We start from the raw sequence: 143,552 nt of genomic DNA on the forward strand, positions 1-143,552 counted from the left end.
TGGGGGAGCTGCCCGCTGCTGTGGCTCAGAGGAGTGCAAACTCTCAGGCAATGCCCCCCGCAGTAGCCCAGGACTGGGCCCCCAAAGACGAAGCCAGCTGCTGGAAGTAGTGACGGGGACACACACACACATACACACACACACACACGCCCCAACAAAAGGGGATCTCAGGGATTGCAGTGGAGCACCAACACTGTCCTATAAAATGCCTGTTCCACTGCTGCTCCCCAAATTTTTTGACACAAGGACCAGTTTCACGGAAGACAATTATTCCATGAATGGAAGCAATGGAGCTCTAACAGGCCCCAGACTAGTACCGGTTGGAGGCCCGGAGGTTGGGAACCACAGTGAGGATTCAAGATGATGTACAACACAAAAGGATAAAAATGTCTAGCTGTGGGAGTTGAGGCAATGGAGAAACAGATTAAAAAGTAAATCTATGTGGAAGGAAACTTGGTCTACTAAAATGTGTCTAGATAAGGATTGCATTGAGCTTCCCAGCAGCCCAAAAAGGCAAAATTAGCTGAATGCAAGATTTGTGGTGCCCACAGGATTCAAACCTTTTTCTGGTCCTAGGATTAAGAGTTTCCTAAATAACAAACCACTTTATATGAGAGTCTAGATCAGTGTTGGCCAAAATAGAAATATAATGCATGCCACAAATATGTTCTTCAATTGTCTAGTAACCACATTTAAAAAAGAAGCCTTCATGAAAACCCCACAATGATGGGAATATGTCAAAGGGATAAAGGAGCCAATTGAAAGAGCTCCCAATGGCCAAAAGATAGAACAATTTAACCAACAAGATAAAAGAAGTATTCCTAGATTATAAGCCAAAGAATAAAATAAATATCCATGAGTTCCATACTGACATAAATAAATAATTGAATTAACAATCAATGTTTAAACATCTGAGGAAATCTAATTTGTTAACTTCTTATAGTTTCAATTTGATGGCCATGCGTTGTGTGAATATTTAGAATTATTAATTATTTAAAGTACACAAAGTAGGGGATACTGTTTTTCACAAACAAAAGTGCCTTACACATTAAAGAATCTTGTCAACAAATAAGATGCACAAATGTACATTCACAACACACACACACATTCATAGAAAAAAGACTGAAAGTAAATAAACCAAAATTTTTTTTTTAAATTTTTTTTGGAAATTCCAGATTTGAACAATAAACCAAAATGTTTACAATGGTTATCTATGGTTGGTGAAATGACAGGGTCATTTTTATTTTCTTTGTCATAGTATTTTCCCCTAAGTTTTCTAGAATAAAATTATACCATACATCAATTATAATTGGAAAAAATTAAGTATGTGATTGTAGAAGTTGTGAGCATCCTAGGGTCAGGGTAGCATTTACTCAGATGTGCAAAATACAACTGTTAGTAAGATCCCAGTCAGTTCTTGAGGCCCCATTTCCTCTACAGGCAAGAAAATTCTGGATCTTGCTGTTATGGTATCTCAGCCTCTTCTGGGTAAAATCATCTTCTTTCGGGTAATTACGGAGTCTCGGGTCTCTCCATCTCTCCCTTCCACCTCTTACTCCAGCATGGCAGGAGGGTGTAGAAGAAGCTAGCACATCTTCCGGCCTTGGCCTTGTGGCACAGTTGCATGTTGTCCAGGAGCTTGGAGGCTCCACCTGTATTCCTCGGCCTCACCTGGCTCTCACGGTGGCTCCTGGTCACCAAGGCCCACATGGGAAAGCCATTTGACCCCTGGTTTGAGAAGTCCTTCCTGCAGCTCTCAGTTGCGAAGTCACTTTGCCTTCTGCATATTGATGTCCTGGTGAACTCATCAGCCAGCACTGCAGCTACTTTTGAGGTCCCCCTGCAGCACTCGGGGATGTCTGGACCCTCTCCAGAGCTCCTGCGAGCCCACACGTTACCTACCAGGGGTGTCGCCTCCCCCAACCCGCTGAAGCACCTCCCTCGGCCATCTCACTCTGTGGCCTGGGTGTCACATTGGGTGCAGTGTGAGGCCAACCCAAAGGCTCCCCTGAGAGATTTGAAGAGTCCTCAGGTGACAGCCAGGGAAGTGGGGACACCAGCCCTGATGCTCCTGGAGTCCTTAAGCTAGCTGCGTGTTGCTATCTTCTCTTATACCTGAGGTTTTGCTCCTGATGGGTGGGGAGTGAAAACCTGCACACTCACTCCCGACCCTGGCCTGCCTTTTCTTGCCCTGTTTCTCAACTTCTTCCCCAAGCCCCAAAATAGCAGCTCTCCTTTCTGTGGGGCAGAAACTTCCCTTTTGGCACACCTGCATTCTTCCCTCCTCTGTGATTCACTCAATGATCACTCAAGTTCTCTGAGCTTTGATTTCTTTTGATATGTAAAAACTCCAGCCCTGGGAGTTTTAAGAAAACCCTTTATCCCTCTGAAAAGTCTGGCTTTCAAGACTCTTATCTTGCTATGAGATTCTAAGGCTACTTCAAAACTCAAACAAGAAAAACTAGGCCTTTGATTCAAGCTGTCACCACCCTCTTCTTCCTTAGAGAGGTTTGTCCCCACTTCCTGGCCCAGGCTAAATGGCATAAACACTATAAGGGAGGCAAAGGATGAATCATGGGGGAAGAAAGCTATATTAAGTGATATTATCCCACTGCTTTATTAAAAATAAACATTAAATATAAATGCAAACAAAAGCCCAACAATAAATCTGTCAAATCAGCAAAAACGTTTTAAAATCTTAATATCTAATGCTGGCGAGGATGTGCCGATACAGGCACTGTTAAGAGTGCAAATTCGAGAAGGCGATTTGGAATGTCATCTGGCAACACATGTCACTCCCAACCCCCTCCGAGGGGACAAACACCCTTTGCAGGAATGGATGGTCCTGGGAAACAGGCCTTGATAAAAACTGCCCGTTTTCAGGGTGAACACTGAGGAACGTGCGAGGACCACACCTTGCACCTGGTGAGTGCACAGGTATGTAGCGAGTCTCCAAAACATTTGGGATTTCAGGGACAGGGATAGGAGTGACAAACCCCATCGCCCCTCCTATGAGAATGACAGGGGACACCTTGTGCCTGGCAGAGCCTTTGCTCTGCGCGGTTGGCATCACTCAGGGCTATCCTCCTGGGGGACTTGGGGGCCTGCAGAGTTGTAGGCTGGGCTGCCTCCTCTTTCTGTTACCATCTCCACACATTTCCAGAGACTCTACTTCCTCTACTCGTGTCCCTCGCATCCTTCCCCTGGCATGTCACATCCTGCAGTGATGTGTGCATATTACAACCGTTTCTTGAAACAGGCTCTCTCAGCTGCTTCCAGAAAGACTGTGCACCTGTAAACACTCAGCTAGGTCATCAAAATCTGCAACTGTCACCAGGAGGAAAACTCTGAACACTAGGCTTACCCCTGCAATCAAAAGAGCTTGCTCCACTTTCCTGACAAATGACTGAATCTTGGTTGGCTCTGTGTTTCCCAGAAACACTTCATCATAAAATGAAGCCTGCACATAAAGTGACATCTCCTGGGTCAGACGCGTATTTCCTGGTATTACTGTGTCACTTTTATTTGGCCTGTTCATTGAGCAAATACCCATTCCTGGAGCACCAGCTGAGCGCTCAGTGCGAATCTTTGAGGAACAGGCGCCCAAGCTGAGACTGAGCCTGGCTTTTTGACAACTTTGATGATCAGAAGAGGAGTGGGTGAAGACGTGGGTGCTGCTCTTTTAAACTTAAACACACGTCTCTGCCGTAGAGCCAGGGTTTGGAGTTTACCTTTGAAGGCAGTCTGCCTCTTTGTTTGGCAAAAAGTCTCTAATGGGCACGTAAGTCAGGACTCTGATTGCTGAGGGCATAAACCCATTTCAAACCAGTGTGGGCAAAAAGGGAATTTGGCAGATTGAGTAAAGGAAAGGCCAGGAAGTGGGGGCCTCCCCCTGTCTCCTGGGGGAGACAGGAGCTCAGGCTTATTCTGGACTTTCTCTCGCTCTCACTCTGCTTCTTGTTTCTGCTGCTCTGGGCTCCGTGGCTTTCTCTGCAAGGCCAGAAACAAGCCTAAGCCGTCCCTAGCTGCCAGGGCTCCACCTACCAAGGTCACCGCCCTCCTCACCTCGCCCTGATTCGCCACACCCGTCCATTCCCAAAGAGATCCCGAGAATTCCTGCCTTCTCGTTTTTGGAAGAGATAGAGAAGGGTGAGGTGGTCCCAGCAGTGACAGTAGCTGAAGGCAGAGGTGAGGTGGGGGATGGATGGAGGGCACCTCTAGGTCTCACAGGCTTCATAGAACCTTGGGGGCTGGGGCGAGGACCAGGGCTGCCATGAACTGTTGTGTAGGTTGTGCACTGCACAACCCTAAGGGCACCACATACTGGTGGAGGCTGAGCCCATCTCTCTGGAAGCAATTACAGTGCATTGCTCATGCTGAGAGGACACATTGCAGGCGACATAAGCCAAAGACACTTCAGCAGTGGACACCGAAGACAGCCACTACCCAAAAATGGGTCAGACAAGGTTATACTTGAGCCAAGGCAATGGGAGCCTGCAGAGAAGGACAGTCCTGCAGAGCCCTCCCCAGCGGTCCCCATTTCTGAGACTAGGGAGGGTGACTTCCGGAGGACAAAGGGCCCCATGATGGAGCGTGCAATCCAAATCAGCAGAAGGACAAAGCTATGCAAAGGGTTTTCGGTAAAGTTTTTATTGAAGGATCAGAAAAGGGCATACATCATAAATGCCCGAAGTGGTGCGTTTTCATAATAAATTAAACATGCCCATGTAGCCAGCACCCAGATCAAGGATCAGAACTTACCAGCACCCAGAGCCCCCCTAACTCCCCTTGCAGTCACTCCCTCAGGTCAGCTGTGGACATTTCTCTGTCTTTGCTATGTGCCCACGAAAAAATCAAGTGGCATAGCCTAGTAGTTCCGAGTTTTGCCTGTTCTCGAACTTCATGCAGAGGAGCCACGCAGTGTGTGTTCTGTCGTGGCTGTTACCGCGGGTGGCTGCCGTGCCTGTGAGATGCACCCGTGCTATCGTGTGTCACCAAGGTTCCTGCGTCCTCATTGCTGTAGGGCATCTCATGGAGCAGAGGTGCCATTCCATTGTTGACAGGCGTGTGAGCAGTCGCCAGTGTTTGGCAATTACAGACAGGGCTACCGCGCATGCTCTTGTGCATTAATTCGATCCCATGTGCACCGGGAGCGCGTGTCTGGATCACACCGTCCGCATGTGCTCAGCTTGAGTAGACACTGCTACCCAGTTGTCCAGAATGCTTGTCCCAATTCCCTCTCCTGTCAACTGTATAGGAGAGTTACCATTGTTCCACGTCCTCTCCGACACTTGGGATTGTCAGCCTTTTGATTTTAGACATGCCGGTGGATTGTAGTGGTGTTTTATTGTGGTTTTTATGCTGAGCCCTGTTTCGTATGTTTATTGGCCATTTAAATACAGCCGTGCACCACATAATGACATGATGGAGTACATTTATGATGGTGGTCCTATAAGATTATCATACTACATTTTTACTGTAACTTTTCCATGTTTAGATATGTTTAGATACCCAAATACTTGCTGCTGTGTTACAACTGCCTAAGTACTCAGTCCAGTGACATGCTGTACAGGTGCGTAGCCTAGGAAATGTACCATGTGTGTAGCCTAGGAAATGTACCATATAGCCTCGGTATGTAGGAGGCTGTACCATCTAGGTTTGTGTGACAACACTCTACGATGGCTGTACAATGACAAAATCACCTGAAAATGCATTTCTGGGAATGTGTTCGTGTCGTTAAGTGATGCATGACTGTTTTCTTTCGTAAAGTGCCAGTTTGATTTGCCCCTTCTCCATCCAGCTGTCCATGTTACCTGTTGATGTGTATTTTGTTGATGTGTGATGTGTTGTGTTCTTTGTGTATTTCGAATCCTCTGGGGGTTGTATTTACCACAAATATCCTCTCTTAGTCTGCGACTTCCTTTTCACATTCCTGTCTTCTGATGATCACACGTTCTTAAATTTAATGTGGTCCCATTTGTCAACATTCCCCCTTATGGTTAGTGCTTTCTGTGATATTTTTAAAAATCTTTGCCTATTCCAGAGGCTGTTAATTTTAAAGGCGATTTTAAGCAGACAGAAAGTGAAGTTTCAAAGTAAGATGAATCACTTAGAGAAAAAAAAATTTAAGCAACATTTTTATGTACGTCCAAGCTGGAACGTGAACATTTCAACTCCAGAACATGTATTTTCAACTTAATTGGATTCTGAAAATCAAGTTTACTGGGTAGGCTTTAAAAAAAAAAATAATCATGGAATATCAGGATTGCAAAAATCTGAAGTCTTGCCTTTTGTTGGTTTGACTCAGGTCAACAGACACAGTGAGCGCCCTTCTGTGTCACGCTCTTTGCCGGAAATTAGGAATGCGAGAGGAATGAGAAATGACCACATGGCTGGGGGCCTAGCTGGGAAGATAGTGACGCAGCCCAGTCGTCCCGATGCTGTCCCTAAGGAGAGGGGGCGTCTGCTAGAGACAGAGGCCATCAGAAGAAGAGCCATACTTAGGAACTGGGTCTTAAGGGGCTGCAGGCAAGTTCTTCAGTGGATGCAGATGGAGGGTGTATTCTTCCAGGGAGAAGGAACCGATGTTCTGTGGTGTGTAGAGTGGACTTGAATGGCGACATTTAGAGCTTGCTTTACAAGGCTTCTGTGGTCTCATGGCCCCAGACTCCACAACAGAACCCTCAAACATTCTCTTCCTAAACCTGTGATGACAATAGATGACCAAGGACCAGGGCCAGGAGGCTGGGTGGGCTGTATACCCGCCCACACTCAGCAGCACCTTGCTGCTCCTATCTGCTTTTGGGGGCAGCGGGTGGCTTTTCAACTCATCAGAGAAAGGCTCCCTTGCAGAAAAATTGGTTTGGAAGGCCCATGCATGAAAAGGAAGCCGTGAAAAAGGAGTCTTCTTTTGCTGAACCTCCTGCAGTGATAATTAGTGCGCAATATGACCTGCCCTTTATTGTAATCATGTTTTGATTTTAAATGCCTGGCTTGTTGTAATAATGCACACCTGGCACAAGAAACGAGTTTGAGACTGATTGCAAGAGGGAAAAAAACGCTCAATAGTGGTGCTGAATAATTAAGAGGGAACAAAAAGAGAACAGACTTGATTAAGTACCAGGGGCGTCAGGCTATTCTAAACATTTTTTTTTTTTTTTTTTTTGAGACAGAGTCTCGCTTTCTTGCCCAGGCTAGAGTGAGTGCCGTGGCGTCTCCTAGCTCACAGCAACCTCAAACTCCTGGGCTCAAGCGATCCTCCTGCCTCAGCCTCCCGAGTAGCTGGGACTACAGGCACGAGCCACCATGCCCGGCTGATTTTTATATTATATATATATTAGTTGGCCAATTAATTTCTTTCTATTTTTATGGTAGAGACGGGGTCTCGCTCAGGCTGGTTTTGAACTCCTGACCTTGAGCAATCCGCCCGCCTTGGCCTCCCAGAGTGCTAGGATTACAGGCGTGAGCCACCGCGCCCGGCCTATTCTAAACATTTTACTCGCTGTATCTCTTTTTATTATGGCCCAAAGGCAGGGCATAATAACCCCCACTTTGCAGTGTCCACGAGCAATCAGAGATTCAGAAAGGTTAAGTGACTTAACCAAGTTGCCAGGCTAGACAGTGACAGAGGCAGAATTCACACTTGGGTCTGAGCCTCCCTCTGGCTAGAATTACTGCAAAGAAGCCAACATGCATGGTGCCTGAAAAAGGACAAATACCCCAAGAAGGAGAGGGGCATCTGGTGATGGAGTGCCCTGAGGGGTGGCCAGCTTAGTGTGACTTCAGGGGAACCAGGCGAGCCCATGGACAGGTCTCTGCTGCCCAGAGCCTCCTTGCTTGCCCGTGAGCCTGCCCTTCCCAACAACCACCCACAAACGTCCTATCTCTCTGCTGTCCTGCCCCCAAATGTGCCCATCTTAGCCTCCTTTTAGGTCATTCTCGAGGCCAGGGGTCCTCAAACTTTTTAAACAGGGGTCCAGTTCACTGTCCCTCAGACCGTTGGAGGGCCATTGGAGAGTGCGGGGCACATTCCACACATGCGCACTGTGGGCCCAGGACGAGTCGGCTGCTAAGCAGGATAGGCAGCAGTGGCAAAAACACCCAGTGGGCCGGATAAATGTCCTTGGAGGGCCGCATGTGGCCCATGGGCCGTAGTTTGAGGATGCCTGCTCCAGGCTTCTAAATAGGTTCTCTTTTCTGTTGATTTACAAAAAAAAAAAAAAAAAAAAAAAATAATAGCTGATGTGGTGGTGGTGAGTGTCTGTAGTTCTAGCTACTTGGGAGGCTGAGACAGAAAGATCACTTGAGCCTGGGAGTTCAGGACGAGCCTGGGCAACATAGTAAGACCCCCATCTCTAAAAACAATAGATTTTAAAAATTAAAAAAACAATTGGCTGGGTGTGGTGGCTCATGCCTGTAATCCTAGCACTCTGGGTGGCCAACGTGGGAAGATCACTTGAGCTCGAGAGTTTGAAAGCAGCCTGAGCAAGAGTGAGACCCTGTCTCTACCAAAAATAGAAAAATCTAGCCAGGTGTGATACTGTGCGCCTGTAGTCCCAGCTACTCAGGAGGCTGAGGCAGGAAGATGGCTTGAGCCCAGGAGTTTGAGGTTGCAGTGAGCTATGATGACGCCACAGCACTCTACTTGGGGCAAAAGAGTGAGACTGTCTCAAAAAAAAAAAAAAAAAGATTAAGGCTTTGGCTGGGCTTGGTGGCTCATGGCTGTAATCCTAACACTCTGGGAGGCCATGGAAGGAGGATTGTTTGAGGTCTGGAGTTCGAGACCAGCCTGAGTAAGAGTGAGACCCCCGTTTCCACTAAAAATAGATCGTTGTGGTAAGCATCTGTAGTCGCAGCTACTCAGGAGGCTGAGGCAGGAGGATCACTTGAGCCCAAAGTCTGAGGTTTCTGTGAGCTATGATGATACCACTGCACTCTACTTGGAGCACAGAGTGAAACTCTGTCTCAAAAAAAAAAAAAAAAATGAAAGCTTTGATTCTAAGTCTGTTACATACGATTATCCTTAGCTGGGTCATGCATGATTGGTGATGATTCACTGATTGGCAATGTGGGAGTGTCCTTACATCCCTGCAGGCTTGGAAAATACTCCCTGAGAGCCTTTCATGGTCTTGAAGTCCATTCATCTTCCCAGCATTCTCCCTCAACCTCACCCTGCCTCTGCCCTCCCTGTCCGCCCATCCCCGGCATAATTAAGGATCTCATCAGCGTGTTAGATGCCCAGAGAACTCAGGGATGTTTCAATCAGCTGCTGTCCCAGAGCTGCCTGCATCTCAGAGTGTTCTGATGGATTCCTGCACTCTGCTCACTGTGGAGAACTGTTCGCTTAATGCCTTTTTAGGAAAGGATCCCCCGGCAGCAGAGCTGGGGAGGTTTTCTTCTGCATGTTAAACACGGTTCAGGCAGAGATGAGCCAATGTGACTGAGGGCTGGGTTGGAGGGAGAGCGGACTCTAAAGCAGGAGGTAGAAAGGGTGGCTGAATGCCGAGCGGGAAGGAACACAGTCTCGGATGAGGGATGTCTTAACGAAGCCAGCCTTGGAGGAAGAACGATCTCACCCTGCGTGGGAAGGGTGGTGTGGTTCTATTTTCCAGAGATAGATGCAAGAATACCTCCTGCCCCTCCAGACCCGCATGCTCTTCTGCAACCTTGCCATTTCCCCATCGAGAGGGGGAGTCTAATTCCCCTCCCCTTGACATTGGGTGGGCTTTTGTGACTGTCTCAATTAATCCTGTACCACTGAAGTGACGCTGCATGACTTCAGAGGGTCGGCTGTGAAGGGGACCTGCACCCCACCTTGCTCCCGGTGATCTTCATTCAAAGCCGTGAGCATTTTGACTGCCTAAGGCCATCAGTCTGTGATGGAGCCTACGCCAGTCCATGTGCAGAGGCCACACAGAGGCCCTGAGGCCACAGGAAGAGGCAGAGATGCTCTCCAAGCTCCAGCCACAGTCCCACGACAACCACATGAGGGACTGGAGCCAAAGGAGCCTTTCCCAAACTCCTCACCTATAGACATCGAGAGAGGTTACAAAATGATGATTATTGTTATGTAGCACTAGCTAGCTGGAACAGTGGTTCTAACCAAGTCTCTATTAGGTGAGAAAATAAATTGGAGAGCCAAAGTCATTACGAAGCACTTGAGGAAAGAAACACATTTGCCTGCCTTTTCTGGATTTTTCATGCCAAAGCATTTTGAATCTAATGAATAGCACCCTTCCCAGCCCACACCTTCAAAACAATGCCCTCTTGCCTTGTCATCACCAGACGGTGAGGACTCAGCCCTGACAGCTTGCCCACTGGCTATCGGCAACCGTGTGGCTCAGCCTGTGCTTCTAGGAGTCCCATCAGGGTGTGCTCTTGGGCCTGCCACCATGCTGTGGTCACCTCTCCTCTGCCCCACTTCCTGCCCCGGCTCCCCCTCCGCCTGGCCAGGACCTCGCCCAGAAGGACACGTGGTGGCAGCTTCCCACTGCCACACCATTGGTGATTCCCACACTGAGGCCAGGAGGCCGGCCCTCCCGTCACTGGTGACCCACTGTGTCCCCTGGATCCTAAAGCAGTTGTGCCTGGGCTGAGGTCTCAAAAACCTCTCACATGAGCAATTTCAGCCTCTAACCCTTTTCTCCATCATGGTTCAAAGGACAGATGCCTTCGCATCACTCTGGCGGTCCTTCTGTGTCCTCCCGCCCCTCCTCCAAATAAAACTCATCCCTCCTCCCCTCCCTGCAGATCAGAAGATCCTGTCTATACAAAGAGATGCTGGGTGGGGGCAGAGAGTATTTTATACATTGAGCCCCTGCTCAGCCCACCAAAAATGCTCTTGTAACTGGAGTCATCTCAAGCAATGGTCTCATCTCCACTATGTACATTCAACCTTAGAGGAGCCATAAATTGAGAATAGAACTATTTAAATTGCATTTCAGGAAAATAGGGTGAGAGAATGGAGATACAAAAACCTGCCGGCAGTAAAAATCAGTTGCGGGAATCTTTGCTAGTAGGTTTTGTGGGAGCATTATCACAAGTTTCATTGTAGACTTGAGCAGACATGGGTGCCATTACAGACACGTATCACAACTTGGGGTCATTTGCAAACCACTTTGCTTTAAAGATGCATTTAAATTGTGTCATGCAGGCGGAGATTACTTTTTACACAATAGACCTGAAATTGGCTGCTAGGAGCTGGTTACCCCGGAACCCCGATGCACGTGATCAGTTGGATACACTTGTAGCAGGGCACTTCCGTCAGGGCACTGGGTATCTGAGAGGACAACTGTGGCCGTATGGAACATTTTTATAACCATGCAGAGGAGAATATGAGCCGAAACATGCAGCTGTTTCCCTACTTGGAGTCCCTAGACAGTACATTAAGGATAAGGAAATTATTTCTTGAGACCTCACGAAAATTAAAGACATGGGAAAGAAGCAAAAAGCAAAGATACAGCTTTGAAGAGTCTGAGACAAGGGAAGGGATGTTCAGTGTTAGAGCAAGTGGATGCAAAAGAAATTGAAGTGGCCACGTGGAAGCAGAAGCCACTGTGATCACACACTGCAAATGGCATCTCATCAGAGAATCTCCCAAGGTGAGAAGCAGCACACGCAAAACAGCTCATGCTTGTGGCTGCCGCGGGCAGACTTCCCAGTTCCTACCTGCCCTGAGGTTTTTCAGGAAATAAGCAAAATGTCCTCAACTCACAGGAGCACCTTGCTCCTGCCATAGAGACCTGTCTGACCCACCACCTCTTTCCTCCCGTGTCAGGGAGCTGGTGCCCACCTGCGGCCCGAGCCTCCTTTCCTCTGCCTCCACTAGGCACAGACACAGGGCTGCTGCCCAGAGACTCCTCCGGCAAGCCCCAGCTTTGTTCTGCACCTGCCCTCCTCCACAGCAGTTGGATGCTTTGCAGGGGACGAGCCCATCCTCATCCCCAAAGCGTGAGTCCTAATTAGTGCACGCCACATGGGTGGCACCATGACCCTCGCCCGGGATTGGGTTAGGCAGGAACGTATGATACAATTCTGGCCAATGAGAGATGAGTGAAAGGTTATGGGGAGCTTGGGGGAGCCAATTTTTTTTACTGATAAAAAGAGACACATGGGAGGAGATGCCTTTCCCTTTTGTCACTAGACGTTGTTGGGTCTGTGGATGATGCTAGAAATGTGGCGAGTATCCTGGAACTAAAAAAGAAGCCAAGCCAATGATAGAAGAGCAAAAAGATGGAAAGAACCTGGGTCTTTGGCAATGCCATTGAGCTGCCTAGCTAGCAGCCTTGGAGACACCCAAGCCTGGGTATTTTTATTGGTTAATCCATCATCGGTTGGTATTTTTGTTGCTTGTATCTGGATATATCCTAACTGATAAAACTATTTAACTTTCTTCCTCCTCCATTCTTCCAGCTCTTTCCCAGTTGGGGAGAGGAGGTTAGGGCTTCTCCATGTCTTTCCTTTCCTTCCTTATTCCTTTTGTGAACCCAAAGATAGCTCCAATAATTGCTGCCAGGTTTAAGAGACAGCTGAGACTTACACCTGAATCATAGAAACAGAGACCTTTAGATTTTAAAGTGAAACGAGCCATCATATTCCAAAGCAATTCTTCTAATCTTCAGAGGTCATGGACCCCTTTGAGAATCTGATAAGAACTAAGAAATAGCTCTTTAGAAAAATGCATATGCCTGTATTCTAAAGCTTTCAAAGGTGTTGAGAATATCACTATTGAGAATTTCCACTGCCTAAAGTATGTTCATGGTGCTGTGTGCCCGGCCAAGTTTAAGCTTTTTTTTTAATTCAAGAAATGGGATGGAGAAAAGTTTCTGGGCCAGAATTCAGGGAAAAGCTTTAAAAGAGAGCAGTGGGCCTGAGGCAGGGTGGGCACAGCACTCTCATGACAGAAGTCACAGAGAGACTGGACTTCGGTCTCTAAAGGTTTATGGAATGAGGGGGCGAGGGAAACAGAGAAACTTTGGCAGATGGGCAAGAGGAAACGGGAGGACGTGCCGGAGATGGTCACGGTGTGGGATGAGCTCCCCGCATAATCCCTCAAATCTTCACTGACGTCATCAAACTCATGGAATGTTGAGAAAGGTCGGGTTTCCTGTGGAGAAGGGTGATGGGGCTGAGGCCCACATTGGGGTTTGATGTGAGGCAACACACGCAGACAGAAAAAAACAAAGAAAAGAGTGTTTTGAAAAAAGGATCTGTCCCAGACATGGTGACTCACGCCTGTAATTCCAGCACTCTGGGAGGCTGAGGCAGGAGGATCACTTGAGGTCAAGAGTTTGGGATCAGCCTGGGCGGCATAGCAAGACCCATCTCTACCAAAAAAATGGAAAAGTTAGCTGGGTGTGGTGATGTGTGCCCGTAGCTCCAGCTACTGGGGAGGCTGAGGAGGGAGAATCACTTGAGCCCAGGCATTCAAGACAGCAGTGAGCTATGATTGCACCACTGCACTCCAGTCTGGGCAACTGGGACAAACCCCTTCTCTAAAAATAAATAAATAATTTTTTGTAAAAGGATGAGGAATTGGAATGTGCAGAAACTAGAGAAAAATTTTGAACTTATCTAAGCCATTACACAGGATGAGTAAGTCAAATTTACTGAATCTCCAAGGGGCAGGAAGGCCCCAAGTGATGTGCAGATCACACGCACAGCCTTGAGTTAAGCAGCATGCCCAGAGTGACACCATACGTGGTGAGCTGGGATCCCAAGCCTATTCTGACTCAGACCCGTTAAAGTAAGGAAAAACAGTTTTATGGTTATTGTTCTTAATTACTGATATTGCCATGATATTGCCATCTATTTTTATTAGAACTTTGCAATAATTCGGCTACATTCATTATTCTTTCACTCATACGAATCAACAATCTATTATACGCATGAGGTATTCAAGGTTGGATTTTGGTTTTCAGATTCTGACATTCCTCTCTTGTAGCCTTGGGATTTCTCACTAGAAGGAACTGTGCTCACGAGGTAGGGGAACCCCGTGGGAAATAAAGTACCGTTGTATAAATACGGAGGAAGAGACTAATACTAGGGGGACCGTATGCCCTGGTTTGCCTGGGACAGGCCTTGTTTGTGCCTATTTTCCCGGTGTCCCCATTAGCGTCACTCTCAGGATGTCTGGTTTGGTTGATGCATTATCTGGTGTCCCTACCATGAATCCCAGGGCGGAGTTCTGGTACAAGCTGGTTTGGAAAAGGCAGGTCAAGTTAGGACGCCAAAGTGGACGCTTGATTCTCACCCACCAACCTGACTCCCCGCAGATCTCAGGACCTGAATCTGCAGCCTCCCACCCTGGGTGGAGAAAATAGACTAGAAAGAGAGGAGGCAGGCCTGGCCAGCATGTGCACTGCATGGAACAGAAAGTGAAAGAGAGAAGGAGGGCTGGGCCTGCTCCGAGAACACAGGTTTGGCTTAGTCACGCTTCCCGCCTGGGGAAGGGAAGGGCAGGAGGAAACTCACGAATGAACATGCTCTCACCTCTAACACAGTGACCTACCTACCAGTAAAATGGGTCCCAAACCGTGTCTCAGGATCTGACCACTCACAATGATCAATGCTTCCTCCCTTGGGAGGAGCTAGATGGAGGCAGCCCAAGAAGCCCTATCTTCCTATGACAGGCTAGAATAGTATGTACTCTAATGGGACATACTAGCATCCTGCTAGGGTGCCTTCAAATTTGAATGAGACAGGTTCATGTAGACTAGGAGCATCTATGGTGTGGCCATAAAACCTGGATGTAGATCATATTTTTTAAAATTTTAATTTAATTTAATTTTTTTAGAGACAAGGTCTTGCTATGTTGCCCAGGCTGGATTTGAACTCCTGGACTCAAGCAATCCTATCCCTGTGGACTCCTGAGTAGCTGGGACTACCTATAAGCCACTACTTCCAGCTTTTTTTCTGTTTTGTTTTTTACAGATTGAAAACTTTTGATGATGCTATATATATATATCCGGCTGTGTTACCTGACTTTACCGACACCATGTAGTTTAGTAGAGGCGGGAAGGTATGCACACAAACGCCCACAACAGAAGAAAGGAGACATAGATTGTGCTACAGGTACTTTAGGAGAGGAGATGACAAATCTGGGAAGACTTTAGGGAGGAAGAAAGGGTTAAGTGAGACTTTTCGGTGAGAGTGGGGCTTCAAGGTGTAGAAATGTCTTTTTCTGGTAGCAAAGGGAAAACTATCTACTCAGACCACTTCATAGAAAAGGTTTTCTGCGGGGAAGTACGTGGACTAAACAAAACGAGAAACTAACAAGTCTGAAACAATTCCAGGGCCCTGACCTTCCCCTGACAAATGTTTTCTTCCCTTCACAGGTTTTCTCCATTTTCCTCTCTGCTCACTCGGCACCCACTGTGCCATGGTGTGTGCATGTGTTTTTTTTGTTTTGTTTTGTTTTGTTTTTTGCTTTTAGCAAACACAGATCATGGACTACGTGCCAGGTACTGCTCTAAGGGCTCATGTAACCCTCCCAACAACCCTAGGGGACAGGTGCTTATTGTCATTCCCCATTTTATAAAGGAGAAAAGGCAACATGACTTGGCCAAGGATGGACAGCCTGTGGGGTGGTGGCCAAGATTGGAAACCAGGTGGTCCAGTTCCAGAGCGCCACTCGGCTTGTACCCATTGGGCTCTGCTGCCTCCTGCTTGGGCCAGCGACAGCTGGTACAGTCCGGTCGATGGCCGAGGATGTGGTCTGATGGCAAAATCTCTTCCCAGCAGTGACAGTTATTAGTTGTGCTAATCAGATGTCCTAGCTGTCAAGTATGGACAGAAAAAGCCAGTTGATGGTGAGAAGAGAGGAGGGCAGGCCCAAGCAAGTCACAGGGCGAGAGCGGACAGTACTCAGTCCTCCTGTTGTGGTCCCAGAGGTACTTTATATGGGTTCTGGCCTTGGAAGATCTAGTTCTGTGATTTTCCAGGCTGGAACTTAGGCTCCCCTGGGTTTCTGAGCATGTGGATCTTTGCAGTGACTGTACTCACTCTTAGTTGAGGTTGTCTGAGGGGTTTTACTTTTCTTGGCATCCGGAGAGTCCTACCTACACCCTACGCTGCAGCGCCCAGAAGGACTCGGGTTCTAGCTTGGTTATTAACTCCCTGAGTGAACTGGGCACATGGCTCCTCTCTCCTCCTGGTTTGCTGTAGCAAAGTCAGATGCCAAGACTCTCATGTGTGGTTAAGTGGTTCGAGACAGAGGTGGAAGGGGACAGGGAAGGCAGGGCGCTGGCTCATGTGACATCTGTGGCATGTGAACAGTATGGAGGGAGAGGGGATCATTATGAGGACTGTGGAATTGGATGGCTGTTGCTGAACACCGTGCATGCTTTGAAGAGAGAAAATAACAGGCCAAGGGCTCCTTGGCAGTGGTTAAAGAAATCCTCATGTCTTGCAGCCCAAGGGCAGACCGAGCTGAGAAGCAGCCTTAAGACCTAATTGTAAGAGTAGCAGAACCTCAGAGAATTTTCTCCGCTCAGCCAAAACTCTGATAGGGGAGGAGTGGGTCTCTGAGACTTGGGGTGGGAATATCTAGGTAGATGTACTTGAAAAAGTTGATCCCTAAATTCCTTGAAACCTCTGGGCTTGCCACCCCTCACTAGAGGAGGCCCTCTCCCTTGCTCGATGCCATGCAGAAGGCTCAGGTGGCAGAAGGCTCAGGTGACAGAAGCCTTATGAGGCCACGCTTGCCCTCCTCAGATCTGTGCCCTCTCCCGGCCACCAGATCTGCAGCGAGGGTTACATTTTAGCATGGCCAGAATGGGGCAGGGCCGGGCACGCTGAGGGAAGAGACGGATTATGTGTGCACCAGCAGGGACTGGCAGAACATGCCCAGAAAGAGATCCGCACGGTGCTAGATCAAGGGAGTCAGAATATAAGCTGGATAAGGAAGAATTTGTTGATATGAAGACGCTCTCCCATGACACGGGATTCAACACCCAGAGAAGGTGCTAGGGGCTTGTCCTGACTCCCTGCTATGATGACTCTCAGAAGCCTGGAAAAGGCAATGGCCACACTAAATAAAATTGAAATGCCAAACTGCCATAGAAGCGATCGAGGATGACCGAAGTGACCAAAGACTAGCAGAAGGCTGAGATCAATCATTTCAATGCACAGTTAGGTCTCTTTGCTCAGTTTCCCGGCCTGAGCCAGTTCTCAGCCTCAGAACCAATCAACTGAAGGAAAGAGTAGGTTCCATGAGGAAAAGCCCTACAAAACCATGTCAACTGAATACAGTAGTGAGTCCCTCTGTCCTTCCCAAAAGGAACCCATGGAGGTTTACTCAGGTAAATTGCACAATGGGGAAAGAGAAACATGCAGATGTCTTGCCACCAAAGAGCCATCATGGTTCTCTTATTAGATTTGGGCATGTGGGGGCCAGGTAATGCCTGGTTTGTTTCACATTGTGTCCGCTGGATCCATGGGCCTAACAGTGGTCATTAAATAAACCCATATTGCTCTGGAGTCGGGTGATTCCACTATATACCATTCAAAAAGCAGCACCCAGCATACTGCTGCACCCTGACAGAGACTGACCCTGGGACGTCACATGACCATTCGGCCAGAACTGCCCGTGATGAGATGGGTCATGTCAGAGCCACCAGGTCACAGGGTGGGCAGGCCCAGCAGCCTTCTTCACAAGATGGAAGCAGTAGACCCAGGATCAGCACAAACAAGCCAGAGAGCACAAGCAAGCAGCATGGCGAGGTGGCAGTCCCTCATGTCACCTGTCACTGATGCACTGACATTTGTCCCTCAGCTCATCCCTTTGGCCCCATGAGGGGTTCCTATGACCAGCCGACAGGAGGACAACGCCCAAGCTTGGTTCACGTGGGGGTTGGCTCCATGTGTGGGTGCCAGTGGAAATGGACCACTGCTGTACTACAGCCCCCACGCAGGGGTGTCCTGAAAGACAGCACAACAGGCAAGGAGTCCTCCCGAGGGGTGGGGCTTTGGGCAAAGCACACTAGTCACCCACTCTGCTGGGAAGAGGGCGGCCTGAGATCAGAATATACACAGATGTGTGAGGAATGGCTGAGCTGGGTGAGGACGGGCCTGGACTAACAGGATTGGAAGATCAGGGACAAGGAGGTCCAGGGGAGAGGCACATGGTGGACCAAGGGGAGAAGGTGCAAATTGGGAGAGTCTCTGTGGTCGCATGCTAATGCCCACCAGAGAGTATCTGCTGCAAAAGAGGCACTAAATGACTAAGTGAACAGGATGACTCCGCAGATAGGCGTCAGACAGTCTCTGTCCCCACCCACCCACTGTTTGCATAGTGGGCTCATAAACGGAGTAGCCAGGGTGACGGAGATGGTGTCCGCCGTGCGCCCATGCATGGGCTTCCACCTACCGAGGCCCATGCAGCTCTGGTAGTGGCACTGTCCTCCCTGCCAGCAACAGACACCAACTCTGAGCCCCCAGCACGTATGATCCCTCAGGAGAGCAAACAGCCGCTTGGTGGAAAGTTAATTACCATCCTGTCCAGGACTGACACACATTCCAGGAAAGCCTTTTCCTGGCCTGCCTGAGAGGCTTCCACAAGCGCCACAGCTACAAACAGCCCTTGAAATTGTCCATTGTAGGAAACCCAGAAAGGAAGTACCGACACAGAAGTGTTCTCAGGGCTGCAGGGAGAGGAAATAAAAGGAAGCCAAGAGTTTAGATGCTCGAAGATCTGAATACTGACTCCAGACTCTTGGAATATGTAAACTCTGATCGAGGGTTTGGATGTCTTTGTTTGACCCTTTCTGGAGCTTAAGCCAAGACCATATCAACCACGTAAGTGGAAGATCGTGCTTATTAGCAGCTCTTTTGAGGTAAGGCAGACATTTGCCTTGTTTCTCTAAATTTGTTAAGCCAAAACATTTTGTGGGCATGAATTAGCCTGATATCTGTGTCTATGCGCTATTTCAATTCACTTATGAAAACCCAGTCTTTGTGCAGCAAACAATTAAGAAAGAGGGAATTTTTAGATATATTTCAAAGAGATATTTAAGAAACCATTCGATGCGTGCTTATGTATACACATATATGGTGTTTGCAAGAAAAACTTAAAAGCATATACAGGAAGGATCGAAACTAATTTTGGGGTAGTGGTTACCTCTGGGCAGGCAGGGAGACAAATGTGTCTATATGTGTTACTTCTTATTTCTGAAATAAAGTAACAATATCTGAAACAACTGCAGTAATATGTTAACTTCTGTTAAATTTAAGTAATGAGTATATAATGTTCTGTATGTTTGAAATATTACATAATTTAAAATAAGTCTTTTTTTTTTTAAAAAAAAAATACCTAAAGTCGTGAATGGACATCATTAAATTGAAAGAGATTTTCCCAGGAGATGAGTATAGTAAGACCCTTACTGAGGGTGTCTTTCGATATACCATAGATGCTAGGGGGTTGCCCACGCAACTCAGAGTGGTCCTTCTTTCATGCAAATCTGATCACATGAATTCCCTGCTTAAAATCCCTCCATGGTGCCCCACTGTCCCCAGAACAAGCTGATGATACCCTTTTGGCCTGGCACACACAGTCGTTGAGGATGGCTCCCCAGACCTTGGGAATGTCACCCCTCACTGCTCCCATGTGCCCCCCAAAACTGAACTCCCTGGGGCCCCTGAGCATGCTCTGGCTCACGTCTCAGACTCGCACATGCTGCCTGGACTCCCCAGTCTCACCAAATCTCCCTTCCTCCTTCAGCTCTGATGTCACCTCCTCCAGGAAGCCTTTCCGGCGAGAGTTTTTTTGGTTACACTACGTGGCCACCCAGCATCCATTCACCCCCAGTGCCCTTTGGACACCACCAGACTCCCTCGCCGCTCACCCCCACAGCAGAGAGAGTATGAGTGATGGAGACGCGGACAGCTGGGGTTTTGTTTCTTTCTTTCTTTCTTTTTTTGAGATGAAATCCACAAAACATAAAATTATCCATCTTAAAATAACCAGCTCAGTGACAATGAGTTGTGCAACCATCATCACTTCCATCTACTTCCAAAGCTTTTTCATCACTCCAAAGGAACCCCTTAAACCCTAAACATCTCCCCCTCCTGCCGTCCCCCCTCCCTGCTCCTGACAGTCACCAGCCTGCTCGCTTTCTCTCCAGATTCACCTGTTCTAGGTATTTCGCATGAATGGAGCCACACAACACGTGGCTTTTGTGTCTGGCTTCTTTCACTTCGCATCACGTCTCTGAGGTTGGTCCATGCTGTAGTGTGTGTTGGAGCTTTTTTATGTCTGGGAAATAGTCTGTTGTGCAGATAGACCACATTTGCTATCTGTGCATCCATTCATGGACAGATGGGGTTTTATTTGGCAAAAAAAAAAAAAAAAACACCAACTATTTCTATAATTTTTTAATAAGCCACCAACATTTTCATGTCCCTGGTTTCAATCAGATGTCCGGTTATTCTGCCCAAATCAGATTCTGCGACCTGGGGCCCGGCTGATGTGCAGGGCCGTGTCCCTGGGTGCCGGGCAGCAGGGGCCCCTGGGCAGGCCTGGGTGCAGCAGCTCTCCCAGCCCGTGCCCGGCTCTGGCTCACGGTGCCCCGACAAGTGCCCTCCCGCCCTGGCCGGAGCCCTAGAACACAAACGCGGGGCTTGTGGGGAGGACGGGAAGCGGGCCTTTTCTTCTCTCCTTCAAGGGCAAGACATAATGAATAGAGATCTCTGTGACGGTGACCCAGCCTCAAAGCCACCAAAGCAGCCTGTGGCTGGGGGCCACCATTGAGTCACTAGGCTCTCTTCTTCAGGACAGGGCCTCTGTGGGGGCAGCGACTGTCCCTCAGGCCAGGCAAGGCCAGGGGTCAGCAGGGGTCGCCCATCCTCCCATCTGTGTCTTCTCCCGCCATCGGCACGTAGGCATGGCTGCACACCGGCCCCCACGCACACAAGATACGGCACACTCAGCGTGTCCTGGTTTCCTTAGCTCCTGCTCAAGTTTGAGGAATGGAATAGAAAGGCCATCCATAGGGTGGGGGACCTTGCACAGCCCACTCCTCCCTTCCTTGGGACCCCCCCCGCCCCCCTCCCTCCCTGCTGTTCTCACTGGAACAGCCCGCAGGCCTGGCCCCCTTGCCGCGCCTGGCTGGGGGTCCCACGGTCCAGCAGAGATGCCCCCGTGCCAGTGCCTGCACGAGTAAGAATACGTCCATGTTTTTAATATGAAAGTTGTCCAGTGCGCTCACAGGACAGGGCAGAGAACCACCTGGAAAGCGGAGTTGGCAGCTCAGGTTGTTATTCCAGCTGCAACCCCTCATTTGGAAGTGGCCACGTTGGCCAAGGTCATAGGAAAACGAGGTGAGCCCCAGCGAGGGGTCAGGGCCTAGCTGGGGGCTCAGCCTTCCCCTGCGGGCCCCCAGCAGGCCCCTTCACGCTTCCATCTAGTCCTTTCCCCACACAAGGAGGACAACACGAGCCCCTGTAGGCATCAGCGGTCTCAGCCAGCCAGAGACGTCACGCTGCACGGTCTCACACACCACTCGCCGCCGCTCACTGTTTAGATAAGGACAGGAAGCTGCCTGCTGTGGGGGGGGGGGGCAGTATGTTTGGAAACATGCCCACATTGTGGAGCTAGGGGTCCTTTAAGTCCACTGTGTTCTCAAATGGTCATTTGGAAGAGTGCTCATGTGCCTGTGACTTAGTTTCCCAAACTACACATACCGTGTTTCCCCAAAAATAAGACACGGTCTTATATTTATTTTTCCTCAAGAAAACACCCTAGGGCTTATTTTCAGGGGATGTGTTATCTCTTTTAAGTACGGTTCGACAATCTATATTTATTCAAATAGAGTTAAATCATCTTCTTCTGGAACATCATCATAACTCTCCAAACCCCAAATTCCATCCTGAATTTCTTGTGACTCTATTTATTTTAGAACCATTGGCCCCAATCTCTCATGTGGAGCAATAGAGCTCTCATGGGGCAGATGAGAAGGGCTGCTCGTCTTCTTTACGAAATGCATGGGTTGTGCAGATGCGCTGCGTAGCCACGCCCATCACTAGGTCTTATTTTCGGGGTAGGGCTTCTATTGTGCAAATGCTTAGAAATCCTGCTAGGGCTTATTTTATGGGTAGGTCTTATTTTTGAGGAAACACAGCAGCAAGGCCCCAAGTGGCTCTTTGCTCCCCCTGTAGAATATGTTCCTAGATCATGATCTTCGTTTTCCTGCAAGGCAGAGAAGAGCTGATGGCAGCAGAGACCACAGTGCCTGGCACCTGGCATGCTCCACGAGAGACAGAACCATCCCCGTGTCACTGCAGTTGCTGGGAGGACTGGAAGCCTTCAGGGCAGCCAGTGACCTGCCCACAGTCTTCCAGCTGCTACAAGCCAGAATTTGTCCTGCCCCTAATTCCCACTGGAGCCAGCTGGGCCAGGGCTTTGATGTGTAGTCAGTATCCTCCGGCCACCTTTGGTTTGAGTATAAAAACCCATTTGTGTGGCCAGGTGTGGTGGCTCATGCCTGTAATCCTAGCACTCTGGGAGGCCAAGGCGGGAGGATCATTTGAAATCAGGAGTTTGAGACCAGCCTGAGCAAGAACAAGACCCTGTCTCTACCAAAAATAGAAAATAATTAACTGGACAGCTAAAAAAATTAAAGAAAAAATTAGCCGGGCATAGTGGTACATTCCTACAGTTATAGCTACTCAGGAGGCTGAGGCAGGAAGATTGCTTGAGCCCAGGAGTTTGAGGTTGCTGTGAGCTAGGCTGACGCCATGGCACTCTAGCCTGGGGAACAAAGCGAGACTTTGTCTCAAAAAAAAAAAATATTTGTGGTTTCATCACTTTTATACCTCATATTTTGAAGCCTAGGGTTGGGGGGGTTCTCTCTGTCTCTCTCTCTCTCTCTCTTTCTCTGGCCAGCGACTCCCCATCCAGGACCCCTCTGGAAGATGGACTGCACCCACTCAGAACTGAGCCTCTGCTTTCCAGCCCCAGCCTCTTAGAATTGAAGCCCCATTTAAAAGAAAAACACATCCAGAGGGCTGGTGAAGAAACTGGTTTAGGGACTTCCATAATGAGGGGCAGGAGTGTCGTGCAAAGCATGCTTCTGGCTCCAAGGCAGGTGAGACTCCTCCTGCTCTGCACGCAGCTGGTTAAAACATCCCGGAGGCAGCTCTGAGCCAGCTGCCCGTGGCTGGGCATGTGGAGACGTCCCTGGACTAGACCCCTCCATCAGCACGTGCAGCCATCACCATGCCAGGGCAGGGGAACTAACACCAGCACACAGGAGAGAAGACAATGGCATCCAGAGTCCCTCTGCCCTCTGCTCCAACCCCATCCTCCCATTCGGCAGATGGGGTGGCTCGTGTGACTTCCCCAACACCTCATTGAGGCTGAAGAGCAGTGGCTTAAAGCCCCTGGGAAAACAAGAAGGAAGGCTGATGTCCTCAAAGGCAGGGCCAGAAGTAAGAACTTGGTGGCCCAAGTGTCTGGGATGGCAGATGTCCCGATGGCTCCAAGTGTGGCTCCTCTGGTAGGGCTTGCAGTTCACAGGTCCTCAGTGCCAGGTTGGTGGTGGAATGTTGGATTGCAGAGGCCTTGAACTTGGGTGGCTGGGACTCCTGTTCTCACAAGCTTCATAGTAAGCCCCATTGTCTGTCTTTTTCACCCTGGATTCTCCACCCTAAGAGAAACTGAGAAGCAGATGAGTCAGCACATTCCTTCTCTGCCTCACCTCGCCTGCCTGGGAGCAGAAGGAACCAACACCCACTCCAAACACACTGGTTACACCATCCCACCTCCACCCAACTCCGCCTTTAAGGGCTGCACCTGGCTTGCAGTTCTGCCAGGCCCATACCCTCGCCAGGCTTAACCCTCCCACGGAAGCACAGAAACAGATTCACTGGGCCCCAGGAAACACCTCCAGCTCTCAGCAGCCAGGTAAGGGAGGGCTGGTTTGTACTGTGCTTCTAAAAGGACAGGAGGCTGCTGTTTGCCATAAGAAACAAAGAGACAATCCACTATTAAGGCCTGTAATAAAAGACTAGCAAGACTGTAACAACCTCTGTGTGTGTTTGCTTGGCAGGGGGCAGGAATTTCTTGCACCAGAAATCCTGATTTAGAAAGAATGCTGCAACTTACAGAAAAAATCTCACTCTGAGCCTCCTAGCAGGCAAGGGGAAAAGTAATATATGCTGCTCTCATTAACAAATTTTAAAAATCTTTTCAGGGACCCAAAGTCTTAGCAATTTTTTCTAACCCAGAGAGAGTCTTCAGAAAAATGTGTGGAGGGGAGAAAGGAAAGTAAACTTACTCCAGAACTTGACACCTTGACTGCTGAACTCTCATTAATTACCACCTGGAGGGAGGGAGCCTCATGCAAGAACAGGCAGTGGCATTCACAGAAAGTTTTACAAAATCTATGGAGTTATTTTCCCTGTGGCAGTTTCAAAATCAAGTGTGGAGCCTGCAGAACTGCAGATTGCTGGTCCCATTCCCAGACCCATAGAACTGAAATCCCTGGAGGTGTCAGCTCTGTTCTTGGTTCTTGGCGTGCTCTTGCAGAAGCATGACAAGACACACCAACAGTAAAGCAAATAAGAAACAAAGTTTCCTGAGCAAAGGCAAGATACGTTCGCCAAAGACAGCAAACGGCCCCTGCTGCTACAGGAGGCCCTGACTATCACCTAAAGTTTCATTTTACGCTGTCTGGGTTGGACCCTTGCCGCAGGTGTGGCTCATGCGTCACCTCTACAGACTGCTGTGAGTTATTAATATATGACCTGAGCCTTACTGTGATGCGGATTTCCCGTAAGCCTCTCTGAAAGCACATGGTCAGGGGGCAAAACCACAACGCAGATTTACGCTAACAACATGATAATTGGCCCGAGGTTATCACTGGGCATCTTCCAGACCCTACTGCGCCTGCGCTGGTTGGCTTTCTGGGAGATTTTCCTTCTAGGACTCCCGGCTGCCTTTGCGGTTAGCGTGCTGGGTTCCGATTGGCTGCGCACTCTCTCCTGCCGGCTATGGCGGTTATCCGAAGCTGGGCAACATTCGCGCCCCTGGTCCCTGGGAGACCCGGAGGCCCTCGCTATCTAGCTAACAGAGGGAGGGGCCCAGGAATCTGAATTTCTCCTTGTACTCCCCGTGGAATTCTTGGGCACCCTAGAAAATTGGAGAACTGTTTTAGAACTTCCTTAGACTTGGAAACTGCATCCCGAGTTGGGCGCGGGGAGCACGGCTCCCCTTTTCCTCACTACTGTGACTTTGAGCAGCAAAAGAGGACCCCACTCTCAGGACCACCCAGCTCTGATGAAGCTAGATGTTTGCGGGGCAAGCCTGCCCACACCAAGCTCCCACCCACCCCGCCAGTCTCACCATGTCAGTGCTAATTCTCTAAGAATTAGGTGCCAAGAAAGGATTAAACACACTATGATTTTGCTGGAGGAAATGTACCTGTTTGAGAAAGTGGAGAGGGGGCAGAGGAGGTTGCCCTGTGAGTCTGGCCCCAGGTAGAGTCACTAGATTTTACAAAAGATAGCCAGGAGACCTGGGTGAAAATGAATTTCAGATAGACAGCAAATAATGTTTTAGTGTATGTTCCATGTAATATTTGGGACATACTTATACCAAGAATTGTTTGCTGTTTTATCTGAAATTCAAATTTCCCTGGGCGTCCTGTATTTTATCTGGCCACCTTGACTCTGGGTGAAGGAGAAAGGTAGGTTGAGTGGGAGATCCCAGACTGCTGTACAAAGCCGTTGGGAGCCCATGAGCCAAGGATAGGGGACACCTAAGAGTCTGCTATCTCCCAGGAGTGAACTGGCCCTACTATCCCTGCTGCCCTCAGACTTACTCGATGGGGCCCTGGGACATGTGGCCTCACACAAGCCAGGGGTGGACGGAAGAGCCACTGTGCTCCCTGTAGCTGGAGGCCTGCCAGGCGCACACTCCCACCGCCATACCAGGGACAAAGCCCAGCGTGCAGAAGGCTCAGCAGTGGCTGCCATTGGACACCTGCGCTCCAGCCCCAGCTCAGCCTCCTTGAAACCAGGCCAAGAGAAACCACCTCCGCCCCAGTTTCCCAGCCGTCTCACAAGATAAACAAGGTGGCGGGCCGAGTACTTCTTGGCCCTCGGATCAAAGGTTGTATATGTGCCACGTCCAGGCTTGAGTCCCTTATGGGGACTGGATCTCCTGGTCAGGGACATTCTGAGAGACCCTGACCCAGAGCCACCCAACTAGGCCACTCCTAAATTCCTGACCCACTGAAATTGTGAGATAAAAAATGTTTGTTGTTTAAAGACACCAGTTTGGGAGTCATTTGTTATGCAGCAGTAGATAACAAACATAAGCACTTCAGTGACGTACTCAGCCCTGTACAGACACCTCCCAAGAGTGCTCAGTGGATGTGGTCGCACCAAAGCCCCTTCCCACAGATGTGAAGTACGACAGGACCAAGTCCCACAGGTTTCAGCGCATCTCACTTCCATCTCTTGGAAACCGGAACCGACATGCCCAGGGAAGCCCAGAGGAGATTTGGAGAAAGGAACTGATGGAGTTCCCAGCCTGAGGAAGGAGGTGCAGCAAGAGAGTGGGACAGAGTCCCCTCGGGTGGCAGAATGACACAGGGGACCTTCCTGAGCCAGAGGGTGGAGGGCAGTACTCCCGAGCCCACCTGTAAGCTGGGGAGCAGCTGTCTAGCACTGTGGGCCTCTAAAACACATCCCTGAGTTCTCTGATCTGGCTCCCTTTATGTGGTGGAGGCTACTTCCCATCCCTTAAGTGTGGGTGTACTCCGAGACTTGCTTCTAACTGATACGATGCGGCAGAGGGGTGGTGTGTGACGTCCAAGCCTAGGACAGACAAGGCATCGTGGCTTCCTCCCTGCTTTCTCTCTTGGATTGCTCACTCTGGGGGAAGCCGGCGCCAAATCCTGGGCAGACTCAAGCAGCCCTGTGGACAGCCCCGTGGCAAGAAACTGAGCCACCAGCGGTGCGAGTGAGCCTGCTCAGCACTGGACCCTGCAGCCCCCATCGAGCCTTCAGATGACTGCAGCCCTGGCTGTCGGTTTGACTGTGACCCGACGAGAGCCCCTGACTCACAGCCACCGAGTAAGCCGTCCCTGAATTCCTGTCCCACTGAAATTGTGAGATCATAAATGTGGTTTAAAGCCACTAGTTTTGGAGTCATTTGTTATGCAGCAGTAGATAATAAACACAAGCACTGTGGTTACACATTCACAACTCAGCCCTGCTTACCTGCTCCGTGCCCTTGGGCCAGGTACCTGACCCCTCCCAGCATCAGTCCCCTCTGGCTGCCCCCAAACAGCAGCAGGAAGCCACCACCTGACTCTCATGTCCTGGAGAGAGCTCCATCCAACCTGGCCAACGAGGGTGCCCTGAGGGCAGCCAGTTTTCTTGGGGAGGGGAACTATCACATTTCCTTCCAGACATCTTCCTTTTTATTCCTCACAGCAGCTTTCAAATTTAAAGCCAAGATTTTGTTAACTTTCTTCTCCAGCAAGGCCACAGGTCTTGGTCCCAGCCGCCTGGGCTTGCCCTTAGAGTACAAAAGTGAGCAAATTCAAGGGCACGCAGATCTCTCCCAACTCTTTCAACAGTTCTGTGCATCCTTGCCCCGCGTCTGTGAGCTCTGTTCCTCGGGCCTGACCCCTGCCACTCTCAGACGGCTGGAGATTGTCCCCACCACTGGGCACGGCAGCCACCTGCCCTTACGCAGACCCTGGGAATTTTGTATCCTCTGCCCCCCACCCCCCAGCAAGCCGTGGCCAATAACCGACTCATGATATCCACACAAAACCAGCTCTTTTGCCTTGGGTGAGACAAACCCAGAGGTCCCCAGGGATCAGGCTGCGGCTGTCCCTGCACCTGAAATCTCCCTGTTGCTGGGCTTCTGCTCCTCACCCAGCCTGCTTTGCCCCCTCCCTTACTGGGCTCTCCTGGGAGTGCTCCCTTCACAAATTGCTGGCACCCAAACCCTTGGCCCCAGTTCTGGGAGAATCTGACCTCAGACTGGGGGAACACACTGGCTAGCACCGCCAGAGTGTCGTACCAGGACTGCCATCATTGGACACACGACCATGAGTAGAGCTGTGTCCTCTGTCTTTAGAGCCATCCGTCTACAGTATTTTTTGTGCCAAATCACAGCTGGAGAAATCGAACATTCAATAGCAAGTCCACAGACCAGCCCAAGCCCCACAGCAACGTGGCGGAGCTGGGATTCTGTCTCGCAGCTGTTACCTTGAAGCCACATTCCTGGTGGCATAGTGCACCTCACGCTTCCCAGCTCCGGGCTAGCCGGGAGCTGTTTCTACTTGTTTGTTTCTTTAAGCCTGGAAACACAGGCACGCTTAGCTGGTTAGCACTACAATCACATCCACTGCAGAGGAGAGGCAGCCGTCCAGCCAGAACATCCGGGCAGAGGGCTGGAGGCAGCAGAGCCTGCTGTTGGGATGTGGCTGCTGCTGGTGCTGGTGGTGGAGACCTGGACGCTGTGTCCCGAAGGCGCTGGCAGGGCCAAGAGGCGCACTTTCGAATGAAGGCGCAAGTTCCAGCCTGCGCACGCCCCGCAAGGATGTTCTCACCAGAGGTGGTGCCTCCGCTCTCACCCCGTGACCTCTGTCACGCTTCGTGCTCCAGGACCCGGAACACGCACATCAGCTTCACCCCTCTGGTCCTTTCCTCGGCTGATCCCCTTGCCTGCAATGTCCTCTCCATGCTCCATTCTGTAAACACTTCCTGGACCCTGTTTCATGTGGACGGCAATGCGGTGCAGCGCTTAAGGGCTTGGGGTCAGGCTCTGCTACATGTGTGAACATGGGCAACTTAACTTTTCCTTGGTGTTCTTGTCTGTAAAATGGAGTCAGAGATACCTCAGAAGGCTGTGATGAGGATTAAAGAAGATAAAATGTATGTCCAGCACTCAGCAGAAGGCCTGGGACACAAAGAATAATGATGTATCTGTCTATATGTCTGCCTGTCTGTCTGCCCATCAGCTCTCGTTAAATTGTAGGGGCCAGGCACTGTCTTGAGGTCTGGAGAGACTGGGGTAGATGTTATGTAGACAGGGTACTGGAGACATGGAGGAGGATCTGAATGTTTTATTTTTCATTGACGAGGATTAACTCACCTGTACCGCATCCAGAATGGTAGAATGTGGTTTGCAAAACAACATAGTAGTGTCTGGAGTTAAGAACTCAGTCTGCCTCTAGCTGAGAACTTCACAGGGCATGCTGGGTTCAAATTCCAGCTCCTCCCTTTCCAGCCGAACGACTTTGGGGCAAATCTCCAATTTACTTCCTAAGACTATTGGGAAGACCAAAAGGTACCTTGGACAGAATAAAGCAAGTGCCATACAAACGGGAAATGTTCATGACAAACAGGTGCCATACAAACAGGAGATGTTAGTGACAGACAGGGGGTTCCTGTTCTTAGTGACAGAAGAAAAAGACGCAAAGGACTGGCTTTCTCATGGTGGAATTTCAAGCACATGCAGGCCAGAGGAAGAGGTGCATTTGGAGGTAAGGGACCTTCCCGCTGAGCTGGAAAATCGTGTCCTGGAGAACTCAACTTTGACAGTCCCCTGTAGAGTTGACTTTGGGTTTGGCCAAAGCCCCATCAGTCCTAAAGACAAGGGACCCTACAGAGAAACAGAGTGAAGAGTTCTTGACAGAGTAAGCTGTGTCTGGAACTACGCCAGGCACTTACATGTTTTATAGCAGCTCATTTACGATTACAACAGCTCTGCAAAGCAAGGGTCATTATACCCATTTCATAGATGAAGAGACTGGAGCTCAGAGGCACAGTGACCTGCCCAAGGATACACACAGTCCCTTCATCTGGCAGTGCCAGGAATCCCTCAATCCAGAGGAGTTGGTTCCAAGTCTGGGGCCTCCCCCTAGAGTGCATTCCACCCCCCGGCAAAGCCTCCAGACAGCTTTTGGACAACATTCGGTTTTCTCCCCACAGTCTAGAGCAGCAGGAGGAATTGTCACAAAGTCCTCAGGCTTCTCATGTGCCGGGTTTTCCTTCCGAGCTTGTCTCAACTGTGCAGTGTTTACTCTCTGTTAAGCATCAATGCAGAGATGCTTGCCCCGGCTCATGGGCATAAAGTTTTCACCTGTAGGAATCATGGAAATTTTTGTGAGCACTCCAACACCCGGCACAGTCCCCAGCCTAGAGTAGGTACTTAATCAATGGCTGTTCTATGAATAAGTGAAAAATAACAACTGTCACTTCTTGAGTGTTACAAATCTTCCTCTCCTGTATCATCTTATTTGACCTTAACAATAGTCTCTAAGGTTAGATGGATCCCTGGCCCATGTAACAGAGAGTTCTCGTGGCCTGTCCTTGGGGAGGCTGGGTGGTCATTTCTCTAATGCCCAAATGTGTAAAGCTCATGGATGCACTTGGGAGCAAAATCCCAAGTTGGTTCCTTGCCCTGCAGGGACGCCAAGAGTAGAATAGAATGGGCCAAATGGAAGCCCCTGAAGCGGCCCCTCCCCTACTCATGTCACATCCCGGGGCACAGATCAGTGCCTCCCTTAAACATTCTAAAAGACACAAGGATAGTTGTCACATACAAAAAGCCAGCTCCTAGAGGTTGACAGTGAACTACCACAAACTTAACCAAGTAGTAACCTTAGTTGCTGACGCCGAATGTGGTACGTTTGCTAGAACAGATCAGCAAGGCCTCGTGTACATGGCCGTAGTCTGGCAAATGCATTTTCCTTTTTGTCCATCCTTATCAGAAAAAGGTGGTCAGAAACAATTCACTTTCCCTTGGGATAGGCAGCAGTGTGCATTGTTGACCCTGCCCAAGGCCCGTGTTAACTCTCTGGCCCTCTGTCATACTATGGGGACCTATCTCACCTGGACAGCCCTGGGAACACCCTTGGTCCACTACATTCAGGAGATCTTGTCATTGGAACAGAGGATCAAGAAGTGACACGCATGTTAGAGATGTCAATAAGACACGTGCATTCCAGGGGCCGGGGGACAACCGCTGTGAGGACTCAGGTACCCACCTGATCAGGCAAGTGCAAGAAGCCCAGTGGGCTGAGGCAGGCCAGAATACCCCCTCCCAAGTAACACACACATTCCGGCTTCTTGTAGCTCCCACCAAGAAGGAAGTGCAACGCCGGGCAGGCCTCCTCAGGCCCAGAGACGGCATATTTCAACCTGGGAACACTGTTGGAACCACGCACTGAGAGGCAGGTACAAGGCCAGGTTGAGCAGGCTCTGGGCAGGAGAGGGTCCTGCAGCAGGTCCAGGCTGCAGCGCAAGGGGCCAGCCGCTTGGGCGTTACGGCCCTGCAGCCCCTGTGGTATTGGAGGTCTCTGTGCTGGGAAAAGACGTTGTCTCGACAGGAGAATCACAATGGACCTGCCTGGGGTTCTGCAGAAAGGCCACGCTGTCTCCAGGGGAGAGTTATGTACTTTTGCAAAGCAGGTCCTGGTGAGTCCCTGGGCCCCGGTGGATACGGAGCGCCTGGCCATGGGACTTGAAGTGACGATGCAGTTGAAAGCGGTCAGAGCGTGCCACCCCAGGATACGCCACCCCGGGATGTTAACTATTCTGAAGACACTTGAAAAACATCAGGTGCAAAAAGATCACTCCAACTTTCATGCTGTTTCTTTTTTGTAAGAGACAGGGTCTCTCTCTGTCATCCAGGCTGGACTACCAGCTCACTGCAATCTGGAACCCCTGGGCTCAAGCGATCCTCCTGCCTCAGCCCCCCAAGCAGCTGGGACTACAGGCGCGAGTCACCGTGCCGGGCTCATACCGATTCTTAAAAGCAGGAGATAGCGCTTCTCGACCTTTTGGCTAAGATCGAGTGCAAAAGCAGGAGACAAAGTTCTCATGTGAGGGAGGCCCTCCCTATACTAGAAGGAAAGTAACATCCTTATCATCAAGGATGGGAAGTTGAGACCAAGAGAATTCTGTGCAGACCTGGTTAAAATAATTCTTATCTTCTTTTAGCCTCCCCACATAATTACTTTTTCACAACTGATTATGTTCAATTCAGTATGTAAGTGTGCAACACTAGCTGCTTTTCTGCCTTTGATGCATCTTATATCCATTTAATCTCAGGCCCAAGCAAAACACCCTGAGGGTGGAGATCAATTTCGCCTCCCCTGCGGGTGAGCTGCCATCGGGGCACTGGGCTCTGTCACACCCGCAAGGCGTAAGGCCAGGCCCAGCAGCAAGCCGCCATGGGAGGGAAGCCGCACCTCCAAGACCAGGTCCAGGCAGGGCCACAAGTCACCTGCACAAGCAGATGGCTCAGACCTCGTGTCATCTGCCCACTCCGGCCACACAAACAGCCACAAGGGCAGGGGAAAGTTTGCATTTGGTTCACAGACGGCTCAGCCCAGCTTGTGCGTGATGGCCAGAAATCGACCACAGCTTCGTTCAGGGGCGGCCCTGAAAGCCAGCAGCACCATAACCCTTCCCCGTGGAAAGAGCAGTGGTCCTCAGTTAGAACCTACGCAGGCTTGCCGGCAGCAAGAACTGGTGCCTCGAGGGCCTGGAAGAGAAAAATTGGAAGAATGAGACCAAGGAGGTCTGGGGAAGAGGCATGTGGTGGGGCCTACAGTCACGGGCACAGATGTGTGTCACATTGGCCACAGGAAAGACACTAAATAGCCAGTGGTCAGCGTGACTTTGCCAGCCTGCCACTGTCCACACGGGCACATGGACAGAGCAGTCACAGTGGCGGGGTAGAGGCTCGGGCACAGGCTCCAAGGTGATCCTGCCACTGCTGCCATCAAATGTCTAACCTGACAGCCACAGAGACCCACGCTGGGCCCCAAGAACTGCAACGTCCCTCGAGGACCCCACCTGCCTCTCAGTGGCTGGCTGACCATTTTGACCCCTCCCACGCTAGAGGGAGCAGCAGTTCTCCCTGGGTGGCATTCACCCATGCGCTGGGCCTGGCTTTGCCTTTCCCATCTGCAGAACGCGATCCACCAGCACTCGATCCCATGCAGCGTCGTGACAGACCAAGGGAATCACTTTACAGCAAAGGCAGGGGACCAAGTGGTCCCCGCTGCCACCACAGCCTCAGCCCCAGAGGCTGCCAGCTGGGCGGTGGCCACTGAAGGTGCAGGTGAAGCATCAGCTGCGGAGGGCCTGGGAGCAGGGATGCCATTCCCCTAGAGGCGCCCTTAGTCTGTGGGCAGTGCGTGGTGCTGTGGCCCCCGAGAGGGAGGCATAGTCTGGAAATGGACAGGTGAGAGCCCGAGTGGCCCCATGTACCGTCACTTCCAAGAAGCCACGTGGACAGCTTCAGTGTCCCACCCACAGCGCTGCAGTTTAGAGATCCTGGAGTCCAGAGGAGGAAGCACCTCCACCTGTGACACCGTGAGAGTCCGTCACACCCTGAGCTGTGGCCGCTGTTCGGCTGCTCTGGGCTCCTTGTCCCGACAGACCCGCAGGAAAGGTGAGTCGTCACTGTCCTGCCTTGGGCAATGGACCCAGGTCATCGGGGAAAGTAAGGTTGTCACTAAACAGTGGGGCTGGCAAGAATATGCCTGGCACTTGGGTGGTCCCCGGGGTATAGCTTGGTTCTCCAGCACCAAATTTTGACAAGGAGGGTATGGTGACCAGACCTCTAAGGGGTGGGCGTCTCAGCCACCCCACCAGCCAAGCCACCTGCACTGGCAGACGTGCTAGGGCAGGGGAGGGACGCTGGGAGCAGGAGGGACGCTGAGCATTCATTACACCCTGCAGACCAGGTGCAGGGTGGAGGGAACCGAACTTTACCCTCTCACCTATGACATTCTCTTGCAACAGAGCCCAAAAGAATCTGGAGGAGCTGCTTCCAGAACTTATCACATGAAGCTAGCAAACTGAGCGGGGCACCCCGGAGGTATCAGCCCTGAACCCCAGGACTAGAGACTCACTTTCCACCTGCCACGGCTCAGGCTGACTCCCCTCTGGGACTCAGGTTGGAAACAGTGGCGGGGATGGGAGGGAAATGCTGAGAGAGGAAGCCCCTCGAGCTGGTGGCAGAGGCTGGGGAGCAGCGAGAAAGTGGACAGAAGCAGGGAAGACATCCCAGGCAGGGACCAACACCTGGGCAAACACCTGGAGGAATGATGGGGCGTCCCTCCTGGGAGGCAGGGAGGGGACCTGTCTGATCAAACTATGGGATGGATGATCGTTATGCAGCAGTGGCGAAAGGCTGGGTAGGGAAATTGAGGCAGAATGCAGACAGCAGCCTCAACCCACCAAGCTTGAAGACAACTGGAGGCAGAAAATGTATTACTTCTCTTTTTTCTTTTTCTCCCTCCCTCCCTCTGCCCTTCTCCACTCCTCTCTGGAACCCATCGTGCTGTGAGAAGCCGGCGCCATAGAGCAAGGAGCCCTCGTGGGTGTTGCCAGCCAACACTCTCGGCCCAGGTCCCAGCGGACAGCCAGCACCCACCCCCAGCTGTGTCAGTGAGCAAACTTTAGAAGATTCCTGCCCCAGCCTTTGGCTGCCCCAGCTGATGCCACAGGAGAGCAAAATAAAGGCGGTGGCTGTTTCAAGCCCCCAAGCTTTGGGCTGTCTGTTATGCAGCAGTGGGTAACTGGAGCACAAACACACAGACCCAGTCTCGGAGGACAGACTCCAACCCAGCTCTGCACAGCCTGTCGCCAAGCACAGTATCTGGGACAGCTTAAATCTGCCTTGCCTGTCAGGTGCTTATTCTGCTGCTTTCGGATGGAACAAAATCAGTCCTGACCAGTGGCACTGAGCTCTAGACGTATAGATAAATGGAAGTGCCATCCAGGCAGGGGAAATGAAGGAACGTGTCTCATGATGGCATTTTGGCCACACCCTGGAGGGCAAAGAAGAGAATTTCAAGAGCAAAAGGCAGCACAAGTCACAGAGACTATGAGTTGGCCCTGTGGCCCCAGGGCCCTCTGACCAATGCCAGCATCCTCAGCTAAGGACTGGCAGTACTGACCCCAGATCTCAGGCTTCCTGGGTGCCACTCTGGGCTGTATCCCCTTTTCATGCTGCCTGGAGGCCGCTCTCTGCTCTCCTGTCCCCAACCTGTGCTGGTGGGAGGGACTGGATGCTGCCATTCGTCCCCTGGAATTGCTGTGCTCACCGTGAGTGATTGCCACTGAACTGAGTGTTTTGCATTCCTTCTCTCTCCATTCTCCACCTTGACGCCTGTAAGGCCCAGCAATTTCTCTTTTTTTTTTTTTTTTGAGACAGAGTCTTGCTTTGTTGCCCAGGCTAGAGTGAGTGTCGTGGCATCAGCCTAGCTCACAGCAACCTCAAACTCCTGGGCTCAAGCAATCCTCCTGCCTCAGCATCCCGAGTAGCTGGGACTACAGGCATGCGCCACCATGCCCGGCTAATTTTTTCTACATATATTAGTTGGCCAATTAATTTCTTTCTATTTATAGTAGAGACGGGGTCTCGCTCTTGCTCAGGCTGGTTACAAACTCCTGACCTCGAGCTATCCGCCGGCCTCGGCCTCCCAGAGTGCTAGGATTACAGGCATGAGCCACCGCGCCCGGCCAGGCCCAGCGATTTCTTGTCACCCACTCACTGCTAAATCAGCGCTGGAGTTAGTCGGACCTCTCGTTCCACTGCCAACGTCAGGGCTTGTTCTCCGCCAGCCTTCACGGCTGGACTGTGGTTTAGGGGCAGGTAGCTTGGAAACAATTTTCCAGATGAACACTTATTTATTATGTTTTAAAATTATGAATACAGGCCAGGCACGGTGGCTCACGCCTGTAATGCTAGCACTCTGGGAGGCCGAGGTGGGCGGATTGCTCTAGGTCAGGAGTTCGAAACCAGCCTGAGCAAGAGCGAGACCCTGTCTCTACTATAAATAGAAAGAAATTAATTGGCCAACTAATATATATAGAAAAAATTAGCCAGGCATGGTGGCGCATGCCTGTAGTCCCAGCTACTCGGGAGGCTGAGGCAGAAGGATTGCTTGAGCCCAGGAGTTTGAGGTTGCTGTGAGCTAGGCTGATGCCACGGCACTCACTCCAGCCTGGGCAACAAAGCAAGACTCTGTCTAAAAAAAAAAAAAAAAAAAAAAAATCACATAAAATTATAAATGCAAGATAAGTACATTAGAGAACATGTTAGTTCACCAGGAAAAAAATTACCCACAATTCCACCACCCTGCCCTGCCAGCAATACCCATTCATTTCATCATCTTTGGGTATTTTTTCCAGAACCTATGCATTTTTAAAAACCCTTTATAGTCACACTTTACATTTAATTGTGAATGCTGAGATTTCCATTTAATGTTCCAGTGCCCACTTTTTGTCATAATTTTCTTTCTTAATGAATACACAATGACATTGAATAGCTGAACTGTATTTCATTTCACCATTATTTCGCTGTTTGGCAGTTAGGCAGTTTCCAATTTCCCCTGCAGTAAACATCTTCCTGCTTACGGCTTTTTCTATAAACAGAATTATTTCTTTAGGACAGACCCCTAAGAGAAACCCCTGGGGCAGAGTTGTGGGTGTGTTAGTGGGTCTGGATACACACCAGTGTGCAAATTGCCACAGTGACTTCTTTTGATTTTTGAACTGTGATTGTTGTATACAGTTGATGCTGTTCTTTTTCTTTTTCATTTCAGCACATTATGGGGGTACAAATGTTTGGGTTACATATCTGGCCTGTGCCCTACCCAAGTCAGAGCTACAAGTGTGTCCATCCCCCAGAGGGTGCACACTGTACCCATTAGGTGTGTATATACCCATCCCCTTTCCTACTCCCACCTGCCCAACACCCGATGAATGTTACTTCCATATGTTCGAGTTAGGGTTGACCAGTTAATACCAATGTGATGGTGAGTACATGTGATACTTGTTTTTCCATTCTTGGGATACTTCACTTAGTAGAATGGGCTCCAGCTGTATCCAGGAAAATACAAGAGGTGCTAGATCACCGTTGTTTTTTGTGGCTGAGTAGAACTCCATGGCACACATATACCGATTTTATTATTAATTCATTCATGTATTGATGGGCACTTGGGTTGTTTGAAAAGATGCTGTTGTTGTGGTGGAAGTATTTAGTATTAGATGACCAGCGTAGAAAATTTCAAAACATTGAAAAAAGTGAACAAAAATCCCCCACATTTCACACACCTAAAGGCAATCATTACCAGTAACAAGGTTTACTCCTTTCCAGTCTTTATCTTTACGGATGTTTTAGGGTTTTTTTTCTTTGTCTCAGCACATGTGTGAATTCACATAATTATGATGATACTCTAAATGCATTAGAGATCAGCATTTTCCTTGAACATAAAAGCTATGCATTTTCCACTTTATTGCAAACTCTTCAGAAATATTGAGTTTCAGAAAAGCATAATTTCCCACTGAGCAGACGCGTATTCTCGTTTATTCACCCATTATCCTATTTGGGGACACTTACGCTGATCCCAAATGTTTGCTTTTAACAACATTTGCCATGAATAAATGTGCAACTTATGACTTAAAAAGCAATTCGTGAGTTGGGTAAATAGAAAAATTATGAAAACTCATAACAGCAGAGTTGAGTTAATTGGCCTTGATTGTGGAAAAGACTAATTTATAAACTCTTCTTTAGATTCACGAATGGAATTTAAATAACTGAGCATGGTTTTTATTATTTCAATTTTTTGGCCATCAAAGAAAACCCAGTGACGATGACTGGTTGGGAGCCGGGCCCTTAGTTCCCAGGTGGCTCTGCCTTTCCAGAGATGTGCCCTCGGCCACGTGGCCTCCCAGGGACGTAGTGAAAAGAGCAGTCAGACTAGGCAGTGCTGGGCTGGTGCTGCTGGGTCCCCGGCTGTTTCCTTTCGCCGCCCAGGTGGCAGTCCACAGCGCCTGCATTAAGCAGTCCTCCGCCACCACCATGGAGTTGCCATCTGCTTCCTGCCCGCCCTGACTCGCTCGCAGCCGGGGGTGCAAGTCCTCCAGTCCGCAAGGCCCGGGCCGGCTGGCTGCGTGCAACGGAGCAGAAACGTGTTTTGCTGCACAAGCCATTAAAAACGAGTGATGTCGCTTCCTTTGTGCAGATGTGGAAAGAAAGCAAGAAGCTTATTAGGCTGGAAAACAAAACAACCACAAAAAACAAACCTAGGGGCAACACAAGATGACAGTATGCTAGCATTTGTATAAAAATAAAACAGAGAGGCGGACAGGCACGTAACCAAAAAAATAAAATAAAATGCAGAGCTAAGGACTCAGGACAGCGAAGGGCTATATAGCCAACACTGGCAACCACAGAGGAGAGACTGATTGTCGCCCAGAAAATTACTTTATTTCACACATGGGTAAGAGTTTCACTCATTGCGGAGGTCGGCTGGTAAATGACACAGGCTTAGGTGGAAGAGGTGAAGCCAGTGTCCCCAAATGCTTCCTCTATCCCCAACCTGACCTATGGTGGAGATGTCCCCTCCTACCCATGCCCAGTGCCGCCAACAGGCTGGCAGACACCCTGAGAAATGCAATTAAAGTGAGAGAAGGAAGGACAGGAAGAAAGGGAGAGACAAGGGACATGGACAGAGAGGGGATGGAGTGAGAAAAAAGAAACTCTGGCCGTCTTTTGAACAACCAGAAAGATCTTGGGGAGTTTTGACAATGCTTCATTTAGGATGAGCTTTTAATGGTTATATTCATGAAGGGCGGCTGGCTGGCTGGATGCCTCTACCCTTAGCAGCTCAGAGAGGCCAGGGCTGCGGCAGCCTGGCAGCCACTGCGGGGGACTGGTCCTGCCCGGGATGGGTCCTGAGACCCCAGGTTGGACTGGCCTCCGCTCCTGGCACCGTCCTTCCAGTGCGGTAGCCAGTGACCTTGGCCCATGACCATGGCTGGCCACCGTCCAGCCCCGGGGAGGGCCTCGGCCAAGGAGCCCCTGTTAGCCCACCACTGAAACGGGCCAGGCCAGTTCCTCGATGAGCTGCTGGAGCAGAGCCACCGGACATCCCGAGGCCCCAGGAGAGATGATAAGGAGCAGAGTGGACATTTTCCAGATGTCTCTTTCTTCTCTATGGGGATTAATCTGTCATGACAGAGCCATTAGCCTGGGCAGAACACGTGGAGAAAATACGCATGAAGCAGACGCCCTGAGCAGTGAGGAGAGCAGGTAGAACTGCGGGGAGAGCGTGGAGTGGACAGAAAGCCCTGCCCGAGGGCAACACACAGACGAGAGGCAGCGAGGACCCTGCGGGACAGCCAGTCTCCTGGGGCCTCCGCTCCACAGCTTTGGCACCTGCTGCCACCATCTGAGCAAGGGCTCCCGACTCAGGAGGCAGGGGTGGCTGCAGGGGAGTCCCTTTCTTGCTTCCTCTTTCCCATCTTGCGGCTGGGCTCAGAAAAACCAAGTGGCAAGCCAAGACCAGCACAACCGTGGGCCCTGATTTGCTGTAGAAAATTTGTCTCCTGACCACCTAGCTACTGCCTCTTGCCACCGCGAGGGGCTGGGCTAGTCAGTGTCTGCAACACTCCGTCTTTTTTATTCCTGAAAAATGATTCAGGACACTGGAAACAGAGATACAAATGTCATCTTTATGAAAGTAGCTGCTGTTTCCAAGTGCTCACTGAGTAGCAGGCAGTGAGCTCTGGGCTTTGATCCTCATAGCAGCCCTGCCAGGTAGATGCAATTATTTATCCCCAGTGTGTAGGTGAGGAAACTGAGGCACAGAGAGGGTACCAGGCGGTCTTGGAGTGTGCACCCTCACTTAGGATAATAACACATCTCATTGTTAATAAAGCTGATTGGACACTCACCTCAGCTCTGTGGCCAGTGGGGCTTGTCAGTACATCACTCTAGAATGAAACCGGCTTAGCCACTCACTCACGGCCATGCCAGAAGCCACTGGGGAACAGAGCCCTGGAGCTCATGTCACAGAGGAGCAGAGGACATCTGCACCCCAAAGAAAAGTCACACACCTCTTAGCAGAGCATGCTGCAGCACCCAACGCGAGTGGGAGTCCAAGACGTGACCCTGTGGGGGTCTCACCCCTGTGCCTGCATGTTGCAATCACCAGACAAAGTTTTTAAATACTCCCAAGGCCAGGCTCCCCAGCACCCCTCCCCTCCCTCAATGAAATCAGCTTCTCTGGGGATGGGACCAAGCACCCACGTTTTTGAAATTCAACAGGTGATTCCAGTGGGCGGCCAAGATTGAGAACCACCTCTGGGCAGGAATTTTCTTGTGGGACAGTAAGTCCAAAAGAACAGCTGTTCCTCTTTTACATTCATTTCAGGGTGTAGCAGTGAAGCAAATAACAGCTGTATGGCCCCGTCAGTCTCTCACACTTGAGTGTGAATTAGCTTTGGTCTCCATATCCCCTGTGATGGCTGAGACACAGGAACCAAAAGGATGGGCAGAGAAGGGAGGGGTGTGTGTTACCTTTGAGGGCTAACCCGCAGACAAGGGCAGCTCTGGTGGGTGACCCAGTGGGTCCAGGGAAGGGAGGCCCCGAATAGAGAGCTCAGAGATGAACAAACATCACGTACTTCCCAGCTTGCTCCAGAGTTGGCCCCAACTGGCTGTCTTACTTCTGAGTTTCTGCAGCCCAGAGTGAGAGAGTACCTTAGGATATGTCTGTGAAGCTTCGGGTGACAGTTGCCCAGTGTCTGTGGCAGGCTTTTCACAGCCTCAGGGGGTGGCCCTCCCTTCTGATTCCCTCTCTGACAGACAGCTAGTTCTTCTAAGCCAAAAGTCCTCTTCCTGTGACATCCCAACCTGCCCAGAGCTCTGCTCTTTAGAGATGCAAACCAGAAACCTAGTCCTGCCTCACTGACACGAATCCGCACTTCCTCTGGAAGCTGCTCCTACCTGGGCTGAAGCCATTAGTTTCCCTAGTCCAGCCCCAAACTCCTGTGCCAGCTTTGGATCTCCCTTTCTTAGGTTCCTCCATGGGTGGTCATTATGCCACCAGGCACCAGCGACACTGTGTCTGCAGGCCTACAGGCCTGTGTCTGCAGCCTACAGTTATCCTCTGAATCCTCACTACAATGCTGCAAAACAGACACTGTGCTGAGCATTTTCTAGATAAAGAAGCTGGAGCTCCAAGGTGCAAAGTGACCTGTGCAGAGTCTCATAGCAGGTGGTCGGCAGAACCGGGATTCAGATCCATGCAGGGAAAGGTGAGGTTTTAGGAGCCGGCTGCTGAGTTTTTAATACAGTGCCCTCTAATCACTGGCTCTGAAGACTGTCCATAGATGTGACGTGAATACTGAATGTCATCAACCTCAGATACCATCAATGTCTTGCTGTACTGTCGCAAGGACCTCTACGAAGAAAAGAACACATTGTGCTCTTGTCTGATCAGCTGTACAATGCATCTCAATTTCAGAAATGTCACAATGTGAGAAAAAAAATGGTTCTCCAATAAAATATGGCAAAAGGCTTCGGGATGAAACATGTTTGGGGAATCTTTGAGTTAGTCAAGCTTCCTCCCCACGTGACACTTGTCAGAGTTTGCAACGTGCTCAGCTGCACCATCACCGATGCATAGGTCCAGAGAAGCCTTCTAACCCAACACCCCAGCCAAGGGGTGTTCGCAGGGTCAACTGGGAAGAAGCTGCTTTAAGGAAGAGGAATATACAGGGACTGAGTCAAAAACCTGGAAGAATTTAGATCTGGAAAGAAAAGCACCAAGCACGCACTGGAGCAAAGACCTCAGAAGGCGAACTTGGGGAGGAGCTGAGGCAGGGCAGGAAGGGCAGGAAGAAAAGACAGAGAGAAACTTAGGAGCCGATGCTTCAAGAAGCCCAAGCTCCACCCTCAAGGGTAGGGAGCACAGCTCCCCCAAGTCTAAAATGGCCAGTTGGGCATATTTATTAGTCAAGTGGAAAAGAAACAAAAAGCTCACTGACATAGCCGTAGGAGATTTCAACTTGGCTAAGAACAACTCTAGAAACGTGATAAGAATGAGGACAATCAAATTAATATTTTAAAGAAAAGGGGATTGTTTTGGGGTTTTCAAATATTTATTCTAACTAGACCTTATACCTGGTAAAGGTCAACAAATATATATTGATTGACTGTTGGCTTCATTCTGACAACAAATATTTTTGAAACACAAAAGCACTGAGCTAAGGTCTGTAGGGAGGTCACCCAGATAAAGAGAATGAGATTCTCATCAACAACATAACCAGAAACTCTGTATTTTGTTGATTGTAAGATGCAGATTTTAAAAACTCTTAACATCTCTGAAGGTGGACGGCATCTCACAGTTGGGCCTCTACAACGTGGTTGTCACATCTATGTGTGCCCACACTTAGCCATAACTGTTCATGTTGGCGTCACCTTCAACTGAATAATATATGGAGCTTAGCCACCATTTAAAGTATCATCAAAAAGATTATAATATGATTCGGTATGGAAACAAAAAGTTGGGGTGAGCACAGACAGGCATGGAAATAGGGCAGTGGGGCATACATTTAGTAGTAGAGTAGCAAACAGTTGTCATTAGAGGAATGATTGCAATTCTATATTTTCTTGCAAAGTGATAACCAAGTGCTTATGGGATTTAGGGGAGAATGTTGAAGGCACAGGATTAAAATAAGCTGTTTTGTCACTGAGAAGCATGCAAAAGAATAGGCCACGCGCTAGCCAGTGCAAGGGAGGGCAGAAGAAACTACTGACTCCACTGGGGTAGATGAAGGAAGGGTCAAAGCTGTGCCACAAAAGCCAGTGTGACCCATGCCCACTCTGCAGAGGCTGCCACCAACACATCAAGCATCCGTAATCAGAGGCTTCCTGCTGACTTTCACTTAATTTCTAGTGCATGAGATTCAACTGGGGAAAAAGTAAACCTACGAGTTTAATTAAAAAGGAAAATGCTAACTCAACCTTAGTATTCTTAATACAGTATTCAGCTTGACTCAAAATTATACTGACAGGCCGGGCGCTGTGGCTCATGCCTGTAATCCTAGCTCTTGGGAGGCCGAGGCGGGCGGATTGCTCAAGGTCAGGAGTTCAAAACCAGCCTGAGCAAGAGCGAGACCCCGTCTCTACTATAAACAGAAAGAAATTAATTGGCCAACTGATATATATATATAAAAAAAAAAAAATTAGCCGGGCATAGTGGCACATGCCTGTAGTCCCAGCTACTCGGGAGGCTGAGGCAGAAGGATCACTCGAGCCCAGGAGTTTGAGGTTGCTGTGAGCTAGGCTGACGCCACGGCACTCACTCTAGCCTGGACAACAAAGTGAGACTCTGTCTCAAAAAAAAAAAAAAAAAAAAATTATACTGACAAAGTAAGAGAGCATTGTGTCATAGATTAATTTGCAGTGTTTTTTTCTTTCTTCATTGTACATAAAGTAGTGTGTTTCTTGCCATGGTTAGTATCTTTGATTTGCTGAAATATACTATGTGCAATGAGGGTGGAAAATGAACTATCTTCGCCTAAGAAAGTACTTTTGATAAGGTAAGTCCTGAGGGAACCTAAAGGTGTTATTAGAATCAAAGCAACACATTGAGCATCTACAGCTGCTAACTTTACAAAACAGCTACACCAGCTGCCTCCTGACACAAGTTCACACCCCCACCCATGAAAGGGGCCTGCAGAAAACACCAAACATGAGTCAGATCAGGCCTCTAGCTCCAAATACAGAGGGCAGGCAAACATGTCAAATGACCTCAGGCTGCAGGAAATAGAGTAAGACAAAACGACCCAGTTTTCACAACAAATAAATTTCAAAGGGGAAAAAAAAGGTAGAGAAGATTCCCCTCTATACAGAGTATATTCCACAGATTAAACAGATTTACAGACACACCACGGACTTAACGATTCACTTCCTAAGAATAGAGTATGGAAAGGGGAAAAATGATAACTTCGTGGTGCAGAAACCCTAACCAAGTGAGGGAGGTTAGTATCTCCAGCGATGCCATGGGGACATCACAGAGTCCTGACACACTGTGACAAGAAGGGCGTTATCACTTCTGTGAAGTTCTTCCCAGATTCTCAACCCCGTGTGGTCCTGAGAACAACACCTGACCAACCCAAATTGAGGGAAAAATCTACAACGCCTGATCACAGCTCCTCAAAATTGTCAAGATCATGAGAAACAAGGGAAGACCGAGGAGCTGTCCCGGACGGGAGGAGCCTATGGAGACGCAACAACTAAATGCACTGTGCTGTCCTGCCTGGGGTTTTGGGGAAGAAAAAGGACATTAGTAGAAAAGGTGGTAAAATCTGAATAAAGTCTGGAGTTAACTAATAGTAAAGTACTGATGTTATTTTCTTAGTGTTGACAGACGTATCATAATATGTAAGCTGTTAACGTTAGAACTAGCTGCTTGAAGATACATGGGAATTCTGTGTACTATCTTTGCAACTTTTCGGTAAATACAGAATTATTCCAAAATTAACTTTATTTTTCAAAAAAAGACACACCAACCAATTGCGATATATGAATCTTATTTGGATCCTGATTAAATAAAACAACTGAACATTTTTAAAAGTGACATTGATGAGACAATTAGAAATTTAACACTGATGATATTTGATGCTACTAAGGAGTTATCATTCATTTATTTGTAGGTGTGATGACAGCATTGTAGATAAGCTTTTTAAAAAAAGAGTATATATGGGGTTTTCCAAAAAATTAAACATGGAATTTTTATATGATTTAGCAATTCTATTGTAGGTATATACACAAAAGAATTGAAAACAGGATCTCAAAGAGATATCTGTGCACCCATGTCCATAGCAGCAGTGTCCATAAAACGCAAAAGGTGGAAACAATCCAAATCTCCATTGAGAGATTAATAGATAGACAGATTGTGGGTTTTCTTTTCTTTTCTTTTTCTTTTTTATTTGAGACAGAGTCTTACTCTGTTGCCCAGGCTAGAGTGCCGTGGTGTCAGCCTAGCTCACAGCAACCTCAAACTCCTGGGCTCAAGCAATCCTCCTGCCTCAGCCTCCCAAGTAGCTGGGACTACAGGCATGTGCCACCATGCCTGGCTAATTTTTTTTCTATATATTTTTAGTTGGCCAATTAATTTCTTTTCTATTTTTAGTACAGACGGGTCTCACTTTTGCTCAGGCTGGTCTCGAACTCCTGACCTTGAGCGATCCTCCCGCCTCAGCCTCCCAGAGTGCTAGGATTACAGGCGTGAGCCACCATGCCCAGCCGACAAATTGTGGTTTTAGATAGATAGATAGATAGATAGATAGATAGATAGATAGATAGATAGATAGACAGACAGACAGACAGACAGACAGACAGACAGTGGAATAGCCTTCAGCTTTCGGAATGAAGAGAATTCTGATGCGTGCTACAACATGGGTGACGCTGTGGCTAAGAGAAATAAACCAGTCACAGAAGGACAAATATTAGATGAATCCACTCATCTGAGGTACCTAGAATGGGCAGATTCACAGAGACAGAAAGGAGAATGGTGGTTGCCAGGGGCAGGGGGAGCAGGGGTTTCACGGGTGCAGAGTTTCAGCTTGGGAAGATGAAAACGTTCTGGGGACGGAGGGTGGGGATGGCCACACAGCGATGTGAATGTGCGCAATGCCATGGAACTGTACACTTAAAATGGCTCAAATGCTAGATTTTATGCTACATTAATATAACAGATATAATTTATCACAATAAAGGAAAGAGTGCTAAACTCTTAGCGATACGTACTGAGACGCGGTAGAGATGAAATCCCTGAGATTGGTTTCAGAAAACCCAAGACGTGGGGGAAGTGGACGGGGGTCAGCATAGGCCAGGACGGGCCACAAGGAGACAACTGTGGAAGCTGAATGGTGGGTGCACGGGGTTTGCAATCCGATTTTCTCTATTTTTGTATATGCTTAAGGTTTTGTGTTAGAAAAAAAATCACGGCAACGGAGGAGATGAGGCCAGTCTCAGTTTCCCCACTGTCCTTGACTCAAGCAGCTCATGCATTGGCTGGGCTGGCAGGACAAACATGCCCAGCACCTGCTGAGAGTGCCACCAAAGGTCAAGGAGGGACAGAGCCCAGGAGTGCACGGGCCAGAGCAGGCCCATCTTCCCAGAGGAGTGCACTTGGGCTGCCTGAGGATACGGCGGGACTGTTTGCAGGCTGAGTGGATGGGGGTGGGAGGGCACTCCAGCGACCAGTGGCTTCACCACTGCTTGGTCAGCGCTGCGGCTGCCAGTTCCAGCCACCCCCCATGCCATCTGATGGGCAGCAGGAAGTCTCACAGCTTCAGCCCCCAGTCTTTCCCCACCCCCTCCTCATGCTGAGGCCACCTTCCTGTCACCAGCCTCTACACCTGGTGTGGCCTAGCAGAGGCTCTTGGGCTCTTCTGGGAGAAAAGTGTCCACAGAGTGTAGGGGCGGAAGCCGAGCTGCCCCGGGCAGAGTGGCAGCGGTGGGTGACAGCAAAGGCACGAGGACGCTGGCCAGCCCGGTGGGTGCGCTGGCAGAGTCGGGACCAGGATCCTTCAGGAAGGAGAGCTCAAGCTCTACGGGATGGACACCTGGCTTCTGCTCTGAAGGTCACCATCAGTGTGACCCTACTGTGTCACTCATCCTTCCCAGGCCTGTGTCCTCCAGGAAGGTGACAACTAGGTGAGCTCTAAAGCCTCCAGCTGAACGGTGATATGACTCGATTCCTTCTCTAAGGGGAAGAAAATCCCTGAAAGCACTTCTAAAGCTATCTTCCTCCCCAGATCCAAAGAAAAACAGAGAAAGAAAGAAGTGAGGCTGGCAGGCAGGGGCCTGATGTGGGGATGGGTCATATCCGAGGGTGGTGCCGTCTCCAGGGATGGGCAGGGTACGGCTCTTTCTGCCCTGTGGGCAAGTGACTTGCAGCAAGCCAGTTGCACAAGCTTCAGAAAGGAGGAGAGACAGCTCTGTCTCTAGCGCTTTTCCTCTCTTTGCCCCCTGGCATTTTACCTCGACCTCGCAGATGGTGCAATTTGGGGAGATGACAGAGCGTGGATGCTGGGCTTCAGGTCACTTTGGGGTGACCTCAGAAGGTGCTTAGCTGCCTGCTCCTGAGTTCCCGAGTCAGGCAGAAGTGAGTTCACTCAGCCCCAGGTCCGTGGCAGCGTGACTAGCTGCTCCGTGAGGGTTTTCCTTGTGTCTTACTCACCCTAAGACTGAAATTGTACCATGTGTTTACCCCTCTGGCAAGTTACTCAGCTGGCCCAGTTAGCAGGGCAATCCATGCTAGTACTTGGCAAAGTAAGTCCTTGCCAAGGAGCGTCTACCTCATCCTGAGACCATGGCAGGCTCCTCTGTTTCGAGGCTTCCAAGGGTGCCTCTGCCCCAACTATGGCTTGGTGGTTTTCTCCCTCAAACAGTAGCTGACATTAGCAGTGACACCAAGAGCTGTTTGTGCACTGAAAGAATCTCAGCTTTGTTAACTTTCTTAATCACCTGGAAAGCAAAGCTGCAGAGAGCCGCCTGATTCAGACAGATGTTCCTCCCACCCTTTGTTCAAACGGGACACCAGACTCTGCCCAATATCACAAGCCCAGGGGCTGGACACCCAGCGTGGGCCACAGTGGCCTCCTTCTGGAAGCCAGGGGCCCTACCCCTTTTAAAAATGAACTTCGTGTTCACCCTTTCAGGATCACAGTTTCAAAGAGCTCCCCGAGCTCAGCAGTCCCAGTGAGCAGGGCCACCCATGCCGGCCCCGGCCAGTGAGTGCATTCCTTCCCATTCCCCACTATTTCTTGACCACTGACTGACATAGTCAGTCAAGTCCTGCTTTCAGCTCCAGGAATATCAAGAGGAGTAAAACAGAAACAACTTCCTTCCTTGGGGAGCTGACACTTTTTCAGGTTTGAATGAGTTTATGAAAAAGCAGGTCTCCAGACTTCTCTTTCCAGAACTCCCCCCTGCACCTCCACGACTTTTATTCCCACCATGCCGGTCCCCACTCCTTTCATCCTCTGCCCATGGCAAAGGCAATCTCAGCTCACTTACTGTGCATTTGCCATGTGCCAAGCACTGGGCTAAACGTGTTACCTGTATCATCTCATTAATTTTTACAACACCCTATGAAGGACACCCTCTCGTGGCCCCAGCTCATGGGTGAGGAAACTGACGCATATGCAGGTGAAAGGAATTGCACAAGCTGGTGAGTTGCAGGGCCCGTATCTGAATCCGGGACATCTGACTGCAGATGTCATTCATAGTCACTGAGCCATTCCATCTCACCCATTTAGGTCAAGTGACTTTTTTTTTGCAGTGAATCACTTGGGTCTGCTCTCCCTGATATTTTCCATGGCACCAGAAATGTCTCCTATGCTTGCCTTAGGGTGAGGTTCAGTTACAAGTCACTAGAGGCTTTCAATGTAAGTGTATGCCTCTCGAGTGTAAATATCAAGGTGGGTGTGCAGGGCTGGTGCAGGCCCTTTCTCTGCAGTTGCCCATCTGTATGTGGCTCAGTGGAAAAGCACAGTCATGCTGCAGTGTGTGTGGGTGCATTTCTCCAATTTAGTGATTGGATTCATCACTAAAAACCAGTGGATCCATTTGATTTTATCACACCCATCTGTTCGCTCAGGAGGGAGGAGTGGCTATAGAATTCAGGGCCCCCAGTGTGGTCAGCCATATGTTTTGCCATTTGACTCAGTCTGGATGCTGGGCTAAGGCCGGTGCCCATCACCCTGGGAGTTCCTCGCCTCTCCCTTGGGCTGTGTCTGTGCTCCCTGTAGCCAGAGGCAGGTGCATCATGAAGCTAAGAAAGCTCACACGTGCTCCCCTGGTCATAGGTCTCTGTGAAATTTGCAAAGATCTGTGTTTTAACTGCAAAAGACTCCTCCCTCCACCTCCTCTACATCACACTTCCTCTTATATGATGTAGCATTCAGTGGCTGTGGGCATTTTGAGATCTGGCTAAGGGGAGGTTGAATCAGAGGTACATTTAATTGGGGTTTGGTGGGATATGTTCATTAATACTTAATTCACAGGCGCATTCGTGTATGGTTAAGTCACTGCTTGTTCTTACATTGTAGTAATGGCTCCCAGGAATATTCCTCCCACCCACTGGGCTGACTCACTGGGTGAGCTGACCAGAGCAGAAAGGCCAGAGGTGGTATTACATTATGAACCTTGTCCTACAGTGTCCGACACCAGAAGTATGTGCTTAGTGGAGGAGGAGAAGGAGGAGAAGGAGGAGGAGGAGGAGAGGAGGAGGAACAAAGTTTAAAATGTACAGGTCCAGAAGAATCTAGTCTGTGGAAAATTCTTCCAGTTATCAAAACTACAAAATTTTGAGCATGATATTCATTTCTCATCATGCCTTATCAAAAAACAAAAGTTTACTCTGTCAGAAATAAATTGGAAATGCAGTATATATAATTATGAATTCCATACTGTTTTGATCTTCATATTTAACAGGAATCATGGAAATAGAATTTGGAAGAATTTCTGTATTTGTAGGGCACAGAACTATAATGGTTCTATGGACAGTATTTCTGTGTGTGAATTCACATGTTTTGTGCACCTCAACAAGTCAATTGTGTCTTCACTTATCTGATGCATTTTGCAAAATGGCCTGAAGAAATGAATCATTTAGAGCTCTAGCAGGCAGTTAACAGTAAAAATATTATGTCGTTCTTCTGGATTTTGTGACAATTGTGATATTTTTCCATTTTTTCAAGTTTGTAACTAGTGATTTCTTTCCTCATTCTAAATACAGTAATCACTTTTCACATCTGATTTTCTATTTGTAACTTTGTATTCTTATTCTTAAGGTGATTATGTTTAGCCCCCCCCCCCCACAAACCTGTATCTACTTTTCCCTGTGCTGCATGCATGTTTTTTTAATGGAACATATCTTCCAGTATTTTCTTGAGAAAAGGTATGTAAGAGTTTTAGAGGTATCTTGAGATCTTGACTGTCTAAAAATGTCCCTTTTCTACTTTAATCACTTAAGTGGTAGTTTGACTAAGTATAGAAATCTAAGTTGGAAGTTATTTTCCTTCATAATTTTGAAGATATTGCTTTATAGTTTTCCAGCTTCCAGTGTTGCTCTTGAAAAATCCAAAACCATTTGATTTTTGTTGTGTGTGAGACCCATTTCTTGCTCTGAAAGCTATGGAATCTTCTCTTTGTTCACAGGTTTCTGAAATTTCACCACAAGGTGCCTTGATGTGAACATATATTATCCATTGTACAGGACACTCCACGAGTCTTTAAATCTTGGAAACTCATGTCATTCCAGCCTTAGGAATTTCTGAATTATATCACTGATAATGTCTTCTCTGCTCTCTCTAGGATACCCATTATTCAGATATTAGATTTCTGAACTGTACCTGCAATTTTCTTAACTTTTTTCTTCTACTTTTTATCTCCCTTTGTCTTTTTGCTTTACTTTCTGAGAGCTCTTCCAACCCTTCTGTTTATTTTTTTGTATATCTATAATCTTTTTTTTTTAATTTCCAAGAATCCTTTTTGTGGTTCCCTGAATGTTTTTTTTTTATAACATCCTGTTCCTGCTTCATAGATAGAATATGGTCTGCTATCTTTCTTAGAAAGTTAGTAATTGTTTTGTTTTGCTTTGTTTGTTTGTTTTCTTCTCCTTGCATAGTCTCTTTCTTTCAGATTGCTTTTTTCAGTTTGGTTAGTTGATCTGCTTTGACTCTGTCACATTAGCAGCTTTCCTTAGATGTCCTGAAATCCTGATTGGTCATAGGCAAAAGTGAGAGATTACAAAGCTGAGAGTTGGTGGGGCTTACCAACTGACAGTCTCCAATGTCCCTATCTTTAGGTTTTTCCTCTTGGGATGGTCAGATTCCCCAGAAGACTCTTTCCAACTCCAGTGTAAATAATAAAGCCCCTTTGTTGCGTTCTAGGAGGTAACTTGGGGCCAGGCAGCTAGAGACCTCAGCATCCAGAATGCATATCTTCCCTTTATCTACCTATTTTCACATTTCCTATGCCATCAGCTATGCCTGGCATCCTTGGGCCCAGATCCGTAGGTTTTTAACCTCTCTAGAAAATAACACTTCAGACTCCTGCTGGGATGAGTGAGGGGCAGTTGCCCAGCCAGGGGAAAAGAGGATGGGTTCCAGGATCTAACTACAGGATCAACTAAAGCTTCTCAGGCAGCTTTCTCCCAGTCTTCCTTGTTTTAATCGCTCCTTCGTCTTCTAGTCCAGAATCCCCTGTACTGCCATTCCCAAGGGTTGCTTTTGTTTTTGTTTTAGGAATTCATAGTGTAAATTGTGTTATTGCTCAATTTTCCCCACTATTGTCTTAGGGTTCTGCCGTCTACAGTCTTCTAAGGCAGTCCCTGCCTGTCCGTCTGCTGTCTAGCTTCCAACTTTCTAGCTTTCACTGTTGTCATCTCTCTGTTCTCCCCACGTTTGTGCGCTTATGTATTTTTTTAAAAAAAATCCCTGTATTGTACCCTTTGTAGGGTTTCAGAAGAGGTCAAAATTATATGGGACAGTCTACCTTAAAAGTCACCTTTCAAGCTGCCATTTTTCTCTGGCAATGGATTACAGCTGCCTACATTTCTTTCCAGTTCCAAAATAACCATTCAGCCATGTTTGTGAAGACAAAACACCTCCATACCTTGGCTGTGCTTTGCTCACGGAACACTCCGAAGATCAAGATAGTAACTCGTGACATCTTTATTTCCACCACATAGCTGAGTTGTCATGCAAAGGATGCTGAAATGCCTCCCGACTTTTCTCTTTGCCGGGACCATCACTCATCCTTCACCCCCAGAAACTTAGTGACTCTCATTCCATTTTCAGAAAGTTGGGGTGTCAACTGTCCCAGGGAAGCCAGTTAAGCAAACTTTGGGATGTGGGTCACGCCTCCGGATTTGATGGACCCTGATGGACCGTGGACTCCCAGAAGCAGAGTTTGCTTTATTCTCATCACTGAGGATACAGAGAAGGAAGGGGTGAAGACACGATTCCTCTCCCCTGCTCACAAAAAGAGCTGGGGCAGCCTGGCTCAGTTCCCGCAAGGATTAAACAGAAGTGGGGGCTGGACTGAACACGGATGCTGCGGCAGCGCTTTGGCTCCTGTCCCAAGCCTCCCAGGTTGTTCTGGGTGACCCTGGTCCATGGGCACAGGTAGCCCCAGGGAGTCATTTTGGCAGGATCCTGGTCTGCCAGCTGAGAGCTCCTGAACATTCCACCACCTCCCCCTGTGGCCCTGGGATCCCAGACTGGGTGTGTGGCCTGCAGGGTGGAAGGAGCACCCATGGAACGTCTGAAGCCAGAGACAGGTGACATACTTGCAGTTGGGAGGAGGGAATGGAGCCCAACAGCACTGATTTTACACCCTAGCATTCGACTGGAATGCCTCACACCCACGCCGCACACACTGCTTCACCCACAACCCACCAAGGGGCACACACGACTCCATTTAAAACTCAACAAAGGAACACGTACTACTCCATTCACAGCTCAACACCGGGCACATCCTGCTTCTAATTTACTAACTGGCCCGGGACGTTGTGTAGGTTGCGTAACTCAGCAAGTCTGTTTGGTCTGTAGCTTGTAAGGGTGCCGTGAGCATTGTAAATATTGCTGGCGATGAGCGGGGAGTAGGCTGCAGGCTCACAGTCCTGCAAAGATTAGCCGTAGCTTTAAAGTCCAGGGAGGCTCAGGGCCAAATCAGGGAAGAGAGCAAGCCAGGGCTTGACCCACAAATATGATTCCCCTCCAAAATGGGGCGCACAATGGCCTTCTTCCTCTCCTGCACAGCGAAGAGAAGGTGGAGTGGCCTCCCCTAAGGGCGACCTTCACGTCTTCGGACAAAGAGACCTGATCATTCTCAGCCTCAGGGAAGGAGGACTCAGCCCGGGAAGGTGGGGGCAAGTCCTCTCCAACGCCGCAGTGGGCTGTGGAGTGGAGGGGGGACCCAGAGACCTGGCCCCGGAACCCCGCTCCCTGCGCTAGAGGCGGTCGCTGAGGCAGGAAGGGGAGGAGGAGCGAGAGGAGGGACTGGCTGGGTCCTCGGTGTCCCGGCTGCGCAGGGCGGAGCCCGGGCCTGTCCGCCCGCGCAGGTGAGCGAGCCGGGGCGGAGCGCAGCGCAGCCGCCGCCAGGCGCCCGGGGCCCCTGCTCGGAGCCACGGGCCACTGTCGCTTTCCCCACCAAGGCCGAGGCGTCCCGGAGCCATGGCCGGCCTGAACTGCGGGGTCGCAGTCGCACTGCTAGGGGTCCTGCTGCTGGGTGTGGAGCGCCTGCCGCGCGGCGCAGGTGAGTGTGGAGCTATGCGCGCGGGTGGCGCCGAGTCGTGGAGGTGGCCCGCCGGCCGGCGCCGGGCGCAGAGGGGCGCAGGGTGTGGAGGGTGCGGAGTGCGGGGCGGCGCAGTCGTGATGCTCGGGTGACTCGGGGTCTCCGGAACTGCCCGGCTCTGGCGCGCGCGGGCGTCGGGGGCGGTGGCCTTGCCCGGGTGGATTCAAGCGACCTCGCCCAGGGCGCAGGCCGCGGCAAGTGGGAGTGTCCCCGAGCCGGGAGCCTCGCGGTCTGGGAGGATGAGCCTGGTGCTGGTCGAGGAGGGAAAAGGAGCGCGCCGAAGCCGAGCCCAGGCGACGTGCCCAAGAGGGCTTTGCTGGGGTTCTTGGGGACACCCGGCAGAGCGTGGGGGGGGGGCGCTTTCCTCTCCAGGCTCAGCCTCTGCCTCCTCGGCCAGGAGGAAAGTGCAAGAAACCTGACTTGATGTCGCGCTTTCCCACTAGATCACTTCTTTCCCCCTCTGCGCCCTCCGTTTCCCTCTCCTGAAGTTCAGGAACGTGAATTCAAAAATGAAATCGCCGCGTAGGAGAAAGCCGCCGGGGCCGCGCGCGGGCTGGCCGTTCCCCAGCCTCCTTGTGGGGGCTTGCGCGCTGGGAGGGGGGTGTTCCGGGGATGTGTGAGTTTCGTGTTGTTCCGGTTGGGGGAGGGACCGCAGTGTCCCAGCGACCGGTGCCAGCAGGGAGGTGCCCTTTGCGCCCTGGAAGTTTTGGAACATAGTAAATAACCTGATTTTTTCGTGGAAGAACTTGATATGAGGCATTTCCTGAGATTAGCACAGGTTTTCTTGTTTTTTAAGTAGAGCTACACGGGGAGCGATCTGGGTCTTCAGTTCCCTTTGCACCTACAGGGGCGCTTGTGTGTGGCAGGTAGGTCAGTTAGGGTAAATTAAGGAATAGAACTGAAGGGGTGGGGTTGAACTTGGGCGTCCCAGTGACTGCCGTCATGACAAATACAAGCCGGGAAAGTTTCCCGGTTCCTTTCTCCAACATCAGGTGAGGTGTTGCCGCATGGGAGATAGAAGTTTTAAGACCTCGTTTAAAGCATTCTATATGTATTTGTTAGGATTGCAATTTCAAGATTCCCTTTTTAAGAAAAAAAAAATTAGCTTAAGAATAAAAGGTGATTTAGGGAGTGAAAATGTGTGCCCGCCAATCTTGGAGCCTTATTGAAACTTGGAATCGTTTGAGATGTTTTGAGCTTTCTGTGAAGGCAGTTGGAGAAACCCCTTCCAGTAAGATGGGTGCGAATCGAGACATTACTAATGACAGGAAGGACAGCCTGCCCTGAACGGGCTCCTGTTACTTGTTTCGTTTCTCCCTGTGACCTGGGAGGTGGCCATTTTGGTCTTGGGTGACTTTACCTTCCTTCCAGGAAGTTCTTGACTGGCTGAGTCCTGTCTCATGGTTCAGGGTGTATCAACACTAGGAAACTAGGTCTCCTTCCACTTTCTTAAGTTCCTCCCTGTGGTCTCGGGAGGTGGCCCTGTGAGGCCACATTGTTTGGCTGAACTGCGGGTTTTTGTGATGGGAGCAATTGCTGAGTGCACCTACTTTGCCTGGTGTCTTGAGATCTCACTAGAGAAGGCCTTGGAGAAGTCACTGGAGTCTGTCTTAAAAGGCTGGGGAAGGCCAATGCAACCTGGCACGGTGAATTTGTTCTATAAATCCCTGAGGTCTCTTAGCAAAAGACTCAGCGGAGTGAGAATGAACTTGGTCTCACTGTAGAGCTGAAGAGGGAAGGAAAGTTCGTGTCCTGGTGTGGTGTGTTTGTGTGACTTTGGCATTCCACCCCCACCCCCCATTTCCAGGAGCGAAGCACTGGTTAAGTTGGAATCGTGGCCTGGGTAAAACCTCGACTTGGTTGCTTTCCAAGAACTCAGATACCAGCGTCTGGGTCAGTGACCCCGTTCTTGCTACCATTGTTTCTTGCCACAAATGCGAACAGACAGATCAAATGATGTGCTTGCTCACCCTTAATGAGTGTGTGTGTGTGTGTGTTCATCATTCTTTAGATGCAAATGAGCCGCTGGCTGTTGTCTGGAATATGTAACTGGCAGGACTGATGAGTCCCTTCCACCCCTCCCCCATGCCCCTCAGATTTGCATGATTGGAGTCACAAGGGACTGCTGCTCTGCCAGTCTTAGAGGTGCACCCAGCACCTACCTGTCAGCCTCAGGGCTTACCTCGGATGCTGCTGTTTGGTCTGATGGCCGTACCCCACCTACACACGTGCTCTTCTGGGGCGTTCTCCCTGGCTATTAACGTGATGGAAAGAAATTAAAGATAATAATCAAAATATTTTAACTAGCATATGGTTACTATAGAAAAATTGGCAATAAATATAACCAAAATGGAAAAAAATCATCTATGAATAAAGCACCTTGTTCATTTTGGTGCAAACCATCGTCTCATCATGTGTGCCCATGCATATGGGCACGCACAACCTGAAAATGGGATCATCTCATTGTATGGCTTTAACCGGTCTCCTCTTGTTGGACACTTTGGTTGCTTTGAATTTTTCATGTTGAAAATAGAACAGACTGGGCGTGGTGGCTCATGCCTGTAATCCCAGAACTTTGAGATGCTGAGGCAGGGGAGGATCACTTGAGGCCAGGAGTTTAAGACATCATGGGCAACATGGTGAGACCCCCATCTCCACAAAAAATAAAAATAATTAGTTGATCATAGTGGCATGTGCCTGCAGTCCCAGCTACTCGGGAGGCTGAGGCAGGAGGATCGTTTGAGCTCAGAAGTTTGAGGCTGCAGTGAGCTATGATTGTACCACTGCACTCCAGCCTGGGCAACAGAGCAAGACTTTGTCTTAAAAGAAAGAACAGAACATGTCCCACAATAGTGGGCTGCTTATATCAATTTTGATAGGTCTATTCAGTGAAAAGGCACTAAAAATTTTGTATCGCAGATTACATAATGACATAAAGGATGTTATCATCATGTTGCTGAGGTTATAAAAGAGTATAAACTGGATTATCCCATTTTGATATATCTGAGAGTGTGTCCTTGTGGCCGTGTTGTTCTATGCATTCTTGACTATTTTGTCCAGCTACAAGTCTGGGATGAAGAGCAGAGAGAATCTTGGGGCTTTGGATGCATGTTTCATGTTGCCAGTGGAGAGCTTGCCCGGTGTCCTGGTGTGCATTCCGGCCGTCAGTGTGTGAGTGCCTATTCCCGACACTCCCAGGCTCTCCTCACTGTTGTCTCACCAGAATCTATGGAAGAAGCATTTTCCTCCTCCAGTTCAGCAAACAGGGTCTGAACAGTGTTGGTAGATACTCACTAGTCTTAGAAGCACGATGCTAGCTGGTTGGTATTAATGGCACAATAGTGCTTTTCTGGCCAAAATAAACTTGGACTAAGTTCCTTGGCTTATAACACAAGCCTCGCTTGTGTTTTTATCCAGCATTGCTTACTTGGGTTTGGACAACGTGGGGTGCAATGGAGTTTGCTGGACCCCTGATTGAGGTCAGGGTGGTTAGGGCAGTGGTAGAAAACAAGACCGCTGACATGGGGACCCGTGGCTAAGGCTTTCTGCCATGATGATTAAGAAAAGTTCCCACCCTTTAATTATCATTCTAAATTATAAAAATTATCCCACAATCAAATTATTTCACACCATTTCTCACAACCTTGTAATTAGCCCATCACCTTCTCGTGGGCAGCTGGGAACAATTCTAGACAATCAGGCAAGGGAGAGCCAAGTTCCCTCCCTCACCTCTTTGTAGCCTTGGGTTTGTATCTGCTGCGTCAGTTTGCAAAATCACTAACCATAACACTACTGCCGCTAACACATATCGAGCATTTGCTGTGCCAGCCATTCTTCTGAGTATTTTACACGTAAGCATCTCCCGCCTAACATCAGCAATCCATTCCCGAAAACCAGACATTCTGCATGAAAACACAACGACCTGGGTCTCATTATTTTGTGTGGGAAAAATTACTATTAATACAACCCATTGCACAGCAATGCAAAACCTCCAACAGTTACAGAAAGCATGATGAAACACAGGAAGGTGCCTGTGTATGATTAACAACCAATCCTGTGGAATGGAAGCCATCACTGGAGGGCTGTCGCCATGCCCCTGGTTGTTCACAAACAGTTGTTTTGTGTGCGGTAACTTACTGCACCTACCTCCTCAGCACCTTGGGTGTCTCCACTTGATCTTGCCATTCTGGATCCTGTTGCATTTGGAACATCAGTCAAGACTTTCTGCACATCATTTTGTTTAACGTGTTGTATTGAGTTTACAGATGTAAACAGATGTGTTTCTGAAATGGATTTGGGGCAAAAATAACTTTGATAGATGAAACATAAGTTCTACAATGTTTTTTTTTTTTTTTAGACATAGTCTCACTCTGTTGCTTAGCTCACATCAACCTCAAATTCCTGGGCTTAAGTGATCCTTCTGCCTCAGCCTCCCGAATAGCTGGGACTACAGGCATACGCCACCATGCCCGGCTAATTTTTTTGTATATGTTTTTAGTTGGCCAATTAATTTGTTTCTGTTTATAGTAGAGACGGGGTCTCGATCTTGCTCAGACTGGTTTTGAACTCCTGACCTTGAGCGATCCACCAGCCTCGGCCTCCCAGAGTGCTAGGATTACGGGCATGAGCGCCAGCCTTTTTTTTAGAGACAGAATCTTGCTCTGTTGCCCAGGCTAGAGTGCTGTGGTGTCAACCTAGCTCACAGCAACCTCAAATTCCTGGGCTCAAGCGATCCTTCTGCCTCAGCCTCCCGAGTAGCTGGGACTACAGGCATGCGCCACCATGCCTGGCTAACTTTATATATATATATTTTTAGTTGTCCAGCTAATTTCCTTCTATTTTTAGTAGAGATGTGGTCTCGCTCTTGCTCAGGTTGGTCTCGAACTCCTGACCTCGAGCGATCCTCCTGCCTCGGCCTCCCAGAGTGCTAGGATTACAGCCATGAGCCGCCGTCCCTGGTCAAGTTCTACAATGTTCTACAATAAAAATGAAACTGTTTCTCCTGGAGGAATAGAAGTGGAGGAGGTGTTCCAGAGGAGGCCTGTGTGTCACTTAGCTCTCCATCCTCAAGCAGGTGCTCCTACTAATCTCCCTTTAGCAGGCACCGAGAGGTGACGTGACTTGCCCAGGGCTACCCAGCTGGTACGTGTCGATGCCCAGGCTGCAGAACCCAGCTCCTGGCACCCATGTGCTATACCCATGCACAGTGGGATTCCAAAAAACATTTGCTAGCCACCCTAGAGACAGTGTCTGCACTCCAAAAACTGTTTCTTTCATTTAAAAAGAATCAACCACACTTGCTGAGTGCTGTTGTTCATATTCATATTAGCACTTGTTCTAGGAATGTGTATGTATCTTTAATATTCAATTTAAAAACTGTGTTTAGAAAGAGTTAAATGTACATGATAACAGAAGTTTACGAATAGTAGAAAATGGCGTGTGGGAAAAAGTATGCCCACCTCTACCTCTGACCCCAGGCCTCCTCCCAGAGGCCTCTGTGGTTTCTTGTGCATTGCTCTGGAGCTATTTTTATGCACGTATGAGTTTATAAGTATATGCACTTTCCTTTTGTCCACAAATGAGGATACACTGTGGTAAGTAGTATAGGATGTGTCCCATATGCTTCTTGGTATTTTACTCAGCAATCCGTCTTGGTGTTCTTTCCATGTCAGAACATATGGATGTGTCTGTCGTGTGCTTTTTGGCAGCTGCATAATGTTCCTTGGTATGGGAACACCATGTTGTATTTAACCCGCCCCTTATTAACAGGTTATGTCCAGTCTTTTGCTACTATAAATAGAGCCCCGGTGACCAACTTTGCAGTTAACTTTGTTGAGTATGTGGACAAGTTCACCTGCAGGTGAAATTCCTGGAGGAGGAATTCCTGCTTCCAAGGGTTTGTACAGAAAGTCTCAAGGAACAGATGGAGGAAAATGAGTAACATAGAGGTGAAGTAACTTGGCCAAGGTCACGGCTAGCAAGTGGTGGTGCTGTCTGAGAATTCCAGGGTACAGGCTCTTCACTGTCCCCCTCTACAGTTCATTACTGCCTTTATTCTTTCCAGTTGAAGCCAATCACAGGCCTGAAGTAAGGGAAATGTTTTGAATTTCCTTTGAAATACAGACTTTTGGTTAAGTGATGAGAACGCCAAGAGCACTGTGTGTCAGGAAGACTGGAGACAGGCCTGGGCTCTGGTGGCTCTTCCTGTTTATATCGATGGTTGATTAGTTCTTACCAATTTTTTACACTGGGTCTAGTAGTTACGGTGTAATGCATCTTGTCTATTCTGCATCCCAGAGCCCAAAGGCAAGTTAAAGCATAACACACCCCACATTGCTGCAGTGCATAAACTCAGATGTGCACAGTGGCTCACGCACAACAGATGTCTATTTCTTGCTCATGTAAGATTCGAAATTCGATGTCCTCCAAGCAGTGATCTGGGGGACCCAGGGCCTGTCCACTTTCTGGCTCGCCCATATTCAACACATGACTTCTGTGTTCATCTGCAAAAAAAAAAAAAAAAAAACAATAGAAGAAAAAAGAGCATGAGGAATTTAACATGGGAGGTTTTTATGAGCCTGGAATGGAAGTTGCTCGAGTCACCTCTGCCGCCATTCCGTCTGCTAGGACTCAGTGGCACGGCCCCGCCCAGCTGGAAGGGAAGCCGGCATGTGTGGTCCAGTCGGGAGCCCAGAAAGAAGTGGCAATGTCTGATTCTCTAAAAGCAGACAGAGTGTATATAACAGCACCTGACCCAAGAGTCGGGACAACTGGTTCTAGCCTCACATCTTGTTAACAGTTTTATGACTTGGGCAAAGTTGCTTCTCTGGGCCTCACTTTTCCAGTCTTTAAGGGCTTGAACCACACAGAGGAAACTCCAGCCCTAATGTTTTATTGAGCTGATATAAATCAAAGCCAGTTTGTGGCAGTGGATCATGCCTGTAATCCCAGCACTTTGGGAATATCACTTGAGGTCAGGAGTTCAAGGCCAGCTTGGGTAACATAGCAAGACCCTGTCTCTGTGAAAAACAAAATAAAATAAATTAGCTGGACATGGTGATGGACACCTGTAGTCCTAGAGCTACTCAGGAAACTGAGGCAGGAGGATCGCTAGAGCCCAGGAGTTTGGGGTTGCAGTGAGCCATGACTGTGCCATGCTCTTGATCCTAGGTGACACAGTGAGATCCTATGTCTAAAATTTAAAAAAAAAAAAAGCCAATTTGTGGACCTCCCAAGATCTCTGATCTGGTGGACTCTCTCTGGCAGTTTCATATCCAACCACCATGACTAAAGTGGCTAGAACTGTGCCGAGCACATAGCAGCACTTAAATAACTGTGGATAACCCAGGTCTACCCTCATTCCAGGTCTTTCTAGGAGAAGGAGTGAGCTCCCCCTCCTTGCTCCTGCTGGCTACTGTTAGAAGTGGCAAGGGCAGGGCGTTCTAAAGCCCAGGTCTCTGGCCCCAAATCTGTTGCATATCAGACAGCTGAGGCAAGGAGGGACAACAGTCCCAGTGGCTGCATGTGTGGACTCAAATACTGGGAAAACTGGAAAAGAGAAAACGTGGATTGTCAGATGGGGCCCCAGCTCACTGCATCCCTGTAGAGGGGGAGAGAGACCACCTGGTGGTCCCTGTTCTCTGCCTCGCACCAGGCCTGGTACCTTCCCTGTGTAGAACATGCCCGTAATCCCCGCTGATCCCTTCAAATGTGTGTCCAGGCAGGAGGGGCGGGGGCAGGGGTGGATGTGCGGGAATATGATGTCACTGCTGGAAACCTTCAAGGGGAATAACCCAAGGGAATGGAGAACTGCTTATGGTATGGTGACGGAACCCGGGTCTAGCACGGTGTGTGTACAGTGTGGCTCTGGCTATGTCATTCTGCTGTCTTTCTTCCTATATCTCACTTGAGCTTAGGAAAAAACGCTGGGAGGAAGTAGCTAAACCAAAAGTTTCTGGCCTCACAGTGTGGCTCAGAGTATCCTTGTGTGGGAAGGACAGTTTATGGGTAGCAGCGACAAAGTTTTGTGTCGCCCTGCTGGTTTTCTGTATGTAGCAATGCTGAATCTGTGGAAGGATACAGTAGAACATCCGACCTGGCTTTTAGACATTCACTTCTCAAACCTTTATGAAATTAAAAGTTCTTCCTTCAATTATTGCACTTAAAAAATAGTCTGAACTTCTCCATTCTCTACAAGGTGGAGCCCAAGCCAAGGGAACCACTGAAAGCCTTGTGTGTCTGTCTGTGCAGGGGACAGGCTGTCTTCTTGCTAACAGCCACCCTGTCTACCAGACAGAAACATAGCTCGGTAATAGGAGCTATGAGCAAGGCCAATAAACACCTCCCCTCGGGGTGCGGTTATCTTTAAATAATAAATTTGGGAATGTCTTGGAAAAGAAAATTAAAACCGTTCCTTGAACGCAGATGGTGCAACTTTCCTTAAGTTTTAAATGAAGTGCAAACACTCCTACCCTCGGTGACAGAAGATCAAAGCGTTCTGGGTGAAATGTGTCGTTTCTGCAAAAATGTACGAGGTGACAATCTGCTGCCTTTGCCTGCGACGATAAATACAGTCTCTGGAAATAAGAGTTCCATCAACTTTCCGAGTGGAAAGATCACATGGAGTTGGAGTTGGGCTTTTGTCTTTGTTTTGGGGTCTCCCCACTTGCTTGACCATCTGCCATGTCGTAAAATCCTTGCAGCCATGAAAAGGACTCTGCAATTCTTGCCAGTGTGTGGTCCAGCTGAGAGCTGAGCCAGGATGCTATATATCCAGGCACATGCCATATTTGTGCAAACAGATGCCTTATCTTCTGTTACTGACCTGGAGGCAGGAACATTAGGCCATTTCAAACAAGGATGTTGGGCTAAAACAACATTTAACCTGAGAACAACTTGTAAACATTTGGTGAGCAGGGACCAGGACATCACAGAAGATGCAGAGATGCAGCCTTGGGTTTGATGGGCTCTGGGCATCTCCTGGACTTGGACAGATACTTGGCTTCTACACAGAGTGGCTGTTGGCCACCAAGAGCTGGCAACATGGAGGGAGAAGTTATTAAACGCTGCTGCGTGCTGGAGGACTGTGCCCTGCTGACAAGTCTCGCTGGATCTAGGCCTTCGGGTACCTCCAAGGATACACACACGCAGCCTCTCCCAGTCACTGTTTGCTTCTGGGCTCTTGCGCACTGCTACTTTTCCCATCCCTCAGACTGTGCTGAATCTGTCCCAAAGGGCTCAGATTCCCAGGTGGAAACTGGCGGAGGGAGAAGGGCAGAGACATGGAAGAACTAGAGCCAGAGACCTCACTGGACTCACAGTTGCCTTCTCGCTTTCTGAAAACAACCTCACTCAGATAAGCTTTGGAGTTGGGCAAAGCCTGGTTCCGATCCTGACTCTACCACTTATTAACTAGGTGCGTTGGGCAAATTGCTTAGCTTTCCTAAGACTCAGTGTTCTTGGGGAGTTACAAAATGGGGACAGCAGCGCCCTGAGGTTGGCTGGGGGTCTGAATGAAATGGTGCATGTTCTAGTCTGGCCTGGAACAAATTCCTCAGTTGATGAAAATTGTTACGACTTTGTGCTGTGGTTTGGCTGTTTGTCCCCTCCAAATCTCATGTTGAAATTGGATCCCCAATGTTGGAGCTGAGGCCTAATAGAGGGTGTTTGGGTCATGGGGTGAATCCCCCTGAGGTGAGTGAGTTCTCACTCTACTAGTTCCTGCAAGAGCTGGTCGGCCGGGCGCGGTGGCTCACACCTGTAATCCTAGCACTCTGGGAGGCTGATGTGGGAGGATTGCTTGAGCTCAAGAGTTCAAGACCAGCCTAACCAAGAGCAAGACCCCGTCGCTACTGAAAAAATAGAAAGAAATTAGCTGGACAACTAAAAAAAATTATATATATATATATATATATATATATATATATATATATATATATTACCCAGGCATGGTGACACATTCCTGTAGTCCCAGCTACTTGGGAGGCTGAGGCAGTAGGATTGCTTGAGCCCAGGAGTTTGAGGTTGCTGTGAGCTAGGCTGACACCATGACACTCTAGCCCAGGCAACAGAGTGACACTGTCTCAAAAAACAAAAAGAACTGGTTGTTAAAAGAGCCCAGCACCTCCCCCCAACTTGCTTCCTCTCTTGCCGTGTGATCTCTGCACAGGCCGGCTCTGCCTTCTGCCATGAGTGGAAGCAACCTAAGGCCCTCACCAGACGCCCAATCTTGAATCACCCAGCCAGTAGAACTGTGACCTCTTTTCTTTATGAATTACGCAGCCTTGGGTATTCCTTTACAGCAACACAAAATGAACTAAGACACTTTGATTTTTTGAATTGGGCCCAAGAAGAACATTTAGATTTTCAATAGGCAGTCAACCTGGACCAAAGTTATAATATATATTACAGTCTGTGTAACCAGGTCCCTCTAGGGAGACACTGAAGTAGTTTTCAGGTTTTTGCTACCTATGCACTGTGCTTCAAGTATTATCTCAGTATAGTCAACTTTGGGCACAGGCGAGGATAACTGTGGGGGGGGTCCCTACAAGTGGAGCTGCTGGATTAAAAGCTGTGTGAAACTGTTCTCTAAGACACTAGAACAAGGTTTTAAACACTGTGAGTGAGCACCTACGCACACACGTATTTCCTGTTAGCCGAGGAACTGACCAGACCAGTTTTATACAACTTAGATTCCATGCCCGGTTACACTTGAGACGTGGGTGAGAACACTGCAGTGGGCTTCTGAGGATTGCAGCTGTCCTTGTGACCAGGTGTCATAAGCCGAGACTGGGCTGGAGCATGCCAGAAAACCGGAGCTAAACCTCTGTGCACTGGAGCCTGGCAGGGCCCTGGCCTTTAATCCCTGCTGAGAGATGGGGAATTGCTCTAGAACTGACCTGGAAGTTGCTGACAACCTTATCAGACACTTCAGCCTTGGGCTAAGTCTGTTAGGGGCAAGTTCCGATCTCATCAAAACAGGGGGAAGGTGTATCCCATTGGCACCTTAAAACTCTAGGTGAGCATCTTCCCCTCCTTGTCCTGGTAGCTGGAGACTAGAAACAACCCAAATGTCACTAGATGCCAGTTAAATAAATTATGCTCCATCCAAACAATGGAATACTAGCCAACCTTTAATTTTTTTTATTTTTTTATTTATTTTTGAGACAGAGTCTCACTTTGTTGCCCGGGCTAGAGTGAGTGCCGTGGCATCAGCCTAGCTCATAGCAACCTCAAACTCCTGGGCTCAAGCAATTCTTCTGCCTCAGCCTCCCGAATAGCTGGGACTATAGGCATGCGCCACCATGCCCGGCTAATTTTTTCTATATATATTAGTTGGCCAATTAGTTTTCTTTCTATTTATAGTAGAGACGGGGTCTCGCCCTTGCTCAGGCTGGTTTCGAACTCCTGACCTCAAGACATCCGCCCACCTCGGCCTCCCAGAGTGCTAGGATTACAGGTGTGAGCCACTGCACCCGGCCTCCTAGCCAACCTTTTAAAAGAATGAGGTAGCTCTTTGTAAACTGAGGTGGAGTAATATATTACGGAGAGAAAAACACAAGGTTCAGAACAGTAGGTATGGCATGCAACCTTTTGGCAAAATAAAATGAAATAAAGTAGGAGTGATATATAGATAAACACTTACATATTTGTACATTATCTCTGGAAGAATGCACAAAAAACTGGTAATAATTGCTGCCTATGAGAACCAAATTCAAGGGTAAGAGAAAGACTTTTTGCTATTCAAGTCTTTAATTTTATTTTGTGCTTCCTGTGTTATTTATCTAAATGTAAAAATTATTTTTCAGCTCTATTTGAGGTGTAATGTATGCACCATAAAACTCACCGATATGGGCCAGGCGCGGTGGCTCACGCCTGTAATTCTAGCTCTCTGGGAGGCCGAGACGGGCGGATTGCTCAAGGTCAGGAGTTCGAAACCAGCCTGAGCAAGAGCGAGACCTCGTCTCTACTATAAATAGAAAGAAATTAATTGGCCAACTAATATATATAGAAAAAATTAGCCGGGCATGGTGGCGCATGCCTGTAGTCCCAGCTACTCGGGAGGCTGAGGCAGGAGGATCGCTTGAGCCCAGGAGTTTGAGGTTGCTGTGAGCTAGGCTGACGCCACAGCACTCACTCTAGCCTGGGCAACAAGTGAGACTCTGTCTCAAAAAAAAAAAAAAAACTCACCGATATCAATTATACAACTTGATGCATCTTGTCAAGTGCGTGATATAACATAGCCATCACCCTACAGAGTGTCTCCAGACCCCTTTGCAGTCAATCCTTGCCCCTTAGCCCCTGGCAACCACTTCCTTGCCTTCTATCACCATAGTTTTGCCTGTAAAATATTTATAAATTAAAAATAATTCAAATATAACATAAAGTAAATATAATTAAAAATAATTCAAAGCCACAGCCACATATGAGTATAACCCTCAATAGTTTTGTTGCCTTTAAACAAATTTCTCAAGAAGAGATCATCTTCAAAGAAGTCTAAAGTTGCTTCCTGTAAGAATTTGGTTGTGTAGAAGGGATGGAGCAGAAGTGTTAAGTTACGAGGATCAAGAAACTGATGACCAAAGCTGTCTTCTCCCCTTGGAACAACTTTTCTTGAAAAGCAACTTGTGTTTTGTTTTGTTTTGTTCTTTACCCACTTTTAGGGCCTAGCGCTGAGCAGACCTAGAGAATTTGATTTTTGTCTAGAATGCCTTGAAAAGATCTAGCCCAGTCCTAGGTCGTTTTGGTAACAAATTCCGTTCATTGCGAAGATGTTGGCAGCCACGGTGCATCCAGCTGGGCATGCCCTCACCCCTGCCTTCCAGGGACGCCCCATCTAGAAGGGATTTAAACATGTAAACCAGGGGCTGCAAATCGGTGGTCTAGGGAGTTTGACCTGTTTCTATTTGATGTGTTTTGAAGAAAGCTCAATTACAAAGTATTTGGTAGAGGCCAGGCGTGGTGGCTCATGCATGTAATCCTAGCACTCTGGGAGGCTGAGGTGGGAGGATCGCTTGAGCTCAGGAGTTCAAGACCAACCTGAGCAGGAGCGAGACCCCATCTCCACAAAAAATAGAAAAGTTAGCCAGGTATGATGTGCACCTGTAGTCCCAGCTGTTTAGGAGGCTAAAACAGGAGGTTCACTTGAGCCCAGGAGTTGCTCAAGACCAGCCTGAGCAAGAGGGAGACCCCGTCTCTACTAAAAAATAGAAAGAATTTAGCTAAACAACTAAAAATAGAAAAAATTAGCCGGGCATGGTGGCTCAGTCCTGTAGTCCCCGCTACTCGGGAGGCTGAGGCAGAAGGATCACTTGAGCCCAGGAGTTTGAGGTTGCTGTGAGCTAGGCTGATGCCACGGCACTCTAGCCCAGGCAACAGAGTGAGACTCTGTCTCAAAAAAAACAAACAAACAAGCAAAAAACAAAGTATTTGGTAAGAGCATGCACCCTCTGACTCAACAAAGCCCCTCTTTCCTATGTTGCCGTTTGTATGTGATAAGTACAGCAAAAGAGATTATGTGCAAGAATTGCAGTAAAGGTTGCAATCAAGCTTCCGTAGGCAGGAAAAGAGAAGGAGGTGTCTGCGGTCTGTGGGACATCATCAACAAAACCCTGAGATGGGCCCTGGCTCTGTTATTAAATACCAGTAATCCTACAGTGTTGTTTTAATATTTAAAATGGTATCTCCCCCCGCCTCCGAAATGACACCTTGCTAAATGACCCATCATCTGGAAAGATGTAATTCAGAGTTGATCGTTTATAACTGGAGACCAGCTATAAGAGCAAAGCAGAATATAGTTGAATGAGGATTCATGCTTCATTGCTCTGAATTTTCTAGCTGAGTTTTGTTCCCATCCTCCTCTTCCTTCCTTGGCAATAGTTCTGAGCAGTAGGACCAACTCCTACTGTAAGGAAGGAATATGGTTCCTGCAAAGGAAAGTGCTCTGACCCACAGTCTCCCTCCCTTTCGGGAATAACTATCTGCTTTTTTCCTTCCATTGACCAACACAATGTGCTTGGAGCCAGGCTTCTGAAAGCCCCCATCTCAGCTTTCTTGGTCCCTACACTTAGTTTTTCACATCCCTGCATTTTTGGCATAATTATCTTAAGATCACTGGCTAGTCCCAATACTGTCCCTGTCCAGGTGCCGATAGGGACCATCCTAGTTGATGTAACACTTTCCATAATGACTGTCCTTGATCTTCATTCACAATGGCTGCACACCTTCCATCATGGCCGTTCTCCTTGTCTTAAGCACTTCCATGTGGCAGCCATGGACACACCTCCCGTAATGACTAACCTTGTTGATACATTGTCTCCATGATGGCCTTCCTCGTTGACATAACACCTCCCGTAATCACTAACTCTGATGTGACATTTTCCAACATGGCCGTCCTCATTGATATAACACCTGCTGGGGGCTGCCCTGGCCCCTCTGGGTGAGGAGAGCATGTGCCTGTCTGGCCCCAAAGATCTCCTGCCGTGTGCTGCCTTCCTTTGTTGACCTGTTTACCCTGGGCTGTTTGTTTTGCCTGAGGATTCACTTCATTGACCTGGCCCATGGTCATGTACAAATACTTCATTCAAAAACGTATTCCCCATCTAATTTGTGTGGCCCCCTCTCTCAGCCCCACTTTAAGATGGCTGGACACAACAACAACAACAAAAAAGGCGCTAGTCCCTAGTCCCTAAAATAGGGGGTTCAAACTGAAGGATGTATTCCCAGCTGGCTGCCCGGGGCCCTGGGACGGTGATATACCCACATTCCCTAGTCAGGTCCCCCTATGTGGTTAAGAGCTTGGGCCTTTGCAGAAACAGGTAGACCTGAGGCCTCCAAAAGACCAGTGAAACTCGGTGGGTACCTGGTGGAGGCTGGCACCCCCGATGGCCACTGCTCTCGTGCCCTGGCTGCCTGGGTGGGTGCTGCAGTCTGCCCTTCCATCGCAGTGAGGAAGGAGCGGGGCGGGGCGGGGCGGGGCAGCTGGGGGCCATCCTTCTGGCTGCGGCAAAGCAGAGCAGAGGTTGCTGCAAAGTGCTGGAAGCAAAGGCGGTGACGGAGGCTGTCAGGGACAGGACGGGCAGATGCCATTCCTGGCTGCCCAGCACTTGTCATTAAGGAGGAAGCGTTTGGGGGACTCTGAGAGGCAAGTTCACAGGCCAAGGGAGGGGTCCATGTCAGCTAGAGCGCCTTGCCCTGGCTGGCTGGCCTCATTCCTACCCACGGAACATCTTCTGTGGCCACAGGCGCCTCCGCACGTGGGTAAAGGGCGGGGTGGATGACCGGAGCGGTGTCAGAAAGGAAACGCTGAGTGCTCTCCATGCTGCTGGTGTTGAATGGTACAAGCTGAAATGAGTCTCTGACCACTGCCCCTCTCCAGCTGGGCTTCGAGGCGAACACTGGGGTCCAGGCCACCCAGCAGCCCACGACCAGGAGGGTGGACGTCTTAGAGTGGCAGAAGGTGCATGGGCTTTGGAGGCAGGCAGTGCTGGGTTTGAAGCTCAGCTGTATGTCTTCCCAGCTGAATTTAAGCAATTGACCTAAAAGAAACGTGTAGAAAAGTGCTCCGCACGTGGCAGATGCTGAACCAATGGGGGCTGGTAAGTGGTGGTGCCCTCTCCCACGGCCCTCAGCCTCGGCCAGCCCCGACACAGCCCACCTCCTCTGGACTCTGGATTTTACAGCCGGGCGCCCCATTGGATGGCTCCCTGATTTCTGGTTTCGTCTGGGGCTCTTGCTTAGCAGGGAGGTGAGACAATGAGCCGTGAGTGCTCCTGGCCACCGCATGGCCTCCTCTGTGACTCACCTGCCTCCCTCCCTGTCACCTTCCAGCATGTGGACACTAAAGTTTTGCAGTAAGTACAATGCTTTAGACATCCTCATCGATGTACCATTTCCATAAAGCCTGGCCTCGTTTGCATAACGCCTTCCATGATGGTAACCCGCCGACCAGGTTCTCGCTAATCAGGGAAATGCTCCTTCTTATGCTTCATAACCTTTTGCCACCAAAAAGAGTATCCTAGTTATTGACGTCATTTTTGTTTAAAGAACAGTTTCTCCCCTGCCCGCCGCCCACCCAAGGGATTATTGTGCATATGTATGAATTTGAGTCTATGTAGTTTTGGTCAATGTGGGATTGTTGAAATGAATAATTAGCAATTAATTCTCACCTACCTTATGCTGAATGAAACAAGCCACATACAAAAGGACAAATACAGTTTGATTCCCCTTATGTGAGTAGTCAGAGTCACGGAGACAAAGTAGAATGGAGGTTGCCGGGGCTGTGGGGACCGGTGGGTACAGAGTTTCCGTTTGGGATCATGAAAACGTGCTGGAGATGGAGGATGGTAATGGCGACACAATAACGTGAATGTGCTTGACGCTACTGATCTACACACCTGAAACTGGTTAAAACGACAAAGTTTATGTATGCATATTACACCATAGTAAAAAAAGTGAAAAAAATGTCTATAGAGCTTATCTGTGGGTGTACTACTTTTCCCTTTTCCTTTTTTTTTTTTTAAATTGATTTGGGGTTTTTTTTAACCACAATAAAAAATTAATATTTTCAAAAAAAAAAAAGGAGTGATGCATGCCTTATAGTTCTGAGGCTTGGTTTGTGAATGTGTTATTGTATTGGATCCTACACTCGATCTTAGCCAAAAGGCAGGGAAGCGATGATTGTATTATTCTGCTGCTAGAATCTGCCCCTGCTAAAAAGGCAGCTTCTGCACTCTGGAGGCTCCTTCTCTCTCACGAGGCCCAAGGACAACATCGAGGAGCCACCTCCCCCGACACCCCCTAGCGTAGCTCCCGGCACCTAGGGTTCAGACCACAAGGAAGGACCAATTCGTCAGAAGCCAACAGGTTTTTCTCCTCCATCTTCAGCGTTGTGCAAAAAAGCAATTCATTGCAGCAAGATCTGTGAAGCCCTGCAAGAACCTGGTACCTGGAGGGCAGAGACTTTGAGTAATTTATGGATGAGACCTAGTGCCCTCACCGTGCAGGCACGAAGAAGGACTTAGAAAGTGTTGGGTGCATGTCCAGAGGGCCGGAGGGACAGTTGAGCTTCTCCATCATCAAAGTTTCATATAATGGTTTTTCTACATAAGTTTAAAAAATTGTTTTATCTAGATGTACAATAAAGTACACAAATCTTAAGCATACACCTTGGTAAATTTTATATATGCATATACATATGTGTGTGTGTGTGTGTGTCGGGTAACATTTGGAACATTCCAGCACCGCAGAAGTTTCTCTCTTGCCCCATCCCAGTCAGTACCGGCCCTCCCTGCAGGTTCACTATTCTGACTTACACAGGGATAGATTGGTTGGCTTTGTCTTCTTGAACTTGATATAACTGGAATTATACAACATGTAGTCTTTTGTGTGTGGATTACTGTTTAACCATCTCCCTGACCTTTTATCAGAAGAGCTTGAACAATTGTTTAATCTCCGATGGAGAGTTGGGCCATTGGAATGAAGTCCCCTAGGGAGGGAAACTAAAGAAACTGGATATTCAGCGACTTGCAAGTGTTTAGCAGGTGGGGGAGGGGAGCCCCTGGCCTCATCTGTGTGTGTCCCTGAGCAGTAGGTACAAATGTGCTTTTTAATCTACTCTTTTTGCTCTTCCCTCATCCATCTTTGGGATCCTCAGTGACTTTCATGGTTGGTGTGACTCACGCTTCAAGGTCTAACTGAACGAATCTTTTTAACATTTCATAAAATGTTAATGTGATTTAAAGTAGCCCTGTGACATTTTAGCATAGCGCCATGAATTATTTACAGTGGTCATAAACTGAGTTATAGTTGTTGTTTGATTTTGCAGTTCCCATGTTCAAAGTCTGTTATTATGTAGCTTTCTTATCTCTGTGGCCCTGTTTGAAATCGTCTTTCCACCTAGTGCATTTTGATTCCATCTGGAGTTAAAGTCCGAGTTTTGGGCTAGGAAGGAGCCTTAAAATGGCCAGGGTCCCAGAGGGGTTTGTACACAGATGTGTCTGTTTGCTGCAGACTGTGGCCCACACAGGGCCCACAGCTGGTCATAGGTCTAAGATGCAGCTCTAATATGGCATATGTCTTTGATCATAAAAGGAAAAAGTATTAATACAACGGGAGGATTTGGATGGCTGCGTGCAAACCCATCACCACCTGAGTAAAATGATCAAAGCATAAGCCCTGCAGATAGTTGATCGTTAGCATTGCTTTTGGAGGATGGCTAGGTTAGTTACTTTAGACAATAAATAACTCGTATCACTGCATATAATTTCCTTTCCTAAGAAGTTTGGGAATGAAGAAAAGAGTAGGGAGTGAATGTACGTCCACAACAATTCCCTGTTTTGGTAAACTGTTCTACCAAGTTGGATTGATTAGGCATGCACACAGGTTTTTTTGTTTTTTGTTTTTTTCTAAGTGAAAGGGAGTTTTATTTGGGAAGTATAGAAAGTCTAGTCCACAGACAGAGTAGAGGCTAGTTCCCCCTGTGGAGGGGAACCCGCCCCATGGTTCCTTTTGCCCCTCTATTTAAGCAACAGCTTAATTATAGGCTAAACAAGGGGAGTAACATTCATGTTATTTCTTGGAAATGGGTGATGTTTTCCTGGAATTAGGGTGATGCCCTTCTTTTGACTAAATATGGTCAAACAGGATGTGTCGTGGTGTCAGGTGCATGACGGGAGTAAGAGGTTTCCCTAGAAACTTTTATGGTAATGAAGTGTCCGATAAAGCTGTAAGGTCAAGAGGTGGTCATTTCTCCATCTTGGTTCTAACCAATTGGAACTTGTCCTGCCAACATTGCTATTGGAACTTTATTTTACTGTCCTCTGTCATCATTCTAAGTGCTATGTGAACTATTTTAAAGGGAATTGTACCTCCCTTTGACCAAAAAGGTGGGGACCTGATGTCCCTTGAGCCCTGAGGTTTGGATGTAACTCTGGAAGTTGGGGCCCAGCCTTGGTCATCATTGAGTGCCGGCACCTGGCCTGGGTGGCAGCTCCTGGCAAAGTCACCTGGAGTGATGTGGCCAGAGTCAGCCTCCATCAGCATCTTCACACCAGGTTGTCTTTGCACTTCCCACCCCGCCATGCGTGCTCTTGTCCGACTCCCCGGGGACTCCTGCCCTGCCCTGACCTCCCGGTGCAGCCCTGTGTTCCGGCCCCACGCCGGGTGGGACTTTGCACTTGATCATTCCCCTTTATTCGTAGCTGTGGTCTAGGTCCAGTCCTTCCTGGATGTTAACCGACCATTGCAGTGTTTCGTGTATAGGTTTAAGATTTGGCTCTTTCCTGCGGGGAGCCTGTGAGGCCGAAATGGTGGGATGGCCTCTGGCGGCACAGGGTCTGCATTTAGGAGGTGCACCTGCTACTGGGGCTGGGGAAAGGGACGGCCACTTGCCCAGACACCAACCCCATCCTCCAGATCTCCAACAGAAGCCAGAAGCATTCCCCCAGCTTGCCGCGACTGCCACAACGTGCCCCACCTTCTCTCTGGGGGTGCCCGGTAGGCAGTCATCATTCCTCATCCCTTCACGTCTAAGGAAGGGAACGAGAGATTTGCCCTGCTGCCGCGACAGGCTGGACAGCTGCTTTGCCCCCAGCCAGCCCTGGGAATACCGTGGGAGGAGTGGGGGGCGAGGTCCCCCTTGACTTCCAGACCAATGGACTGAGTGGCTTCCCAGTGCAGATACCCAGAAGGACGGACGGTGGGGGTGGGGGAGGTCTGTTCTAGGAAGAAGCATTTCCCGCCAAGCCAAACCGAAAGCCTGGTTGAAGTTGACTCCAACTTGGGTCTGATTTCTCCCGTGAGTCTTGTTGACAGTGACCTGGAGAAGTGAACCCTCCCTGCAGGCTGGGGCTTCTGTGGGCTGCTTTGCTGGCAAGACCTGGCCCTAGGCTTTCGTTCCCAGTGGTTTGTTCTAGAATCATAACCGCTCTTCTTCTGCCCCCAACTCAGCCACATGAAGCTCGCGTGCCCACAGCCCCCTGCAGACCCCACGAGGCTGCGGCACCATCAGTGGCTGAGCCATGCAGATTGCCCTTCCTTAGAACCTGGCACCTGGACACCGCCAGAAACGATGCGCAAAGGAACATTTCCAACTCCAGAAAAACAAATCCTAAGTTTAAATTCCAACTACTCTTTCAAATTACTTTGAAACAAAGAAGGATTCACAGTAACATGGTGTGCCCGTCGGACCGTTTTACACAAATATCTTTCCCTTTTGCTATCCTGGAGATCCCCTGGCAAGGCAGCAGCTTGGAAATGTTTTATTCTGCCTTGATGGATTTTGTGGGTGAGAACAAACCGCCATCATCCAGAAGTTCCTGCTTGTGTGTGGCATTCTCTGGGCGGGGCCAGCTCTGCTCGACAGTCATTTGTTACACCCCGGCTCCAACGTCAGACTGCTGGGGCACAGAACCTGCCCCTGCCTCTTACCCATCACGTATGCCTGGCAAGCTGCTTAACCGCCTGAGCCTCAGTTTCTTCATCTGTAAAATGGGAGTTAATGTTAGAACCGACTCTGTGGAGTACTTGTGGGGATTCGTAAATACTTACAAACGTGATCGTGGAGTCTGGCTCGTATGAAGCCGCCATTAAACGTCTGTTGTTGTTACTCAGGCCCTGAGTCTGGGTTCCAAAGAGAGAGAGAGAGACCAGTCGGCCCCTGAAATGGCAACTTGCGTTCTAGTTCTTCCTTGTGGAAATTAACTGTTTCCAAGTAGGCAGAGGTACGGTCTTCCTGTCGTTGCTGAGACTTACGGTTCAGTTTCCCAGTCTGTGGGCGGGCCTGGCCAAGCCAACGACAGATTAATCTAGAACATCTAAACCCGTGTCCCTCCACGGCCTCCAGGCCTCACTGCCTCACGTCCGCTGGATCGGTAAGACTCCAGGCTTGGTGACGTGACAGTCGGGCACCCCCTCCCCCATGGCAGGCCCCGTTACAATGGGTTATGGTGCCGGCGACCCCAGTCCCTTGGCATCAGCCAACACCTCCATTCACGTAATGAGAATGGCAGCCGCTCCTTTGTTGCTGGGCGGCTCAGCCCACCTTGGCAGCCTCCACGAGGCCAGCGCGGTGTGGCACCCGGTGGGTCGAGGGTGCGGCGGGGCTCAGGTGGAGCCAGAATGTCTCGGCTGCCTCCCGAGCTCAGCAGACGTAGGGAAGTGAGGTCGCCTCTCTGAGTCTCGGGGGAATGGTGGAGTCGCAGAGTCTACATGTTAGGGAAAGCCTCACTGGGCAGTGAGCGGGGCCAGGGCAGGTGAGGCAGGTCAGGTGTGCAGAGTTTAAGGAAGCACCCCCACTCGCTCAGCCCTGAAGGTGAGTGCCTTTTTACCATTTGCCCCTCGTCGCCTGGCCTGCCTCCTCCCCTGGTCCTCACCTAGCCAGCCACGGCTGCAGGCTTTGGACTCGGGGCCGAGCCGGCGCTGTGCCTGTCTGCTTCCCATCCTTCGGCGGGGCCTTCACTAGTAGTAGTTGTTGCCATATGCTGTCACTGATAACATCAACAGTGGTGACAGCTAATGTTGATTGGCTGCCTGACATTGTTCTAGACACTTCCTAGGTATTAAGTCATTTAGGCCTTATAGGAATTCCATTATTATCCCCATCTTCGGATGAGGAAACTGAGGCACAGAGAAGCTAAGGAGAGGCCCAAGGAGGCACAGGCGGTGAGTGGCAGAGCAGGAATGGACCCTAGGCAGTCTGACTCTAGCGTCTGCACTCCTAACACCTGCACAGAGCTGCTGACGTGTGCTGCTCCCGTGAGTGAAGCCCAGACTCCACGGCCCACAGCCAAGCCCTCGCCCCCTTCTCCGGCCTCGTCTGCCCACCCACCTAAGCTCCTTGGAGTCTGCTTTTCACACCTCAGTGCCTTTGCACCTGCTTTTCCTTCCTCTCATCCCACTATCCCTGGTTGGCACACTCCTATCCATTTTTCAAGACCCGTGTTAAGTTGTGCCTCCTCTGTGAAGCCTTCCTTGACTATCACCCCCAGACGGTGTCTTCAGAGTACCTTGAACTTTGTTGGTGCCCTCCGTTTGCTATCGGGCGGGGTCTGGGGAGGAGACAGCCAGGCAAGTGTACGTCCAGTGTATGTGAATTCAGCAGCGGCTCCCTGCAGGGGGTCACGGTGGGGAGAGATCATTCAACTGGTGTCAGTGTCCCCTCGGGTGGATGTGAGGCAGGGGACAAATCACTGTCTCTTCTGCTGCTGTCACTTCCTGGGGTTCTCATGGTGTGGGCATGCACGATGTAATGGACTGTGTTTTGCAAACCTGCCCCTAAAAGCAGATCACTCCTCCCTCTGGTGCTCACCCTGAGAAGTGGGCATCGGCTCGGTATGGAGGAGGTGTCGGCCGGCGGATTGCTGAAAGTGGGATGTTGGTCAGCAATGTGACCTCTTCCCAGGAGAGGGCAGGGCCACTTTGGCCATGGTGATTTTCCCTTTGTGAGCTTGCTTTGGAACTTGACTCCCACGGAAGCCGTGAGCGATCAGCCGTGAGGATTCGCGATTATACTTCTTCGTTTCCGTGTCTGTCCCACTCAGCATCCTGGGTGCTCCTCCAGGGCACCATGCATCTTAACATGTGTCCCCCGGTGCCCAGGCTGTGCCCAGGCCTGGCTGGGAGCTGCTCGGCTCATCTTCCTTGGCCAGAGAGACAGAGAAAGAGAGCCGAGCCCCCAGGAAACCACACCCAGAACAAGGCAACTGGTCTACAAATTTTAAATTTGCATTTGTCAGTCTTTTGAACTGTATTTGACAAATGTGGAAGAAAATGACTTCCCTGGTATTTACCTGGGGAAATTCCCTTCCTTGCGTTTGTTTCCCCTGCTCTAGTGGAGAATTGCAAAGAAGCAGGATGGTAAGGAGAAGAAATAACAGAGACATCTGTGATGGGGTGATTAATGAATGCTGAATAATGAATGGTGATTAAAACAATTGGAAAGTCCCACTTGAGAAGGCACCAGTGAGGCGGAAACTTGCAAAGCATCCTAATAAGGAGAGGAGGGGAAGCAGGCGAGCTGGAGAAGAAAGCTGTGACTCAGGAGCCCACGCCCGAGGCCTGGGGAGCCTTCTGGAAGGCTCTGAGCCCGGGAGCCCACATGCAGCTGCGGCGCAGGTCGGCTTGGATTGCTTCCAGCCTGCAAGACCTCAAACTCACACCGAGATCTGGAGGATTGTCCCGGTTACTCTGAACCCGGATGATAGATCTTCTGAAATACTGGACCAAGAAAATGCCAAATTCCTGGGGACAGAAAAGAAAGAGACGTTGAAGAAGAAAGCACCTATCCATTTTCTTTAAATCACAGTGCAATTTATCCAGGGCTCAGGTGTGCCCGGCCTGACTCTGGGGGGCAGGGGGAGAGAGAGATTTTGTTCCTCAGTGTTAGTGTTTCCAATTTCAAGGTTTGATTAATGGTGGTGAGTAGGGGTGAGGGGAAAATCGTGCAAGCAAAATGTCATTCTCGAACTGCAAGCATCTGTGATCAAATGAGCTTGTAAGTTATTCTACTCAAGCATGGAGGTCTTCCTGCTACTGTTATTACAGTAAAGTAAGGGCCTCTAGAGTGGCGGAATCGGTGGGGGGAAGAGTCCACGTTTCAAGGTTGAATCGTTGTCTTCTCCCTCTCGCTCTCCCCTCTCGCCGGCGTGTTTATCATTTAGGGTGGAGGGGGCGGTTAAAAATGACAGTCATGCAGGGGAAGTGTCCTTGGTCATGACCCTAGGAAATAGCCTACAGTATAAATCATCTCCTCCTCCTGCAAAGGGGGATAAGACGAGGCTATGCTGAGCATATATGTCTTTAGCTTGGTGTTTCCTCTGCACTCTGAGCCCAAAGCCAGGTGGGGATCTCTCAAGCCCAAGTTCTCTGGTCTGGGCTACAAACTGTGCTGGACAGTAGAACATGCTGGGTTGGGCATCTCAAAGTCAGACCAAAGAACATGGCCAGATGTTAAAAGTACCCCGCCTTACAAGGCTTCATCTTCCTTGCTTGCAAAATGTGTTTGAATAGAAATCTGAGCTATTTAGACCCCAAATACAAAATACAAACAACAGAGATAGCATTAGTAATTCACAAAGGAAGGATTGGTATATTCAATAATTAGAGTCGGGACAGTTGGCTTTCCATAAGGAAAAAATAAAATAAAAGTGAATCCCTACCTCTCACCATAGACCATAAAAAGTATTTCCCAGACAGATGCCCAGGTCCCATGTTAGCCCCACTGGGGCTTGGAACTTTTATCATTTTTAAAAGCTATCCACAAACCATTTGAAATCCCCTAGTCTAGACTATTAACTCCCTGAGGGCACGGACACTGGCTGTTTTTGTCATTAAATTGTTTGTCCCAAGTGTGGTCCCTGGAATAGATTTTTTTTTTTACTTATTTACTTATTTTAGAGACAGGATCTCACTCTGTTGCCCAGGCTGGAGTGCAGTGGTGCAGTCATAGCTCACTGTAACCTCAAACGACGTCTGGGCTCCAGTGATCCTTCCACCTCAGCCTCCCAAGTAGCTGGGACTACAGGTGCATAAATAAGCTACCAAGCCCAGCTAATTTTTCTATTTTTTGTAGAGATGGGGTCTCACTGTGTTGTCAGGCTGGTCTAAAATTCCTGGGCTCAAGCGATCCTCCTGCCTGGGCCTCCCAAAGTGCTGGGATTATAGGTGTGGACCACCGCACACATCGAGAATAGATTATAAACCCAAGATTTGTTGAATGAATACATGATTTCAAAGATTCAAAAATAACGAATTTTTTAAAAGGAAATTATACATTTTTCTTTGGGTGTCATTAATAATAGAATAGATTGTCACATACCCAGAATTATTTGGGGCAATGACCTGGCTGAAAGCAGGAGAGAAGAACCAAGTGGCAGATTTTGGTGAGATCAGCACTGGTCTTCTCTGAATCTAATTTAAAGAGATTTAAAAATATTACACATACCTTACAGAAACTAAGACCACCCCAAAATATTATTTAACCATATTTTAACTGTGGTCATGATTATTCTTTTACTCATTTATTAAGTGCCTACTTTGTGTGGAAACACAATCTTTTGAACACTTAAGTTTTTGTCTTTTTATCTTTAAGGTGTAACTTATGTTTTAAAAAGTCATCAATTTTAAGCATACAATTTGATGAATTTTGACATTTGTGTACAACATGTAATCACCACTGCAGTCAAGATACAGAACTGGCCAGGTACAGTTGCTTACACCTGTAATCCCTGCACTTTGGGAGGCCGAGGCGGGAGGATCGCTTGAGGCCAGGAGTTTGAAACCAGCTGGGGCAACATAGCAAAAAAAAAAAAAAAAAAAAATTAAATTTAGCCAGGCGTGGTGACAGGTGCATGTAGTCCCAGCTACTTGGGAGGCTGAGGCAGGTGGATCACTTGAGTCCAGGAATTGGAGGCTGCAGTGAACTGTGATTGTGCCACTGCACTCCTGCCTGGGTCACAGCAGGAGACCCTGTCTCACTCGCACACGCAAAAGATACAGAACTGTCCCCTCATCCTACAAAGTCTGCTCAGCTCCTTGGTACTCCATCCTCTCTCTCCACCCCAGCCTCAGGCACCTGCTGATCTGCTTCTTGTCTAACAATTAAAATAATAATTATCATCACAGAGTCAGGAATTCTTAACTAATGTGTTGATCAAAGGGTAAAAAAAAAAGCAGACGGAAGGGGAAATGACAATGAGAAGGGAATTGGTAGCAAAGCTCACCAGCCCGAAACAGGATGTGGCTTCACTGGACAGGGGACTTAGCCTGACTTGGAGACCAGGGCTGGAGGCCAGGAGAATACGCCGAGCCTTCGGAGGCTGGGTGCGCCAAGAATGTTTTACAAATGACCTGGTAAGACATTTTTATGATTACAGAGAAAGAACACACGGGTTGTAATATACAGCTCAGATAGAGATCTGACAACTGGGTTTCTGAAACATGGGTCTGGATTGATTTTTAATCTGCTGCCGGAAAGAACCCCTAAGCTCCGAAGATTTGAAGTGGCCATGCTGCTTAAAGACGACGCATTTGAGTAAATAAATAGAACATCTGCCTCAGAGAATGTATTCACTCTGTCAAGCTATTAACTAAAAGACTCATAGTCTCTGGTTCCTGCCAAGATTTATTAGCTCAGTTGAAATACAGGAAGGTTGTGAGAAATTAAATGCAACAAAGACGAGAACACAGGGTCTGTAGTTTTATGTGGAGCTGTTTCGGGGCTTGAAACTTACTGTCTCCACGTGGGTACCAGGGACTGTCTAGGACGTGGGGCTACCGCTGATAAAGACAGGCAAGCTCCTGCCCTCCTGTAGGGGCTCACATTCTGATCACAGGAGGCGGGACTCTCAGCCAGAGACTGGGGCAGGGGTGGATATAAAGCAGGGTATGGGGTAATTGGGGTGTGGTGGAAGGTGTACTTTAGGTGGGCTGGTCAGGGAAGGCCATTGAGCATGTGACCTTTGAGCAGAGACTGGAGTGATAGACAGAGAACCAGCTTCTCCAGAGAAAGAGCACTTCAGGAATCAGGACCAGCACGTGCAAAGGCCCTGAGGTGGAAATGAAGTTCAAGAAAGAAGGCAAGGGTAGCCTGAGCACAGTGACCAAGGTAGAGAGCAGTACAAGTAGAGGTCAGACAGATAAGAAGTTTTGCTCCAAAAATGAAAGCGTAAGCCCTCTCGAAAACAAAGTCACAAAACTGGCCGTAATGGTGCCCTGGTGCCCTGGGAGATGTGTCACTGCTAGGCAGTAGCTGGGATGCTTACAGGCACAAAGTTGCTTCATACTTACTCAGGTGCTGATCATGGACCCAGAGCTGGCAGGGAATAACCCCTCCATTTTACAAATGAAGAAACAGAGGCCCAAAGAGGATAAGGTTCTTTTTTTTTTTTTGAGACAAGAGTCTCACTCTGTTGTCTGGGCTAGAGTGAGTGCCGTGGCGTCAGCCTAGCTCACAGCAACCTCAAACTCCTGGGCTCAAGCAGTCCTCCTACCTCAGCCTCCCAAGTAGCTGGGACTACAGGCATGTGCCACCATGCCCAAGCTAATTTTTTCTATATATGTTAGTTGGCCAATTAATTTCTTTCTATTTATAGTAGAGACGGGGTCTCGCTCTTGCTCAGGTTGGTTTCGAACTCCGCCCACCTCAGCCTCCCAGAGAGCTAGGATTACAGGCGTGAGCCACCACGCCCAGCCGAGGATAAGGTTCTTACTCGAAGAAACATCCTAAGTGAGGTCAAAAGGCAAATGGTAAACTGGGGGAAATATTTGCAGTTCATATCACAGGTTGGGGTTCAGTTTCCACGCTATACGAACAGTGGCTGGCTGGGGGAGAGGCCCAAGAAGAGGGTGACCAAAATCCAAACGTTTGATCACATACAGCTGCTCATTCACTGCCCATGGCAGGAGAAATGCATCCAGCCCTGTGCAGTTCTGGCATAATTAAAGCGCATGGCTGGTCAAAACCTGAAAAGGACTCAGATGTCATTCAGCAGGTGCATCGATAAATCGTGGTCTATTCAGACAACGGAACAGAATGCAGCTCAGCAATGAAAAGGAAGAATCTATGATCCAGGAAACAGCGTGGGTGAATCTCACAAGCTTGCTGAGCAGAAACAGCCGTGTGCAAAACAGAATGTGCTGTAGGATTCCGTTTATATGAAGGTCTAGATCAGCCACAACTAACTGATCGTTTTCTGGGACCAGGAGTGGAGGTTGACTGCAAAGAGACGCCAAGGGGACTTTTGAGAGTGATGAAAATTTTTTATATTTTGATTGTGGTTGTCTCATGGGTGTATACATTTGTCAAAACTTAAAATGAGTGGGTCCTTTTAAATGTATGCAAATGACACCTCAATAAAGTCGATTTAAAAAAATAAATTTTTAAAAAGAGGAGAAAAGGCATAGGTGGGAAGCAAAGGCAGGCTCTGGTTAGATTGCTGTTCATTCACTGCCTATCAGTCACCTTTCATGTACAGGCGTCGTAACAGGTACTGACGAGCTTTTTGCACCCGTATACAGGGCAGTGTAGTCTGGCACGGTGGCTCACGCCTGTAATCCTGGCATTCTGGAAGGCCAAGGTAGGAGGATCATTTGAGTTCAGGAGTTTGAGACCAGCCTGAGCAAGAGTAAGACCCCGTCTCTACTAAAAATAAAAAAGGAAAGAAAGAAAGAAGGAAAGGAAAGAAGGAAGGAAAGGAAGGAAGAAGGGAGGGAAGGAGGGAAGGGAGGGAGGGAGGGAGGGAGAGAGGGAGGAAGGGAGGAAGGGGAAGGGAGGGAGGGAGGGAGGGAGGGAGGGAGGGAGGGAGGGAGGGAGGGAGGGAGGGAGGGAGGGAGGGAAGAAATTAGCCAAACCACTAAAAAAAAATAGACAGGCATGGTGGCGCATGCCTGTAGTCCCAGCTATTTGGGCGGCTGAGGCAGGAGGATTGCTTGAGCCCAGGAGTTTGGGGTTGCTGTGAGCTAGGCTGATGCCACGGCACTTTAGCCTGGGCAATAGAGCAAGACTCTGTCTCAAAATAACACAGAGCAGTGGAGGCACCAACTCTGGCCCCGTGAGTCCCTGTGACCCTGGGTTTCCTCCACATGCCTCACCTACCAGTGAACATCCCATCATCCACTGCTCCCAGGCCATCAGCTGCCCAGAGACCCACCATCTGGACCCAAGTTGGGGCAGAGGCATTGGCTACTAAGGAGAAAAGTGGCTGTCCCTTCTTGGCCTGAGAACACTTAAAAATGGATCAAGCAAAACAAATGGGAGGGAGATTGGGCTTGTTTGTGAACCAGGGCCCCACCCTGACATGCGTGCACATTCTGTTTAATAGCCAGCGCTCATCTCACTCGCTTGGTGTCGTTTGCTCAGATGTTTTTGCTAAACCCCAATCCAAGGTAGTAGCATTGTTTTGCTTTAACTTTACGAGTTTGACAGAGCATGTTTGTACCTGATTTCTGCAGATGTCTTCCCAGCCCCCACTGCTGCATGTATGTACGTTCTGGGCACATGAAACGTCCAGGGCAGGAGACGGTGGCTCTTTGCAGATAAATGGCTCTCTCCAGGTGGCTGGTTTCTGTGTGTAGGCTTTGTCCTACAGTCAGATTGAGAAGAGGTGTGATGGTTACTCTGGTTGTTATTTACTACTGCTCAGATCGGATATCCAGAAGCACACAGCTCAAGGCAGCTGGGATGTGGTACAGTGTTTTCAATTGTTAGAAAAATTAATCATGCAAACAAGAGACACGTGTTAGTGCCCAGCCACCGCTTCCTGGCTCTTTCCCGAGGCTAAAGTCGGCACCGTCGATTTGCACCACCCACCTCTCAGACCAGGAGGGAAGCACAAAGGTGACAGAGAGGGCATCCTCCCTGAGCCATTTGCGGGGGGACCACAGCTGTTTGCAGACCTAAATCGCCCTGCCTGCTTCATTTTTCTTCCTTTCAGAAGCTTTCGAGATTGCTCTGCCACGAGGAAGCGGCATTACCGTTCTCATAAAGCTGGGGGCCTTGACCGTGCCCGTGAAACCCTGCTACGTCGTCGTTTCCAAAAGACACGTAACCATGGTGTCCATCAAATCCGGAGAAACAACAGTCTTCACCTTCAGCTGCCAGAATCCAGAGAATCACTTTGTCATGGAGATCGAGAAGAAGATTGGTAAGTGTGCACTCACCAGCTGCTCGACAAATGTCTTTTCAGTGTCTCTGCACCTCCTTTCCTCTCTCCCATGCTAAGCAAACCTCTCGTGCCAGAGAGGGGAGACCTGTTCTGAAACTCTGCGCCCTCCTCCTTTTAGCTCTGGTGTGGCCGGTCGCAGTTCTGAGCGCTTTACAGGGGTTAATTTGTTTGATCTTCAGGACAGCCCTATGAGAAGCTCGCAGAGAGAGGAACTTGCCTGACGTGGCACAGCTAGGAAGTAAGTAGCAGAGGAGGGGAGGAAGCCAGGCTCTCTGGCTCTGCAGTCTTTGCGCTTAACCATTCTGCCACACGGTCTCCTCAAGAGGCCCACGAGCTGCAGATCTTCAGGTCTGTGATGCTCATTCTCATGTGCCAGAATCACCTGGCTGCTGTGGAGCAAAAGTCCAGGGAGCTGGGACACAAAAGAATGGGAACGTTAAGGAGATAAGGGTAGGGCAGTGGGTCCACAAGGCATAATGGAAAAACAGCAGCTTTGGGTTTGGCTTCAAACTCCTGGGCTACTGGTCACTGGTCAAGTGACCTGGTCACATGACTTAATATGAGTTATTCAGCTGCCTTGAGCCTTAGTTTTCTAGTCTATAAAAATAAGGGTCTCATTACCAAACAATAGAGTTGTTATGAGGATGAAGTAAAATAATGAACTGAAAATGTATGACACACGAGAATTCAACAAACTGTAGATATTTGGTATTATTATTATTCATAATTTAAGCATTGGATAGGAGATTGACATAGGAAATAATCATAATCATGCAGGAAAAAAATATATTAATAATTTACTGATCATTTTAAGGTGGGTATGCCAAAAAGGATTAGTAGACTCGTTAACAATAATGAGAGCGCTGTTTTTGATCTAATCAAAGCCACACTTTGGAGGAAGGAATTCCTAAGTAAAAGAAGAAATCAAAGTATTAAAAAGCAGTTTTAGAAACTACATTTGATGACTGAAGCCAAAACCTGGTTCTCTGCAAAGATTAATTAAACTAACAAATCTCCGACTAGTCTCATGGAAAAAAGAAAGAGAAAATTCACATATACATGTATATGTTAACAGTGTAAAAGTTGATTCAACGATATATACAGAGACTATTTCTAAAATCATAAGAAACTATATATAACATTATGATAATAAGTGTGAAAACTTGAAGGAATTGGATTATTTTCAAGAAAAATTTACTGGGCCAGACTGACTCATGGAAAGGCAGAAAACCTGAATAAATAAATAACCAGGAAGGAGATTGGGGAAGATGCCCAAGCTAGGAGAGAGCAGGGTTTGGGACAGTTAGAGATGATCTCACAGATGAGTTCTATAAAACTCTAAGGAGCAGATAACTTCATTCTAGAGGAGGGCTGGCAAACATTTTCTGTGCAAGGTCAGATGGTAAATACCTTACGCCTGTGGGTCAGGTGTTCTCGGTCACAGCTACCGAATTCTGCTATTACAGAGTGAAATTGGCCATAGACGATATGTAAACAAGTGGGCAAATGGGTTAATGTAATGCTTTGCATGATTAGGTTAGGGAGAAAAAAAACTATCAATACATAGGATCATCTTAATGGATGCTTCTAAATATGTTTAATAAAAAACCTCTTAGTAAACCAGGAATAGAAGGATATTTTCTTAATCCAGTAAAATGTACCCATCAAAAACTAATAGCAAACAATATTTAACAGTCAGACATGGAAGCATTACCAATAAAACAGGCAATAGCATTAGGAGTCCCATTATTCAGAATTTCTAATTCAATATTTAGGGATAATCTTTTTTATACATTTTTTTGCTCCTCCTCAGTCAACTTGAAGATAATCTTAACAAATGCATAAAGTGTATGTGAAGCAAAATATAACATTTTGCCAAAAGACGAAAGAGGACTGAAATAAACAGATATGCCATGTTCCTTGATGCAAAAACTTAGTTTTCAGTGTGTCAGTTCTTCCCCATATTGCTTTATCAGTTTAAGTCAATTACAGTTGAAATCTCAATGAAGCTTTTACAGAGCTGAACAGAATATTGATATACTTAAGAATCCAATGGAATGGTGTGTCGCTATTAAAAGAATGAGATAAGTTTGTGTATTTGAAATGAAAAGATGCCCAAGAGGGTTTTGTTCCATTAAAAACTATGCAGCTTACAATAGGACAATAGTTCATATACTTTGATCCCACTTTATTAAATACATATGTGCACATGCACACACACACACATGCATACAAACTTACACACATAATCATAAAAAGCCCACAGTCTGGAGGGATAAACACCAAAATATTAACTTTGTACTATTTCTATAGGGGAGGGGAATGGGTGGCATTCATTTTCTTCTTTCTACTCTGTACTGTCCTTTTTTTTTTTTACAAGCGTGTATTATTTTTACCATCAGTTGAATCAATAAAGTGACTTCCGTTTTGTAAAAGGAAAAAGGCAACAAATGACTTCTCACAAGTCAAGGATTTAAATGCATTCAGTTTCTCAGTCCTGGGGTGCCCACTTGGTTTATTACGTGGTCAAAACCCATCCTCTCAACTTTTGAAAATGCTATGAAAATATCAGTTTTTTTAAAGAATAAATCTAGACACTGGAATCAAGTACAGGGGTCTGCCTGCCTCTCATTCCCTTTCCTGAGTAAGATTCTGAAAGCTTCAGATGCAGTTTGTCATCTCTGTTCTGGTGCCCTCCTGAATAGTTCCGTGGAAGTTAACGAAAGTAGAAGTCTGCTGAAAAAAAAAAAAAAATGGGTTGTGAATCACTTCAAAAATGACGCTTCTCCATCCTCTGGATAGGAATCATTTTAATTGTTTAAAATGTTTGCACTGGACAGGGTTCGAGGAGAAGATTTGGAGGCATGCCAGTCATTTTGACTACACTTACCTGTGCGCCCATCCTGAAAACCAAAGCTCTTAGCAACAAATGAAGAATTGCCTTCACAGCCCGGCTCTTGCAGTGTCACGTGGCTGGTGATAGAGCTGAGCCTGGGAGGTGGGGCTTTTTGACTCCAAGTTCTTGGCGTGAAAGTAAATCAGAATCCTCGGGTGGCCTGGGCACGTGTGTTTTTAAAAATGGCCTCCAGGCCAGCCTACGCAGAAGCAGAGCTGAGAACCGGCGCCTGAATAGGGCTGTGCGGTCCCTCTGGAGTACAGAACCCAGCAGGAGCGAGTGCATGCTCCCTGTGCACATTGGAGGTGTGGGCGGAAGGACACTTGGGGACAGCCTTTGAAGGAAAGAGGTGGCTTGATATAAACAACAGAGTTTCCATGAGCTCCTAAAATAGGTACTATCTTTACCAGCATGCAAAGTCTAATCTGAGTCCCATTAGTCACCATGTTATCTAACCGTGTCTTATCAGTTAGGCAGCCCAGTGCACTGGCAGGAACGAAGGTTGACCAGACACAGCCTGGGCTTTTGTCCTGGGATCGCTGTGCAGCACAAGCACTGGCTCAAGTCACCTGGACTCCAGGGCTGCTTTGCAAAACTGAGAGGTTTAGCACGGGTGACCTCAGAGGCCTGAGACTTCTCTGAAATTCCCCTTTAAGTCCATTTCAATGGACGGTACTTTTAAATTCCCCAAGAGAGCAGTAGTAAAGATTCAAGTATTATCATTGCAGAGGCCAGAGTCCATCAGATTATCCACGCTCAAGATAACAGAAACCTTAATGTCATATTGCCTGCTTTCTTTTGTTTCCTACACGGTGTTGTCCTCTTATTTTCTCCTTGATGGTAATGTTTCTCGGTTTGTGTTAAAAAGTATAGGAAACAAATGTGTTAAAGGATGTCATTAGTCATTAGTCTTTAAAAAATATATATATTCAACTGCAGTGGTAATAAAATACCAGCATTAGCGCCACAGGGCAGGAAGAGGCGTCGTACATTCAGCGCGTACTCACTGTGTCGATGAGTGTGCTGATGGGGAAACCAGTTTTAAAAGGTGGGTCTTGGCACTGTGCCCTACGAGTTGTGCAACCGCGACTGTCGCAGAATAGGGGAAGTGGGCTATCCCATGGCACAGCCTCTGTCGCAAGCAGCCTCCCTCTGGCTTCCAGGAAGGCCTGGGCAGAGGCCCGCCCGCCACCTGGACTCCAGGAACTGAATCTGGAAAACACAGTGGTCGCAAGGTGTCTCGGGTCGGGTGCCCTGGAAGCAGTGCCTGCGACAGGGTTTTTGAGTCATGTAGCAAGAGAGGGCCCTGGGAAGAAGTGAGGAGGGCAGGGTAGAGCAGGGAAAGGAGCTAAGCACAGGTGTGGTTGTAGCTCAAGTCTAGCCTCAGCCCCAGCCTGCAGGGAGCTCCGGATTCTGAATGGCGTCACCTGAAGGAAGGAGTTCAGGCGTCTTGACTCCTGCCTGAGGTGGTTACTGGCTGTAGACTGCTGCTCCCCCCTCGGCATGGGGGTGAGGGGCTGCAAAACCTCTCAGGTTTGCTGGTCCAAGGCGCCCCCGCCTCAGCTGGGGCATGGGTGCCCCTGCCTGGCAAAAGCCACCTAGGCAGAGCCCCAGGGAGTCACCACAGGGGGCTGAGGAAGGGCTGTGTGTGGCCTTGTGGTATCTGTGGTCAAAATTGCTTTTGTGGCTGTGTTTCAGACTGCACGTCAGGCCCGTGTCCTTTTGGGGAGGTTCAGCTTCAGCCCCCGACATCGGTGCTGCCCGCCCTCAACAGAACCTTCATCTGGGAAGTCACGGCTCACAAGAGCATCGGTCTCGAGCTGCAGTTCTCCGCCCCGCGCCTGAGGCAGATCGCGCCGGGCGACCGCTGCCCGGACGGAGTCACCCACGCCATCAGTGGCCGCCTCGATGCCACCATGGTCAGGATCGGAACCTTCTGCAGCAACGGCACGGTGTCCCGCATCAAGATGCAAGAGGGGATGAAAATGGCCTTACACCTGCCATGGTTCCACCCCAGAAACGTGTCCGGCTTCAGCATCGCGAACCGCTCGTCTATCAAACGTGAGCAGCCCCTCCCCGATGTTCCATTAGGTTCAGACAAGCCAAATCATCCTTGTTCTAGGTCAGAAACAAATGTGGGCAATTCTGCATGATCCAATCTAAATACCTTAAAGGAAGAGTCCGCTCTTCTTTAAGTGACCTGAGTCACTCATTCCTGGTGTGAACCCCCTCTTCTCTCTTAAACGAAGTGCTGACTGTGTCTTTTTACCATGTGATGCTTGTTCCCAAAAAATAACAAGGGATCGGTTCTGCAGACTCACCCTGGGTGCTCCGTTTCTAACTCCTTTGCCCTGTCTTCTGCCTCTCCCACATTTTCTATAAGTGTACCCGTGTGATGTGCAGAGCTCACTCACATGGCCCATGGGAGCTGACTGCTAAATCTGCAGGAATTTTGTGAGCTGGAGTTAAACAGAGCCATTACAAAAAAAAAAAATAGAATTGTATAAACGTACAGTAAAATGAATTATTTTAGAAATAAGGGCAGTAAAGACTCAAAAGCTATCATTTCCACAGTTCTTTACTACATTTTATTCTTATCTGTGTTCTGGGGCTATTTGTGCCTACCTGAGTCTGTGTGGTGGAGATACAGTATAACGCGCTGCTGCCCCACTCCAGGTTCGGTCACGTCGGTAGCTGGACGTCAGCTGCGGTGGCAGCAGTCACACCCACCATGGAAGTAGGCAGATACTGCAAATTAGGGCTCTTTTTTTTTTTTGCCCACTGGGTCAGTTACTAAACGTTTACTTGAATAGCACTGATGTATCTTCCCGCCCAGTCTCTGCCCTGAGTGTGAACGTACCGTGTCCAGACCCCAGGGCTCGGGACCTGAGAACCGCCATCAGGTTTCCCTAACTGCCCCTGCCCCTGGCCACAGACAACCAGGCAGGGTCTGATCGCCCCTGTGCTTTCTGGTCCGGTCCCGCGCCCAACAGGACTGTGCATCATCGAGTCTGTGTTTGAGGGCGAGGGCTCGGCCACGCTGATGTCCGCCAACTACCCGGAGGGCTTCCCCGAGGACGAGCTCATGACGTGGCAGTTCGTGGTGCCCCCGCACCTGCGGGCCAGCGTCTCCTTCCTCAACTTCAGCCACTCCAACTGCGAGAGGAAGGAGGAGCGGGTGGAGTACTACATCCCCGGCTCCGCCACCAACCCGGAGGTGTTCAAGCTGGAGGACAAGCAGCCTGGGAACATGGCTGGGAACTTCAACCTCTCCCTGCAGGGCTGCGACCAAGATGCCCAAAGCCCAGGGATCCTCCGGCTGCAGTTCCAAGTTTTGGTCCAACACCCACAAAATGAAAGCAGTAAGTGAGCCCCACTTTCCTTTCCTCTCCGCCTCCAGCACCTTCTTTGTTTCCTGGGTTGTCTGCCTAGGGTGAGGTTCCCTTCCTGTTTCTCATCTGTGGCTTGTGGAGCGCTTGGACTCTGGACTCTGTAGTCTCAGGAAGTGGGTTGCTAGGCAGTAAGGCAGGCTCCTTGGTGAACACCTGGAATGCAGTTCCATTTCGGCACAGTAGGAAGTCAACACTGGCTGGGCGCAGTGGCTCCCGCCTGTAATCCTGGCGCTCTGGGAGGCCGAAGTGGAAGGATCGCTTGACATCAGGAGTTCGAGACCAGCCTGAGCAAGAGCAAGACCCCATCTCTACTAAAAATAGAACAATTAGCTGGACAACATGGCCCCTATAGTCCCAGCTACTCGGGAGGCTGAGGCAGGAGGATTGCTTGAGCCCAGGAGTCTGAGGTTGCAGTGAGCTATGATGATGCCACTGCACTCTACTCAGGGCCACAGAGCAAGACTCTGTCTCAAAAAAAAAAAAAAAAGAGAGAGAAAGAGAGGGAGAGAGGGAGGGAGGGAAGAAGGAAGGAAAGAAGGAAGGAAGGGAGGGAGGGAGGGAAGGAGGGAGGGAAGGAAGGAGCAAACACGATCTCACATTCAAGGTGCTAAGGTGTTTTTAATGAAGCCATTGAAAGGTCACTTTCTAGATCTTATGTCTTGACCCTGCAGTGTTAAGACATCCTGGTGAATCAGGATGTCACCAGCACCATCAGCAATGATGACGGTCACTACACTGTTTATTGGCTCAGTGCCTCCTACTGTGGGCACACACACACTCTGCATGCCAGGTCCTGCGCTAAGCAAGTCACCTACACAATCTCAGCTACTCCTCTTTGCAACCTTGCAAAGGGAGTAGGAATTATCTTCCTTTACTAATGAGAAACTAGAAGGTTCAGAAACTAACCTAACATCACACAGCTTGGCGGGAGCAGAGCAAGCTCAGAACCCAGAGCCTGTGCTCTGGGCCACACTGAACCGCAGGTAGGTTGGTGAGAACGAGGCTGGACATCATTCCATGAACGTTCCTGAGATGCTATGGGTCCAGCCAGAGGAGGAGAATCGGGGCCAGGTCTGGGGTGAGGTGAAGTGTCTAGGGTGCAAAATTTAAGGAGCCACCACCCCCAGGGTCGGGCGAGGGCAAGGCCAGCCTCTGAGAGCGGGCACCTCCTTCCCTTTTGCTCCCTGAGTGCCTAGCTTGCCCCGTCCTAGTTCTGGCCCCCAGGGGAGTAATGTGGATTTTTAAGGTAAAAGATGCAAAATGAATTCAGAGCGGCTGTTCCTGCGGCTCATCTGTGAACCGGAGCCCGAGCAGGAGTGAGTCGTGACAAGGGGTCTCGGACCAGGACGTCGCTGACACAGGCTGAAGACGGGCTCTGTCCAGAGAGCTGGTGTTTATTCTAGTTTTTACTATTATTTATTTCTGGGAGGTAGGCAGAGCCAGCCAGAAAAGTTAAGTGGGAGTGTGGAACGGCATGCTGTTTATTTTTATAGGGCTGATGAACATCTGAAAAGCAGGATTGCCCAACTGGCGCTGCCCTGGGCGTGCTCATGTGTGTACGTGTGTGTATGTGTGTGTTTATGTTTACATATGCATGTGTGTTTGTGCACGTGTGTGCCCACGGGGACAGTTTTATCATCGCCCTGTCACAACTGTATAACTAGAATGTGTGAAACGGCCACAACAGGAGTGAGAAACGGAGTGGGCTTAGGTTTTAGAAGGCAAGGGATTTGTTTATCATCTCGGTCACGGGCAGGTGCTGCTGAGAACCTCTCATGGATTCTGTTTCCTGCGACATCAGTTGGTTTGATTTGTAGAACTAATCAAATGGTTAAGCGTGCTATAACCCGCATTAAGAAGGGTATGGGTTTAGTTTTGAGATAAGTAAAGAGTGATTAACTGCAGTTGAGAGATGTTTAGCAGCATCAAGGCCCGTAAAGAAAGTGTAGTTGGCACTTCTTCTAGAGTGAGAGGACTTGGCTGGCAGAAATATCTTTGGGGGTAAAATTAATCTGGGCTGAACTCCCTGAAGGCTCTGATTTCTGGGCAGCTGCGCCTTAATCCTTTGAACCCCTTTTGTGGACCCTAAATGTCAAGGGCTAGCCCAAGAAGGCCAGTCCTGTGCACCCACGCGTTTGTCGGACCCATTGTTAATTCTCTTTCCTTTGCTCAATGTCTGTGGCCAGCTTGCTTTGCAGCTGGCCCGGCCAAGGGGTTAAGGGCAGCCGGCCTATGCGGATTTGCAGACCCGGTTCCCCTTTTGACTGTGCTCACACGGGCAAGTCACTTAACCTCTGTGTGACTCGGTTCCCCATCTGTAAAAAGGAGGTGACAGGACTGCGGTCCTAGGGCATTGTGAGGACAACACGAGGGGGCACAGTGCCTGGCAGGTGGTGAGCGCTCTGTGAATGTCATCCTGCAGGGTCTAGGTCCAGGAAGGGATACAGGGCTGAAACAGACACGGGCTTGTCCCCAGAGACGGTGACGTGTGCCAGGTCAGAGGCAGAGGAGTGGACCTCAGGCTGGAGGAGTCTGGCCCTCTTCAGCTGCCCGGGGCCCATCTGAGCCGATACTGTGTGCATCATTGCCACAGGAAGCGGCTCTACGTGTGGTTCTAGTTTCCTAGCCCTGGAGGTGAGCAGGAAGCTGGGGGAGAAGGGCTTCAAGGTGACAGAGTCCATCGGATCAGAGCCTCTGCCCTTGCTTCTCCTGCCAGAGCAGGAGGGACACCTCCTGGGGCTGGTCCCCACCGAGCCCAAGCCAGGCTTTGCCCTGACTTGGTCTTCCCTTGTCCCCAGCAGCAGGGACACCTGCCCAGACCAAAGCCACTACCCTGAGAGCACACGTGCGGGTGGTTTGCCTTCCTCACCCACCGTGCAGTGTTTACCTGTCGCCACGTCCATCTCACCAACCTCCTCCCAGTCAGGAACCTTGTCTTATTCCTCTTCCTGTGTCTGCCACTGCTTCTGGCACATTCCCGGCCCCGCGTAAATCCTTGTTGCACCAATCGCAGAGGGTAGCGACTGGTCCAAAGTGGCTCGAGAGCCAGGCGCACCCTATGGACTCAGCCCGTCTGAGGCGTCGGGGCACCCATGAGAGCGGCCGCTCGGGAGGTCAGACAAGGGGAAGGACGTCAGCGACAAGAGCAGGTGCAGAGCCAGGAGACGCTCCCAGGCCACAGCGGGTGGCTGCCATGCAACCAGAGAAAGCCAGGGCCTTGGCACGGGTGGAGGGAGCTGCCCGAGGCACCAGCAGCCAGCACGGACCCCTGGTCTTCCACAGCAGGACCTGAGCGCTGGGGGCCCAGGGTGCAAAAACCAATCTCTGAATACGGGGAGCAGGCAGATGTTACCTGAACCTGACTGTCTGCCAGAAAGTCTTCAAACTTTCGAGGGGTTTCGAGGTGATCATGCTTCAAATAAGGTAGATTGGTGTGAGTTTCCAGGGTGTTACCCAGGGCTTCTGTTAACCATGCTGGGGGAGGAAGCAGTTACTCTGATTCTTTTTCAACTTTTATAAGTTGAAAGCCAGAAGCCACCTGGAACCCTTAACACACTGTTGGGTTTGATTTCGTGTTTTGGTTTTTTTGTTGGGTCATTTGTGGTCTGCGAGTCTTAAGTTTGTTCTGCTGGAGTTGATCCGTATTTGGGCTTGGGTTTATTCCCTGGGGCCCACTCTCATTTTAAAGTAAGAAATCTCTATGGATACCACAAAAATGATTAGGGGCCTTTGTGAAATGTCAGTAGCCTAATCTCTTCAAAGGTCCCCAGGGTAGCTTTTAAAATGATGTCAACAACTATGAAATAGGAGTTTCCCTTTAAGGGAGGGAAAAGGACAGGGTCTCCCTGCAACCTCAAACTCCTAGGCTCAAGCCATCCTCCTGCCTCAGCCTCCCGAGTAACTGGGACTACAGGTGTGTGCCACCACGCCCGGCTAATTTTTTATTTTTTGTAGAGATGGGGTCTTGCTCTTGCTCAGGCTGGTCTCAAACTCCTGACCTCAAGCGATCCTCCTGCCTCCGCCCCCCAGAGTACTAGGATTACAGGCGTGAGCCACCACACCTGGCCAGGATGAGGGCTCTTTTTAAACTTCAGGCGCCAGTGATTTTTGCATGAAGGTGTCTACAGTTTTGGAGAAGTAATATGGGATTCTTTCAAGGCAGGAAACTGTGTCCAAATCACAGATCTTCCCCTTTATGAGCAGAGCAACCTTGCGCGGTTAGTTTGCAGCTCCGTGTGGTCTCCCCCTCTCAGCTGTCCAAGGGTGCTGGCCACCCCTGCTCTCCTCCCTGTTGTGGCAGTAGGAGACAGCGACTTGTCAAAGCACGTAGAAGACACTGAGTAAAAATCTGTCGTGTCTTTCCATAGATTTACAAATATTAATAGGTGATATTTGCATTTCAAACCCCCCATGTGGGAGAGGTGAGGACTGCACATTCCCACCCTGCTTTGCCTGCAGAAGCCACATACGAAAACACTCCTCAGGCAGCAGGTGGATTCACTGCGTCTCCCCCTCAAGTTATTTTGAGATCCAACCAAAAGAAGTGTGAAGAGGAGGCACGTCAAATGACTAATGAGTGGAATGCAAATGCAAAACAGAAAGTGGCATGAAGCATGTCATTACGGAGAGCTGGGGGCCTCTTGACAGTCCCTGTCATGGGAGGTCCGTCTTAACCCCAGAATCAGGGTTGGTTTTCCCAATGATACCCACAGTCCACCTGATCATCATACAGTAACTTTCGAAAGAAAGATAAGCTGTAAAACCACAGTACCATCTCACACCTACTAGAATGGATAAAATAAGAATGGCCGGCGACATTAGATGATTGGGAGAATGTGGAGCAATGGGGCTCCTTACACACGGCTGCTGCAGGTGTGAAACCACCCAGGAGAATTGTCTGGCAGGTTCTTATGAAGTTAAACTGACACTTATTATCGTAGTCCATTTAGTGTTGCCATAACACAGCACTTGAGACTGGGTGACTTACAAAGAAGAGGAGTTTATTTGGCTCACGATTCTGGTGGCCGGGAAGTCCAAGCAGCACGGTACCGGCATCTGGTGAGAGTCTCGTGATGCACCACAGCGAAGCAGAGAAGCAGAAGGGAAGCTGTGTGTGCAAAAAAGACCAAACACGAGAGGCAGCCTCACTTCATAGCAACCCGCTCCCGTGGGAACGATTCCATTTACACGGGAACTAACCCAGTCTCGCAAGGAAGTGATTAACCCATCTTAGCAACCTAGTCACACCTTGAAGGCACCACCTGCCGGCACGGCCGCAGCAAGGACCTAGTCTCAGCGTGATTTCGGTGGGGAGAAAACCATCAAACCGTAGCGCCTACCTGTGACCCAGCTAGGCATTTACCCAAGAGAAAGGAAACTATATAACCACTCAAAGACTTACAAAAGGATATTAAAAGCAGTTTTATTCATAAAGGTAAGAAGACTGAAAACAACCTAAATCACCAACAGAGGAATGGACAGACGTGGTGTGTCCATCCCTGGAATACTGCTCTGCAATGACGGAGAGAATGACTGACACCCACAACATGGATGAGTCCTAAAAAAACAGAAAAAAAGCCAAAGACAAAAGACTACCTACGGTATGGTCCCATGATATGAAGTTCCAAGATAGCCAAAATCTGCAGTGGCAGAAATCAGAAAGTGGTTGCCTTTGGGGGCTATGGGAAGTCAGGGGCATTGAGTAGGAAAGGACACAAAGAAACTTGTGGTATAGGCCGGGCGCGGTGGCTCACACCTGTAATCCTAGCACTCTGGGAGGCCAAGGCGGGAGGATCGCTCAAGGTCAGGAGTTCAAAACCAGCCTGAGCAAGAGCGAGACCCCATCTCTACTATAAATAGAAAGAAATATAGAAAAGATTAGCTGGGCTTGGTGGCACATGCCTGTAGTCCCAGCTCAGGAGGTTGAGGTAGAAGGATTGCTCGAGCCCAGGAGTTTGAGATTGCTGTGAGCTAGGCTGAAGCCACAGCACTCACTCTAGCCTGGGCAACAGAGTGAGACTCTGTCTCAAAAAAAAAGAAACTTATGGTATAATAGGAATGTTCTAGATCTTGCTTTGGGTGATAGATGCAATGGATATATAAAGTTGGCAAAACTCATCACACTGAACACTGAAGATCTGTGCATTTTATTATGTGTAGATTATATTTCCAAAAAGAAATCGAGAGACATATCCAAAAGGTTAAGAGCGTATGTTCCCTTCAAGGGAAGGTCGATTTATTGCTGTGTACCAACACTGGAGTGTAATTACAGTGTTGGACATAAAAACAGGCCCTCCCTCCATAAGCGACTGATGAATTGCTGTTGCACTAAAACCAAGCATGACCAAATTGGGTGCACTTCTAAAGCACATCCAGTCTGGAAGCCCAGTGGCAGTTGGTAGGCTTTTTCCGTGTGTCTGTCATCCGTAGGCGAGCTGTGTGAAGCCAGTCCCAAGGCTGACACGTTTCTGTCTGCTCTGTGCAGCCAGCCACCAGGCCAGAGAAGAGGACACAGGTACAGGAGGCAGTGAGCACCCTAGAACGAGCGCAGGCTTTGTCATCAGGAAGATGGGGACTTCGATCCCAGTCTCACCACTTCCTAGCCTTAGTTTCTCTGTCTGTAAAATGGGGGTGATAACGCCTACTTCGCTAGAGTGCGTTTTGGTTCTGAAGTGTTCACCACGCCTCCCGAGGGGGCACTAGACCTGCTGCCCCGCCGACAGCAGTGCTGGCCGGCCGTGTGAATTTGCTTTGGCCGATGACACGTGAGCGAGGGGAGTGGCCACCTGTGAGCGGAGCTCCGGCTCATCATGTGGCTCGCCTCTTCAGACTGTCACGGGGCTGGTGTGTCACAGACGGGGGCTTCTCCTTCAGCCTGGATCTGGAATTAAGAAGACGTGGGCCAGAGCTGCAGCCAACTCACCGTGGATCTGTGTGAGGTGAACAGGAAATAAACCTTTGTCATCTAACTTCCCAGATTTGGGGATCATCTGTGACCCCGCTCCAGGACATCGCGAGGCTTAACAACCTGTAGCCATTGACTGTCTGCCGTGTACCAGTCACGCGCGTCGGTCCGTGAAGCTCACATTCTGGTGGGAACCATGGACAAGTAACAGGAAAATCATGACTTCCCACTAAAGATAGCTTTGCTCCCTTCTTTTTTTTTTTTTTTTAGACAGAGTCTCACTTTGTTGCCCAGGCTAGAGTGAGTGCCGTGGCGTCAGCCTAGCTCACAGCAACCTCAAACTCCTGGGCTCGAGCAATCCTTCTGCCTCAGCCTCCCGAGTAGCTGGGACTACAGGCATGCGCCACCATGCCAGGATAATTTTTTCTATATTTTTAGTTGGCCAATTAATTTCTTTCTATTTTTAGTAGAGACGGGGGTCTCACTTTTGCTCAGGGTGGTTTCGAACTGCTGACCTTGAGCGATCATCCCGCCTCGGCCTCCCAGAGTGCTAGGATTACAGGCGTGAGCCACCGCGCCCAGCTCTGCTCCCTTCTTAAACCCCACTGTAATGAGGTTTTTTGGAACATTTTTAAAATATAATGTTTTAATAATTTTAGAAGCCTAAAACTTGGGAAAAGAAAAGTAGAAAGGAAACAATGTACCATTTCATAAAGTAGGGTGCTGACTGCTTCAGCAGACCTAAAAGTGAAGAATCCTTAGCGAACAGTGGGAAAAAAAAAAAAAAAAACAGGAAGAAACTTGGTGTATCCTGAAAATGCTCAAGAGTTGGTAGCAAGTCACCTCCAGAACTGGGGGCAAATGTGGGGCTAAGAGTAGGAGAGGCCTCTAGAGCCCCAGCTCCTCCTTGACACCAAGCAGCGAAGTGACTGCTCTCCCCACAGCCAACAGAAGGGAGAAGTCTCTTCTCTGGAGGAGGTAAGGCAGTCCCTGAACCGAAGATCCCAGTCCCGCTGAGGGTGGAGGCTGAACACTGGGGCTTGAGTAAAAGTGGCCGAGCAAACCATGAGGCCCTCTCCTTCGTCCTCTGCTGGTGGCCACGTGCAGGATCTCTCCATCTGGTGGATGGCGGGTTCTTCCCTGGGGGAGTCCAGCCACCCCAAGATAAAAGACCCAGAGACACTGATGTTCCAGGTTCCCCAGGACGCAGTCTGGCCGGATCACCCCTCGGACAAGCCCAGTTAACAAGCAGAGCTATTGTGAATAGCTTTCAGCGCCCCACTTTCTCTAAAAGCAGTATGTATTAATAGATCCCCAGACATCTGAAGGAGGCTAATAAAAAAGACGAAGACTAAAACCACTGAACAGAAGGAAACAGAAACTATGGAGGTATCAAAAACTAAAACAAAACCAGCGAGCATTAAGATCCTCAAGTAAACAGTCAAAGATGCTGCATCCGTGTGAAAAGAGCAGGTTGTAATTTCTTTCTTTCTTTCTTTTTTAATATAAGTAGAGAGTTTATTTGAGCCAAGTTTGAGGACTACAACCTGGGCACACAGATTCAAGTTGCCTAGAATCTACACTCCCAACGGGCTGTCATTTCTAAAAGGAGCCCTCAGAGTACCAAAAGGAGCTCTAGACTCGCAGGGGTCCTCAGACTACAGCCCGCGGGCCACATGCGGCCCACCGAGGACATTTATCCGGCCCGCCAGGTGTTTTTGCCTGTCCTGCTTAGCAGCCGACTCGTCCCGGGCCCACAGTGCGCATGTGTGGAATGTGCGCCGCGCTCTCCAACGGCCCTCCAACGGTCCGAGGGACAGTGAACTGGCCCCCTGTTTAAAAAGCTTGAGGACCCCTGCTCTAGAGATTAACAATGTGATAGCAGAAGTGGAAAACTCAACAGGGCTGAAAGGTAAAGAGGAAATCTCCCAGAAAATGGAGTGAAGAAAAAGCTGGAGAGATGGAAAGTAAGAGGAAAGATAAAGTTTGAGGACCAGTCAGGAAAGCCCAAAATCCAGAGGAAAGGAGTTCCGGAAAGAGAGAACAGAAAAGGTAGAGGGGAAGGAATCCTCAAAGAATATTTCAGGAACATTTGCCAGGACTGACGGGCGTGAGTTGCCGATCGAAAGGGACCACCGAACACAGCGGGCACAAACGGGCCCGCACCAGGCACGCCAGTGCGAGCTTTCAGAACATCGGGGACATGGAGATTCTAAAGCTTCCAGAGAGGAGGCGAAAAAGCTTTATACAGAGGAATAAGAAAACAAATGGCAGTAAACAAATTGTCGGCAGCACTGGATGCTATAAAACGATAGAGCAAGACTTTCAAAATTCTGAAGGAATGTTCACTCCAACCCAGAATTCTATACCAAGCCAAACTGCTAATTCAGTGTGAAGGCAGGATAAAGACATGCTTAGGTCTACAAATTCTCAAAAAGCTGGCCTCCATACATGCTTTACCAAGAAGCTCCTGAGGGCTGTAATCCACCTAAAAAGAAATTAAAATTCAGTAAAGAGAGGCCGGGCCCAGTGGCTCACGCCTGTAATCCTAACACTCTGAGAGGCCGAGGAGGGGGGATCGTTTGAGCTCAGGAGTTCGAGACCAGCCTGAGCAAGAGTGAGACCCCATCTCTACTAAAAACATAGAAAGAAATTAGCTGGGCATTTAAAATACATATATATATAGAAAAAATGAGCCAGGCATGGTGGTGCATGCCCATAGTCTCAGCTACTCGGGAGGCTGAGGCAGGAGGATTGCCTGAGCCCAGGAGTTTGAGGTTGCTGTGAGCTAAGCTGATGCCATGGCACTCTAGCCGGGGCAACAGAGTGACACTCTGTCTCAAAAAGATTAAATTTAAAAAAATAAAAATCAGTACCGAGAAAGATGTGGGATTTAGGAAGCCCAGGGTCTAATCTGAGAGTGAGGCAAAGGGAATCCCAGGCTGACAGTATAGGAGACCCAGGACCACGCAGGGCCTCAAGAGCAACCTCTCTGCGTTAGTGCCATTAAGAAGGCTCCAGACAGACCTCTTCAGAAAGATGACGTTGAAATACCTAATGTTCTCAGATGTATTGAAAGGAGATTTATACAAGCAGGAGAGAGTTTAAGTCTCAAATTACTGGTAAGTATATAGAAACTAAGGAAATGATAAAAAGGACAATAATTAGCTCCAGGGAACACAAAATGTTCGGGAAAGAAAAAGTAATTATAACATGCAATATAGTATGACTGTATAAACACCGTGTTAATATTGTGTTTACACAGTCATGTTAATGCAAACGCAGTATAATAATCCAGCTGAAAGTGAGACGGTGACTGCTGGGAAGGCGGGAGAATGAGAGTGGAGTGCATGAGGTGTGGGTTTTGGCGGGCATGTGCCGTGGCTGCAAAGGAGAGGGAAATGCACATCCTCCCTTGTGGGAAGCCAGCAGATAGTGCCGGAACTGAAAGATCAAGGAACGGCCACAGGAGCGTGTGACTGAGTGATGTGCAGGTAGATTTTAAAAGAATCTGCTAAAAGAGTTGAGAGTTGTTGTTCTGGGGAGTGGTGGAAAGGTGGGGAGGGAGTTTGGTTTGCGTGATAAACCTAATACCATTTGATTCTTTGAACCAGTGGTTCTCAACCAAGAGCAATTTTGCCTCTCACTCCTGGGGGATATTTGACAATGTTTGGAGACATTTTTGGTTGTCACAATCCAATCAAGGGGGGAGGTTGCTATTGGCATCTAGTGGGCAGAGGCCAGGGCTGCTGCTAAGCATCCCACAAGGCAGCCCCGCAGCCGAGATTTATCCCACCCAGAACGGCGGCCGAGCCGAGGCTGGGAGCCCCAGCGTGGAAGGAGGTGCGTGCATGGCTTGGGTAGCACTGAGACATGGCAGGGCGAGGGGAGACCACTGCAGCGCGTGGCTGGGCCTGGATGAAGGGGAGCAGGGCCTGCAGAGGCAGGGGGCTCCGGGCACAGCCGGGTTGGGCAGGGAAGGGGCCTTGAGGAAACAATGGAGGTGAGCTCTGATGTGGGGCTATCAATCAGGCAGTTTTTTCCAAATGACACAGTGATATCATTAATCAGGCATTTTTCCAAATGATAAAAAAAATAGGTATATACTTTGTTAAATTCAAATATTGCAAACAGAGCTAACATCCTCCTTGACGCCCCTGCACTGTCTCTACCTGCAGGCTCCTCCCCTGGGGTAACCACAATCGTGCATTTGTTGTATTTCTCTCCAGATCTGCTTGCTCTTCGTCTGCATACGTAAATCCGTACATATAAATAGCTGTTCTGTTTCACAGAGATTCTCCCATCTGTATGGTATCATGCTGTGCATACTGTCTGCGGTTTGCTGTCTTGCTCAATGCCGCATCTAGGAGGTTTTCAGATCAGTGTATTTAGATTTCCTTCATTCTTTGTTGCCCAGGCTAGAGTGCTGTGGCATCAGCCTAGCTCACAGCAACCTCACACTCCTGGGCTCAAGCGATCCTCCTGCCTCAGCCTCCCGAGTAGCTGGGACTACAGGCATGCGCCACCATGCCCGGCTAATTTTTTCTATATATATTAGTTGGCCAATTAATTTCTTTCTATTTATAGTAGAGACAGGGTCTCGCTCTTGCTCAGGCTGCTCTTGAACTCCTGGCCTTCCCTCATTCTTTTTAACAGCTGCATGAGATTCCATTTGTGAATGTCCCGTAATTTATTTATCTGTTCCAGTGTCAGGTGGTTTCTGGTTTTCCACAATCACAGTACTGCAGGGACACGTGGCCTCGCACTGCCGGGCCCCCCAGGGCCAGCGCTTCATCCTGATACTAATTCCCGCTTCCCGTGACAGGTGCGGGGCTCCCGCCAGCCACGCGGGGAGGTGCCCGTGTCCCGCAGCCTCCCCGGCACCAGCGTGACCAGCTGTTTCTGTTTCCCGCCATCTGAGTAGGGAAAACAGTGACACTTTGCTTTAATTTACTTTTCTCTGATTGCCAGTGATGTCAGGAACTTTTCTTATTTTGGATATTTGGACATTGATATCTCCTTTTCTGTGAACTGCTCGATCATTCTCCCAGTGTCCTTCAATATTATTTATGGTGCCTATCACAGACAGGTATTTTAATCTTTTTTTTTTTTGCTTTTATAATTTATGTTTATTCCATATTTGTAGTGATAGTTTCTTTGTTTTTATTGTAGTGAAGTCCATTATTTTTCTTTTCAACTTTCTTTTGAGGGCACTATAATGTTGCCTTAATAATAAAACATGTTTCTAACATAATAAGTTTGCCATAATATGTTGTCATAATAATAAAACATGTTTCTAACATAATATGCCATTTTCTCCCTGGGGAGAGGTTTTCCACTCGTCTTTGCCGTTTCGCCTGGTTGCTGGCGATCCATGCTCCACGCCTGCCTTCTGTTTGTGGTTTCAGATAAAGTCTACGAGGTCGACTTGAGTAACGAGCGAGCCCTGTCGCTCACCATCGAGCCGCGGCCCGCCAGACACGGCCGCAAGTTTGTCCCCGGCTGCTTCGTGTGTCTGGAGTCTCGAACCTGCAGTGCCAACCTGACCCTGACGCCCGGCTCCAAACACAAGATTTCCTTCCTTTGCGATGATCTGACACGCCTGTGGATGAATGCGGAAAACACCATAAGTACGCCCTCCATTAGTGCCTTCGTCCCGGGCCGTGGGCAGCTCTTCCCGCCCTGCCTCGTCTTGGCACTGGGTGGGTCATAAACCCTGTGACCCAAAGCGCCCACCCCCAGCGCCTCTGAGCAAGGCCGACAGTGCAAACAGCCTGAGTGTGGTTTCTTTTTTGAGACAGAGTCTCACTCTGTTGCCCAGGCTAGAGTGAGTGCTGTGGCGTCAGCCTAGCTCACAGCAACCTCAAACTCCTGGGCTCAAGCGATCCTGCTGCCTCAGCCTCCCCAGTAGCTGGGACTACAGGCACGCGCTACCATGCCCGGCTCATTTTTCTATATGTTTTTAGTTGTCCAGCTAATTTCTTTCTATTTTTAGTAGAGACGGGGGTCTCACTCTTGCTCAGGCTGGTCTCGAACTCCTGAGCTCAAACGATCCTCCCACCTCGGCCTCCCAGAGTGCTGGGATTACAGGAGTGAGCCACCGAGCCAGGCCTATAGCCCGAGTGTTGATGCTCCCCCTTTAGGACCAGCCTTAGGTGGAACGTGGGTCCCTCAGAAGTGCATCGTGATGCCCAATGTCTGGGCATGTGTCCCTCTGCCCAGACTTCCGGTCTCCCTCTTGAGAAATCATCTGCTCCTTTGCTCAGCCTTCCCCACCCCCTCGCACGCCCGCACCCCACTTCCACACTCACCGCCTCCTCTCTCCTCTTACACGAGGCTGGGAGCCTTGAGATCAAGAACTTTGGCTTGTTCGGTTTTTTTATCCACTTAGCCCCTAGCAGTGCGGGACAGGTGCTAATCACTTTAAAAGTGTCTGATGAATGGAAGGCAGCAAAGACAATAGTCACCTCCCCGGTGGTCTCTGACGTGTTGCTCTTAGAGTCTTTGCAAACACGGGAGCTGAGGCCACCAGAGGCAAAGCAGCCTACCTGAGGTCACCCGTTAGGAAGTGGCAGAGCCGGAATGAGAGCTGGGACCTCCCCCAACACCACTTGTGGCTCCGACCACTGCACAGAACCGCCTCCCCACACGTGGGGACACTGGGCAACACGTCTGGGCAGAGCAACACCTCCACCCTGCCCCCATGACACTTAGCATCCAAGACACAGACCCACAGAGGAAGGAACTTGAGCGAAAAGGGGGAGAAACTTCAACCCTAAGTACGCCCCAGAAGTTCATCTGCTTAGTGGCTTCGTAGACAGTAAGGATGTGGGCGAGCAGGAGGGAAGGACGACAAGGCTCAGAGAAGCAGAAGGGGAGGGGAGGGTGGCGGGGAGACGGGAGAAGGGGCAGGGCAGCTTGCAGACGTCCAGCCCGGGTGCGCTGGGGAGGGCACACTGCCGGTTTCCTGCACGTGCGGCTACTCCGAGCCCCTCTCTTGCAGGCTGCAGGGACCACTGGTCCTGCCACTGGAAATCCTACCCACTCCAGGTGCCGGGCGACATCCTCCAGCTGCCCGTGCAGCTGCACGACTTCTCCTGGAAGTTGCTGGTGCCCAAGGACAGGGTCAGTATGGCGCTGGTGCCGGCCCAGAAGCTGCAGCAGCACACTCACGAGCGGCCATGCGGCACCAGCTTCAGCTACCTCGTGGCCAGCGCCGTCCCCGGCCAGGACCTGTACTTCGGCTCCTTCTGCCCCGGGGGCTCCATTGAGCAGATCCAGGTGAAGCAGAACATCTCGGTGACCCTTCGCACCTTCGCCCCCAACTTCCGCCAAGAGGCCTCCAGGCAGGGCCTGACCGTGTCCTTTATACCGCATTTCAAAGGTAAGGGGGTCTTTCGCTCTCTCCCCACCTGCCTGCCCCCTGAGCCTTTTCGCTTGGGCGTTTGTTTTGTGATCACCGTAATTAAGTTGTCAATTTGGAGAGGAGGGATAGCTCAGTGGGCTGGTCTCGCTCAAGACATTTGAAACACGGTGAGTCTTTTAATCCTGACTTTACCATCCACCTAGTGTGGAAAATTCCAGAGGTCAGTAGTGAGAAAAATGTTTCTAACAGTGGGAGGTGATGGTTGGTAGGCAGCAGAACAAATAATCAGGTTTGTAGTCGTTTTTGGAAGCCGACGGGGCAGAAATGAGAAATAACCAAATATTCCCCAGTCCTGGGTTTTTAAGGTTGTAACATAAAAAGTCCTCAGGCAGACGTTTTTATGAGCCTGCGTTTACAATCCGGAATGCAGTGCAGAAAGCCAGACGGGGGACAGAGGCAGGCAGCCAGGGGGCCCTGTTCCCCACAGCCTGGCAGAGCGGACCCTTCTAGAAGGCCACTGTGTTCTGAAGCACCCAGCGAGGTCTAAATGGTGAACTCTACATGGTTGATTTTAAAAGTCACCGCCACCATCACAAGTTGCCCAGAGAACATTCACATTAAATTAGAGGCCATTTTAAAATTGACCAAGACCTTTGTTTGATGTTTACTTCGTACCTTTGTTCTCAGGGGGATGAGTGGGAGGGAGTCAGTCCAGGCTGCCGCCATCTCCAAGGTTACCGAGAAACTCCTTCTGAGGAGTCTTGGTAGGTGAGACATTCTCATCAGTGGGGAATGCTAGTGTTTTCTCTCTCCCGATGGTAAGGAATACATTAGTTGACATGTCAGGAGCTCTCTTAGCTTTGCAGTTCTAGAATTTTTTTTCTCAGAATCTGAAGTTTTTTTTAAATCTCTAAAACAGAAATCAGTAGGTACCATTCCCACCCCGGAGCAGGGCAGTAGGCAAACGTTAGTTGTGTTGAGAGCATTTCTGAAAGGGGGCTGCGATAACCACTGGTTCGGCTAACTGGCTTGCTTTTTGTGTGCTTGCTCTGTGTTTTGCAAAAGACCCAAGCTCCTAATCTGGCTTAGGACTGAGCTCACGCTGACGATAAAGTAGTGCTATAGCCACTCGTAGCCATTTAAATTGCAAGCAATAGGAAACAAATTTGAAATGCAGGCCTACCCTATTGGACAGTGCAGATCTAGAACATTTCCATCGTGGCAGAAAGTCTTTGGACAGCGCTGGTCCAGACAGTTCCATGGGGTCCCCTACCCCACTCCTTTTTCCCTCCATTGCGGCCGAGTGAAGCCGCGTCTCTCTGGATCCCCCTCTGTTTCCTGCAGAAGAAGGCATCTTCACGGTGACCCCAGACACAAAGAGCAAGGTCTACCTGAGGACCCCCAACTGGGACCGGGGCCTGCCGGCCCTCACTTCGGTGTCCTGGAACATCAGCGTGCCCACGGGCCAGGTGGCCTGCCTGACCTTCTCCAAGGAGCGCACGGGCGTGGTGTGCCAGACGGGGCGAGCGTTCATGGTCCTCCAGGAGCAGCGCACCCGGGTGGAGGAGATCTTCAGCCTGGAGGAGGAGGCGCTCCCCAAGCCAAGCTTCCACCACCACAGCTTCTGGGTCAACATCTCTAACTGTAGCCCCGCAAGCGGCAAGCAGCTAGACCTGCTCTTCTGGGTGACGCTTACCCCAAGGACTGTGGGTAAGGACCTTCAGGACAGACAGAAAATTTGTCAGCGAAGGGCTAAGGAGCAAGTCGGGGTGGGGGGGGGCAAGTCAGAAGACACAGATCGAGTCCTGGCCGTCCATGTATCAGTCGGCTGTCGCATCGATAATGCCACGTAACAAACCGGCCCCAGAACGTGGTGGCTTAAAAGCAGCCATCTGTCATTGCTCACATGTTGGCCAGAGGATTCTGGGCTGAGCTGGGCTCATCAGGGCTCACTCACTTACGTACCTGCGGGTGGGCTAGAGGACTTTGCTGATCCCGGCTGGGGGCTCCCGCAAGTCTGGGGCCCGGCCAGGATCATCTGAGACACCTGGGCTGACTTGGGTGTCTCCCCTCCACCTGGCCTCTAATCCTCCAGCCTCAGCCTGTCCTGGTGGCGGAGGCCCACGGAGAGACTGGAGGAAGCATGTAAGGTCCCTTGATGCTTACAGGTTAGGAGCTCACACACTATTCCTTCCAGTGTATTTTTGGAGCCAGTCTAGACTATTTTAGTCAATCCACCATCGTCCTCGACCATTAATCTCTCTCTTCCGTAGAGGCAGTCTCTCCACTCTTATGCACTTCCTCATCTGTAGTAGATGATAAAACTGCCTCATGTGGGAGGCCGAGGCAGGCGGATTGCTCAAGGTCAGGAGTTCGAAACCAGCCTGAGCAAGAGCGAGACCCCGTCTCTACTATAAATAGGAAGAAATTAATTGGCCAACTAATATATATAGAAGAAATTAGCCAGGCATGGTGGCGCATGCCTGTAGTCCCAGCTACTCAGGAGGCTGAGGCAGGAGGATCGCCTAAGCCCAGGAGTTTGAGGTTGCTGTGAGCTAGGCTGACGCCACGGCACTCACTCTAGCCTAGGTAATAATGCCAGACTCTGTCTCAAAAAAAAAAAAAAAAAAAAAACTACCTCATGAATGTGTCATGCGGGTTCAGTGTTGGGGGTTACAATGTGGCCACCCGGAAGGCGAGACAGAGATACACACGTGCTGGTATTTTTTATTTGGGCCCAGTGGAATATCGGAATCCGTGAAATGCCCTCAGCGGCAGGCCTCCGAGCCAGGGTGCGCAGTTTGGCTTTATTCCTGGAAGTTGCAGGACCCGAAGACGAGTTCCCAGCAAGGGAAGGCATGGGGGGCAGCTATCTGTGGCGGAGCCACGTCTGCCCTTGGTTTAGCGGTGGCCACAGAGCGTCGCAGAGTGGGACCGCCAGAAGGGACCGGAAGCTGTCTCTCTCCCTTTCCCTTTCCTACCACACAACTGGTTAGCAGCAAGAGAGTTGGTAGGAGCCAAAAGCCACAATCGAAAAGCTCTCCACACTCTCAGATCACCTGCTGGGTTTTCTTCCTCTCTTACACTCATTTTCTGTCATTTATTTCTACTCCTATTGTCTTCGGAGCTCACCTTTTGTTTTCTTGGTGAACAAGCAAGAACTTGTAAATCCATTGTGGTGCAAGGCTGCCTCTCCAATTTATTTCCTTGTTTCCTTTGTACAGCTGTAGGAAAGGACAGCACAAGTGGAACAACCCTCTCCTTCCCTCCTGACTTTTGACTCCCCGCTTTCTCCTACACTCCTCTGCTCTGCTCCTCTGTAAGACAGGCTGTGGTGATGGAGGGACATACCCCTGTAGGCCAGCAGTAGCCTTTGGAGTAGATCTGGTAGGTCCCCCCGGTTTGTTTCAGCGTGTCGGGGCCTTGGTTCTCATGTTGACCGGGTTGGGTTTTTCCCCTGTGGAGACTTGGGCTTCCTCACAGCATGGCGGTCTCAGCAAAGTTAGGCTTCTTATTAATGCACAGTAGCTGGCTTTCTCTCCGAGAAAAAGAGCTCGCTCACGTCCTCTGAAAGGTCAGGCCCGGAACTGGCAGCCCCGATTCAAGGGGAAGGGAAATGGAGACCCCGTGATGCGAGCTCGCACAAGGTGGGGGGCCGGCATTGGCGTGTTCATCGACAGACTGACCCCCGTCTTCTCACCTGCCTCCTTGTGTCTCCGCTCACAGACCTGACCGTCATTGTCATCGCGGTGGTGGGAGGTGGAGCCTTCCTGCTGTTTGGCCTCGGACTCATCATTTGCTTCATGAGAAAGAAGTAGGTGGAATCTTCTTAAACCGTCTTTGGCTGCTTTGATGCACACAGGCCAGATACGTTGTTAATTACCGACTTCGTTTTCTTGCTTGCCGTTTCCTCCCAAAGACTGATGTTAAATAACACTGCCAGATGCAATTTACACTTCCGGGGGGGGGGGGGGGGGGGGACTCATACCTGGGGTGGGGGGGGGGACTCATACCTGGGGTTGGGGGAGGGGAGGGGACGTGCGACACTTTCCTCTGCAGTCTCAGCCTCCTGGGGGGGAAAACTCATACCTGGGGTTGGGGGAGGGGAGGGCACGTGCGACACTTTCCTCTGCAGTCTCAGCCTCCTGCAGCTGCCTCGGCACAAGTCCCCTGTGGACCGCTGCTGTCCCTTATCAGATGGATCATGGCAGGGGTGATCTTGGCAAGAAAATGCTCCCGTAGGCTCCGTCCAGACTGCGCCTCTGAAGCCGCTCCCTCTGTCACCTTAAGGAGAGCGAAGGCATGGTGCCCTGGCTTGTTCTGCAGTTTCCTAAACAAACTGCTTGCATTGTGCTTGTTTATGAGACTCCAGATAAGCACTAAGGGCCAGCCCTGCGGATGAGAGGAAGGAAGACCCAGTTTACTGTCTCATTCTCACCTGCCACCCCTTCGGGATGACAGCTCTGTGGAAGGAGAACGTTGACCTTTTTAGACAGAATCCATGCTGCCACCAGATTTTATAAATTCTGCTCATATTTCTGATTAAAGACATAGGAAAGGGGGGAAATCCGTTTTCCTTAGCATGATTTGACCTTCCAAAAGACCAAGGAAAAAATTCTTTTCTTTTTTTTTTTTTTAATTAACTGTGGCCCTAAGCAAACAACTGTAATTCTTTTTTTTTTTTTTTCGAGACAGTCTCACTCTGTTGCCCAGACTAGAGCACGGTGGTGTGAGCCTAGCTCCCGGGCTCAAGGGATCCTCCTGCCTCAGCCTCCTGAGTAGCTAGCTAGGACTACAGGTGTGAGCCATCATGACTGACTAATTTTTTCTATTTTTAGTTGTCTGGCTAATTGTTCTCTATTTTTAGTAGAGCCAGGGGTCTCGCTCTTGCTCAGGCTGATCTCGAACTCCTGAGCTCAAGCGATCCTCCCGTTTTAGCCTCCCAGAGGGCTAAGATTACAGGCGTGAGCCACCTCACCTGGCCTGAAATTCTTGATCTGCAATGAGACTGTCTAAAAATGATGAGGAAGGACTGGCTTGCAGCAGGTCCAGCGACAGGCCAGCAACTCCATGAGACATGGCTATCCGCACATCACCGGGGGGGAAAAGACTTCTTTTAGTAAAACATCATGTTACTGTTTGTCTCGGGGAACTTTCTTGTCTGGGGTGCACAGAATGCCCCCCACTCCCTGCCCCTAGTTGGGAAAGTATGGCGTTAACACTGGGCCCCAGCTTCCTCATCAGGACCGAAGAGATCTGACACTCACCTCATCTTCAAACTGCTCCGGTGCTGGCCTGAGAATCACCAGCCCCGGCCCTGCTGAGGGTCTTGCTTGTGCAAGGCCACTGGGCAGGTTTGCATGAGGCCTGCCCGTCCCCAGCCTGGTGCAGGAGGATGGGGAGGTTCTGCAGTGAGGATGGGGAGAGACAGGGCCATGGAGCTTGCTCACTAAGCAGGTATTTCCCGAGGGTCTCCTGGGTACTAGCACCCATGAGAGGTGCTGGGGACAACAGTGAGCAAGACACAGTGTCTTCTGCCATCTGTGGGGCAGAGGGACAGGAGAGACAGTTCAAATAAATAGGTAGTTTGAGTACAGCATGAGAAGAGTTTTGGTGGGAACAAGCATTACAAGATGCAAGATGCTTGTCCCTTAGGAACCCATCATCCTGGCCAGAGACTCAGTGTTACAAGCTAAAGGTACTCTATTTATTTTTATCTCAGAAAAGTACAGAGAGCCTGTCCACAACCAGTGGACAGCCAGCCCATGCATTATTATGTGATCCATTACATTAATCAAGGTGATGTCCCCATTTGCATTGCTGGTGAGATAAAAAGTCAGCATTCCCTGCTGTTTGGCTCGTGGAGATGGAGGCCAAGCTCTGTGTTCTGGCAGTGCTAATGCCCCTCCATGTCCAAGTGCTAAAGAACATTACCAACCAAACGTTAATGGTTATATTGAGGCACCCTGGCACCATAGCCTGACCTTGGTCTTCCTTTTAGCACTTTCCTCTGTTTGGGGTTACTACTGAGGCACTGGGTCTCTCTGCCAATGCTGAGTTCTGCTCTGCCCAGCTCAGGCTGAAAACTAAGATACAAGCTTCCCTCCTGAGTCTCGTGTGTTGTCATTTGGAATCTAGATGGTCAGAACTTTTACCTTTGCAAAAGAGGAGTGAAGCATTAGCTACAGGGAAGTACTGAGAGTCTCAGAACGTTGGCCTGGCCGTGCCTGAGCCTGATGTGGTTCACAAGGGCTGGGACACCACACAGCTTCCAGTAGGACAGAGGGGAAAGGAATTGTCAGATGTCCCCACCATTGGGTACCACCTGTCCACCAAAGACGAATCGGGTAGAGACAGTGTTAAAGGTGCCCTCTCTATACCACCTGTGATCTCTCAGTTTCTACCTTGAGACCAAAGCTTGTCCCTTCGAAATGTTCATCGAGGACAACAGTTCCAGTTTCAAATGCTAAGCAATTTGAGGGACTTGGTGGAGACCCATCAGAACCCAGAGGAGTTCAAGCTTTGGCTATGAAAATGGTGTGCATCAAAAGATTGTTTCCTTCTCACTCTCTCTTGCTCCCTCTCTCCAAACAGGAAAAAGAAGACAAATAAGGGCCCTGCCGTGGGCGTCTACAATGGCAACGTCAATACCAAGATGCCGGGGCAACTAAAAAAGTTTCAGAAAGGACGGAAGGACAATGACTCCCATGTGTATGCAGTCATCGAAGACACCATGGTGTACGGGCATCTGCTACAGGATTCCGGTGGGTCCTTCCTCCAGCCAGAGGTGGACACCTACCGGCCCTTCCAGGGCACCATGGGGGACTGCCCCCCCTCCCCACCCCCCACATGCTCCAGGCCCCCAACTCTGAAGTTGACCGCAGATGAGCCACCCCTTTGCCTTGCTCCCGAGTCTGACAGCGAACCATACACCTTCTCCCACCCCAGCAATGGGGACGTAAGCAGCAGGAACACAGATGTTCCTTTGCTGGACACTCAGCAGCCTGTGGAGCCAGCAGAATAATTTGCACACGTTGCAAAGACTTCCCTGCGTAAAGCAAGGCACCGAGACACACTTTTGTGTTCCCAGCCTAACGAGGAATTATGTGGAAGGAACAGCAGACGGTTTTCTGGGGCACCACCACCGTCACATTTCTTGGTGGACTCAGTCCAGTGATGAGACATTGAAAATGACAAGTTCCGATCTGGATACAGTCATCACAGTTCACGTCCTTCCACCCTCAGGTTGTGTCGTTAACCAGCCCATAATGAGAGGAGACCTGAGTCACGCAGCATAGGGTCGCGGCAATCCCTGGATTCGGAGTGACAGACAGAAGCTCGCCCTCTTCAGGGCAACAGTTCCGATTCCTGGGGTCCTGCCTGAGGTCCCCGCTCTCGTTGGGGGCCCCTGGATGAAAATGACACTGTGCCTTTTTATTATTATTATTTGTTTGGTGGTCCTATGTATTTAAGAGGTCAAATGTGTAACCATGTAGCTCTTTTCACCTGACATGATGCTAACTGGTTTGGATGCCTGGATTTAACTTCCACCCACCACTACACAAACGCGTCCCTGTGCCCTGGGAGATGGGAGTAATTTGCAATCTGTCCGGCCAGAAACGGTGGTGTGTGTTTGGACAGCATTGATACATATCTGCTTTGATGAGAGACGTCCCCATTCTCTAGTTCTGCATGTGGTTAGCCCACTGCAAAATTCATCTTGAATCCCATTGTCCTTTAATCCTAGAAATAAGAGAAATTACTGCCACGTGTGGTTCTCCCAGCTGCAACAGTACTTTGACATTTAAACAGAAACTTAAGAGACGATTTCCATCCTCTGAAAATGTTTAAATATATATCAGACAGTGGCCACACCTGTATTAGTTTCCTGTTGCCACTATAACGCATGATGTAAATTTCTTATCCTACAGTTCTGGAGATTGGAATTCCAAAATGGGTTTCACTGAGCTAAAATCGAGGCGTCAGCAGAGCTGTGCTCCTTTTGAATTCTCTAGGGAGAATCTCTTTCCTTGCCGTTCCAGCTTGGAGAGGCTGCGGGCTCCAGTGGCTGCCACTGATTCTCCTGCTTTTCTCTTTTACTTACAAAGTCCACCAGGAGGGCTGGGCGCAGTGGCTCATGCCCGTAATCCCAGCACTTTGGGAAGCCAAGGTGGGAGGATCACTTGAGGTCGAGAGTTCAAGACCAGCCTGAGCAATATAGTGAGATCCTGTATCTACAAAAAATTAATAAAACAAATAAAGCCCACCGGGATAATCTCCCCATCTCAAGATCCTTAACTGAATCACACTGGAAAAGTCTTTTTTACCAGGTGAGACAGTATATCCACAGTTTGGGATCAGGACCTGGATGTCTTTAGGGTGCCACTGTTCTGCCTGCCACATCTTCCTGCCACTGACCCCCTTAGGAGAGGGTGCAGAGTGATCCAGCCCACAGGTGTGTTTTGTTTACACTTGCACCAGCTCGCCGCAAGCCCCACCACTCCCTGTCGCCTCCCACGAGAGGCTGAGTGTTTGCTGCTACTGGTCAATGCTCCCTCCCTCAGGGTTGCTTTTCTCGCTATAAAAAGGAAAGATTAGGGCGCATACCTCTTATCCAGTGGGAAGACAGACGGTGAGCCCGGGTGTGTTGGAGGAAGGGTTTCTTACAGCCCACCTGCCTCGTGTGTAGGAAGGACCAGGCCAGCCCTGGGGGCCTTTGCCGTTGTGGCCCCTGCTCTGATTGAGAGGAGAGGGTTGTGCTATAGCTTCTCAGCACAGCGCAAAGTTCGATGTTTCTGTGGCAAGATCATCCTTTAAAAAACAGATGCACAGCCGGGCACGGTGGCTCACGCCTGTAACCCTAGCACTCTGGGAGGCCGAGGCGGGAGGATCGCTCAAGGTCAGGAGTTCAAGACCAGCCTGAACAGGAGTGAGACCCTCATCTCTACTAAAAATAGAAAGAAATTAATTGGCCAACTAAAAATATATAGAAAAAAATTAGCCGGGCATGGTGGTGCATGCCTGTAGTCCCAGCTACTCGGGAGCCTGAGGCAGGAGGGTCGCTTGAGCCCAAGAGTTTGGGGTTGCTGTGAGCTAGGCTGACGCCACAGCACTCCAGCCTGGGTGACAGAGTAAGACTCTGTCTCAAAAAATAAATGAATAAATGCACCTCCTGTGTGGAGTGAATTCACCGTGGAAACGCGCCACCTCAGCTTGTTCGCGTGGCCTCAGTGAGCAAGAGTTTTAGTCTCCTCGATGGTGGGTACTCCAGGGTCTCTTGAACGAGTCCCAGCAGGGAGAGAATTTTTCAAAATGTGCTGCCTGTGGCACCTCTCCTTTCCGGAGGGCTGGCTCCCGCCTCGGCCTCTTGACCCCAGACAGGGACAAGCCCTCCCCGCAGGGCCAGAGGAGGGCTGTGGCCTCCCTCCCGCCACTGCAGGAGCCTTACCTGCACTCGCCGAGATGGGCCAGGGCCCTCCATTCCCTGCCCTCCGCAGCCTCCTGGCCCCGTCCGGGTGCCCCTCGGTGCCCGCCGCCCCCCAGGGGTGCTGCTCGCTCTGGGCCGGCTGCCGCCACACGCACTGGGCACGCAGGGCTCCGCGGCCGTTGCCTTGTGACTGAGGCCCGAGACTGCTGGCCCGTGGCTGGCTCCTGAGACCCCACGTGAATTCGGTGCTGTCTGCAGGCGTCCGCCGGGTGACCCTGGCTCTTCCAGCCCCGGCCCCGTGGCCCGTGGCCTGTCCTGCGGGGAGGCCGGGCGCGTGCAGGGCTGGCCTCCAGCCTGCGGCCGTGGCGCGAAGGGAAAGGTCTCCAGGAAGAGCCAACGGGGACAAGCACAGGTCTGTCGGACGCCGCCTTGGCAAAAAGGCTAGCGCACTGGTTTGTGTGGACCTGCAGTGCTTAAACTAGAAATAATTTATTTGTAATGTAGATACTTTTAGGTAGCATTTTACTCATTTCCTATAATTTTTTTTAAATAAACAAATGTACCAAAAAATGAGTATCAGGTTGTTTAACTGCTTCGGCTACTTGTCCCCTGGTTCGGTAGGGACCGCAGTGTCCCAGTAGCGGCTGTGACCCGCTCAGCATGGGCGCGGCCGGGCTGTCCTCTCCGCGTGTGCGTGGGACGGGAGCTGGGCTTCGGGCTGCCGCTCTTCCCTCTCCGTGTGATGCCACGCATCGTGTGAAGCTGACAATTTTGTCCTAAAATAAAAATGATATTCTTGGAGTCGGGCCACCACTGTTTTCAAGCTCTCGCAAGTAGAAGGAATGGAAGCTATTGCCGATGGGTAGCTCAGAGGCCGGGGCTTGTTCTGTTCTTGGTGGAGGCAACATGACCCCCTGCGCCCCGTGTGACCTCTCCCAGTGCTGGACCCCACAGAGGCCTGGAGCCACCGGCTGCAGTTGAGCTCCAAGCCCAGTGCAGGCCACCAGCCACCCGGACAGAAAAAGGGAGGCTGGTGGGAGAGGGAAGCCCTGGGTGGTCCCCACCCCCCGCCATGCACCTGGAGAGGAGACCCAGGCATGTTGGGGTGAATGCACCGGGGGACCAGATGTTGCTGCGTAACGAGCCGCCCCCAAATTTAGTTGACAATCACTTATTTTGCTCACACATCTGTACTTTGAGTAGCGCTTGGCAAGAACCGCTTATCTCTGCTTCACATGGCCCCCACTGGGACAGCATGACTAGAATCCTCTCTCAGGAGTGCTATCAAAGGCTGTTCTGTGCCACACGTTTATTGACCGGTTAAAACACATAATTCGGCCGGGTGTGGTAGCTCACGCCTGTAATCCTAGCACTCCGGGAGTCCGAGGCAGGAGGATAGCTCAAGGTCAGGAGTTCGAAACCAGCTGAGCAAGAGCAAGACCCCGTCTCTACTAAAAATAGAAAGAAATTAATTGGCCAACTAAAAATACATAGAAAAAATTAGCCGGGCATGGTGGCACATGGCTGTAGTCCCAGCTATTTGGGAGGCTGAGACAGGAGGATGGCTTGAGCCTAGGAGTTTGAGGTTGCTGTGAGTGAGGCTGACGCCACGACACTCTAGCCTGGGCAACTGAGACTCTGTCTATAAAAAAAAAAGACATACACAGGGGATAGGCGTAAGTATAGACAGGCTAGACCACAGAACCGTTAACGTGTTCCTATCAACGGTAGCCAGTTGATACAGGTGGCTATTTACGCTTTAATATTTATTTAACTAAAATTTCATTACATTTGGTGCTAATAAATACATCAAAATACACTGGGGCTTCCTTTTTCAAATTAAGTGTGTGTGATTGTTTAGGAAGAGATACTAAGGTCCCAAGGCAGGAAAACTGGGAAAAGGGACAGGAATTTCTTATGTGGCTTGAATGCTTGGGGGCGCTCTGTGTGAACATGTTGCACACATAGCACCTTATTTTTTTGAGTTGACTTTCAATAAACTACAATTTTTCACTCCTCCAAGAAAAATGTATTTCCTCACGTGCACTAGCCACACATGTAAGTGCTCAGTAGCTACATGTGACTAAGTGGCTCCGGTCCTGGACGGCCCAGATACAGAACATCTCCGTCGTCACAGAAGACTCTACTAGACAGTGCTGGTATAGCATAGGCACAAACGTGAGTGTACGTACAAGGCCACCTTCCGTGTATTGAATGACAACTAGGCACCAACAGCTCTTCTAAAAATATGTATGTGGACAGCTTTATTGAATCCTCATATTTAATTTTCAGTCCTTATCTTAGTTGACATAATATTGGACATTGTCCCTCACTCTCTCCTCCACAAAATGTTTCCTTCTCTTGGCCGCCCTGGCCTCGGACTTCCTGGGTTTCCTCCTTCCCCTCTGGCTTCTCCTTTTCAGCCTCCCTTGCCGGCTCCCCGCTTGTCTCTCAGCTCTAACTGTCAGAGGGCCCCGTGTTTCAGTCTTCAGATCCTTCTCTTTCCCGCGTGCACTCACTCACTCGGTGACTCCCTCCAGTCTGGCGACGTTGAATTCCATCCATGTCTTTTTTTTTTTCTTTTTTTTTTTGTTGTTTGTTTTTTTTAAAGAGGGGGAGTGGGTTCTGCAGGCACTGGATCAGTTTCCATGTGTTTTTTTTGGGGAGACAGAGTGTCACTTGGCGTCCTGGGCAGAGTGCAGTGAGGGCGGGTCACCACAAGCTCCAGGTCCTGGGCTGTGAGCGATCCTTCTGCCTCAGCCTCCCAGGTAGCTGGGACTACAGGCGCTTGCCAGAGCGCCCGGCTGTTTTGTGTTTTGTGTAATTTTTTTGCCTTTTTTACTTTTTTTTTTAGATTTAGAGACGGGGTCTGACTGTGCTCAGGCAGTGTTCAGGCTGGTGTCGAACCCCTGAAGCAGCAGCTATCTGCCCGTCTCGGCCTCCCAGAAAGCTAGGACGACAGGCGTGAGCCACCGCGCCCGGCCTTTTTTTTTTTTTTTTTCTTTTTTGAGGCAGCATCTCACTCTGTTGCCCCGGCTACAGTGCCGTGGCGTCAGCCTCACTCACAGCAACCTCAAACTCCTGGGCTCAAGCGATCCTCCTGCCTCAGCCTCCCAAATAGCTGGGACTACAGGCATGTGCCATCATTCCCGGCTAATTTTTTCTATCTATTTTTAGTTGGCCAATTACTTTCTTTCTGTTTATAGTAGAGACGGGATCTCACTCTTGATCAGGCTAGTTTCGAACTCCTGACCTCGAACCATCCTCCCTCCTCGGCCTCCCAGAGTGCTAGGGATTACAGGCGTGAGCCACACCGCACCCGGCCACCATCCATGTCTTGATGGACCCCAAGCTGGACCTGTCCCCTGAATTCTCTACTCGATATCTCCCGCCGGCATCCAAGGGGTCTCTCCAATCCACAGCATCCATCGGCGGCCTCCTGATGTGTCCCCTCGGTGCCTGCTCCTCCCATCAGGGCTGAGGCTCCAACTCAGTTCCTGGCAGCTCCTCCTTCCAGCTGCCTGGGCCAAACACTTTGCAGTTCTCCTTGACTCCTCTCCTTCCGTCGCGCTTCGTGCCCAGTCCCCCAGAAGATGCAGGTGGCCCTGCCTTGTATCCAGAATCCCCCTCCTCCCCCCCACTGCTCTCACTTGGCTCCCGCCAGCATCTTCTCTCACGTAGATGGCGCGGTCACCTCCGGGTCAGTCTCTGTGCTCCCACCTTCGGGCTCACTGGCCTCATCCCAAGACAGCAGCGCGGCGGTGGCTCCGTTCCTCTACAAGGCAGGTCTCGCATCTGTCCTGCTCAGAACCTTCCCGTGGCCCCATCTTTCTCAGACTGGAAGCCAAAGTCCTCCCTATGGTCCACCAGGCCCTGCTGGACCGTCCCCTCTTTAACAATAGCGCCTGCGACAGACCCTCTCTACCATTCTGTTCCCCCCACACCCACCCCTTGGCTAATCCTTCAACGTTCTGGCCTCGTGGCCTTAGTATTTGCTGTTTTCTCTATCTGGAATGCTCTTCCACCAGAAATCCCGACTCTCTCCCTCACCGGGTCTTCACACGAATGTCACCTTAGTACCTCGGTGAAGTTCCATGTGGCTTCCCTGGCCACACTCTCTAAAACAACACGCCTTTCCCAAACCTCCACGTTCCATATCCACCTTCCTTGCTTCACTTTTGCTCCTTAGTACTTATCACCATCTAACCAAGTATATATTGTATTCATGTATCTTGCTTATTGTTGGTCTTTCAATTATAAGCTTCATGAGGCTGAGACTGTTGGTATGTTTTGCTCACCCTCAGCCCCAGAAACTGGAATGATACCTGGCACATGGGTAGGTTCAGGTTCATACAACAAAAACAAATGGTGACATAAACAGAATAGAGGCTATTTTCTCACATATATGACATTCAAGGGTGGGACCTAGACCCCTGTCTTCCTCCTTCACGTCACTGTGACTTCTAGCACCAAAATCACCTCATGGTCTCACCATAGCTGCCAGAATCCCAACTATCACACACACATTCCAGGTAGAAAAAAAGAGAGGTGGGGCAAAAGGGTACCTCCCTCTCAAATGACGCTGTCCCCATTAAAGAACTTTCTTCTAAGCCCCTCTCAATAGCTTCGAATTATACCTCAGCCCTGTTTTCAAGGACAACTGGAAAACTAGCTGGACACATTGGTGACTCCAGCAACGTAAAGGTCTGTTGCAAGGGAGGCATGAGAGGAGGGATCCTGGGTAAAAGGCAACTTGGCATCTTTGTTTTAGTCTTTGTTTTCCATGTATTAGTTTGCTTGCTTGCCTGTATTTAAATGTGATTGTAAATCCTTCCAAAACGCGCGGCATTTGTTCCCAGCATAATTCGACAATCATATTTGATTAGATGGCTAGATTCTCTTCATTCAATCATGTTTTCATGCAGCTAATTTCTTTTCTCAGTTGCCTGCCTTACCGATTTAAAAGCCTCTAAAGAGGTTTGTTCTTATCCCATCACTTTTCTAAGCTGATTAGAAACCACTCTAAATGTCACTGTGTGTTTTGGTAGTTTTATTCTGTTTTTATGTACTAGTGAAATGTTTCCATTAAAAAATAGTGTCATTTGGCATTTAAAATTTTTTTCAAACATGAAAATGAGCATGTTTTTGGCAAGCTTGAAATGAGGGCCATCATTTAATACAAATACAGTTCCCTATAACACCATAAAAAGATCTTAAGTCTATCTGTAACACAGCGATATTTTGTTTTGTTTTGTTTTGTGACATTATGGACGTTAACTTACTCCAAAGTACAATATGTCACTGAATGTCTGTGAATGTCACAAAGAGCCATGGGCACCAATGAGACTGACATGAGCTCATGTGGATAATGAACAAGCTCATTAAAGCTGTTTATCCACACAAGCAGCTTTCATCATATCACTGAATTCATCTTCATTTTCCCCAAAATTGAGCAGGGCCTGAGCCTGTGGGGACCCAAGGCCTCCTTAAGCCTTACTTGATTCCAACATTTGTCCTCTGGCCTCAGTGGAAAAGAGCAGCTTCTAGATGCTTCCTGCCCTACACCTGCCAGCGTCCCATTCCGTGGCCTGGGATCTCTCAGTGTGGTTTCTCAGACCTGTGTCCAAATTGCCTGGGTTTCTTATATAAATTGCAAATTCCTGGGCCCCACACAGAACTACAGAGTCAGGATCTCTGGCCTGCAGTCCAGATCGTTTCAACAAGCTTCCCATCTTTGGACAACTGGCCAACACCTTTCTTCAGGAAGGGGATCTAGATGTTCCTAGTTGGGGCTCATATAGGATTTGCTTCCTAATCTGAAACTATCCCAGTCACCGGCAGGTGGGCTCCTAGGCAGAGCTGAAGCTAAAAAGGCTACTTGGACACAGATGCAGGGCCACCCAGTGCCCTTGCAGGGGCTCAATGTCACCCACCAAAGCTGCAAATGCTGAATTAGGGACCACTTCTTAGAAAAACAAAGGATCAATTTCATATTCAACCTGTAAGTTTCTTTTGGCATTGACCCAAAGGAAAGCTCTGAGAAGCAGATAACGGCCAGAAGTTCAGACCTGGAACTCTCATAGCCAAACTGCTAGGGTCACTCCACACTGGCTACAAGCGTCCCTCTGCAGGTGGCTAAAAATCAGACTGCTGCCTGGGTGTGGGGGGAGGGGCATTTACCCTGCTGTCTTCCTAAGGTCATTCCTTTTCCAAAGTTTGACCACTTAAAAATGACCCCATAAGGTGATGGATATCCCAATTATCCTGATTTGATTATATAAATGTATTGGATTATCACATGTACGCCCAAAATATGTATCCGTTTTTTTAAATGACCCTAGAAGATCTTTGAACTGCTCTTCCTTTTCTTCTTTTCTTATTTTTTAAAATCTTTTAAAAATCATTTTACATTTTAGTGTGGAAATCCTCTAACATAACACTAGAGAGAAGAGTCAAATGAACACTAACATATCCATCACTCAGCTTCAACAATTATCAGCATTTTGCCATTCTTGGTTCTCTTTTAACCAAAACCAGGTGCCTGGAACTTCAGCGGCAGAAGGACCTTGGAACACTATTAGTCAGTTACCTCGACCTGCCTCCTGCCCGACTCCTACCACAGAGCTTAGCAGCCGTGGCATCCCTGGGGCCTCGGGAAAATGTTGCGAACACATTGAACAATAGGCTTTCAGGATCTTGGGCAAGTTCACTCACCTGTGATGCGAGCCAGCATTGTGGATTCAAACTACAATACTTCATCCCAGGCAACAGAATGACCTGTGACAAAGGCTGACATAGGTTAAACCCTTATTCACAGTGCACAGCCTGCCTGGTTTCCCCCACCTCTCACCACCATAACAACCAACATCCCATAATAAGCACCCAGTTATCTAGAAAAATGGGAAGACAATGCAGCAAATGGTGCCATATTCCAGTTAGGAAGCCGTGGGTTTCCGAGAGATCCTATATGGCAATCTCACCTTCCTCTTTTGGGCTCTTAATCTTGCGACATGTAGCACTCACCCGTAAACACAGAAAAATTCCCAGACAGGTTTAGGTGCCCCTGACATCTTCCAACAAAGATATTACTCAGAGCCATATGTGACTTGCCCAGTAATCGGCATCAAAAGAGAAAAGGGAATACCAAAATCACATAAATCTTACATCAATAGAGAGGGAAGGTGAGAAATCCTGTCTCTAACTTTTGTTACAAATTGGATAGAAAGTAACCTTATGGTTTTATTGCCCTATAGAATATTAACCAGATTTGTGTCCAATGTTAAAAAAAAATTATGTTGGTCTGCCCTTCCCAGTTCCTCTGATGCTCTTATAACCAGTTTACCATCTTACTGGTTCCCTCATTAATTAATGAACTAAATAAAACCTGTGGCTCATGTACATTCTATCCTGTATAAGAATCATGTGTTTAACTTTTTTACTTACACTTTGACACAAGCAATGTCCACTGAACCTGCTGCCCAGGGATGGATAAAGGAGCCCTGTCCTTAGCCCGCTCACTCAAGACCCCACAGCCCACAAGATGTGTCGTTGGCTGAGTCCAGCTCACAGGGTCCCATTCCGGCTGTACCAGCCTGAGGAGAGGGAGGATCCAAACCCTTTGGCATCCATAGTGGGAGGCGGGCACCAGGTGAATGCCACTGGGAAATGGGAAAGGACTTTAAACAACCCCAAATGACAGATGTCAGCATTCCCCCCTTAGGCCTGCTGCAACCTAGTGCAATAGCCTGCAGAAGGAAGTGGTGAGGCTCACTTCCTGGTCCAGCTACCACCAGTCTGCTGCTGCTTAACGGGCCTCAGAGAGCCAGCTGGGGAGGGGACTCGTCTTTGAGGGTATCCCTGCTGCTGGGAGGCTTGGCCCCTCGTTGAAGAATGTTCCAGGAGCAAACCCACAGAAGGGCCACAGGACACTCTCACCATTGCGTTAAGGAGATTGCGGGAAGTCTGTGACGTTTGTGCGCATGAGTATGTCCTGTTGGAGCTCAGAAAACAATACCCTAAAATACGATGCTTTGGCACGTTGAGCACTTTGAATCAAAGGAAACTGGAAGGACTCAGAAGCTGCCTTGGAATCCAGGTGTCACTGATCTTCCTTTGTTTGCCCCGCCAGGTGCGAGGAGGGCTGTCTCTCTGAAGTTCCGAAAGTTCTTCTAAAAGCAACACAATTGCCTGCAATGCCCTGTCTGAAATCTGGTCCACCAGCAAAGATTAATCCCCAGAAGAAACCAAAAAGTTCAGCACCACACCCACCTGGGCAGACTCTTTGCCTGCTCTCCTGAGGACGGTTACCTGAGAGACGCTACCTACCGCCGGCCCTCTGTATCCACGGTTCCGCACCTGCAATGCAACGACTGTACATCCAAGCCCACAGATATGGAGGGTGGTCCGGAGGTATTTTCCATCTGCACCTGGTGGAATCCGAGGATGCAGAACACGAGGACACGGAGGCCAGCTGCGCTATGCCATGTCATGTCAGGGACTTGAGCACCCTCGGACTTTTGGCGTCCGCCGGGGGGGGGATTCTAGAGCCAACCGCCTGCAGACGCGGAGGGCTGGCTTTCTGCATAATAAGATGACCTCTCTTCACAGTGTAAGTCCACCCCTCATTTTCCCATAACTAGTCGCCACCACCCGCAGAGCCCACAGGAACTCTGTCAGGCTATTGTCTGTTCTTTGGGCCTGGTTCTCTCTCTAAGAATCATTTACTCTTCCTCTAAAGTTGTTTCCATCCCCCACTTCCTTCTCTGCTGCAAAGAGGGTATTTAATAGGCTTCAACCATCTGGCCTTTTTCATGCTTCCCACTTTGTGTGGTTCTCATGCACGTTAACAAATGTGTTTGCCTTTCCTCCTGTCAATCTGTCTATTGCCAGTTTGTTTTAGAGAAACATTCTTCAACCTTCAAGGCGTGGCAGGTAAGTTCCTTTTGCCCCAACGGTTTCTTTTCTCTTTCTTTCTTTCTTTTTTTTTTTTTTTTCTTGAGACAGAGTCTTGCTTTGTTGCCCAGGCTAGAATGAGTGCCGTGGCGTCAGCCTCGCTCACAGCAACCTCAAACTCCTAGGCTCAAGCAATCCTCCTGCCTCAGCCTCCCGAGTAGCTGGGACTACAGGCATGCGCCACCATGCCCGGCTAATTTTTTCTATATATATTAGTTGGCCAATTAATTTCTTTCTATTTATAGTAGAGACGGGGTCTCGATCTTGCTCAAGGTGGTTTCGAACTCCTGACCTCTAGCAATCCACCTGCCTCACCCTCCCAGAGTGCTAGGATTACAGGCGTGAGCCACCATGCCCGGCCCCCAACGGTTTCTTAAACCAAGGCTGTCCTCATTTTTAGGAAACATTTGTTCCTCCCAGACCGAGGAAGACCTCGGAAATGCTGACAGGCGGCTGTGAAAGACTAGCTGTGTGATCACACAAGCAAAATAACTTTTCTAGGCTGGGATTTCCTCGATTGTAGAGCATGAAGTCTGGCACTGACCTGAAGCTACAGTTGCGCAGGCAGGAGAGGTGACTGTGTATATGAAAGTGTCTGAATTTAGTAGCCACTCTTAGTGAAGTTGGCATCGAGGAGGAAAAACATTGCCAACAGCCTACATTTTGGAGCTTGATCTCTTCATCTTCCGGAAGCTGATTGCCTTTTCCTGTGGGTTGACGGATCTCTAGCTAACTGTGTCAGATTCAAAGATGCTGCTCTCCGCGTCCTCTCCAAACTCACTTAGCTGTCAGCTCCAGCAAGCTGGCATGTGGTCCTCCAGCATTTGTGTAACCCTAGACGTTCCTGCGCGAAGCAGCATCCCAGTGTGACCCTGTGGGCTCCACAGCCAGGGGATAGGGACGTTCGGGGTGTCACTTGGTGACGAGAAGAGAGTTGGCTGCCCTTGTCTGAGGTGGCCCTAGGCCCCGCCAGGGCAAGCAGATCAGAGGTGACTCGGGTTGGGGCTGGACCCCAGTGGAGGGACAGAGGAGGGGGCGGCATTCCCAGCGTGCAGGTCCGAAGTTACCATAGCAACTGTCCTGTCTTTTCTCCCTGCTCCGCCCCCTCGTCCCCCAAGGCCACCTTCCTCAATGACGAGGGGCTGGACAAACGGTCCCACTTCTTGAAAGAAACTCATCCCTTCTCCACCACTGTAGAGTTAAGTCAGAGAGAAGTCAGTACCTCTAAATAGCCTCCAAGCATTTGGAAAGTTTAAAAAAGACATTTGGAAAAAAATCTTGTTAGATAGAAACTGTGAACTGTGTTTGCCTTCAAGGAAGGAAACTGTGTGGCTGGGAAACTTTTCGCTGTGTACCCTTTTGTAACTTTTGAATTTGGACCTTGAGAATGTATCCCCAGTTTAAAAATAAAATAGAAATTAAATTGGCATGCAGTTCTAGGTTAAAAGAAAAAAAAAATGAAAATTAAAACTTTATTGAAAAACTTGTTAAGACTCAAGATCCTGTGGTTATTAAATGTCCCCCAAAAGTGTTTCAGTCTTGCTGGCCTCTGTTGAGTCCATTGTTTCCCTGAGCTTCCCCAGCCCGAGTGGTATGACCAGTTTGGCTGGATTCTACCTCCCTCTGGTTGGGGCTACTCCCTAAGAGAGTGCTGGATGGGGCAGGCTGGAAGGTGCACAGCAGAAACCCTGCTCTAACCTGCGGACACCTCTTCCACGCCACCTCCAGGTGCTCTGTGTAAGGCTGGTGGCGGCCCCCCTCCGCTCCCTAGATCAAAAAGAAAAGGCTCACGAGACCAGACCCACCAATGACAAACTGCCAGATCCCGCTGAGAAGAGCCACACCCAGATGTCCACCCAGATAAGAAAATTTTGGCTCCTGGATTCTGCAAATACCGCCAGCCCCTACATCAATGGTCACCCCAGCTCTTCCCACCAAAAGTCCCTAGCCCACCCCAAACAGTATAAAGGTTCACACCCCCTCCAAACAGACACAACTTCCCGGGACCTCCCTCTCTTGGGACCCGTGAACCTTGTCCGGGAACGCACAATAAAGCCATGTTGTTTGCTCGCTCACTCGCTCACTCACTCTCTCTGTCTCTCTCTCTCTCTCTCTTTCATTGCCGGAAAACTTTACACTCTGGAGCCCCTACCCTCCACCCAACACTCACACCATGATACCTCCAGGCCACATACCCTCAGGGGCTGACAAGCAGCCCTGGAAGAAGAGGTGCTGGGTTGCCCCCTTTTGGAAAGAGGAGTCCCAGCTCTGGCTGGTGACATGATCTCAGGCCCCTTTCATGCTTTTTTGCATCACCCAGGATGTCATTATCTGACCCCTCAAGTGCCAGGCAGGAGGGGCTGGACACCACTCTGCCTCCAAGGCAAGACTGGGGTTGTGAGGCGTGTAGGGAGAGAAGCCCAGCATGTGAGAAGGGCTACTCAGACATTGTCTTATGGTTGCTACGTAATTTGAGGGGTAAAAATATTTTTAGCCCTAATTCAAGTCCGTGGCTCCGCAGGAGCAAGCAAAAGAAGCACCTCGCCACAGACTTGGCTCGTTCAATCTGTACTCTGGATCCAGCCCGGGCTGGCTCGCTGGCCAATTCCATTCTTGATTCTTTTCTTTTCATGAGACACTAATTGCTTGGCTGTCTGCCACCCCCAGTATTGCCTGAGCGTGTTCAAAGTCTGAGCAGTGGCAGGATCATTGGATATTCCTAAGTTAAGTCTCTTTCCCCACCTTCTACCTTGGGGACTGTCCCCCCCACCCCTATTAAAACTGTCACCCCTCACCCCACCTCATACCCATCCTGGCTGCTGAAGCCACCGTGAGATGAAGCCAGCTGCAGACTGAGTTTCATGGGTCTTCGGTCTCAATGGGACAATTGCTAATTACACCTTCCCTTTGGATTTGCAAAGCACTTTCACAAAAGTTATTTCATTTTACCCCACTCTAACACTGTGCCCGGCACACGACAACTCAATAAATTCTGAATTGAATTGGTCCTTATGCCACCAAGCAAGGTAAGTGCAGGAAACCTAACTATTTTCCTCCTCTACTTTCCTTCTTTCTCTTTCTTTCTTCCTTTTCTTTCTTATTCCATTATGAGGGAATCCAAAGAATGTAGTTTTGCCTAAGGCCACACAATGAGAAAGTGGTGGCTGGTGGGAAGAGTCCAGCCTCCTGCTGGGGGAGGCCCTCCCACTACACCCAGGTCACCACTAGGTGTGTTCATGAAACTTCTGTGGCACAGGCCCTTCAGAGCTTGCGGGCAGGTGTTCCCCCAGGCATTTTTTTTTTTTTTTGAGACAGAGTTTCACTCTGTTGCCCAGGCTACAGTGGGTGCCATGACATCAGCCTAGCTCACAGCAACCTCAAACTCCCCGGCTCGAGCAATCTTCCTGCCTAGAGCAATCTCCCTGCCTCAGCCTCCCAAGTAGCTGGGACTACAGGCATGAGCCACCATGCTTGGCTCATTTTTCATAATATATATATATATATATTATTTATATATATATATTATTTTTTAAGTTGGCCAATTAATTTCTTTCCATTTTTAGTAGAGACAGGGTCTTGTTCTTGCTCAGGCTGGTTTTGAACTCCTGATCTTGAGTGATCCACCCACCTCTGGCCTCCCAAAGTGCTAGGATTACAGGCGTGAGCCACCACACCCGGCCTCCCCCAGGCCTTTAATGTGGGGATTGCAATGATGAGGAAGACCCTCACCAACCTCATACCAGTACTAACCTATTACCTGGCTTCTGCAATTGCACCAGCCACCCGACACCCCACCCCTTGGACAACCCCAATCTAATAAAAGTGGAAAAAACTCAGTAGACGGGACTCAGAATTTGGTGGCAAGTCCCCTCTGAGCCCGCCAGGGAATAAACCTTGATTCTCTGACTCTCCGTGTGCCAGTTAGTTTGCTCTCAGAACCACTTGCTGTGGCACTTGCTGTGACAGTAATAGTAGTGGCCCCTCCTTCCACAGATATGGAAGGGTGATATTGACAAAGGGGAACAAGTAACAGAAGAAATGGCTTGGGAAAAAAACACCAAAAATGTTTTATGTCTCTTTAAAATATCCCCCACTCTTTTTGGAGAACTAGAATCTACATCCCTGTCTCAGGCCCGTGGTTGGGAGGAGCAGGGAAGTGTTTTTTGTTCTTTGTGCTATGGGAGACAGGACGGCTCAGAATTGTCTGGGTGGAGAACACCCGATTGCCTTAGCCGTGGATGGGATTATGGGATTAATCCAGAGGTCAGGAGATCATTTTAACCAAAGAAGGGATTATAGGATTAATCAGAACCTTTAAAAAAGCTCCGTACTTCTGCTCAGAGGGAATACGTTGATCGTTTTGAGATGACAGTCTGCCAACCTCCTCATTTGCCGGCAAATTAATAAACTCCTCTTTCCTTCTCCTCAAACCACTTGTCCTCATTCTTCTGATGTGACCTCAGGGACAAGTGCCAAACTTTCCATGACGGGATTATTATCATTTAGGATCTGGCCTGTTTCTTTTGCTTAGATGTCTTTCTCTAAGTAAAGTCACTAATGGGTCAAAAAGCACAATTTAAAGTCACAAAAGTAAAATGAATTGGTCTTTTTACTCTGAGAGTCCCAATTTCTGGGAAAGCCAAACATTCCTAAGCAATAGTCCCTTCCACTCCAGAAAGACACCAAAAAGGGAGCTGCCAATATAACTCATTCATTGGAATACTAGTTTGGCAGATTGTACTGTGACTGCCAATGCCTCCCTCTCCCGGTTATTGAGACGTCTGGGGACAGAGAGAACTTGCATGGCAATGTTACTATCAGTGTTACAGCACAACATGCCACAGTGTTACAGCAAGTGTCACAGCCAGTGGTCCGGAGGATAAACCGAGCAGCACACAGAGAATTGGAGAATCAAAGTTTATTCACCGGCGGGCTCAGAGGGGTCTCGCCACCAAATTCTGAGCCCCATCTTCCCGATTTCTCCTACTTTTATTAAGTTGGGGTGGTCCGAAGGGTGAGATATCAGGTGACTAGTGCCCGCCAGGTTAGTTGATGTGTCAGGTAATAGGTTAGTATATGTTGATGCATCATCAGGTAATAGGTTTAGTGCTATGCTGATGCACAGGTAATAGATCAGTTGATGGGCCAGGTAATAGGTTAATATTATGGTGATGCTGGTCTTGCATGAGGGGTGTGGGTCTAAGGCCCGTGATGTGCCAAGTAATAGATGGGGGGTTTTCCTTATCAACAGAAGAGCCACTGTTACTGAAGCAAACTGAGGTTTGCTCACTGAGTACAGCAAAACCAGACACGGAAGCCAAGAGCTGCAGTGGGAGAAAGGCATTTTAATTACATGGCGCCGTGCAAGGAGAACTGGCAGCTAATGATTAAGACCCGAACTCCCCAATGACTCACAGCCAGGGTTGTTAAAGGCAGGGGCACATTTCAGGCAGGCGAAATTGTAAACCAACACGTGGAGGTTAATACTTTGGCCTGGCCCAAAAAGATGGGATATCCAGAAGTGATGGGGGCATAGGTGGATTCAGAGATTCTTGGGTTAGCGGAAAGGAATGTTAGAACAAAGAATGGCAGTCAGAGATCAATTCTTCACGTCCCCCTTGTCTGCACTTTCCATCCGGTGGGGGTTTCTGAAAAACAACTCAGGAATGTTAACTAAAAATAAAATGATCAAGCGTTATACTTTGGAAAAAGGAGAGGTTTATTGCTCTTAAAGGGTAGCAACCTGTTGGGTGGCCATTCCAACAGGTTGGGAAGCAGAGCCCTGGCCGGGAGCCAGGCACACGTGCTTCAAAGAAGAGACAAAAAGGAACAGGATTTTATACTGAGTGGGGAGGCCAAATATACATATTCAGCAAGCTACAGGAGGAGTCATGAATATTCATGAAAGAAAAGTCATTTGCATGTAATTGTGCTTTCTCTCTCCAATCCCGTCATGGCTGGGAACTCAGTTTTAAGGTATTTCTGGGGTCCCAAGAGGGGTCCATTCAGTTAGCAAAAGGCTTAGGATTTTATTTTTAGTTCACAAGAACATATGTTAAGATGACATCTTTTATTTCCATAGGGAACCAAAACACCTCATGACCGTGGCTCCCTTGGAGGGCCATTGCTGTCATCACTCTGATGTTGTACAGTGCACAAGGCTAGCTAGGTGCCTAGAACCCCCACCCCCTCCTCCGAAGACACTCGATATTTTCCTTTATTTCCACGCTTGGGAGAGCCAGCAGGTCCCTACAAGGGGTCCCTGCTCTGTCTCAGCACCTGTCCCTTTGGTCTAAGCAGGTTTGATTATTATTTTGCAGGAGTATGGTCAATGATGTTAAGAAAAATTATCAAAAACTTGAAATTTGGGCAAAATGGTGACCAAATGTCCTCTAAGGGTCTCCCCAAATGCAAACAAGTGTATCTAGGGGCCAGTTAGTGTCCTACGAAAATGAGACTTTTGGTTGACTTACTGTTGGTTGGGACTTAGACTCTAAGAGTATGTGTTTCATTTGTATACAATCAGTAAGTTGCTGTGATGGTTAGTTTTATGTGTTAACTTGGCTGGACCATGGGGTGCCCAGATATTTGATTGAACATTATTTCTGACTGTGTCTGTGAGGGTGTTTCTGGATGAAATTAATGTTTGAATTTACAGGCTGAGTAAAGCAGACTGCCCTCCCCCATGTGAGTGGGCTTCATCCAGTCGTTACCAGCAAGTCATTGTCTGTGGTTCTTATGTTTGGAGACAAAGAATTAAAACCAACCACCAAAGCAGCAGAGCAAAGTAAAAGAAGTTTATTAAGCAAGTATACCTCCAGTCCTGAATGGGGGTGTCAAGAAAGATTAGCAAGCGATAGTACACTTGCTAATAGAAGGGGGCCAGGAGCGGGCACAAGTCCCAGCAGACAGTGGCCCTGGGGTCTCTTCAGATCCCCCTTTTTCTTTCTTCTGACTTCCTCATTCTTGTGTTGCCATCTCCCTGGACAATGAGAATGCTGTCTTCTCCCATCTGTCAGGCAGGAGAGATTTTTACTTTATGTGTTCAGATCTGGATGTGTTGTGGCTTCCAAAACCCACTGGTGCGTGTGTGTGTGAGGGGTAACCGCAATGCTAATCTATGGGAACGATGGTATAATGAAGTCGGAGTCATTTAAAGACACTCTTGTCCCAGATGTGCGCAGGCATCTGCTGCTGGACTTTCCCCAAACCAGAGCAAGCAAGGTGTATCTATAATGGGTACCATTGCACCTCAACCACAGCTTTTGTTTTCATTGATCCATAACCCTAATTTTGTTTCTGTTATGCACCACCTGAGTTCTTTCCGCACCACCTGTGGTCCCTAGCCTAATCTCCTGCTTCACAATTCGTTGAAGGCCTGAATAGAATAAAAGGCTGAGTAAGAAAAAATTTCTCTCTCTGCTTGTCTTTGAGCTGGGACACTGGTCTTCCTCCTTCAGACTCGGACTCAGATTGGCACTTAAACCATCGGCTCTCCTGGGTCAGGACTTCCCAGCCTTCATAATCATGTGAGCCAATCTGCCATAATCTCTCTCTCTCTCTCTCTCTGTGTGTGTCTGTGTGTGTGCACATATATATACAGGCACATGCAATATATATACACACAAACATACACTGTATATACAATATATTGTGTATGTGTGTGTGCATACACATCCCATTGTTCTATTTCTCTGTAGAACCTAATTACAAATAATTCTTGTCAGAGATGTACATGAATTCTGTCCAGGAGAAGAAAAAACAAACCTCAAAGGTTATGGTTTTATTGCCTTGTAGAACATTAATCTACAGTTTTGTATATAACTTTGTAACCAGCTCTACGAACAAATTTCAGTAACTCCCACATGTTTTTTTACAATCCTCTCCCTTAACTAACTACTTGACCTTTTGAGTTGTTTCCCAGAAATGGTGGGTTTTCTGCAAGACAAAGGAGCAGAGGTTCTGAAGGCCCCTGGGCTGACTTCCAGACACCAAGACTCACCATCCCCCCCAACCTGCCCCCAATGCCTGGAGCCCCTTGTTAGTTACACCACGACCTGCCCCAAGGCACGTGGCTCCTCCTTTAAAAGCCCAAGACCTCTGTCAGTAGGAGAGACAGATTTGAGGAAGCTTCCCCTGTTCTCCTGACAAGATGTCTGTCATAAAAGATTCCTTCCTTCCTTGGCAATGCTCCTTGTTTCAATAATTGGATCTTTGTGTGACAAGCAACTGGACCTAGACTGAAACCTCCTTGCAGTTTTGACAACAACTTTGCCATCTTATTGTACCATTATTACCATGTGGTGCTATATGTACTACATAGTACCATATAGTAATACAGGTAACCATATATTTATTATAGTTCTGCAGAAAAAAATCAGTAAATAATTCTTGCGTGCTGAGTGTTTTTCTGAAATAAATGACCATTGTTTGGAGAAGGAGAGCAAAAGGCATCTGAAGCACCAGGAAGTTCTGTCCTCACTGTGGTCCACCCGGACCCCCAGGATGCCCCCTACTGTAGCAGAAAAACCAGAGGAGGGAAGGCTCCATGGATGTGCAGCCACCGTGAGGCACAGCACCAACGTCCTCATCCCCATCCTGTTGGGAGAGTGATCTGGTCCAGGAGAAGGATTAGACACATGGCCTGCAGAGGACTTAAAGAGAACCATGGGAAGGGCTGGGGAGTCTGGGGGAAGTTGGAAGTCCCCATGCAGGATGTCCTCCAAAGGTCTAAACAGAGTCTTGTCTCCTCCTCGGTAACAGAGGCCAACTAAGCTGAGCCGGGGCTTGAACTAGCTAAAGAGTTACTTACATCCCCAGCACTAGCATGGGAGCCTATTGTAAAGTTTTCTGGCAGCGAAAGAAATAGACAGAGAGAGAGAGAGTGAGAGAGTGGAGCCAAACAACGTGGTTTTATTGTGTGCTCCCGGACGAGGTTCGTGGGTCTCAAGACAAGGGGTCCCGAGAAGTCACATCCGTTTGGAGGGGGTATGAGCCTTTATATTGTTTGGGGTGGGCTAGGGATTTTTGGTGGGAAGAGCTGGGGTGACCTTTGGTGGTCATTGAGAAATAGGAGGGGCTGGCAGTATTTGTGGAATCCAGGAGCCAAACCTTTTTCCTCTGTGTGGACATCTGGGTGTTGCTTGTTTTCAGCGGGGCCCAGCAATTTGTTCTTGGCGGGTCTGGTCTCATGAGCCTTTTCTTTGTGATCTAGGGCGGGGAGGGGGACCCCACCACCAGCCTTACACCTATGACTGCGGTGACTTTGCTTTGTATCCTCAGGAAAGTCAGCAAATGGGACACCCAAGGAAGATGTATCTACACTGTAGAGCCAGTCTGATGAGGTGTGGCTGCAAAAGGACATGCGGGAACTTTCTGTTGGGGGGTGGGTGGGGGATGTAAATATTCTGTATCATGACGAGAATAAACATTTGTCAACTGCACACTTAAAATGGGTAAACTTTATTCTATGCAAATTATAACTCAATAAAATTTCTTTAAGAAGAAAAAAACTCATCAGGACTCCCTATATTTTTAAGATAGTCTGTGACTCACTCTGAGCAACGCCTGGCTTACAGAGGCCTGGCTTTATGTTCCGTTTTCAGAGTGGCCATTTGAAACACAAAGACTTGCAAATACTTTGATGGATACAGTGGAGGCAGAGCTTTTCCTCATATGGGAGACCAGACTGTGCCACCCCTTTGGCATAAGAATTGTTGAGCTGAAGACAATTAAGAAGAAGATGCGGAGAAAGCTCTTTGTCCTCCCTCTGCTTCCCTAAAAGTAGAACATAAATTTACAAAGACAAAAGGGAGCCCATGTCCACCCTCTTTCCACTAGGGAGAATAAAGGTCAACCACTGAGGACAACTTTGGGCCGTCACTGACCTGAAGATGGCACCAGAGAAAGCTTTATTAACAGGCTTTACTAATTAGCCTTTATCTCCATCTATTTGACTTCCCACACGTTGCCGCCCCTAGAGAGTTAAAATTCTTTCCTTTGTCTTGTCATTTCTCTAAAAATGTACTGTTCTTTGTTGAAGATGTTACATAAGCTGGAATTCAATGTAATGTACTCACCTATTTGAGAACGACTCACTCCCTGGGTGTCTCCTGTGTACGCATGAAAGACACATATTAATAAACTTCTGTTTATTTTTCTCTTGTTAATCTGCCTTGTGTTACAAGGGTCTTTTCCCACTAAGAATTCATGAAGGTTGAGGAAAAAATTATTTTTCCTCTCCAACACTTCATGATTACCTTTAAGAACAAAAAAATTGGCCGGGCGCCGTGGCTCACGCCTGTAATCCCAGCATTCTGGGAGGCCAAGGCAGGCAGATTGCTCAAGGTCAGGAGTTCGAAACCAGCCTGAGCAAGAGCGAGACCCCATCTTTACTAAAAATAGAAAGAAATTAATTGGCCAACTAAAAATATATAGAAAAAATTAGCCAGGCATGGTGGTGCATGCCTGTAGTCCTAGCTACTCGGGAGGCTGAGGCAGTAGGATCGCTTGAGCCCAGGAGTTTGAGGTTGCTGTGAGCTAGGTTAATGCCATGGCACTCTATCCCAGGCAACAGAGTGAGATTCTGTCTCAAAAAAAAAAAAACAACTAAGACAGATTCATCATTTGATATTAGCCAACCAATTACTCTTCATTACAGCTGGTAGAAAGTAAAGAACTATGCAAAATTACAATCTGAAGGAATGTTAAAGATTATCTAGTGACAACTCATTCATTTTACAGATGAAGTAACCGAGGCCCAGCTGAAGAAAGAATAATTAGGAAGTGTGTTCTTTTCCCCTCCAGAATCAGACCTGTCAGAAGTCTTCCTCATTCTCTTAAAAAGACAACCCAGTGACATTTTGCAGATAATAGAATAATAGACTGAGAAATACCTGGAACACAGGTGCTTCTAATTATGAACATAAAAATGCCTTATACTTAAAAAAAAAATGTGTCCAGAATGTGGAGCATGCTTGGGCAGGGCCGAGCTGCGAAGGAGGCTGCCTTTGGTGGATATAAGGCAGAGAGACTTTACAACTCACACCCTCCTGTGACTTGGGGCAGGGGCCTTGGCTCCAAAATTTCTGTCCCCACCTTGGGGCGGAGCTGAGATACAAACTGTTCCCATTCCTGCCACTTATCTCCATCTGTGTAATTAAAGAGGCAAAAGATGGGGATTGGTGGGTCCAGCTGCCCTGCCTGTCGGTTTCTGGACAGTCTCTCCCCACACAGGTCTCCTGCACTCTGTGTCCAGAGTGCAGAGCCCGCCTGGGCAGGGCTGAGCCATGAAGGAGGCTGCCTTTGGTGGATATAAGACAGAGAGACTTTACGACCCACACCCTCCTGCAACTTGGGGCTGGGCCCTTGGCACCAAAGAGTCTGTTCCCATCTTGGGGTGGACCTGAGATAGAGACTGTTCCCGTTCCTTCTGCTTAGCTCCATTTGTGTAATTAAAGAGGCAGAGCCGGGCGCGGTGGCTCACGCCTGTAATCCTAGCACTCTGGGAGGCCGAGGCGGGCGGATTGCTCAAGGTCAGGAGTTCAAAACCAGCCTGAGCGAGACCCCGTCTCTACCATAAAAAATAGAAAGAAATTAATTGGCCAACTAATATATATAATATAAAAATCAGCCGGGCATGGTGGCTCGTGCCTGTAGTCCCAGCTACTCGGGAGGCTGAGGCAGGAGGATTGCTTGAGCCCAGGAGTTTGAGGTTGCTGTGAGCTAGGCTGACGCCACGGCACTCACTCTGGCCTAGGCAAGAAAGCGAGACTCTGTCTCAAAAAAATAAAAATAAAAATAAAGAGGCAGAAGATGGAGATTGGTGGGCCCGACTGTCCCACCTGTCTGTTTCTGGACAGAGTAATCTCAAATCCTATCATAGTTCCTCCCTCTTCAATCTAGGGGTTGAGAGCGATCTCGCGCTCACAAGAGTTATCTAACCCCGAATCTCTGCGCAAGGGGCCTAAACCTATTAATCTCAATAGACATAAGGCGAAGACATTAGACCAAAGACTACCCAACAGGATCGAAATCCTCTAAGTCACTACAGAACTGGACCATATACACCCAACCCTGCCATAGATCAATCCTTAGGAACACCAGAATTTAGCCAATAACCCAGCCCCAGCACCTCTGGTCCTTGACAAAACATCCAGATGAGGAAGAACCAGCGGAAGATCACAGGAAACATGAAGGAGCAAAGAGAAAAGTCACTTCCAAAAGATAATACTTGACCCCCATCAAACGACACCAACTTACATGATATGATTAAACTGACGGAAGAAGAATGTTAAATATGGATTGTCAGAAAGCTCAATGGAATTAAAGAGAAAATAGAATCACAACACAGAGAAACCTCAAGAACAATATAGGAAATGAATGAAAGATTCTCCAAAGAAATTTAAATTATTCAGAAGAACCAAGCAGAAATCTTGGCAATGAAGGAAACAATCAAGGACCTCCATAATACAGTAGAAAGCATCAAAAACAGGATGGACCATGCAGAGGAAAGAATCTCAGAGCTTGAAGATTATGGCCTATGTGCTAAAAAAATCAGAGGAAGAAAGGGAACACAGAAAAAAGAAATAAGACCAAAGCTTACAAGAAGTATGGGATTATGTAAAAAAGCCGAACCTCAGGGTGATCGGGTTACCAGATAAGGAAGAGGAACAATCACAAGGGCTGGAAAACTTATTTCATGGAATACTCAAGGAAAACATGCCAGGCCTGGCCAGAAATCTTGATATCCAAATACAAGAAGCACACAGAACGCCTGGGAGACTCAACATGAAAAGGCAATCACCTTATCACATGGTCATTAGGTTGACCAAAGTAAATGTGAAAGAAGCAATACTCCATTCAGCAAAACGAAAACAAAAAATTAACCTATAAAGGAAAACCTATCAGACAGCAGACTTCTCATCTGAAACCTTACAAGCTAGGAGGGATTGGGTGTCTATCCTTAACCTTCTAAAAGAGAACAAAGCCCAACCTAGAATGCTTTATCTGGAAAAATTAAGTTTCATCTATGAAGGAGAAATAAAGTCCTTCTCAGACAAGCAATCACTGAAGGAATACGGAAAGTCCAGACCACCCCTACAGGAAGTTCTCAGACCCGCATTTCTAACCAAACAGGGCAATAGACACTCCTCAAAGTAAAATCTTCAAAGAATTAAAGTTTAGATCCCGATCTACATGATGGCACAAGGAGTAAGACAAAGCAACAAATCTTCACTCAACAATATGAATGGTAATCTTCCTCCAATTTCAATCCTTTCAATAAATGTAAATGGTTTAAACTGTCCTCTGAAGAGGCATAGACTGGCAGAGTGGATAAAACTCCACAAGCCTAGCATCTGCTGTCTACAGGAAACACATCTAACCCACAAAAATGCCTTCCGGCTGAAGGTCAAAGAATGGAAAGCCATCATCCAGTCAAACAGAAATCAAAAGAAAGCTGGGGTAGCTATACTATTTGCAGATAACATAAGCTTTAAAATAACAAAGTAAAAAAAGGATAAAAAAGGGCCATTTTATAATGGTGAAAGGGAAGATCCAACAAGAAGATTTAATAATTGTTAATATCTATGCACCCAATGCAGGAGCACCCAATTACATAAAGCAAACCTTGTCTAATCTAAACACCATGTTACACAACACTGCCATAGTAGCAGGGGACTTCAACACTCCATTGAATGATCTGGATAGATCTTCCAAACATAAAATAAGCAAAGAAATAATGGACCTGAACAGAGCCCTTGATCAAAAAGTTCTGACAGATCTCTATAGAACATTCCACCCAAATAAAGTTGACTTTACATTCTTCTCAGCAGCCCGTGGATCCTTCTCCAAAATTGATCACATCCTAGGCCGCAAAGCAGATCTGAAAAAATTCAAGAAAATAGAAATTATATCTTGTATCTTCTCTGACCATAATGGTATAAAATTACAGTTCAATTCCAATAGAAACACTCAACGCCTCACAAAATTATGGAAACTAAACAATCTATTATTGAAAAACTATTGGGTCAAGGAAGAAATTCAGAGGGAAATCAAGAATTTCTTTAAACAAGATGATAATGGTAATACTTGCTACCAAAACCTGTGGGATACAGCAAAAGCTTACCTGAGAGGAAAACTAGTAGCAATTAATGCTCACATCCAAAAAACAACAAAGCTTAGATACTGACAACCTAATGAATAAGCTCAAGGAACTGAAAAAAGAATAGCAAACAACTTCCAATCCTAGTAGAAGAAAAGAAATAACGAAGATCAAAGCGGGACTGAATGAAATGGAGAACAAGAGAACTATACTAAAGATCAACAAAACCAGAAGCTGGTTTTTTGAAAAGATAAACAAAATTGATAGCCCTCTTGCTAGATTGACAAGGACTCAAAGGGAAAAGACTCTAATAAACTCAATAAGAAATGAAAAAGGAGAGATCACAACAGACACCAGAGAAATACAAAACATTATATTTGATTACTATAAAAATCTATATGCCCCAAAACTACAAAAATGAAATGGACAAATTCCTGGATTCATACAACCTCCCTAAGATCATCCAGGAGGTAACAGATCTCCTAAATAGACTAATCTCAAGCTCAGAAATTGAAGCAGTAATTAAAAACCTCACCAAACGGAAAAGTCCCTGACATGATGGCTACACTTTAGAGTTCTACCAAACATACAAAGATGAACTCATAACTATACTACAGAAACTATTCAACACCATTGAGAAAGATGGTATCCTTCCTAACTCATTCTACGAAGCCAATATCACCTTGATACCAAAGCCAGGAAAGGATGTAACAAAAATAGAAAATTACAGACCAATATCCCTCATGAATACAGATGCAAAAATCCTAAATAAAATTCTAGCAAATAGAATTCAGCAGCACATCAAAAAAATAATTCACCATGACCAGGTGGGCTTTATTCCAGGGATGCAAGGCTGGTTCAACATACACAAATCTATAAATGCAATTCACTTCATAAATAAAATCAAGAACAAAGACCATATGATTCTGGCAATAGATGCAGAAAAAGCATTTGATAAAGTCCAACACACCTTTATGATAAAAACTCTTAACAAAATAGGCATAGATGGTTCATACCTTAAACTTATCAAATCCATTTATGACAAACCCACTGCTAATATCATTCTAAATGGGGAAAAATTGAAATAATTCCCTCTTCAATCCGGAACTACACAAGGATGCCCACTGTCTCCTCTTCTATTCAACATAGTACTTGAAGTCCTAGCTATAGCAATCAGACAAGAGAGGGGTATTAAGGGTATCCAAATGGGGGCAGACGAGATCAAACTCTTGCTCTTCGCTGATGATATGATATTATACCTAGAAAAACCCATGGATTCATCCAAGAGACTCCTAGATTTAATAAATAAATTTGGTAAAGTTTCGGGTTATAAAATCAGTATACACAAATCAGAAGCATTCATATATGCCAAGAACCATCAAGCAGAAACTCAAATAAAAAATGCAATACCCTTTACTATAACCCCAAGGAAAATTAAATATCTAGGAGTACACTTAATGAAAGATACAAAAGATTTATACAAGGAGAACTACGAAACACTAAAAAGAGAATTGCAGATGATTTGAACATATGGAAAAATCTACCTTGTTCATGGATTGGTAGAATCAGTATCGTTAAAATGTCAATATTACCTAAAGTTATCTACAGAATTAATGCAATCCCCATCAAAATATCACCAGCATTCTTTACAGATCTAGAAAAAATAATTCTGCACTTTGTATGGAACCAGAAGAAATCTCGTATAGCCAAAGCAATCTTAAGTAAGAAGAACAAACTGGGAGGCATCAGTCTTCCTGACTTCAAGCTTTACTATAAAGCAATAATACTTAAATCAGCCTGGTACTGGCACAAGACCAGAAGCATTGATATCTGGAATAGATCTGAGATACCAGAGATGAAACCATCAGTATACGGCAACCTAATATTTGATAAAGCAGACAAAAATATACAATGGGGAAAAGAATCCCTCTTCAATAAATGGTGTTGTGAAAACTGGTTAGCTACATGCAGAAGATTGAAACAGGATCCCTACCTCTCACCTCTCACAAAAATATACTCAGATGGATAACAGACTTAAACCGAAGGCATGAAACTTTAAGAATCCTAGAAGAAGACGTTGGGAAAACCCTATCAGACATTGGTCTAGGCAAAGAATTTTTGAGGAAGAGCCCCAAGGCAATCACCACTGCATCAAAAATAAACAAATGGGATCTCATCAAATTTAAAAGTTTCTGCACAGCTAAGGAAACCATCATTAGAGTAAATAGACAACCCACAGAGTGGGAGAAAATATTTGCTCTCTACACTTCTGATAAAGGTCTAATAACAAGAATCTATCTAGAACTTAAAAGAATAAACAAGAAAAAATCAAACAACCCCATCAAGAAATGGGCAACGTAAATGAATAGAAACTTCTCCAAAGAAGACAGAATAATGGCCTGCAAACATATAAAAAAATGCTCAACATCTCTAATCATCAGAGAAATGCAAATCAAAACCACAATGAGATACCATCTAACACCAGTGAGAATGGCTTGTATCAAGAAATTCCAAAACAACAAGTGCTGGCGAGGATGTGGAGAGACAGGAACACTCTTACACTGCTGGTGGGACTGCAAATTAGTGCAACCTCTGTGGAAAAGAATTTGGAGATACCTCAAACAGCTAGATATAGAAATACCATTCGACCCAACAATAGCTTGTTGGGCATCTACCCAAAAGAGCATAAGACTTTCTACTATAAAGACATCTGCACCTGAATGTTTATGGCAGCACAATTCACTATTGCAAGATCATGGAAACAACCCAAGTGTCCGTCAATTCATGAGTGGATAATTAAAATTTGGTATATGTTCACAATGGAATACTACTCAATTCTAAGAAATGACAGTGAGCTGGCACTGTTTATGCTATCCTGGATTAAGCTTAAACCCGTTATCCAAAGTGAGGCAACACAAGATCAAGAAAATGGGCTCTACATCTACTCACCATCAAATTGGTACTGATTAAAACTACGGTGCTCAAATGGTGGTAGTGCTCACCAGGGTTTGGGGGAGGGGGAGATACACATCTTAGGGTTGTGGTGAGCATTGGGGGAGGGGAGAAGGGAATACCTCTAACCCTAAGGGTTAAGGCAAAGATATACAATGTAACCCAAAGGTCAAAAAAAGGAAAAAAAACTTTTACCAGGTAGTGGGCAGATGGGAGGGGGTAGGAGGGGAAGGATATATACTTACAAAATAGGTGCGATGCGCACCACCTGGGGGTAGGACACGCTTGATGTTTTGGCAAGGCGGGGGGCGGGGGGAGGAATGGCATGGGCAATATATGTAACCCTAAAAATATTTGTACTCCCATAATATGATAAAATAAAAGGAAAAAAAAAAAAGAAAATCATTAGTTCTAGTCTTATTGACTACTTATTGACAATATTCATTCTTTCTCCACAGTTTCTTAAATATTACTGATGTCATTTTGACAATTCTATGAAAATAGTAATGATAAAATCAATAGGTACCATGTATTTATTATCAGCTAGGTACTATGTTAAAGTACTTTACACTGAATTACCACCCTAGCCCTGTGAGGTATATACTGTTATCCCAACTTTACAAGCAAAGAAACTGAAATTCAGAGCTGTTAAGTAACTTGCCAGGAGAGCACAGTAGACCCTACATCTATCTGACTCCAAAGCCTGTTTTCTCAATCAATATATTATATTACTTTCCCATAGGATATGAAAAAAAAAAAAAAGTCTAGTGTCAAATCACTCCAATATATCCAGGATGAACATATATTTTCAATTATGTTTTCCTTAAGCAACACAGATAACAAGGTCCTCTTGAGACAGTAAAGCCTTTGTCTTTGGTGTTAAGGGAAAAAAAAGTCAATCTAATTTATTTTCTCCAGGCCAGGAACATCAATTTTTACTAAGAAGATGAAAATTTACACTTGGCTACCGTAGCCACCGGCATAGTGTTTGTGCACAAATATACCAAGATGTTTTTGTTTGCCTTCAGATTCCTGCCAAGGGTTGAGCAATAATTGAACACGGCATCACATCTGCTTTGTTCTGCATGAAGAGTTTTAGCACTGGTGGCACTAAACTTCATGCTATTTATTCTGCTGGACATCCAATCCAAGTCAGTTATTTCAATTCATTCCTAATATCTGTTATTTGCAAGACACTGTGCTATATGCTAATGGAGAAGAAGTTGCCTCATGCAGTGCTAAGAGTGAGAGTTCAGACACATGCCGGGCAGGGAGGGAAAGGAGATCACAAACTTTACAAACCTGAGCGGGTAGCATTCCCTCATTCTTTTAATGAGCAGGGCACCAAGCCAGGGGCTAGATGTCTCCATTCCATTAGATGCTTTCTTGAGCTACTGACCCCTCTAAACTAGAAGAGGAATGAATGTGGGGCTGTGGATGGAGGAGTAGTAATAAAATGCGAAAAGGGTCTTTTGCCAATTTTTATTCAGTTTCCCCAGCTCTAAGCTTTTGTTTCTAGCTCTGCTCCCAAGGCAACAAACCACGTTGCAAGTTACTTACATTAGCAAACAAACCACATAATCTATAAACTAATGAAAACATATTGCAATGCTTTCCCAGTGGTGTTCTTTAATAACTTTCATTTTGGAGACTGAAAAGGAAAGTCATGCACTCGTCGTGGCCTTCAGGAGTGCTGAAGGCCACAGTAGACAAAGGTTGCAGATTTTGCATCTGAGGGAGACAGACTCACCTCAACAGTAACCTTGAGCCCAAACGTCTGCATAGAGAATTCCTGTAGGAGCAGACGCCTAGTATTTCCTCATCTGAAGGGGAGAGAAAAGTTGTGATATATTCAGGCCACAGGAGAATGAAGAGAACCAAACAGGCCCAGTCGGGGAGGCTGGCACTCTTGGGCATTCCTGGTCCATCTCATCATGGCCATGGTTTGGCACCTCTGATGTTTTAGTGCCATCTCAACTATTTGAATTGACATTTTCTAGGCCCCCCTTCCCATGTTCTTTCAGGATCCAAAGAGTCAAAAAGAGGGTTTTGAAGGTAATGGCTGTGCCAGGGATGGGCTTCTGCAGAGCACGCACTGTCTCCCAGGCCTGGCCCCTCTGGACAGCCTCCTGGACATGCCGAGTTCGATGAGGGAAGGAGAAGGAATCAGTCGCTGGGCTTTGTCCCTCAGTTGGTCAGATGCCTCCAGCATATTCCCCTGAAATGGCTCTTGCCACGAGAGGACCATTAGATAAAGGACTGATGACACTCAGGGGACATCACTTCCCAGACATCTCCAAGGGCTACCCTAGAAATCCCCATCCTGGTGGCCTCAGCCCCCCCTGTCTCTCCCAGACCTGGCTTCTTGGTTAGAAGGTAAAGCTCTCATCTCCGGGCTATGGGGTGGGGCCCCAAGGCCAGACTCACCTGGGCCCTGCCCGCCACCTCCTCTCTTGGGGGAGAATGAGGCACATCTTGAGGCATATTTTTAACCAAACTCTGCCTTCTCTCCACCCTACCTCCCACTTCCAAGCCATGGTTTTAAAATTATGTTTAAAATGGACCAGGGAGAGGACAACAGGGGTGGAAGATGCCTGGGCTGGAGCTTCGCAGAGGGTGAGAAGGACCCCAGAGAAAGATGCCCCGGAGCTGGAGGCTGGGAGGGGGGGCAAGGAGGTGCAGGGGACGGAAGTGGGGGGAAGAGATGGAAATGGGGGAGGAGACAGAAGTGGGGGAGGGGAAGGAAGTGGGGGGAGGAGATGGAAGTGGAGGAAGGGATAGAAGTGGGGGGAGGGGACGGAAGTGGGGGGAGGGCCATGGAGAGTGGGTCGGGGCGGTTGGCGCAGCCGTTAGCTTCGCGGTGGCGGTGGCGGTGGCGGTGGCGGTGGCTGTGGCGGTGGCGCCGGGCTGGCCAGCGGGCACACCGCCGGGGCTGGGGCGCGCAGGCCGTGAGCTGGGCCTTGCGCCGCCAGGAGCCTCCCACGAAGCCCAAGGGCGTGTCAGGAGCTCCTCGGCGGGGAACACGGGGTCCTCATCCGGCCCCAAAGCCCATTAAAACCAGGTTCGAGGCCACCAGCCTGTGAGTGAGGACCTGCCAGGACCCCGGCTGAGCACGGAGGGGAGTGGAGGAGGAGCCCCCGGTACCCACGAGACTGCGCTCAGGGCTCGCCACGTGAGTTTCTGGTTGACATTTTCACCCATGAAGGCAAAACAGGTTTGCCCTGTCTCGCCCCCGCGTCGTGGTTTTGACCTGCTTTTGCTTTGGGAACATGCATTTCCCCACCTGTCTCCCGCAGTCAGCGGGATCGAAGCCCCAGCGCGGTGTTAGGGGCGGGGTGGCGGCTGCAAGGCCACTGCCGGGGCACCCTTCCGCGATGGCAGCCTCTCTGCTGCTCGGGCTCATTTGACCCAGAAGCGTAGAAAACCTTCCAGGCACCTTTCTGTTCTCTCCTCTTGAGTTCGCAGTTCTTTTACATCTAAGTCCGTCCCAGGAGCATGAGCATTCCCACCTGGTACACTCTATTTCCACCCACTCCTTACAAATTAGGGCGTTAACTTTGGTCTTTTAAGTCTCTGGAAGGTGCCTCTCACTGTTGTTTTTTCTCCTGAAAGGCCTGTACGTCTGTGATTTGGTGACTGCTCAGAGGACCCAAGGGGGGAGTCTTGGGAAGAGCATCCTAAGGGCCACTGGGAGGCCGAGAGGGGCCCTGCCGTGGAGTCTGCCTTGTTAGCTTCCTTCTGATGCACACAGGAAGGTAAGGGGGACATTGTCAGCCTGTGGCTTCCTCTTGAGCCGCTGCTCAGAGGTGGACTTCTGAGATAAACATCCCCAGAGATAGATGCCCCTCTCCTGCCCTCCCCAGCCCTCCCTCAACACTCTCAGCCCCATCTCGATGCCCCCTGCAGTCCCTGGGGCCTCCCCAGACCTCTTTTCCCATGGAGAGGTGGCCCTACCCTTCAAGGGCAGGGAATTCCCGGTTGGGATGAATGTGGTCTTTCCTTTTTCTCTGTCTCCTAAATTCCTATTTCCAGTTTTCTTTCCCTCTGGTGTTCTCAGCTCTTCTCTCTCCCTGAAGTGACCAGATTTTCCCTCCCTCTCAGTTCAGCCTCTCACTTCTCAGAACCTTCCCCCTTGCCCTCAGCCTGCCAGCTGCCGCCACCCGTGCGGCAAGTGTGTTCTGTGCCCCGGCCACTGTCGGCGGCTTGCTCTCAGTCTTGAAGGGCTCAGAGCTTATTTTACAGGTTAAATACATTTCCACTTTACAGATGAGGAGGGATTTGTATGAATTGTTCGAGGTCACAGAGCAGCTAGAGCTGGAGTTGGAACTCTGTAGTCAGGAGATTCATCCATACCTCAGCTGTGTGTCCTGAAATCTTTTTCCTCCTCCTTGTCTTGTGGTCTTTAATTTCTTTCTTTTTCTTTCATGGGATGAATCCAGCGCTTTGGAGACTGACTCAGGAGCTGAAGTCATAACACAAGCTAAGACCTGACTACCTACTGTCTGTGCCCCGTAGCCAAAGATGGCCAGGAACAAGATTGATTTATTGATTTGTCGCACTGAGGCAACGAAGGAAGGAGACTGCATGTGACGGGCATCTCAGTAAAAGGTGTTAGGAGGGATTTATAATCGAAAGTGGGCCTGTGTTAAGTGATTTGGGAGCAGTCCCAAGGAAGCAGGGGTTTGCTCTGGATCAGATGCTGTCAGGAAGCAGGATCAGTGCTATGAGAAGGCATCTTGTTTTCATA

General features: G+C 48.6%; 1 protein-coding gene and 1 long non-coding RNA gene across 2 annotated transcripts in view; both read left to right on the forward strand.

Annotated features, from left to right (window-relative positions):
• The first annotated feature begins 52,874 nt into the window (after positions 1-52,874).
• CDCP1 (CUB domain containing protein 1) lies at positions 52,875-113,564 on the forward strand. Its single transcript, XM_012770333.3, has 9 exons — positions 52,875-53,113; positions 82,582-82,791; positions 87,407-87,769; positions 88,702-89,070; positions 101,413-101,634; positions 103,008-103,388; positions 104,715-105,080; positions 107,097-107,184; positions 109,965-113,564. Exons 1-9 carry the CDS (start codon positions 53,032-53,034, stop codon positions 110,392-110,394), a joined length of 2,511 nt encoding a protein of 836 aa, XP_012625787.3. The 5' UTR covers positions 52,875-53,031; the 3' UTR covers positions 110,395-113,564.
• Positions 113,565-141,629: 28,065 nt separating this feature from the next.
• The window catches only part of LOC105874460 (uncharacterized), a 2,497-nt gene continuing 574 nt past the window's right edge, over positions 141,630-143,552 (forward strand). Inside the window, exons 1-3 of the long non-coding RNA XR_002224180.2 lie at positions 141,630-141,977; positions 142,418-142,560; positions 143,245-143,413. This is a non-coding gene — a long non-coding RNA (uncharacterized LOC105874460). The remainder of the gene's footprint in view (positions 141,978-142,417; positions 142,561-143,244; positions 143,414-143,552) is intronic.

The sequence above is a fragment of the Microcebus murinus genome, chromosome 1 (assembly GCF_040939455.1).
Source record: "Microcebus murinus isolate Inina chromosome 1, M.murinus_Inina_mat1.0, whole genome shotgun sequence".
Taxonomy (NCBI): Eukaryota; Metazoa; Chordata; class Mammalia; order Primates; family Cheirogaleidae; genus Microcebus; species Microcebus murinus.

Bases quoted from the DNA above. Each gene is read 5' to 3' on its own strand.
- CDCP1 (XM_012770333.3), top strand. From the start codon at position 53,032: ATGGCCGGCCTGAACTGCGGGGTCGCAGTCGCACTGCTAGGGGTCCTG. The intron at 101,635-103,007 runs GTACGCCCTCCA...CCTCTCTTGCAG, and splicing joins GAATGCGGAAAACACCATAA to GCTGCAGGGACCACTGGTCC. The intron at 105,081-107,096 runs GTAAGGACCTTC...CTCCGCTCACAG, and splicing joins GCTTACCCCAAGGACTGTGG to ACCTGACCGTCATTGTCATC.